Raw genomic sequence first — 132196 nt, 5'->3', positions numbered from 1 at the left:
GCCCTTTACATACTTGTAAACATTAACGAGGTCACCCCTTAGTCTCCTCTTCTCCAAGCTAAACAGACCCCTCTCCCTCGGTCTCTTCTTGTAAGTGTGGTGGTTTAGGCTGGGTGCCGGCCCAGATGCCACTGCTCAGGCCACACCTGGGAGGTCCCAAGGGGTGGGCCCAGCCCAGGGGGTGGTCACAGGGACCAGATATTCCATTCCCATAATGCCCTGCTCCCCTATAAAAAGGCCATGCGGGGTGGGGTCTTCACTTCCTCTTTCGTCCCCTGCTGCTGCCTAGGTAACATGGCGTGAGCTGCCTCCCTTGGGCCTGCCCAGGCCCAAGGCTGGGTTGGGGGGGGGAGGAAAGAGCCCTGGAGGGGGGGTTTGGGTGTACCCCCAGGTGGGGATGGGATGTTCTTGGGTATGTTCTGGGATCTCTCTCTTTGTCATGGTGCTTGTGGGTCTCTGTAAAACTTTCATTGTTGTTTGTTATTGTTTTCCTATTTAAACTTTCCATCACTTTTTTGCAATCCGTTTGCCTGAGTCGTTATTTCTGCCTGTGGTGGGGAGGGGATCTGCCCCAACCTATTACAGTAAGGAAGATGTTCCACTCCTCTACTCATTTTTGTGGCTGTGAGATGCACTCTTTCAAGCAGTTCCCTGTCCTTCCTGAACTGAGAGGCACAGAATGGGACACAGTATCACAGTATAACCAAGGTTGGAAGAGACCCCAAGGATCATCAAGTCCAACCTGTCCCAACAGACCTCACAACTAGACCATGGCACCAAGTGCCATGTCCAGTCCCCTCTTGAACACCTCCAGGGACGGTGACTCCACCACCTCCCTGGGCAGCCCATTCCAATGACCAATGACTCTCTCAGTGAAGAACTTTTTCCTCACCTTGAGTCTAAACCTCCCCTGGCACAGCTTGAGACTGTGTCCCCTTGTTCTGGTGCTGGTTGCTAGAGAGAAGAGACCAACCCCTTCCTGTCTACAATTCACCTTTCAGGTAGTTGTAGAGGGCAACGAGGTCACCCCTGATCCTTCTCTTCTCCAGGCTAAACAATCCCAGCTCCCTCAGCCTCTCCTCATAGGGCTTGTGCTCAAGGCCTCTCCCCAGCCTTGTTGCCCTTCTCTGGACACGTTCAAGTGTCTCAATGTCCTTCTTAAACTGAGGGGCCCAGAACTGGACACAGGTGTGGCCTAATCAATGCAGAGTATAGGGGCACAACGACCTCCCTGCTCCTGCTGGCCACACTATTCCTAATACAGGCCAGGATGCCATTGGCCCTCTTGGCCACCTGGGCACACTGGTGGCTCATGTTTAGGCGGGTGTCAATCAGTGCCCCCAGGTCCCTCTCTGTTTGGCAGCTCTCCAGCCACTCTGACCCCAGCCTGTAGCTCTGCATGGGGTTGCTGTGGCCAAAGTGCAGCACCCGGCACTTGGACTTATTAAATGCCATTCCATTGCACTCCGCCCATCTGTCCAGTCGGTCAAGGTCCCTCTGCAGAGCCTTTCTACCCTCTAACTGACTAACATCTGTTCCCAACTTGGTGTCATCTGCAAACTTGCTGATGACTGACTCAATCACCTCATCCAGATCATCAATGAAGATGTTAAAGAGGATGGGGCCCAGCACTGATCCCTGGGGCACACCACTAGTGCCTGGCCGCCAGCCGGATGTGGCACCATTCACCACCACTCTCTGGGCTCGGCCCTCCAGCCAGTTCCTAACCCAGCACAGAGTGTTGCTGTCCAAACCACGAGCTGACAGCTTAGACAGCAGTTTGCTGTTGGGGACAGTGTCAAAGACGGTGTCCCAGATGAGGCCTCACTAGGGCAGAGCAGAGCGGGAGGAGAACCTCTCTCCATGTGGTTAGTAACCACACCCTTTCTAATACACCCCAGAATGGCGTTGGCTGCCTTGGCCACAAGAGCACCTTGCTGGCTTATGATCAACCTTTCATCCATTAGGACCCCCAAGTCCTTTTCCCTTTCACTGCTCTCCAACAGGTCAGTCCCCAACCTATACTGGTACACGGGGTTGTTCTTTCCCAGGTGCAAGACTCTACACTTCCCCTTGCTGAATTTCATCAAATTTCTCCCTGCCCAGCTTTCCAGCCTAAGTATTACTGAATGGCAGCAGAACCCACTGGTGTGTCAGCCACTCCATCCAGTTTTATGCTGTCAGCAAAGTTGCTGACGGTGTTCTCTGTTTCCTTATCCAGGTTGTCATTGAATATATTGAACAGTACTGGTCCCAGTACTGACCCCTGAGGGATTCCACTTAGATACAGGTCTCCAACTATGTCCCATTGACCACACTGCCTCAGTTTAGCTGTGAGGATCTTTTAACTAGATCAGGTTGGTTGTTCAGGGGACCACCAAGGTTGGCCTTGAATGTCTCCAGGGATGGGGCCTCCACCAGATCTCTGGGCAACCTGTTCCCGCACTGTGAAGAATCTACTACCCTGCTCTAGTTTAAAAGTCAGCTACAGGAATCTGATCAAAAGTTATGGGTTCAAAATTGGAACAATTCTGTCTAATGCAACAGTAATCAACAGTGTTGCTTTTAGTCACAGTATTTTTTCAGGTGCATGTAGTATATCCTATTTAATGAGTTGCAATTTAAATAAACTTTTTTTTTTCTTGATTTTACATTCACAGATGTGTTCTTTCATACCTTCAGTTTTTATCTGGCATTTTTCAGACCAGATACTTTTTCAGCCAGTGTCACAGAGGAAATGAAACAGGGCTCCAAAGGCAAGCTGCCAGCACCTTATCTATGAAGTCTACCACATATTCATAATGCATTACACCAATTTGAGGTAAGTTCAGTCTTTGTTGCGAGATATGTATTAGAACAATTTCTTCTGAACAGTGTATAATGTTGCTGTGCAAACCAGGTTAGTATTAGAAGCCCTAGAAATGTCAGATTTCAAAGTAATCCTTCTATTGGTAAAAGTATTCAGTGTAAAACACTATATTAAACAACACTGAACCTGAGCTTTTGAAATAACAAAAGACAGAAAATGCAGTTAAGGTTGCCATGGAAACCTTAACTCTGCACCTTTAGTTAGGTAGAATGCTATGATTTTAATTGCTTTTTACACAACTCTATATAGGTGTCCTCCTTTTATCATGTGATTTTTTTCTAGTACAAAATGCTAAAAATTTATAGTACATATTAATTGCACTGGCTATGGAACAAACATCGCAAGTCAGGTGTTGACTGTGGGCCATCTGCGTCTTGCACTCTAATAATTCTGGTGACTGTATGATGTGTATCTAGAAAATAATATGACTAACATATTGGCCAAGGTATTAAAAAGGTTTTTTTCTGAGTTAACAGTTGTATGGTATGGCCTTTACACTACAGTGTACCGTTCCAAGAAGAGCAGAATCTTAGACAACACAGGCAATTAACAGCAGTTCAACTGAAAACAGTACTTCATAAAAGTTTGACAAAGATGATGGTGAGTTTTTTCAGCAAAACTTGAAAATACAGCATCAGTGCTGTACAGCATGCATTCTTCCCTCCAGTATCTCATCTTGTATGCAACAGGACATAGATCTTGATCTTTCTCTTCTGGTTTCCTTCGCAACAACTTGATGAGCAGTATGGAGACTCTTCAAAGTTTATGTTAGGCTACAAACATAAAAGCTTTTTCATCCCAGTTCAGAATTCCTATATCTGCCTGTTAAAGGGGCAGATTTATATGATAGAATAGAATAGAACAGAATAGAATCACACAGTATCACAGTATCACAGTAACTAAGGTTGGAAGAGACCCCAAGGATCATCAAGTCCAACCTGTTCCAACAGACCTCACAACTAGACCATGGCACCAAGTGCCACGTCCAATCTCCCCTTGAACACCTCCAGGGACGGCGACTCCACCACCTCCCTGGGCAGCCCATTCCAATGACGAATGACTCGCTCAGTGAAGAACTTTTTCCTCACCTCGAGTCTAAACCTCCCCTGACACAACTTGAGACTGTGTCCCCTTGTTCTGGTGCTGGTTGCCTGGGAGAAGAGACCAACCCCCACCTGGCTACAACCACCCTTCAGGTAGTTGTAGAGGGCAATGAGGTCGCCTCTGATCCTTCTCTTCTCCAGGCTAAACAATCCCAGCTCCCTCAGCCTCTCCTCATAGGGCTTGTGCTCAAGGCCTCTCACCAGCCTTGTTGCCCTTCTCTGGACACGTTCAAGTGTCTCGATGTCCTTCCTAAACTGAGGGGCCCAGAACTGGACACAGTACTCAAGGTGTGGCCTAACCAATGCAGAGTACAGGGGCACAATGACCTCCCTGCTCCTGCTGGCCACACTATTCCTAATACAGGCCAGGATGCCATTGGCCTTCTTGGCCACCTGGGCACACTGCTGGCTCATGTTTAGGCTCATGTTTAGGCTCATGTTTAGAATAGAATAGGAATAGAACAGAACAGAACCAGGTTTGAAGAGACCTTCAAGATCATCGCGTCCAACCTATTATCCAACACCACCTAATCAACTAAACCATGGAACCAAGCACCCTATCAAGTCTCCTCTTGAACACCTCCAATGATGGTGACTCCATGCCCTCCCCGGGCAGCCCATTCTGCCCCTGTACACTGAACTGGTTAGGCCACTGGTTGAGTCCTGTGTCCAGTTCTGGGCCTCTCAGTTTAGGAAAGATGTTGACTTGCTGGAATGTGTCCAGAGAAGGGCAACAAAGCTGGTGAGAGGTTTGGAACACAAGCCCTATGAGGAGAGACTGACGGAGCTGGGGTTGCTTAGCCTGGAGAAGAGAAGGCTCAGGTGAGACCTTATTGTTCTCTACAATTACCTGAAGGGAGGTTGTAGACAGGCGGAGGTTGTTCTCTTCTCCCAGGCAACCAGCATCAGAACAAGAGGACACAGTCTCAAGCTGTGCCAGGGGAGGTTTAGGCTGGAGGTTCTATACATAGAGTGTGATTGCCCATTGGAATGTTTTGCCTTCTTTTAATTAGCTCAACTGATATGCAAAGAATTCCTGGATGTTGGAATATTAAGAACCTGAAGTTCCTGGCAGGAAGCTAACATCTTTAGTATGATATCTTTGGTTAGCAAATTGAACGGTGTATTGCTCAGAAAAAAGTTCTCTATCCATGACAGCAATTCATATGATGTCTGGGTGAATCTATTCAAGGAGATGGCACAGTTGCAACTAAAATTTCCAGTACTTTCATTAAATGTTGTAAGAGTGAAAGAATGCACTGTGTTAAACATTTTTAAATGAGCACTGTTAGGTTTTGGGGTTTTTTTCCCTCAGGCTCTTGGTAGCATTTTAGGCTGCGCTGTTTTGGTAATAGTAAATATATTTTTGTAATGTATAAATGCTAAAACAAATAAACACGATACTCATATAAATAAAATCTGTGTAGTTTTCATTGGGAACTGCTTCCTGAAAAACCAAAACTCAGGCTGTAAATGCACAAGAGAGCATCTTAGTCCCTCCTTGATGGTCAGGGTAGCTGCCCCTGCAAGCCCTCTGAATTCATTCGGGAGCTGTGTCAGTCCTTTGTCAAGGGAGAGCAAGCTTGCTGCAGAAAGGAAGTGTGTGTTTACTATTTTTGTTTTTTAAAAAAATAGGAAAGAGCATTTCCCAAAAGACCTTCTTAAAAGTTTGTTCTGTCTTACATTTCACAAGTATTATCTCTACACTTTCATAAGACTTCTTTCTGTAAACAAAAATTCTCATTTGAGTAAGAAACGTGCTTTTTAAATAAAACCAAACTAGTTGAATCCTCTACAAGCGATAAAGCTCAGGGTTCTAATGCATGTCATCTCAGTTGTTGGAAAAGGAAAGCAAGTAATATTCTCCTATGATTTTGGCATTTGAGTACTGATGTGTCCTCCTTTTATAGCTGTCTGGATTCTCCATTTCTTTTAGCTGCTACTAAATGTACTAAATTTTACTAAACCAATACCCCTGAGTTTTCTAAACCTTGTGGTATCAGGAAAATCTGGTTTGTGTTTCAAGTGCTGTAATGACTAACATAGAATCATGAGAAAAACTCACAACCAGAATCTCCTACAGTTAAAAATTATTATTAAGAGAAAGCACCTGGGCAAACTGTAAAATGAGGATTTTAGAGCACTAGTTGGACATTAACAATATTTGATTGCCAGTATTCCTAAGCAGAGTAATCTACAGCAGAATCTTAGAAGAAAAGACCAGCTAGAAACAAATACCTGCTAGGTTTCACTGTTCCCTGCTGAAATCTTGGTATTCATCAGAGCAGAAAAAAGCTCAACAGTGCTCGAGAGAATTTTATTAAAAGAAGGATCTTCTTTTCACTTTTCCGGCTAGCAAACATTAAAAGTTGGTCTCTCCCCATAGAGGAGAGAGTTTTCTTCACAGTATCTGCACAGTGTTCCTTACTGGGCACTGCAGCTGCGTTCCTGCAGCAGACCAAATGCACTTTTCTGTGCCCAGTAGAGATCCTGCAGGAATACACCAGTGTTTCCTCCTTATCTGCACACCCAGGTTTCCTAACGAAGATCAGAGCAGCTGGGGGAAAGTGTAAAATGTTGCTTTGCAACATTGGGCTGTGGCCAGAGGACCTGTCTGGTCCTACTGAGAGCAAGGAAATTCTCTCAAATCCCCCAGTTTAGATATAGCAAATGGCACTGTGGAGCACCTCCACAGAGCCTTGGAAAGAAAGAAGCCTATTTTGGAAGGACTGTGCTGCCTCTGCAGTGAATGTACATTTTATGGAGCAGAAGCCTAACTTGGCTTCATGCTGTGAACTTACTCCCATGGCAGAGTTAGCTCTTTGTGTAGCAGCATGAGTGAGAATCTAGAGAAATAAACTTCCCAGAAGAAGGTAAACTTTTCATAGAATCATAGGATCATAGAATGGTCTGGGCTGGAAGAGATCTCCAAAGGTCATCTAGTCCAGCACCGTCTGCAGTAAGCAGAGGCATCCTCAACTAGATCAGGTTGCCCAGAGCCATCAAGCCTCACCATAAATATCTCTAGGAATAGGGCTCCAACCACCTTCCTGGACATCCTGTTCCAGTGTTCCACTACCCTCGTGGTAAAGAACTTGTTCCTGATATCCAATCTAAATCTGCCCTTCTCTAGTTTGAAGCCATCGCCCCTTGTTCTATCACTGCAGGCCTTTGTAAACAGCCTCTCTCCATCCTTCTTATAGGCCCCCTTCAGGTACTGGAAGGTTGCTATTAGGTCTCCCTGGAGCTTCCTCTTCTCCAGGTTGAACAACCCCAGCTCCCTCAGCCTGTCTTCATAGCAGAGGTGCTCCAACCGCCCTATCACTTTTGTGGCCCTCCTCTGGACCTGCTCCATCAGGTCCATGTCTTTCCTGTATTGAGGGCTCCAGACCTGCACACAGTACTCCTGGTGAGGTCTTGCCAGAGCAGAGTAAAGTGTCAGAATTACCCCTCTGGATCTGCTGGCAACACATCCTTTCATGCAGCCCAGGATGCGATTTGCCTTCTGGGCTGCAAGCACACACAGCTCATACCCAACTTCTTGTCCATCAGCAGCCCCCAAGTCCTTTTCCACAGGCTGCTTTCTATCACCTCATTCCCCAGTCTGTATTGATAGTAAGGATTGTTCCGTCCCAGGTGCCTGTGGTGGGTTGAAGGGCCGATCCTTCCTTCCCTCCCACCACGGGCAGGAAAAAAAAATGAGACTCAGACACACAGATTGCAGAAGTGGTGGGAAGTTTAAATGGAAAAGCAGTGAACATTTTACAGAGAGCCACAAGCACAGTGACAAAAGAGATCCCAAAGCATACCCAGAAGCATCCTATCACATCCCATCCCCACCTAAGGGTACACCCAAAAACCCCCAGGGCTTTCTTCCCCCCCCCAACTGTTAGGCTAATCTCAGCTGGCCAGATCTGAGACTGCCCTCCCCCCTTCTCCCAGCCGTAGGTCTAGCCAGGCCCAAGAGGCTGTGAGATGACTCCCCCTCCATTACCAGATAGGGACCATCTCCATGGAGCAGTGAGGGAAGAAAGAGGAATTGTAGAACCCTGATGATGGTTTTATAGGGTGCAGGCCATTATGGGATGAAATACGTAGCTTCCTGTGTCCACCCACTGGGCTGGACCCTCGGGACATCGCAGGTATAGCTTGTGTGGTGGCAACATGAGGCACTCAGCCTAAACCACCACAATGCCATAGAGCCCTACGCTTTTGCCTGGTCTGTCCTTATATTTAATCGGATATCCCAGAGATGATGTCTTAAGTGATTAATAAAACAGGCCCTTCAAAAGTGCACCTAAGCTGTTGCACTTCTACTGGTCCGTTCAATGTAACTAAGCAGGATCAAGACGTGGAACATAGGGCATTTTGTGCAGGTCATGCTCCGTCAGGCTGGTGGTTATGAGCACACTTCTCTCTCTCAGCCTGTCTACACAAGTTTTCACAATCGTCACAAAGGATGCACTAAAATAAAATGTTTGCTCTTTATCTTCCTTGTTCCAAAATAGATTTCTTTGTGGTGAGATTAAATAGAGCTAAGCTTGGGTACAATTCAGGTGGTTTATTCTAGTAATAAACAAAGAATTAACACCAGCAATGCACACATCAGCCAGGAAACACATTTAAAGAGGTAGCGTGAATGACTTGGCAGGCCCTTAGCTTGGGCCTTAGAACACAAAGGCAGGATTAGTGGACCTGCTGTTTTCTGATGACCTTGGGTATGTCCAGCAGGTCTAGGTGCCCTGGTGAGACCACACCTGGAATACTGTGTCCAGTTTTGGTTCCTGATTTGAGAGAGAAAGGGATCTGCTGGAGAGAGTCCAACGGAGCTACAAGGATGATTGTGGGACTTTAATATCTCTTCTGTGATGAAAGACTGAGAGATCTGGGGTTGTTTAGTACTGAGGAGAGACAGGGACCTTATCAACACCTCTAAATTTCTGAGAGGTGGTGTGGTAGTTTTAGGGTATGCCTTTAAAATTTTTCACAGGTCTTGAACAGAAAGTAGTGAAAGGTACATAAATCACTCTTGGGTGTAAAAAGGAAAGTAATGATAGTTCTAAACAATCCCATTGGAAAGATAATGGACTTAAGCTAGTAATGTAAACAATTTCTCTCTCTTCTCGCTTCCCTGGGTTGGGAGATACTAACTGGCTTCGAATTGACCTTGTATGCGTTGTTTTGGCTAAGTTCTAACTTCTGTGCTTCTTTCTCTTGTCCCTTTTTGTGTACCATAGTATCATAGTATCAGTCAGGGTTGGAAGGGACCACAAGGATCATCTAGTTCAAACCCACCTGCCATAGGCAGGGACACCCCACACTAGATCAGGCTGGCCAGAGCCTCATCCAGCCTGGGCTTAAACACCTCCAGGGATGGGGCCTCAACCACCTCCCTGGACAACCCATTCCAGGGCTTCACCACTCTCATGGGGAAGAACTTCCTCCTCACGTCCAGCCTGAATCTCCCCACCTCTAGCTTCATTCCATTCCCCCTAGTCCTATCACTATCTGAGATCCTGAGAAGTCCCTCCCCAGCCTTCTTGGAGGCCCCCTTCAGATACTGGAAGGCCACAATTAGGTCACCATGGAGCCTTCTCTTCTCCAGACTGAACAGCCCCAACTCCTTCAGTCTGTCCTCATAGGAGAGGTGCTCCAGCCCTCTGATCATCCTTGTGGCCCTTCTCTGGACACGTTCCAGCATGTCCATATCCCTCTTGTAATAGGGGCTCCAGAACTGGATGCAGTACTCCAGGTGGGGTCTCACCAGAGCTGAGTAGAGGGGGAGAATCACCTCCCTTGACCTGCTGGCCACACTTCTCTTGATGCAGCCCAGGATCTGATTGGCTTTCCGGGCTGCAAGTGCACACTGAGAGCTCATGTTGAGCTTCTCGTCCACCAGCACCCCCAAGTCTCTCTGCTCAGGGCTGCTTTCCAGCCAGTCATTGCCCAGCCAGGATTTGTGCCTGGAATTGCCTCGACCCAGATGCAGGACCCTGCACTTGGTCTTGTTGAACCTCATGAGGTTGTCTTGTGCCCACCTCTCCAGCCTGTCAAGATCCCTCTGGATGGCATGCCTTCCCTCCAGCTGTCTGCTGCACCACACAGCTTGGTGTCATCAGCAAACTTGCTGAGGGTGCACTCAGTGCCACTGTCTGTGTCCCCGACAAAGATGTTGAACAAGACTGGACCCAGGACTGATCCCTGAGAGACTCAGCTTGTCACTGGCCTCCACTGGGATGTGGACCCATTGACAGCCACTCTTTGGGTGCAGCCATCAAGCCAGTTCTTTATCCATCTCGTGGTCCACCCATCAAACCCATGTGTCACCACTTTGGAGACCAGGATGTGGTGCGGGACAGTGTCGAAGGCTTTGCTCAGGTCCAGGTAAACGACATCAGTTGCTCGCCCCTCATCTATTAATGTTGTCACCTGTTCATAGAAGGCCACCAGGTTTGTCAGGCAGGATTTGCCCTTAGTGAAGCCATGCTGACTGTTCCAAATCACCTCTTCACTATTCTTCTGTGTCAGTAGTGCCTCCAAGAGGATCTGCTCCATGATCTTTTTGGGCACAGAGGTGAGACTGACTGGCCTGTAGTTCCCTGGTTCCTCCTTCTTACCCTTTTTGAAGATGGGAGTAATGTTTGCCCTTTTCCAGTCTGTGGGGACCTCCCCAGACTGCCATGACTTTTGGAATATAATAGAGAGGGGTTTAGCAACTTCATTTGCCAGTTCTCTCAGTACCTGTGGGAGTACCCTGTCAGGTCCCATGGACTTGAACACTTTCAGGTTCTTCAGGTGATCATGAACCTGATCTTCACTTACGATGGGCAGTTCTTCCTTTTGGTCCTTGCCATTATCTTCCATGACTCCAGGAGTGTGGCTGGAGGCCCTTGCAGTAAAGACTGAGGTAAAGTCATTGAGAACCTGAGCCTTTTCCTCATCACTTGTGACCATTTCACCAGTTTCCTTTCTGAGGGGGCCCACACCTTCCCTAGTCTTCTTCTTCCCATTAATATACCTGTAGAAATTCTTAGTGTTCCCTTTAACCTCCCTGGCTAGATTCAATTCAAACTCTGCTTTGGCTTTCCTAACCAGGTCTCTTGCTGCTTGGGCAGCTTCCTTATATACCCCCTGTTCTAGCTGTCCTTCCCTCCACTTCCTGTAGAGTTTCTTTTTAAGTGATAGCGTTTACACCAGCTCCTTGCTCATCCAGGCAGGCCTCCTAGCATTCTTCCCTGCTTTTCTCTTTGTTGGTATACATAGCTCCTGGACACAGAGGAGGTGGTCCTTGAATACTGACCAGTGTCCTGGGTCCCTCTTCCCTCTTAGGTCTTCGTCCCATGACACTTTGGCTGTCAGATCCCTGAAGCAATTAACGTCTGCATGCCTAAAGTCTAGGGTCGTAAGCTTAGAATACTTCCTCCTGATTGCCCTGAGGATATTAAATTCAACTGCTTCATGGTCACTGCAGCCAGGGCTGTCTCTGAGCCTCACATTGGTTACCAGCCCTTCCCTGTTGGTGAGAACAAGGTCCAGCATAGCACCTTTTCTTGTTGGTTCCTCTACCATTTGGAGGAGGAAGTTTTCTTCTATGCAGTCCAGGAACATCCTGGATTGCTGGTGCCTTGCTGTGTTGTCCCTCCAGCAGATGTCAGGGTGGTTGAAATCACCCATGAGGACCAGGGCTTGTGACCTGGAAGCCGCTTCTATTTGCCTGTGGAGGGCCTCATCCGCTTGGTTTTGCTGGTCAGGTGGCCTGTAGGAGACCCCTACAGTAATATCTCCTTCCCCTGTCTTGTCTTTAATTTTAACCCATACACTCTCAACCAGCTCATCATCCCTTCCCAGGTGGAGCTCCACTGACTCCAGCTGATTATTGACACAGAGGGCAACACCTCCTCCTCTCCTTCCCTGCCTATCCTAAAGAGCTTATACCCATCTATCCCTACATTCCAGTCATGAGAATCATCCCACCAAGCTTCAGTAATAGTCACTATGTCGTGGCATCCCAGCAGCACAGTGGCCCTTAATTCATCCTGTTTGTTGCCCAAGCTGCAACATAGAGGCACTTCAGCTGTGCTGGCCCTGTGGTCCTCTTGTGCCAATTCCCCTCAGTTTCCACAGAATGTCCTGGTGCATCATTTGTGGCTTGCCTCAGGGCAGCAAGTTGAGAGCCCTTACCAGCTCTCCATCCCTCTGCCTCTGGTGAGCTGCCCCTCTGTTTGTCACGGGCCAGCAGGAGACTATTAACCCCTTCCCCCTTCAAATCTGGTTTAAAGCCCTATCAATGAGCCCTGCCAATTCCTGCCCCAGGATCCTTTTCCCCCTCTGGGACAAGTGTGGGATAAGTTTTTTGCAGCTCCAGTGCCCTGTAAACCAAGCCATGATTGTAGAACCCAAAGCCCTGTCCATGGCACCAGCTCCGGAGCCATGAATTGACCTGTTGGCTCTTCCTCAATGTTGTCTCATCCATCGCTGACGTTAGAGGAATAGCAGAGAACACAACTTGAGCTCCTGATCCCTTTAGCAGTTGCCCTAAGGTTCTGAAGTCTCTTAAATTGACTGTGAGCCTCTCATTGTTGCTTCGTCCCTACCCACCTGAAAGACCAGACATGGGTAGTACTCTGAAGGACTCACGAGGTTGGGAATTCTACCTACAATGTCCCTTTCTTGGGCACCAGGGAGGCAGCAGACCTCTCTATGAAATGGGTTTGGTCTGCATATTGGGCCCTCTGCTCCCTTCAGTGGGGAGTCTCCTATAACAATGACCCTATGAGGTTTCTTTTCCAGATCAGTTTTAATGGCTGGCCTGAGGCAACCTGTCATTGGTGCAGCTTCTGACCTTCTTGAGTCCTCATCCTTACCGATGACCTGTTCCTCCTGCAGAGTCTCATACCTATTCTGTAAGTGCACTGTAGGCAGTGTGCTGCTCAAAGTATCAGGCTTGCTCTGTTCGCATGTCTTCCGTCGGGCAGAGATCTGTTCCCATTGGCCCTGCTCATGTGGGTTACTACAGGGAGGCTGAGAAGCTTACTGATGGGAGGGTATTCAACTCCCTGTTCCATTATGAGTGGAACCCTGTTCTGGTTTTGTAGATGTTAGATTATGGAAATGGTCAATTTTCCTTTTGCAGTCTCTTATAGTTCATAGCCTTTCCACCTCTTCTTTTAGTTCAGCCACCATGTTCATCAGATCCATGATCTGCTCACACCTAACACAGGGGACATGACTTCAGAAAGGCATGGAATACCCCACTGATGTTTCATCTGGCTGCCCTGGGCATGCCCCCTCCCAACTTCTTGTGAGAGAATTAACCCTATTCTAGCCAAACTCAAGCCAAGACACTGCACAGTGTCACTGCATGGTATGTATAAAAAGTTTTATACTGACTTCTGTGACAAGCGCAATGATATCTGTTATGTGATTGATTAATTCATATGCTGGATCTGAAGATCAGATTTGGCCTTGCAGCTCAGATTTTGTTTGTCTTAATTTCTCAGAGTGTGAGCTGCACTCTGCATGGTGATCCCTGTAAGGCAAAGACAAGAAGGCTTCCTAAGGTTTCTACAGCTCCTCTGATGTAAGTGAATCTGCTGTCAAAGTTTAAAGGGCTCACTGCAGTAGAAAGGAGGTAGGAAGGGGAGGGGTTCATCCCTGTGGCATCTCTCAGGGTACTGCAGCATGTTTTAACTTGTAGAGTTTGTGACCCAGTAAGCTGATGTGTAATGCAGTGTCGACATTTATATGGCTGACATTAATACAAAGCAGCATCCAATGATATTTAAGGCTGAAAGACAAATTCATAGTAAAGCTGGTTTAACCTGCTAAGTCCTGGTGGTTTGCATTGATTTTGAGCACTTCTGACCAAGAGGACAGTGGACAAATAAGAGCCTAAATGAACTGGAAGGACTCAGCCTGCCATCTTACCATGGGCCAAAGGGGAATGGTTGCTCCAGTGTGCCTACTTCCCGCCTTCCTCCCTGACCTCAGTGTCTGTATGGTTGTTTCCCTCACATCCCAGTTATCTCCAAATGAAAACAACACCCAAAATGAAAGAATTTACCCAACAGATGTTCTTCCCTCTTGAATATGTTATTACAGAAGCACTGATAGGCTTGGGCTTGGCCAGAAGCAGGTTCAGCTATGTTTAAACTAGATTTGAAGGGGACAGAAAGAGGGTAGAAACAGGGATCCATTCAGTAGAAGAAGTGCAAGGGTTACTGAATGGTTAGTAACCATGAGTGTGCCTGAGAATAGACAGGTAGGAATTGGGTCTTCTCCCTGCAAAAAGGTGTCAGGATCAATAACCAAACTGAAGTGCATGTACACCAATGCATGCGGGATGGGGAACAAATAGGAGGAGCTGGAAATGAAAATGAAGAAGTGGTCGCCATCACAGAAATGTGGTGGGACAACTCACAGAACCGAAGTGCTGCCATGGATGACTACAGGCTTTTCAGAAGGATAAGCAAGGAAGGAGAGGTGGTGAGTTGGCCCTGTATGTTAGGGAGTGTTTTGATTACCTTGAGCTCTGTGATGGTGATGATGCAGTTGAATGTATATGGCTTAAAATCAGGGGAAAGATCAACAAAGCAGATTATCTTTGTTGGAGTCTGTTACAGACCACACAGACAGGATGGAGAGGCAGCTAAATTTTTCTATAAGCAAATGATCTCATGATCTCTAGCCCTTGTTCTCATGGGGGACTTCAACTTCCCAGATGTCTGCTGTAAATACAACACAGCAGAGGGGACACAGTGTAGGAATGTAGAAGATAACTTCCTGACACAGCTGGTGAGTTAGCCAACTAGGGAAGACATCCTGCTGTTTATGAACACAGAGGACAGGTGAGTGATGTGATGGTTGGATGATGTCTAGGGCATAGTGATCATGAAATGATAAGAGTAAGCAGGAGGGTCAGTAGGACTGCTACCCTGGACATCTGGAGAACAAACTTCGGCCTGCTTAGAAGGCTGATTGAGAGTCTCTTGGGAGGTAGTCCTGGAGAGCAAAGGAGTCCAGGAAAACTGGACAGTCTTTAAGAGGGAAGTCCTGGAGGCACGAGAACAGACCATCCCAATGTTTTGGAAGATGAGCTCTTAAGGAATAAAACTGGCCTGAAACCAGAAGCTATTGATTCTAAAGCAATCTCATATTCACTGGTGAAAGAGTAATTCATACATGAGAAGCTCTGAGACCCTGAGAAGTAAAAATATTAACCTATTATTTCAAAGTTAGGAAGAATGGATACAAAAATCATAGGTGATGTTTGGAATTTGTTAGTTCTTTAGAAATCTATTCAGTCTGGTTTGGCAGGAAAATTCAAAAAGAAAAATGCTATGTAATTGCTGTATGACTTTCTGAAAACACAGATCTTATTATAGATTACATATTGTATATAATACAATTAATTATATATTGTATATAATGTAAATATGACGGCAAAAACCTTTTTAGCAGTATGTGGTTTCTCATATGTGATCCACAGAGGAAACACTAGAAAAGAAGACTCAGTGTGTACAAATAAAGTTTTGCCAAGAAAGGAATGCTCTTGGAGGATTTTCAGATCCACAATGCCACAATTGCTGCATTCAAATCTCATAAGGAGAAAATACACTGGGTTTTTATATAATTATTATCTTCAGCTGAAAATGCAGAAATATCTGCACAATTTTGGGAAGCAAAGCCAAGTGATATATCTAGACAAACAGGACAATTTGACATAATTCATCTCCTGACATAAACTGGTCTTTCTGTGTGGTTTCCTGCTCTGGAGACTTTCAAACCCACCTGGATGCATTCCTGTGCAGACTACCCCTAGTGATCCTGCTTTGGCAGAGGAGTTGGACCCAATGATCTCTTGAGTTCCCTTCCAACCTCTAATGTACTGTGATACTGTGAAAATAAACTAGTGGAAGTAGGAGCCCCTCATAAATCTGACTAAGAAATAGAAGCATTACTCAGGGCTTGGTATCTTTAAACAATTCCTGTAGGGGTGTAGTGTAGGGGTGTAATGCATGAGAGCTGTGGAGGAGATGTGCAATCTATTTCTGGTTGTAAGACAATGTAATGTTGAAAATGACTGCTGGGAAACTAGCATTCACTACCAACAGGATGGAGTGAGAAATACCGGACCATAAGGCATCTCAGGGAATTATGTCATCCAGTTGCTTTTAAAATCAATCTAATCTTAGTTTGGGAGTACGGCATTTACTTGAATGTAAGGCAAGACTTAGTTTCTTCAGCTGTTCGAGGAAAAAAGAATAGTGAATGCAAATTTCTCCAGAATCCCTCCAAGACCCACCTGATATGAGAGTGGCGATTTTTCTAGACTGATGAAAATGCAGGCAGAAACTATGAACTCAGGAAAGAGGATGCCATTTACTCTTTCCCCCTCTTTTATCTACTTCATTTATAAATGAAATGATGGAGAAGTGATCCCACTCACAGAAAAAAGCATATGTGTGGAGAGGGAGATTTGTGATTAGAAAGAAGGGTAAGGAAAAGGCATGAAGGAGTAGGAGGAAGGAAGACATCCTAAACACCAGCAATGAATAAGTGAGGGAAGTGTGAAGATCTGTCTCCCTCCTCTCCAAAGCGAATAAACATCCTTGGTTTCCTTCAGGATTTTGGAATTTACACTTATCTGGTATTAAACCAAAGATCAGCTGATGTAAGGGAGCAGCCATAGTACCCCAGCCCAGAGTCCTGTAAGAAGACGTATCTGCAGGCTGCAAGCTGCCAGGAGAAGAATAATTCTATCTTTCCATTTACTTTCACCTCTTCCCACTTGTAGGCAGTCACGGCTGGTATCTCTGATTACTTTTCAGTTATTGTTTCTTTTCCACGCAGATCTTATTTTGGAAGGTAACTCTTGAAGATATAGCTACTTGAAGACCAGCAACCTTTGGAGTGCCAGGAAAAAATATTTGTAGTGAGTTTACACTCATCTGTTCTCTTCCCCATTGATAGCTCTTTCTGCTCCCTTTACTGTGTTAACCTCACCCAAAATACATGGAGAATGTAATAGCGTGTTGTATTGGATAAACCAAACAAAGATACTTTTTGGGTTTGTTCTCAAATAACAGCTCTGAAGTTTTCTAAACATCCTCTGAGTTTCTCTCCAATTTTGCTGCATTTGGAATTCCCTTAAGTGTGCTGACCAGAGCTGAACAAGGAAATGCAGTTCAAAACTTTCCAATGCCATATCCAGTGAAAAGGGGATTTCCATGTCTCTTACAAGCACAATTGTCCTTTCCATGGTAGCTCCTGTTTAATGTCTGATCAACATGTATAGACCTAGTTTTGCATGGAGGTTAACACAGTAACTCCCTAAACTTCCATGGAAGGTTAGGGAAAATGTGGAGTGACCATTGCGGTGTGCCTTGCTCTTCCACTTCTATTTTGCTGTTCTTTGAGAACTTTGGGCAGGCCAGTGGCATGTAGATACTCAGCAGTACTGAGATTCAGATAGCAAAGCCTTCTGAGTTTTCTCCTGTCTACAGGTATCCCACTAGGATGTTCAACCCAACACATCTTTCATAGGTATTGATACTGCTGCCAAGTATATAGGTGTTGCCTCAGGTGCTGCTCATTCAGCGGAAGGATGTCAGAACAGGGTTTGTCAGCTTGATCGTTATCTATGAGTATACATACTAGGAACATGCTGCTTCAGAGCAGCAAACAGCAGTCTTTCTCCTGCACTACCCTGGGTTTTGCCTTGCCTGAAGCCATCTGTCTCTTGTTCAATTGTGGCATTGCTAGGTATCTTTGTGAAGTGATAGCCACTGACCTGCTGGTAGTTTCCATCAAACAGCATGCTCCCTACAGCTCAAGAGTCCCTCCAACAGAGTGCTGTAGACAAGGTATTCTAAAATAGTAGGGGAAAACTCCAACCAACTTAGACCTGAGCCTTTTGTCATCACCTTTAAATGTCTTCTTATATTACTCAGTCTTCGAGATGACGTGACTATATATTATTTCTTCTGTTAATGTCTATGATTAAATCACCTTGCTGCCTTTCATTGTACCTGCATGCACAGTTCAGCCTTAGGTGACAAATATCACAATGTTTTTTATATCATATATTAATTTGGGGATTGGCAAGATGGATAATTGATTTCATTAAGCTTGGCAAGCATAAACAAAGTTTTTTTCCACATGAAAAATAATGTTAATTCAACCAAATCAACCTGGAAACTCATCAACATTTTAAAAGGACATAACTGATACAAAGCTTAAGGCTTAGAAAAAGCTGTCAGACCTGGAGGAACTGTAACAATAAATATGGAAAGTAACCAATTATCAGAGCTTCTGCACTTAATTGTAATAATCAGTTAACACTGTTTAAAATAAGAATTAATAAGAAAAAATAGATGAACCTTGATAGTTACATGGAGTGATGCTTTCTTTGTCCCTGCAGTTCTGTTCCCCTGCCTGGGATCTTATCTGTCCCAGTATTCATGTCCTATTACATACAGAGGAGCATGAAATATATAGGCCATCTCACAAGTAGGTGAAGACACTCTTGGTATCCCAAACGGGGCTGTTCTGGAGATAGTAGTGTTTCTTCACCCCTGACTCTGTTCACACATCTGATTCTCAAGTGAACAAAAATTTTCCCTCCAGGGCTCAGTGTATATTTGGTTTCTTTTATATTTTTGCTTTTATCTTCAGTCAAGGGGATTTCTGGTTCTGCACACATGCTGTGGGAAAACATACTTCATGTAAGCCAAATATGTGAACAAGTTGAAAGGCAGAGACAGATGGAGCCATCTCTGTGCTATCCAAACAAAATACTGTGGATATAATGAAATACTAAAGCATTTGCATTAATATGAGAGCTTGAGCTGAAAGAACAGAACTGATGCAATGGCTACTGATATGTGGATGCAGAGCCTTAGATTCTTTGCTCTTGACCTGCCATTACTGCATGCAAAATATCTTATGAGACTTTTAGAAGCTAATGAATCTTGGCTCATAGCTACTTGACATCAACGAATACATTTAGAAGCTCTATGTTGTTTATGCTTGCCTAGTTTGCATTACTTTTGAGCACAGTCTCTTTCACTCTTATAATATGCAAGAAACAATTGTCATGCGTCTTCATCTTTCTCTCACCAACACTGTGTACTGCCTCAGTTTTACTCATAGAAGCCTGTACATCCAATTCAATTTTTAGTGGAAAATAAATAGAACTTCCTGTGTTTCAGAGCTAGCACTTGAAACACAACCAAAAAATTACAGTGGCAGTCCAGAAAGTAATACAGCCCCATATTAACCATGAAAGTTCTGAGCATTGCCCACAACAAACCTTAGACTGGTGCTGCTCGTTCTAAAGTTTTTGTAGCTTAGTGTCTTTACTTTAGGTTATGAGGTAGTAACAGATGACACAGGGAAGGCAGAGTTACTGAATGCCTTCTTTGCTTCAGTCTTTACTGCTAAGACCAGCCCTCAGGAATCCCAGTTCCTGGAAGTAAGAGAGGAAGTCTGGAGGAAGGAAGGCTTTCTCTTAGTTGAGGAAGACTGGGTTACAGATCATTTAGGCCAGTTGAACACCCACGAATCTATGGGACCCAATGGGATACACCCACGAGTGCTTGAGGGAGCTGCTTGATGTTATTGCTAAGCCATTCTCCATAATTTTTGAACAGGATGGTTGCCTGGGGACTGGAGGAAAGACAATGTCACTCCAGTCTTCAAAAAGTGTAAGGACTACCCTGGAAATTACAAGCCATTCTGCCTCACCTCCATGCCTGGAAAGGTGATCAAACAGATCATTCTGGAGGTCATTTCTAAGTATGTGGAGGAAAAGAAGATTATCAGGACTAGTCATTGTGGATGCACAAAGGGAAAATCGTCCTTGACCAATCTCATAGACTTCTCTCATGAGGTGACCAACTGGGTAGATGAGGGGATAACAGTGGATGTTGTCTACTTTTATTTCAGCAGGTTTTTGATGCTGTCTCCTGTAACATCCTTATAGGTAAGCTTAGGAAGTGTGAGTTAGATGAGTGAAGCAGACTGTGCAGAGAGTCATGGTCAGTGCTGTGGTCTCTAGATGGAGGCCTGTTGCTAGTGGTGTTCTCCAGTATTGAGTCCAATCTTGTACAACATGTTAATCAATAACCTGAATGATCTGAAGTCTGGTGATGATAAAACACTGTGAGGAGTGGCTGATGCACCAGAAGTCTGCACGTTCAGCAAGACCCTTTTCAGTGGTGCCCAGTGATGCTACAAGAGGCAGTGGGCACAAGATGGAACACAGGAAGCACCACTTAATCATAAGGAAAAAATTATTTGAGGGTGATTGAGCACTGGAACAGGCTGCCCAGAGAGATTGTGCAGTCTTCTCTGGAGATTTTCAGCACACACAGATTCCCCTGCAACCTGATATAGGCTTACCTGCTTTGGCAGTGGGGTTCAACTACATGAATTCCAGAGGTCTCTTCCAATTGCTAGCATTCTGTGATTTTGTGAAATGGGAAAACAAGGAAGCTTTTGTTTTCTCCTGTGTGAGGCAGTCCACCTTGCTGCTGCTGCTGCTAGAAATTATTCACATGCTTGTTTTTGTTTGCAGAAGGTTTCCCTTGATATTTATCTTCACTCTTCCCATAGCTGGTTACTTCTATATGTCAAAATGTTGAAGGAAGGGTCTGCAAAACACATGCATGTCTGATTTAAAATAACTTTTTAAAATGCATGACCTTACCCTAGGCACTTGAGATTGTTAGGTAAATCCTCTGGCTAACTTTCATTCCAGCCTGTCCCTGGCATACACTTTCTACCAAGGACCAGAGTTCTTATGAAATGCAAACAACCCTTTTTTTTTTTTTTTTTTCCCCCAAAGTCAACAGCTATGAACATACTGTTGCTGTTTTTGCCATGCTTTACAATGCCATAACATAGATTAGTAAAATGTGGGCCTCTTCTTTAATTTTCATGTGAGAATTGACATCAAGTGTCTTACAGGTATCTTCCTCTTGGGTTTATTGTAGGTATGACATGACTCTGATGGCTACAACATCACTTAAGCAGGAACATACTGTGAAAATATTGAAGGTGGTCCTAGAAGGGGTAAGGACCTGGCATGCATGTTTCACCTTGGGTATTCCCAATGCCATTGTTTAGCAGTGGTTATACCTATGAAGTGTATAAATTCAGGAAAAGCTGGGAGAGTTTTTTGAAGTATTTGCTGACCCTATGACAAGGTAGGTGCCCCAGAGGATGGTAGGTAGTGCTGAAAGTTGGGCTACCTTGCTGAGTTAGAACCGACAACACATGCAATCTGTTTGCATGGAACCATTGAAGGACTGAACCTAAAATAGGAGGATCTGGCTGTTTCTTTGCTATACTACTAGCATGGACGTGCTGGACTCTACATGTTAAGGAGCTGTGTTTCCTCACGGTTTAAAGCGTAACGCTGTCGGGATGAGTGTTTGCAAAGCGGGGAAGGCGCGGGGGGTGGGGTGGTGGTATCTGTCTGCCCCGGGAGTAGGGCGCCCTGCCGTTCCCGCACCCGGGGCAGGCGGCTGGATACCGCAATAGCATCCCGGAGCGGCTGATCAGGAGAACTCAGACTGCAGCCCCACAACACCCACGCCGGCCACAGGGCGCGGCGGCGGGCGCGCGCGGTGTTGCCGTGGCGACGCCGCCGCAGGCGGCGGGGGCGGGAAGAGGCGGTCCGGCCGCCGCCACCGCTCCGAGGAGGCGCGCGGAGGCGGCCGCGCCACGCCGCGGCGGGAACCGAGCCCTCCCTGCCCCGCGCCTGGCGCTCCCCCTGCCGCAATTCCCTATTATAGAAGAGCTTCCGGCGGCGCGAACCACTCTGACATCATCCCCCGCACCGCGGTGACGTCAGCGCCGGGAGCGGTGCGTGACGTCAGTGCGTAGGGGAGCGAGGTGACGTGTGCTATTTAAAGCTCGCCGGGCGGAGGATGGAGGCAGAGCGAGCAGGTGCCGCCGCGGGCAGGGGTGCTCTAGCTGCGTGCGGCAGCGTGCAGGGGGAGCTGTAGGGCAGGGCGCAGCGGCCGCTCTTCGGCTCGGCTCGGCTCGGCTCGGTTCTGTGCTTGCCTGCCTTTCTTTCCCGCGGGAGTAGCGGGACGGAGGCGCGAGCTACGCGCAGCGGCGGTCCTTGCCCACCGCGAGGGGACGGGCGGGCGGTGGCGGAGGTGTGAGGCGGAGGCGGGGAATGCGAGCGAGCACAGGCAACAGCTCAGGGGAGTCGGAGCAGCTGAGCACCGCCTGACGCGGCGATCAACTGTTTTACCTCGCTCTGTCCCAGCGGCGGGGCCGAGCCCGTGGCCCCGCCGTAGAGAAGCTCGGGCTCGGCGGCACGAGCCCCTCCCGCCGCCCACTAGCAGTGACCGACCCGCCGCGCCCCAGGACGATGCCCGCCCGCTCGCCGCAGAAGAAGGCGTGACGGCAAGGAGTGGACCCGCCGCCGCGGGAAGGAGGAGCGGCGCCCCGCATCTCCGCAGCTAGGGGCGGGCGGGCAGATCGGGGGCGCGCGGCACCCCCGTGCCTGCGGGTGACGTGCGGCCGCAGCCCGCCGATAGCCGCCTCACGCCGGGAGCCCGATGCCAGCACCGGTGCTGCGACTCGTACTGCCTCCTCGGGGAAATGCATCGGTGCCCGCCACGCAGCCGGCGGGGTTGCTAGGGGGAGCGGAGGCGTGGAGCCCTGTGCGCAGCGGCTGCCCCATCCCGCTCCGCCTTTGAGGCACACGGAGCCCTCGGCTGCCGCTCACGTCCCGGCTAGAAGCGCCGCAACTGCCGCCAGCCTCTTGCGGAGAACGCGACCGTCTCCCTGTCTGCCGGCAGAAGTGGACCCGTCTGCCCTCGGAGCCGCCGCCACCGCCCGCCCGGGGCCCGGAGCCGCTGCCTGCGGGTGCCTGGCGGGACCGGTGGCCATGAGAACCCGGCCCGAGGGGGGCGCTCCCTAGGGCGCGGGCGGCCCTGCTCGGCCCGGCAGCTGCGACCCGGCAGCGCGGCCCCCCCTGCACGGGCCTGCGCGGCGCGGCCGGCCCAGCGCAGCGGCCCGCCGCCACGGGGCTGCGGAGCTGCCGGCGCGGCAAGGAGTGCCCCGGGGACGCGGCCCGCGCGGCACCGCCGGTGCTCGGCGCTGCCGGCCGCCATGGGGTAAGGATCTCGCGGGGGCCGCCGGGCTGGTACTGGGGCGGGGGCTGGAGGCGGCTGCCCGAGCAAGCTGCCGCGGTTCGAGCGGGCGCCGCTGGCTGCGCACGGACGCGACTGGTTGCACTGGCGGGCTGCGCAGGGACAGGAATCCGGCCGCGGCCGGTGCTGTGCACCAGCGCGGTGAAAAAAAAAAGCAGCGCGCTCTGTGAGGGGCGCGCCGCGATTGCGGCGGTTTGCCTGCGCTGTAACCACATTGGATCACGGGAGCGGTTGCTTTGGCTTCAGATTACCCACGCTGGGGACCCTCCCTAGGTTGTTAAGGATGGTTAGTCCTGCAAACTGCTTTAAGCTCGGTGTGACAAGGTGGAACTTCAGAGCAGCGAAGGGTTCATTTTAACTCATACGGAATCTTCAGAGGGTATAAAACATCATAAGAAGGCTCCAGGCAATTTGGTTTACAGCAGGTTCCCTAGTAAATTGGGACATCCACTTGAGGCTTTGCGGAACTTGGAAGAAATAAAATCTTTGATTTGATCGCATATAAATTAGTGGAGAAAAAAAAGTGACATAGACACTTGTAAAAACTTCCCACAGTTGTATTCTTAGTGATTAAGAAAAAATATTCTCTACTGTGAGGCTTGGCTGATGGGATGGAAACTCATCCATGTTCAAAACCAACAGAATCCTGGTATGATTTGAGTATCATGCATTAACATGTTTTCTAAGACTGACGTGGTTCAGAGTGTAAGAGTTACAAATCATGTCCTTTGCATTTTGGTCATTCAGGAATCCAAATGCGAAATTAGTATATTGATATGGGAGTTAAAAGTGTGTCTTTCTTCAGGTTGTTAAGGAAACTTGCAATTCTCCAATATATTAACTTCCTTGTATATGATGAGATAACAGCTGCATCCTTGGCTCTGTCCTAATGATGGGTTCATGGTACAAGATGTGGGAAAGAAAGACTTATTAGGTTAGCTTTTATTTTCCTATTGTCTTCCCTTCCATTAAAAAAATAAATAAATCTGAAACACAATAAACCTAAACTTGCTACTATCTACATAATCAAGTAAATGATAATATATTTCAAAAATTGCTAAAAGGCTAAGAGATATTATATTTTTAGGATATATTCTTAAAACTGCTAAGCAGACAATCATTTATCATTTAAATTAAAATAATGGAAAGGCCCTCATCGATATATAATCAGTGTTGTGCCTGTACATGTATCAGTTAAGTGAATAATTTTACAAATGCAGAGAATTGTTGAAGAGGAGTAAACATTCTCCTGTATTAAATTGAGCAGACTCCCCCATTTTATCAGCTTCAGTACTGCTGGTGTTTGTCTTGTATCTTTTTAGCAATACAAATGGCTATCTGTAGAGGGAATTGACATAATCCTAAGTGATTAAATTCTTGCTGTGATCACTCACGTGGTATCTTGGCACAACAGGGTCAAGAAGGCAAAACTCACTGACAGATTTTAAAGTATCTTCAGACAGTACAAATTGGAGTATTGCAATATGGAGTTCTTTTGAAGACCATCTTCTAAGAAGATGGTCAAACTGAGAAATGTAGGTGTGTGTTACTGGCAAGCTCCCTTCTCTATTGATGTGGAGAGCACACCCAGGCCAGGACCATCACCAGTCCAATGGATCTGCAGCAAAGTATCATATATTTGCTAGTTTTTGGAGCAGGCATTTCCATCAGTAGCTGCTTTGTATTAGCATATAAATTCAGTTGCCCATGGATTTTGGAGTATTTCTAGACCAAGGTGCACTGAACACTGTTGTTGTGAAGCCTGCCATCTGATGCTCTACAAATGTCTTTAAATTGAGTGCTCTAGAAGCAAGTGGCAAAATGGTGACAGTCCACGGGAGGATCTGTGTGCTGTGTTCAGTATTTAATGCTATCCTGTGTAAGCTTGTACAGAGAACTTGTAGAACCTGGCCAGTGGAGGGTTTACCTATTCCAGTAGTCAGAACACAGAAAACTTGAGATGAGAAAGAGGAACTGACTTGCCAAACCAGCAATGGCTTTTTAATCTCATTTAAAAGCCAGGGAATTATGTGCTGTATATCTGGTCGATACTGTGCTGTGGGTGACTGGTCTCGAGGCCAGTGCTGCTACTAAATTTTTGTTTTGAGAAACTTGAAACTAGAGGATCTTCTATACAGTGCAGTAGTTCAGGAGACACTCTGAGTGCTGTATCCTGTATGTCTGTGGCTATCTCTAATCTCACCAGCGAAGGTGAATGAATCAAGCCTGAATGATTATATAGAGAAGGCACATGGGATGTTCAGTATCTGCCAGTCTCTTTCCTTTCCTAATTCCTCATCCCTGTTGCATAAAAGCAGTATCTTAACAATGACTGTTGAGTGATATAACCATTTATTTGTGTGGAGTCTTTGTTTGGTTGACCACACAGAATAAAGCAGTCTTTAATAGAAAAACATGTATTTTTGAGATGACCTCAGTATGTTCAGTCATAATTCATAAGGTATCTCCTTGTATTCTCAGTATTGAGAAATACAGAATTTGTCAGTATTACACAGTCAGTCATCTTTGAACAGAGGCTTGATAGTATTAATCCTCAAGAAATAGCTCTTATGTAAACATACTCAGGATGTATATTGGTAGCCCAGGTTATTGTATACATTGACTAGGTAAATTACTCCTTAAGGCTACAAACCATCACCATATTTTACTGGTCCTTGGTAAAGCTTTTAGTTGGGGGCAGCAGAGTTAGAGGTTTGTCTTTGTGGACTGTGATACTGAAATAAATACACTTCATGCTAGATTCAGTGTGGAAGCTGCACAGCCGTGACTTCTGGTTGGGGTGAGAAGCTGGTGTCATGTTAAACTTAATCTCTTGGATTAATTCCTGGTGTATTAAGGGGCAGTCTCCATAACTACTTTCTGTTATGGCCTTCTGTGCTGTGGACAAGTATCTTACTTGCTTTTTCCTTTGCTATTGCTGAATGATAAGGAATTGCAACGTAAAAGCTTCTGTAAAATGTGCTCATTTGTCATGTCATGTTAATCAAGGTATCTTTACAAGGACTTCAGATTCTCTTCACTTTTGTTGGACTATATTTAGTATGTTATCTTCATAAAGGTGGTTATGATATGTGTCAGTTTGAGACGGCAGAATTAGAATACTTATGTTCTGAAGCTGACTGGAGAATGTTGTGGAAGATTAATATTTTAGGATGTACTTATTAGCATTGTAGTTGCCTAGAAATAAGCGTTTTATTTTAATTTTTGCTGTCAGGGAAATGTCTGTTGCTCTTGATCTACTTCTAGCTCTTCCCCTTTTTGAAAGATGAGGAGTTGAATGCATTTCTTTAAAGCACTTAAGATGCAGGGGTCTCATGTTAAACAAAGGATACTGTAGTTTAGGGGAATTGACAAATCATGCTAATTCAAAACTGTAAGTTGTAATTTTTACAAAGCCCCTTCGAAGCTTTGCAGTCTAAAAATATGTGAAATTGTGTACCGTTTGAATATTGTGGAAATTAGCTGGCTGCTGTTTACTTGCTTTTTTTTTTTTTAGGTGTTTCCAAACCACAGTCTTGTCCTTAAACTTTCTAGTGTTCTTTTTCTAGCTGTCTTAACAAGACATGAATGCTGTAGAGCTTTTAGGAGCCAGGCGTATCATTGATCATTGAATTTTATCTGACTCAGAGTCTTTAACCTGTCTTTTTCTCACCCACAAGGCTTAATGATAGCTTTCCCAAAACTTTGTCTTAGCAAGAGTTCTGTCTTCTCTAACATACACATATTGCAGATAACAGAGCAGCTTCTTGCCAATATTTCAGGGTTACTGCAATTCCTGGCCGTCTTGGTGCTTATTGAGGGAAAGCAATGACAGCAAAGTAGTTTATGCTGTCTTCTGTAACAAAACCAGATCAACATCACTTAACTATAGATAACACCCACTAAACTGGATTATTGGCAAAAAACAAAATACCCAGATTGTCTGTATGCAAAGCAGCTGGAAATGGTTAATGAACTACTTTGTCAGGCAGTAATGTGTTGAGACCTCTACCATGCTTAAATTATCTTCTGTCACAACAGTTTTATGGTTGTGAGATAAGCATGAGAAGTCTAACGCAGCTCCTCTGGCCTAGCAACACATAGGTGAGTGTACTGGACAACATGTGGGATGACTTCCGTGCTAATCTAGTGAAGGTATTTGTAATGCCTTAAGGTTGTGACTGATCTGTTTCAGTGTTTCCATGCATTATAAAGATTATATAGACCAACTCTTTGGGTGAAATCCTGCTTTTGCTGAAAATAAACATTGAAGTCCTTCACATTTATTGTGATGAGATTATTTTTATTCTTGGTGTCTCAAGTCAAACATCAGATTAATGATGTGTGTTTGTGTTTTTGTGATTTCTCTCTCCCAGTGCTTGCTAATTCACAATTCCTGCTACCGTTGCCTCATAATCAGATGTTGAGAGAACACTTAAGGAAATACATAGTCTTAAAGCCATAGAGATTGCAATAACTTGAAACACTATAAAAGCCCAATACTTCTAATCAGGGGAGGTGATGACACCTAACTGGCATTAGAGTGTTTCTGTCTACTGGGCCATAGAAGTAGTGAGTAGAATTCAGATAACAGTTTAGTGGGAAATCTGTAGAAAGCTTTTTTTCTTTGATTGTCCTGTAAGATTACAACTTGATTTAAAGCTCTCTTAGCTGATCACTCTTTTAAGTCATAGCTTTCCAAATCATATATACACATCAGTGTACTGCAAAGAGGAGAGCATTATCTCATGATGTAACACTCATTTACCAATAGTTTCTCATTAGTGTAGGTTCCTGAGACATCATTTTAGATGAGCCTGTGGTTTTCCATTGTATTCCAGATCAGTGGTCATCTAAACAATGTAAACACTTCATACAGATTAGAAACTCAGTTCAACTACTCTTTCAGATATATTTAAGTTTGAAGCTGTTGAGGCCTAAAGTAGTTACCAAGAGCTGATGTCTCCTGTAGTCTGGAAGTTACAGTTTAAGAGGATGTTAGCAGGGAAATGTGTGGCTTAAAGTTAATGAGGCTTGAGACCAGGTCTGGACCAGGACTCACATGAATATATGTATATAGATGCTCAGAGAAATCAAGTGCACTTCTGTTTTAACAATGTGCACTTTGAATCTGACACACTCAAGAAAAATCTCAGACTTTCCCATGTGTGTGATCATAGTCTTAATAACAGGAAACAATCAGTGAACAAAGGGAAAAAATACAAATACATTACTTAAAATAAAAAATTGGTATGCTGCTTCCATTTATTTTTAAAGATACCATGTTAGGTTGAAATTAGTAATTAAAAGCCCTCCGTAGATTGAAGCCCTCTGCACAAAATTTTCAAGAGCGTGCTTTCTAGTTCTGGGTTTTGTGGTGTTCTTCATGTTGGGGCTTTGCAGATGTACTCAGTCCCAAAGGTAAGGTGCACTGAGGGAGGAAAGTTTGTGCTATGAAAAATCTACTGTTAGACCAAAACTTGCCAGTAGGTTTGTTTTTCCCATTCTGTTGCCAGTATTTTAGTTTCTTTTGTTTCCATGGTTGGGCCATTTGAGACCCACAAAATCAGTACTGAGTGCAGGGCAGGGAGGTTTGATGGGATAGGAGGCTAACAGGAGCTCTGGTTGTATTCCACTCAGGCTTTGTACCATGCGATGTTGGGCTCTATGGGCTCTGAACAGAGTAATGGTATTAATGTCATCTGCTCCATTCTGCAAAGGAGTGGAGCTGTGTTTGAATACTCTATTGATTTTTCTGAAACTGCATGACACATGCTTCTGGCAACACACTGCATTCTGACACTCTCCTCTGGTGGCAAGTAGTGATGAATGCCCGTCATCATTAAAAAAATTAGTCTAGGGAGATGCTCTTCAAACAAGCAATAGATGATGCTGGATTGCCAGATACAAGCATATATTGATACTTCCAGTATCTAAGCTTTATTTTTTTAGCTATGGATATGAGATAGTTTTGACTGGTGGCATTTACCTGAATAAAGAGGAAAGAACTTGAAATACATAGTTTATCTCAAGTTTTTCTTCTTCCTCCATAAGTATGTAAATGATTCACAGGTACTGTTTTGTCGATCTCTGTGGCTATATCCTTTGTCAGCATCTTGATTGTTAAGTTTTCACTGAACTTGCCACCTAAAAGTGGGAATAACAGAAGACAGAGGCTTCTTTTCCTGTGTCTACAAACGTGTGTGTTTTACCTGTGTCCACAAATGCTTATGCAGTGAGCCACATCAGTACTGTAACCTAGCTGACTCCATGACCTTATAAACACAGGGGTTGGCACAATGCAAGTCTCACTGCAGGTGGGACATGACTTTTGCTATGGCAATGCCTGTTTATACTGGTGGGAAGCATCTCATTTTGATTCTCAAGTTTTGAAGCTCATGTTGGGAGAGGTGGTTGTTTTGAGACTGTTAACTAGGTTGGCTCACAGTTTGAGACATGTTCTTTTCCCCACTTTTCCATAGTGTCTTCCATACTAGAAAACATAATAGGTAATATTGTTGGGGTTTAGAATTTGTTTATTTTAAAATACTTCTAAATTACTTATTTGTGACTATCATGCTATAGTCTTGGATCCATAGTTAATTTCAAAGTTATTCTTGTAGCAGGAGACAATGAGATCTTCCTTGATTTTTGAAAACTGAAGAATGAGCTTTAAATAGTCAACACTCTACAGTGAAGTGCTGGCAAAATAAATTGTCTTTGACATGTATTTTTGCAATTCCTGCTTTTTGTGCTGTTCATTTCCAACAGTTTCCTAGTCCTGGTTTCTGTACAAAAATCTAAAATAATGTAGTGTGATACTTGAGAAAGCAGGGATTTTTCCAAATACATGACTTACTGTTGAGTGTGCAGCTGTATCAGGGCTTCTTGTAAAGTACTTTCCATGCCAACAAAATAAGTGCATACGAGCAATACATGCCATGTAGCTGTGTTGTCAAATGATTGCATGCAGCCCTGAGATGGTAAGCAACTATTTGGCCAAGTCACTTGGAAACTGGAACACCTGTATTTTTACCCTACCTGTATTTTTCACGGATTCATGTGTGACTAAAAGAGTTAACCTGCCATTAGACAGATATAATTTCTCTTGCATTAACTTAGTTTCAGCTTCACTTGCATTAACTTATTTTAGCTTCTGGTTACTGACTTCAAGTGCATTTTCAACGTCCAAATATGTGTCCCCCTCATTTCAGTATGTGTTCTTGTTCTTTTACAAAATGGAAGGATTTTCTTTATGTGCTATAACAAATCTACTGCCCAGGCATCCAGAGCTGTGTGCATCTAGACTGGTTTCCTTTTGGGAAATGATTGGCGGTGTTTGGGAATAAGTGCTGTCCTGCTGATTTGGGTCCTAGGAAGGCTCAGCTGACAGCATGTCTGGCTATGCACAATGGTAAAAGTCCAGAGATCTATAAGATGTTTTCTGTAAAAAGACACAGGTACTGAAGCAGGTGGTTAAGTGATGATCCATTTTGGTAGGATTTTTGTGAAACATGAGCACTAAACTCTAGATTCCTTAAGTTATCTTACATCAGAATGCAAATGCTACTCCTGTCTTTTACAACAGATCGTACTAGCCACTCAAGATCTGAGATCATTTTTATGTGTTTGGTGACCTTAAATATGCAGTACATATTTTTTAAAATTCTTCTTTGTCCACATTAATTATGAATTTTTAAAAAGAGATTGGAACAAAAGCTAGAATAGTTATGTGACTGGGATAGATTGAAGATCATTATAGAGGTCTTGTCTATAACATCTATAACACATTTATTGGTACCAAAATTGGAGCATTAGTATTATTCTGGAGTGAAGTTCTTAGACAAAAGAAAACAGCCTGCTGCTTCCCCGGTTGTTCTTACAAAGACCAAATTTAATTAGTGTGAAAGTAATATATATAAAGAGTTCTCCTTAGTAACAAACTTAAATCCCAGATTTAAGTAATACTTCTGCTCTTGTGTGCTCAGAGATGGACATGGTATTCTTCAAATCACTTGTGCTGACAGATTCAAGTCAGTTCTTCTAGAGGTTAGCTTCTGTTTCACGTTCTCACTTGTTGTCTTGCTACTTCTGCCACTGGCTATTGCTTTTGTAAGACTTAGGACGCTGCTGATTTGGAGGATTTTGTTGTCATTTGCAGCATTACGTATAGGATACTATATGTATTTCTGGAATAATTTTAAAGGAATAGTTGGATGCCTTGGCAGGAGGATTGTCAAGGAAGAGTAGTAACCCTCAACACATGCATGTTAAAGCTCAAAGTGGTTTTACAAAATCCAGCAATTCAAACATTTCTGCAATCTTAAAAAATGCTGTTAGGCGCCACCCCCATGGCACAGCACTTGGCGCAGACCCTTGGCTGATACTGACTGTACAGACCTTTGTATCCATTCCCATCATCCTCAGCAGCAGGTTCTGCAGGGGATCGTTTGCTCTGTGCACAGTGTGGTCATACTGATGTATTTAAAAATGGATTGTACCCTTGTGTGCTTGTTGTGAATTGGTGGGAAGTTGCCTGACAGTGCAAGGCATGTCATTGGGGGAAGAAGGATTTGGAGCTGTCTTAGGAACACTGTCAGTGATCTGATGAGCCTACTGCTGTGGGGCCCTATCAGGAATCATATTTGTGTGTCCTACCTTAGGAAGGAGTCTCAGAAGGTATTTGGCATATGTATGCTGTGAACAATCAGGGAAATGGATCTGTCTCTTTCAGTTACAGCTCAATATATGTGCAGCCACTGATTCCAAAATTCAATAGTGTTTACTAGGCTGTAAGGTATCAAAAGGGAGGGACTTGATGGCATGAAAATGCTATGTGTGAAGTGAATTGAAGAGGCTTTATACTTCCTGCAATGCTCAGTGAGATGATTTAAATAAATTCATTACTTACAAATACAGAACTAATTTGTTTACCTTTCTAGGATTCTAAATTAGTACCTTAATTCAAATGAAATAATCCAATTCTTATCTTGTGATGTGGGCCAGTGATTATTTTTGCAACTCAGCATGCAGCTGCAGCAGTGTGGATGGGATTCATCGATTCATAGACTGATTTAGGTTGGAAGGGCCCTTGAAGATCATCTAGTTCCACCCCCTGCTGCCACAGGCAGGGACACCTTCCATTAGATGAATTTGCTCAAGGCCTCATCCAGCCTGACCTTGAACACCTCCAGGGAGGGGGCATCCATGACCTCCCTAGGCAGTCCATTCCAGTGTCTCACCACCCTCACTGTAAAGAATTTCTAATATCTAGCCTAAGTCTGCCCTCCTCAAGCTTAAAGCTGTTCCCTCTCATCAAGTCACTACAAGCCATGGTAAAAAGTCCCTTCCCGGCTTTCTTGTAGGCCCCCTTCAGCTACTGGAAGGCTGCTATAAGTTCTTCCTGGCGCCTTCTTTTCTCCAAGCTGATTACAAACTGAAGATAAGTTGATGGTGATACTGATGAAACGCTTGCTTACTCAGCTGGGTTCATTCCACTTGCTCTGTGCTGGTAAAGCTTTGGGGTGTCTATGATCAACATGCATGTTATTCTAATGGTTTATTTCAACATGCCTTTTTCTGAGGGTTAAGTATAAAAGCTTTCAAAACTATTAACTGACAGCTCCTTAATATTAAATAAGAGATCTGTGGAAAGGCATGTTAAAATTAGTAACCTGGAAATGTGAAAAAAAGGTGAATTTGTTTGAGGTGAGGAGTGTAAGGAAGTATGATCTTTTCTGTATGAAGACCCTCAAGGAAGCAAAATGGAAGTTTAAAACCAGCAAGCAGAATAAAAGTGATAAGCATTCCAAAGAAAGATTGCTAAGGATTGTGGTGACAAATGAGGAAGCCTTCTTTTGCTACAGAAGTATGTTAAGAGTGTCATAAATATATTCCTTGGTTTTTCTGTTGTGAACAAGTTACTGATAGATCAAGTCTTCAGAATAGCAAAATTATGACTAGTATTAGTGTGATGTTGTCTCTCAAAGGCAAAGATGACTGGAAAAATGGTAGTTAAACTGAACATCATCTAATAGTACTAGTTTTTAAATACGATGACTGTTTACTATGTAATTGCTGATTATCTAGTGGAAACACATAAATTGATGCTATGTTTTTTGTCTTCCCTCTTAATTTCTAGATGCTGAAATTCTCATTTGCATCTGTTGTCAAATGCCATACCCCTGTCTCTGTTGCCCCATACGTATGAAATACAACCATCAGAATGTAAATTGTTGTCATAGGCAATGATGAGACTTGAAGGAGCACACAAAATTACACCAAATGCCAAGTTACAAAATACTGAATCTACATTATTTAATGAACTCTACTATGTTTTATGGAATTAAAGTTAATGCAGGATTACCACTAGTGTTTGAATGCATGTCCTAGTGCCAGCCCTCTGCTCTTGGTCCCTTCTTGCTGCATTAGCTGTGCAAGTAATGCTTGTCAGTGCTCTGAAGGATTTCATTAGAGTGACTAAACTGATCTAACCAAACTTTAAAACAGAGGATCTTGATTTTTGGAGAGCTGTGTGCTTTCATGTTGAGACAAAGCAAGGAGTTTCAGTCTTTGTTTGAATGTGTCTTATGACCCTTATATCCCACAAAATTGTATAATTAACATAAAATCTTCATGTGTTTGCAGAGTCATGTTTATTCCATCTGTCCCTCAGCAACAGCACCTAAGAAGTCCCATCTGATTTGACATTATTCTCACTTCATTTAGTCAGCATCAGACAATCTAATTAGTTATTTGTGACTAGCATCAACAACCCTTATCTCAAACTGAAAATTGTTTTAACAAAGGAAACTACTCAAAGAGTCCATGATCTAATTTGAGTGTGTCTGTGAAACATGACAAAGCAAACATGCCAGATGGGATTAGACTTGCATTCTGGAGATTGCAATAGACTGAAAAATCATAGAAGTATAGAATAATTAAGGTTGGAAAAGACATTCAGCTAACCTAACACTGCCATGTCCACCACTAAAACATGTCTCTAAGTGCCATGTTTACACAATTTTTTGAACACTTCCATGAACAGTTTCACTGCCCTGGAGTGCCTGTTCTAATGTTTAACTACTTTTTCAGTGAAAAAAGTTTTTCTCATATCCAGCCTAAATCTCCTCAGGTGCAATTTGAGGCCGTTTCCTCTTGTCTTACTGCTTGTTTCTTGGGAGAAGAGACCGATTCCCACTTTCCCACTTCTTTGAGGTTAGATGGTATGCTCTGAGCTTCCTCTTCAGACTAAACAAATCTGGTTCATGGACTCACAGATTGCATTGAATTTGAAGGGACCCTCAAAAGTCATCTTATCCAACCCCCCCCAGCACCCTGGACACCTCCAGCTAGATCAGGCTGCCCAGGGCCACATCAAATCAGATTTTGAGTGTCTCCAGGGACAGGGCCTCAACCCCATCTCTAGGCAGCCTGGTCCAGTATTTGCCCCTTGTCCTACTGCTGCATGCCCTTCTAAACAGTCTTCCCCAGTTCTTCAGCCCTCAATAGTACCTTCCCCAGTTCCTTCAGCAGCTTAACAGTTCCTTCAGCTTCTCCTGATAAGAACTGTGCTTTAGACCCTTCAACAGCTTGATTGCCCTTCATGTCCCATCTAGAGCCATCCTCCATGCACCTGGAAAGGAGAGTGCTGTTGAACCTGCTTATAAAGCAGAGCATGGAGTCCTGACTCGCCAGTGTTGTTTCTGGATCTCAAAGCATGTTTGTGCTCTTGGTGTCTCACTTCTGTATTTGGAGAGCTGTGCGTGTTCTGTTGGTATAGGGGCTTTATTGCTTTCTTTTTTCCCTCTTGCTTGTTTTGTGTTTTTTTGGTGTGGGGTTTTTTTTTGGTTTTTTTGGCTTACACTGTAGGTCTTGTACTGGTTTTGAAGAATGTAGATACTGTCCCTTTGGACCAAGTCTAGAGTATTTATAGTTAAAAAAAAAACCACCAACAACCAAAAAACCCTGGTGGTGCAGAAGGCAGGAAGCTGTAACTTAATCATTGTATGACTGCATGTTAAAGTGCTGTACTAGATAACAGTAGAAGTTGAACAGTTAAGCTGCTTTCTGTTCTCCCTTGATGTATTTGCATGGGTTCTGTAAGAGTAATCTGACATACAGGAGATTTTAGATGTAGATTGCAAAGGAAAGATTGCCTCTATACAGATTGTTAAGGAACTAGAGAAATTAAAAAAAAAAAACCTCACTATCATTTGCTTTGGGATATTTGTTAGTTTTTTTTCATAGCCTGATACAAAGCTGTTTTTCTGTTTTCTTTTAGTTAACACATTCAGTAACCAGCTATGGAAAATAATTATACATCTTAAATGTCTAGTTGTAAAGAGAGAACTCCTTCCTTAACTTGCTTGACCCTGTTTTTTGTAAAATAGCCAAATACTGAAATAAACTAAAACTTAATATTTTCTATCATGATTGCTTAATCTTTTCACTATTGGTAAATAACTGTCCAAAAATTTAAGCTACCATAGTTTATCTGCTCTTAAGTCATTAAGAACTGAATATTTTTTTTTTCTCATTAGTTTTACATAAAACTAAATTTAAGGTAAAAGTTAATTCAGAGATACGTTTGTCCACCTACTTGCGTGGTTTAGAGAAATAATCATGTAGATATCTGGAAAAATTCTAATGATGCCTATATTCATGGAATAACTTATTAAACTGAAGTGAAAAGTGTGAAGATACAGCTGAGTGCTTGTTCTTGGAAATATACTTTTTATTATCTTATCTGACTCCCAAAACTGTCACTTGATTCATGATGTGAAAACAAGCTTTTGAAGGTTGAGTAGAAGGACAGATAAAACCTTAAAGAGATGGATTTTCATGCAGTTACTGGAAGAACTTTCATAGTAAGTGATAAATCTTTCACGTTTCGTGTAACATTTATGCTGGCAGCCTGTGTGCAGAACTTGAGTAGCATATAGTAGTTTGGGGCACTGGAGAGCAGGCACAGAAGTGTAAGAATGAAAGAAAATCCAATTTATTTTTTTTGGGGGGGGGGTTGTTTGTGGGCTTCTTGGGTTTGTTTGTTTTTAAAATCATAACCTTCTGGTGCTTTTTAAACCCTACTATCACACAGCTCCATGTTCACTGACATTATTCCAAACATTTCAGAATTGTTGTTGGTTTTTTTTTCTTCTTACTCCAGAACATAAGCTTTAATTTTAAGTAATACCTATTTTATTCTGAATATAGGTGTTTGAGTCATAACTGGCAAATGTAATTCCTGTGTTCTTTTTTCATCAAGACATTGAGGACATGTTGACTCTCTTTGCTCAACAGGAATGCCTTTACTCTTGGGAACCTCAGAAAACTGTAGTTCTGGATTGCAGGCTGTTCTGTGCAGTAAGGAGAGAGTTCTTGCAGAGGTTCAGTATAGTGGGAACTAGCAGCTAGTGAGATACTACCTAAACAGCAGCATGAAATGCCTGAGCTAAAGCTAACTCAATTTTTACTGCAAAATCCTGTGTGCTGTGTTGTTTCTCTGAAGAATGTACATGCATTGTCAAATTTCATCTGCTTTCTCCAATTTGACTGTTGATCTGGACATGAAGCATATCTGATTTCACTGTATTATAGATTAATATGATCTATTGCTTGTTTGAAGGCAAATCAGCACTGTCATTCAGTTTTTCACTGTATTCCGGAAAATACAATTCAACTAGATAATTCACTTTATTCTTCTTTACCGATACTGTTGTCCCAAATAAAAGGGTGCTTTACCTGGTGTGCAAAGTCAGTCAACACAGAGCTGAGATGTTTGCTTTGTTTGGGTCTGGCAGAAACATGTTGTGGCTTTTAGTATTTAAATCACCATATAACCTATGAGGAAACACCTCATTGTTTTGATCTTTGCCCAAATCTATCTGTGACAGTTTAGGCTGTGCCTTTAAAAAAAAAAAATAAAATTAAAAAAATTCATCAGAAAGGTCATTGTAAGGAAGAGCTTCCTCAGCACAAGTTACTCTCTCCTCTGGAGGTTCAGTACAGTTAGTGCCTTCAGGACAACTTGTGATCACCTCCACCAGACCAGGTCTTTCAAGATTTCCCATTCGAGCTCTCTGTGTTATCAGAGCCATCCACTTGGACCATGTGTCATCTGTGGCATGATGTGGTGTGGAACCTTTACCTTTGAACATCCAATTCAAAACTGGCAATCTAGGAACTATGAGACGTTTTGACTCAGTTCCAGTTACTTCAGAAGCAGCTTTCACTCCTTCATAGGCAGCTAGAATATCTCCCTCTGTTGGAGTAAATTTGCCTGTGGCCTTGACTCTAGAAGCCAAGAGGACATGCATGCGTCTCACCTGGAGCTCTTTGCCACAAGCACCAGGTTGGACCATTGTCACTTGCAGCCATGTACAAAATGTTCTTAATGTCTGGACCATCTTGGACAGGTTCCAGACCCATTGCTTGAACTACTTCTTGTTCTTTCTGGTCAAAGGCTGCTGTGGTTGTTCAGGTCCCCAGTGGAAACTTTCAAGTCACATCATACAGAGGTTTCACAATCTGACTGTATCCAGGAATGTGCAGTCTTCAAAATCCCACTATACCCAAGAAATGTAGTTTCCTGCTTGTTCATGGGATTTGCCATGGTGGAGACTCTGTTTACCACATCCACTGGAATGTGTCGGCGTCCATCCTGCCACCGCACTCCCAGAAGCTGGATCTCTCTGGCAGGTCCTTTCACCTTGTCTCTCTTGATGGCGAAACCTGCATTCAGAAGAATGTCAATGATTTTGTTACCTTTCTTGAAGACTTCTTCTGCATTTTTACCTCAGACAATGATATCATCGATGAACTGGATGTGTTCTGGAGCACCACCTTTCTCCAGAGCATCATGGATCACTGCATGACAGATGCTGGAGCTGTGGATCCACCCCTGGGGCAAATGACTAAAGGTGTACTGTATGCCACTCCAGATGAAAGCAAACTGAGGCCTGCTATGGGAATAGAGAGGAAAGCATTAGCAATGTCTGTGGTAGCATACCATTTGGCCTCTTTGGATTCCAGCTCATACTGGAGTTCCATCATGTCTGGTACTGCTGCACCCATAGGTGGAGTTACTTCATTCAGAGCCCAGGAATAGATTGTCAGACGCCCGTCTCCGTTCTGCTTTCACACAGGCCACACTGGACTGTTGAAAGGTGAAGGAGTTTTGCTGATGGCTTTCTGACTTTCCAACTGACGAATCAGATTCTGAATGGGCAACAAAGAGTCATGGTTGGTTCTGTATTGTCTGCGATGCACAGTCTCAGAAGCAACCAGCAACTTTATGTCCTCTATCTCATGTTGTCCCACTACTGCAGATTCATCAGAAAGCTCAGGTCTAATAGACAGCTTCAATTTTTGTCCATCAGTTTCTACAGATGCTACTCCAAAAGCCCATTTGTAACCCTTAGGGTCTTTGAAACACCATTCTCTCAGAAAATCAATTCCCAAAATACAAGGTGTGTCAGGTCTTGTCAACAGTATGCTTCTTCCACTTTACCAGTTAAACTTATATCAACTTCTATTTTAGTTAGCTCTAGAGATCCACCAGTGACTCCCAGAATAGTAATAGGCTCTGATCCCTGACAATTTGATGGCATTATGGTGCACTGAGCTCCTGTGTTAACCAAGGCCCTGTACTTCTGAAATTTTGAAGTGCCAGGCCACTGGATGTACACATCCCAATAGATTCTGTTATCTCCATTATTCCTCTCCTCCCTCTGGTGGGAGGCAGGGCACCCTTAATTATGGGGAATATGTCCACAGGTGCAGTTAGCACAGTGTCCAGTGTTGGAATCGCTGTTGGAGCTATTAGAATTGTTCTGGGAAACTGTGGAAGTAACAGCTACCCTTCTGGTATTACTACCTTGGGTTCTGCCACTCTGCAGATCCCTTAGTCTCCTGAAAAGATCAGAAGTTGGTTGACCATCCCATCTGTTCATGTTCTCACCAAACTGATCACGCAGAGTTACCCAAATAACTCCCACGTGATTGCCTCTGTGGTCTGTTTTGGTTTGGCCTGTTTTGGAATGACCTCCTTGGAGGATGTCTATTCCAAACAGTTGAAACTTATATCCATCTGGAGGAAGAATTGGAATTATTACCTTGGGTCAATTTTGATACAGAATTTTAAAATTCCTCCTTCAGCTCTTTCATGCAATTCTCAATTTTTCCAGACAGTTTCAATGGCTGAAACCGAAGAAACGTGTGGGATTATCCTCCAGTTGTCTCATTTGGTCAGTGAAATGGCCAGCTGTAGGAGGAGCTCCACCATAATTTCTTGCCACAATTCTGCTTGCCAGAATAGTAGCATAATTAGGAGGAGCAAGTTTGATGAGATTTTTAGCAAGACCAGTTCCCACAGAAATTTCATCAGGATTCAGAGTGCTATGATTGCCATACATCACTTTTCTAACAGCAAATTCTCTCAAATGCTTAATTCCCTTATCCATGGTGTTCCAGGGTTTAGGATTCCATGGAAGGTCATCTCTGGATGGGTATCTCATAAGACCTGCCACTAAAAGGCATATCCAGAGAGAAACCTTACCGAGTCACCTGCCTAGATGTCTGTCTATTCCACTATCCTTGAAGAGACTGCCTAGCTGAGATGCTGACTTGTCTCCCACTATTAGAGCTGATACACCTGTATCAAAACATCTGCCAAGCCAAGTTAGAATTGGCTCATTCTCTGCTCTGATGTAATCCTTCCTCACATGCCTTATTTCCTGCCTGGGGGCACTAGTGGTCTGAATGTCATTGTCTTCCTCATCTGTGTCATCTTCCTGAAGTTGCTGTCCCCATGCAGAAATGATCAGATGCCAACGAATCCAAAACAACTTCATGTTCGCTCCCCTGGTCTAAGCAGAAATAAATCAAGCAAATCTTGCCTCATGTTGGGTGTCAATTTTGTGTAATGTGATGGTTTAACCCACGCACATCAACAAAAGCTCAGCTGAACCCAGAGAGAATCGAATGAACTGTATATTACAAGCAATAATGGAATGCAATGAATGTGTACAGAGTATACAGTATTTACAATATCATATGGGTATTTACAAAAGGCAAACAGCACAGAAATCCTCCTTGGGCAGGAGAATTCCACCTCACCCTGCCCCCAGTCTCTCCCTCCCTTTTCCCTCTAATTAATTAGAAGAAAAGAGAAAAGGAAAAATGATAGAGGGATTTTTAGATAGTTCAAAAGCATTGTTAGTAAGTCAGTAATGTTTATCTCAAGTTTTGCTGGTAAGTGGTGTCTCTCTGTCCAGGACAGCATTCATGCCAGCAGGAAGAGATGGAGTGAGACTGAGAAAAAAGAATGTGAGAGATACTGCTGTGGTGCATCTCACATCTGACCAGTGAAATTCATTTAGAATAATCTTTGTTTTCCTTTCTACACCCAATGGTAGATTTGCTTGGATTTTTTTTTTTTTTTTTTAAAAGGGCACAGCCTAAACTGTCACACTGTTTCTGGTTTACATAAAGAAGCTGTAATGAGACATTCTCTACAAAGGTTGACAGAATATTACTGTCTTTGGATACTGCTCTTAACTACTGTGTCTTGTTTCTGATTATTTTAACCTTTAGTCTTAAGGGCTTTCCATTCTTGGCTATCTGGTTGCAGACCAGTTTGTTACATGCTTATACAGCCTAAAAGTTTTTAATTCTGTCTTCCCAACATAAGTCTTCCAAATTTGCTTTGAAAATTAAGGAAAGAAAAAAACAAAACTAAATCATCTATCTGCCATGCAGTGAAGTTAACACTGACTTATCAAAATAATTATTCCATTAATCTCATGTATTTTAAGTTAATATGTTAAAACCTTTTCCAGACAATGTTAAGTGCATGAAGACAGGCTAGTAAGAAAGACAGTTCTTGGCTTGGAGTGTTTTGGCATTTTCTGTGCCTTGGTGAGGCTCAAGGAGGACTGTGAATGGAGTAAAGCTTAATGCAGGTTTGAAGGCAGAATGTTTGCTTGGTGTTCTCAAAGTATGCTAATTGAATTAGTGATTGACTTCATTATCAACACTTTGTAATACTTTTGAGGTAGATATGTTCATTGCATGTAAAACACTGATTGGAGCATTTTGAAACAAATATGTCGTTAAGGTTATGGAGGCAAGAGGGCAGAGGAGAGTACTTGAGACAAATACTTAGAGGACAGCTGTTTAAAGGGTCTTTATTCCTGATGGTTTCACAGTCAGTGAGATGCCTGAACAGAAACATGGGTGAAATAGACTTGAAAAAGGTATTTTCTAAGAGGGAGAGTACCAAGAAGAACTTGGTCATGGGCAAAAGAATGACTTGAAATGAGGCAAGAGGGGAGAGGTCTGAGTATATCAAAACTAGGTCACTGGTGTCCTGGTCAAAGACTCTCTCCAATCTCCTCTGTCTGGGTCTGCCAGTATAGACAATATTCTGTCCTGCCACCATCACTGTCCTGACAATAAGCTCATTCTGCCTTCCTTTTCTTGTCCTGTGAAGGGTAGTAACCTGGGCACTGATTTGTTCTTTGCAACTTTTGCCAGCTTCCATGCTGTTGACATTACTGAGTACTGATGAGACAGTAATGAGGGCCATGGAGCACTGGAATAGGCTGTCCAGAGAGTGTGGGATCTCCTTTTAAGACTTTCAAAGCCAACCTGGATGTGTTCCTGTGTGGCCTGCCCTAGGTGGTCCTGCTTTGGCAGCGGGGTTTAACCTAATGATCTCTGGGGGTCCCTTCCAAGCCCTAACATTCTGTAATTCTGTAATCTCTGTGCCATGCTACAGTTAATTTTAAATCTGTGCTGAAGCTCTTTACTATTCCAAAGTGTGCCAATAACTACTATCTTTCACTGGTCTCTTATGAATGGGAATTACAGACTGGAAAGGAATGAGTTTAAATCCAATTTCTTATTGTTTTTCACAATTACGTTTTTTGGGGGTTGGATTTTTTATTTTTTTTTAATAGCAAGAGCCTTATTTCCCAAGGTATGGTAATCTTAGCTCTTGCAATTTTACATGATGACTGTAATTTCTAAGTGCTGTCTTACAAGTGCCTGCCTGTAGGATATTCCTCTGCCTTTCTTCTTTCCCATCCTCCTCTGGAAAGTCTCATATATGGGCTCCCTAAGCATTTAGTTGAGGTTGGCACAGAGTAGTTTGGGTTTTGGTTTTTTTTTTGCCCCCGAAATAGACTCTTTTGTAGGATTACATGTCCATAAAGTTGCCACCCACATCCAAAGGGATTGTGTGGGTCTATGCGGTATGCTGACACAAAATGATCCACGTGTAAAATTGGATGAATCTGAAGATCTCTGTCACATTTCTACCAGAATGGGCACCATGGTGTTTCTGTTAGATCTAATTGTATGCTTTCACTATAAATAATAGCAAGTGCTCTGAAGTCTTTCCCTGTAGGCTCTTTTCCAGGGAGTTTTATATGAATGCTCTTACAACTTGGATAGTATCTCAGAGCATGTTTTTGCTGACCTTGAGAAACCCAGACTCAACCGCAAAATCTAACAAGCAAAAGCAGGTCCAAGTGTAAAACTAGATCTGGTTGCTCAAGTGTAACTTTATTATTATCTCAAAGAATATTTTGAGATATTAAAATTGTTATATTATGCAATATAGAAAGCAAAATCTTAATATGCGCTTGTTTCACAAGTAGACTGAGTTCAAGTACCCTGTAATTTTAGTTTCAAGATGTCAGTTGTCAATAACTTTCTGTCCAGTATAAGTTTTTATTTCAGAAGAGTTTCCATAAGACTAGAAGCCAGTGCTGTCCCACAAGCTACCCTGTAAGGTATCAGACTCCAGAGCATTTTTAGGAATAAGAAAAATTCTTTTTTCCTTCTGTTGCTTTGAATTGTGCTTGCAGAATTGTTTGTCCAGACTCCGGAGAAGCCATTGTCTGTCTTCGAATGCTATAGTTGATGAATTAGTTTTGACTACAGGTGCATTTTTTAATCACTCTAATTACTTCTTTTCAGGGATCTCTCCTCAAGCTGCTTAGAGTAACAAAATGCAGCTTTAAAATCAAGCTAGAGAGAGTATTTTTTTTAAGACTGTGGTAAGGCATTGAGAGAAAATTGTAGCCCTGGTATGCTTTAGTTCTGAAAAAGCAAAAAGATCTTTGTCCTCTCTTAAATCTAGGAGTAATCAGCAAATACCTGAAAGATCATGCAGGAGATTGATGTTGTCTGATATGTAGAGAAATTACCTTGGATGACAGATATTATAGAGGCTCAGGACTCACTGTGTGCAAAATTACTGCCTGCAAATTATATCTGTGCTGCCTACTGATAGAATTCTGGTAATGAAAGAATGATGAGAAAGCTGAAAGAGGAAGAAGGAACAGTAGGGAACTGTTAGGTTTTTCTGACAGAATTTTCTTTTCTTGTTTAAATCTGTTATCTTCTTCCTATCTCAACTCTATATAAGCAAAAATAGATAAACTTTTATATATATATATATAAAAAACCCAAAAACTTAACCTGCACACTTTTAGCATGATAAAAAGGAAGCTGTTTTCCTATTTAACTAATACTAATACACCTGTAACTAATACTACATCAACTTAAGTAACTGGGAGGGCGTGATGTCCTGTGTGGACAAAGAAAGAGCAGAAAGTTTGAGTGAAATGCTGATCAGCCGAAGTTACAGACCTTGTATATGGTTTATATATTTCTTTTTGTTTCTGAATGTTTTAGCAAATCTAAAATTTAAGTATTGCTATAATATGTTGCTATAGAAAAATACAGATGACCTAACTGTATAGTGGCTTTAGAGGACTTCAGCACACCAGTGACAGATTCTATAGCATGTTTAGTCCTGTAGACTTCAGGTGCACAAGTTCATTTTTTTTTTAACAAACATTATAAGAGTTCATTGCCAAGTGTCAAAACATTGATCTCATTCTAAAAGCATCTGAAGGTTAGTGTCTTAGTCAGAAAACAAATCCTAAATACTCCAGTTATCTGGCAAAATCTTGATTTATCCCTATAGTTTAATGAAGGGAGCTATGCTTTTTCCACAAGGTAGACACGTTATTATTCAACAAAGCTGTAATTTGAGTTAGAACATGGAAAGGCAAGACTAACTAGCTTTATCAGAAGCAATAAAAAGTGTAGTTAAGCTTAATTTATGCTGTTCCATACATAATGGTGTGCCAGACCCACAAACATGCCCTGCATCATGCTCTGGTTTGTGTTTGTGACACTGCTGAGCAATCACCAGGAATATGCAGGCCACCTCTTCAAACAAATTGAGGATATTTAGGTGGGGCTTTGGAAGATTTTTGTGCTAAGAGTATGGGAGAGTGGCAGCTCGGGGCCGAACAGCTCGACTTTTACAGATTTTTTTTTTTTAATTTTTTTTTACTGTCTTCTACTGCTTGCTTTAGTCATACAGGTTTTCCTTATTTTCATGTTTTGAAGTCCTAACCTGTAGTATGTTGAAAGTCTCAGTTGGTAGGCTGAATATGAGCCTTCAGTGTGCCCAGGCAGCCAAGAGGGCCAATGGCATCCTGGCCTGCATCAGGAACAGTGTGGCCAGCAGGAGCAGGGAGGTCATTCTGCCCCTGTACACTGCACTGGTTAGGCCGCACCTCGAGTACTGTGTCCAGTTCTGGGCCCCTCAGTTTAGGAAGGATGTTGACTTGCTGGAGTCCAGAGAAGGGCAATGAAGTTGGTGAGGGGGTTGGAACACAAGCCCTGTGAGGAGAGGCTGAGGGAGCTGGGATTGCTCAGCCTGGAGAAAAGGAGACTCAGGGGTGACCTTATTGCTCTCTACAAATACCTGAAGGGAGGTTGTAGACAGGCGGATGTTGGTCTCTTCTCCCAGGCAGCCAGAACCAGAACAAGAGGACACAGTCTCAGGCTGTGCCAGGGGAGGTTTAGGTTGGATGTTAGGAAGAAGTTCTATACAGAGAGAGTGATTGCCCATTGGAATGGGCTGCCTGGGGAGGTGGTGGAGTTGCCATCATTGGTGGTTTTCAGGAGGAGACTTGATGGGGTGCTTGGTGCCATGGGTTAGTTGTTTAGGTGGGTTGGATTGGTTGATGAGTTGGACGTGATGATCTTGAAGGTCTCTTCCAACCTGGTCTATTCTATTCTATTCTAACTGAACATTGTAGAATCACAGAATGGTTTTGATTGTAAGGGACCTTAAAGATAATCTAGGTCCAACCCCTGCCTTCCATGGTCAGAGTTACTTTCCACTAGACCAGGTCAAGGCCCCATCCAACCTGGCCTGGAACACAACTTCCCTGGGCAACCTGTTCTAGTGTCTTACCACCCTCACTGTAAAGAATTTCTTCCTAACATCCAGTCTAAATCTATGATCTTCCAGCTTAAATCCATTTCCCCTTGTCACATCACTACAAGCCCTTGTAGAAAGGTCCTCCTTAGCTTTCTCATAGGCCCCCTTCATGACACAGTAAACCCTGTGGCAGAGAGGACTGTCCTTACAGCACCTCCAAGCCTAGCCTCTGTCACCCTGGAGAGTGCTGGTCAAATGTGTATTCATTAAATACCTACAGTTTGGATTGAGCTCTTTTTCATCTGTTGATTAATGCAGTCAGAACCTGTATTTTTTCCCTTCAGTTTCAGTCTTCATCCAAATAACTGCCAAACTTTTAAGAGTTTTGTTTTGATGGGCTCTTTAAATTTGCAGAGAAAGAAGAGCTGATTGCGTTATGGTAATACACTTCACATTACATTTGGTTTTGCTTAATTGAGACATAAGTGTAAAATATATCTAAGAGTGAAGACAAGAACTAATGTTTAAGTATGATTGAAGAAATAATTGTAGATATTCAGAAGAGAAGTAAGAATTGGTTCAAAGATTCTCTTAAGCAAAGGGGCTGTGAAAGTCACCTTTGCATAACTTGTGTGTGCAGGGAATTGGGATCAGGAAAGCAGCTACCAAACCTCCCATAGCTTGGTGATTTAGCATCCTCAGTGCTATGAATACAGTGACATTTGTATGGGGCACTAGTGTGTGTGCATTGAGACTCCTGGCCTGCCTTGCTTCCCTTTTACTCTATCTTTTCTCTGTCTTTGCTCTATTCTGTATCTTGTCACTTCTTCCAACACCCAATATTAAGAGGACACCACATCTTCTGGTGCCTTAACTCCCAGCTGAGTAATTCTACTGCTGAAAGCTTTTGTTGTCAAGCAGCAGAGATATGTCTGAGAATTGACATTTACCTGCTTATAATGAGGTCAGATTTAAACCCTTTGACTATTACTAACCCAAAATTATACTCTTTTGTCTTTTGCTTTTATTTTGGACAGAAAAATGTATTGAAAGCTTATCTCTTAAAGGGTAATGGGGACAGGGATAAAGGATGTATTTCTTCACATCCTGGAAATTGAAGAAAACAAGAATGTCCAAACCCCTAAAAAGCTAAATCCAACTTGAATTCCTGATACATGATCTCTTTGGGATTTGATGGCAATATTCCCTAAAGAATACAGCAATATGTTTTTCAGTAAAATGTATCTAAATTTAAACTGACAGCCATGTTAAGGATAGCAAAATAATTTTAGATTTCTGTACAATACTGTATGTCCTGGTAATGATCATGGGGAAAATAAGTTGTAAATTCTAAAATGCAGTAGTTTGGGTTTTTTTAACCTTAACATAATTTTATGTGCTAAGAAGTTAACTTTGAACCCTGTCAGTTGCACGTATTTAGTGTTGCTAAAAAGTGTTTAGCTATAAAGCTCTAAAGAGTGAGAGCTTCACCACACGTTCCTGGTCCTAGTTAATGTTAGTTTGAGATTAATTGCATTGAATCACTGTTGAGTTTGAGGTTGTGGCCTACAATGAATTAGAATAATCAGAGTATCAAAAGATTGGGTTTTGAACTCATATACACTCTGCAGTGTACAGTATAATGAAATGAAGTTATGCATGTGTTAATGGCAGTTAGTTTAAAGCGATAGAGTATGAGGGATGGGGAGATGGCAGGACAGGGCTAAATCTTTGTAAGAGATGTCTGTCTTTATCTGACACCATAGCTGAGTGCTGATTTTTCCCTTAGAAGGCCGGTGTTTTTCTTGCATTAATGCGCTCAACTGCTCTGTGCAGCAGCACGTATAGAATTCCTTAGGAAAAAAATTATGCAGAGTGATGTGTGTACTACCCATGAGGCACAGCTGACATAACTTGGGTGCAATTATATTATGTACCGATCAGATTAATGACTTTTACTCTGTCTTTCAGGGAGCAACCCATCTTCAGCACCCGAGCTCACGTCTTCCAGATTGACCCAAACACTAAGAAGAACTGGGTTCCCACCAGCAAGCATGCTGTTACTGTGTCCTACTTCTATGACAGCACAAGAAATGTCTATAGGATAATAAGTTTGGATGGCTCAAAGGTAAATTGTATTTCAGCAAACTTGCTTGCTTATGAATTTTTGTATTTATATTCTAGTCTGTCTTTCATGTATCTTCTCAGATGCTTTTGTCATTGTCTGATTAATGGATTACTGACATGTTAGAATGGCAGCATTGCTTTATTGCATGTTTTAAGTGTTTATCTGAAAATGTTATTTTCCATGCATTCAAATTTATTTTGATAGTGTCCAAGATGGCATCCCAGTCTCTCAATTGAAAAGACATGGATTTGATGAGTAGGCAACTGGGTGGATAAGTAATTGGCCTCATAATTGCACTCTAAGAGTGATGGCTAGTGGCTTTATGTCTGAGGGATGAGTGGTGTTCTTCAGGGATTGGTACTGGACTTGTGCTGCTTGACATCTTTGTCAGTGCTGTGGTTGTAAGTCTGAATGCTGCTGAGCAACATGTAGTTGTTCACACAACTGCCCTCCTACCAGCTGTATCCCTCTGCCCAGTAGGATGGGAAGGGGAAATTTGGAGCAAAATGTAAAATACTGCAGGTTGATGCAAGAGTTTAACAGAAAGAATACAAAGAATGAATGAACAACTCAAATAGAAGCAATAGTAAATAAACTCATATGTCAGTAATACAGAATGCAACAGCCTTACCTGCTACAAACCATTATGTGCTCCTTATCCTATACCATCTATGTCACACCCAGCAGAATTATTTAACAACTAATATTATACAATTTAACTCTGGCAACACACCAAAATCTTTGCCCTGTGGTCAGTTTGTGATCACTTATGAGTTTTCCAACTGCTTAGGGCTCTCTGTTTGAGCCTGTGGTGTTATTAGTGCAACCCACTTATTCCATGTGGCATCAGTTGTGTGGTGCCAGAAAGAACTGTGCTTTAGTACCAGCCAATTCTGAGGCAGCTCAAATTCCTTAACATGCTGCCAATATCTCTTTCTCAGATGGAGTATAGTTCTGGAGCTCTGTCCTGTTCCAGTGCTGCCTGGATCAGTTCATGGCAAATAGTAGGGCAATCGATTTTCACCTCTGGGGTAGTCAATATCAGACGTACTGAACACCCCTCCAAGAGAAAGCAAACTGTGGCCGCCTGCATTCTGGTGCTATAGGAATAGAGAAGAATGCATTAGCAATATCAGTTGGCATACCACTTGGCTGCCTTTGAATCCACTTGGTGTTGAGGCTCCAGTGTGTCAGGCACAGCAGTACTCATTGCTAGTATAACTTAATTCTGGACACTTCATAGTGTCCAGTTCTGGGCCCCTCAGTTTAGGAAGGAGGTTGACTTGCTGGAACGTGTCCAGGGAAGGGCAACAAAGTTGGTGGGGGGTTTGGAACACAAGCCCTATGAGGAGAGGCTGAGGGAGCTGGGGTTGCTTAGCCTGGAGAAGAGGAGACTCAGGGGTGACCTTATTGTTCTCTACAACTACCTGAAGGAAGGTTGTAGACAGGCGGATCTTAGTCTCTTCTCCCAGGCAGCCAGCACCAGAACAAGAGGACACAGTCTCAGGCTGTGCCAGGGGAGGTTTAGGCTGGATGTCAGGAGGTTCTATACAGAGAGAGTGATTGGCCATTGGAATGGGCTGCCTGGGGAGGTAGTGGAGTTGCCATCCTTGAAGGTGTTCAGGAGGAGACTTGATGGGGTGCTTGGTGCCATGGGTTAGTTGTTTAGGTGGTGTTGGATTGATTGATGGGTTGGATGCGATGATCTTGAAGGTCTCTTCCAACCTGGTTTATTCTATTCATTCAGGCCACAGCAGTCTACTCTTACTTTCCAATTTCCATTAGACTTTTGCACTGGCCCTATGAAGCTGTTGAAGGGTGAGTGGGTTTTGCTGATCACCCTTTGGCTGTCCAACCAACTAATCAGTTCTGGAATGGGAATCAGGAAGTCTCTGTTGGTATGATGTTGCTGCTGGTGCACTGTTGTGGCAGCAATTGACACCTGCTGTTTTTAACTCCTATCAACCCCACTGCAGAGGGGTCCTGTGAGAGATTGGACAAGGTAGATAATTGTTCATTTCCTTCTGTCCCTCAGGCAGCTACACCAAAGGTCCACCTGTACCCTTTTGGGTCCTTGAAATAGTCCTTTCTAAAGTATCATAGTATCAGTCAGGGTTGGAAGGGAACACAAGGATCATCTAGTTCTAACCCACCTGCCCTGGGCAGGGACAGCCTACACTAGATCAGGCTAGCCAGAGCCTCATCCAGCCTGGTCTTAAACACCTCCAGGGACGGGGCCTCAATCACATTCCTGGAGAACCCATTCCAGGGCTTCACCACTCTCATGGGGAAGAACTTCCTCCTCACGTCCAGCCTGAATCTCCCCACCTCCAGCTTCATTCCATTCCCCCTAGTCCTATCACTATCTGAGATCCTGAGAAGTCCCTCCCCAGCCTTCTTGTAGGCCCCCTTCAGATACAATTAGGTCACCTGGGAGCCTTCTCTTCTCCAGACTGAACAGCCCCAACTCTTTCAGTCTGTCCTCATAGGAGAGGTGCTCCAGCCCTCTGATCATCCTTGTGGCCCTTCTCTGGACATGCTCCAGCACGTCCATACCCCTCTTGTAATAGGGGCTCGAGAACTGGACACAGTACTCCAGGTGGGGTCTCACCAGAGCTGAGTAGAGGGAGAGAATCACCTCCCTTGACCTGCTGGCCACACTTCTCTTGATGCAGCCCAGGATCTGATTGGCTTTCCGAGCTGCAAGTGCACACTGAGAGCTCATGTTGAGCTTCTCGTCCACCAGCACCCCCAAGTCTCTCTGCTCAGGGCTGCTTTCCAGCCAGTCACTGCCCAGCCAGGATTTGTGCCTGGGATTGCCTTGACCCAGATGCAGGACCCTGCACTTGGTCGTGTTGAACTTCATGTAATCTGTGCCAAGTGTGCACAGGTGCCTCTGGGCCACTCACAGTGGAGTGTTTAGGCCACTCATTCCTGTTTAAACTGACTTGAGTTTCCAGTACATTTAGCTGTTGGGATCCTCCTGTTGCCCCAGAAATACAGATGGGTTTGAGCCTTCTATAGTTTGATGGCAGTAGGCTACACTATGCACTACCATCTACTAGAACCTTATACTCCCGTGGGTCTGATGTGCCAGGACATAACAATCCAGTAAATCAGTTGTCCCTTTCATCCACCTGCCTGGAGGCAGGGCCCCTCTAATCCCAAGTACAATCACACACTTTTTGAAAAAGGTAACTGCTTGTCATTCAGGTCATTACAAATCACCTCTAGTACAGCTAATTCCCTCTTCTACTGAATACCTCTCTCTGTGGTGGTCCACTTCTCTGGGTGACATGTAACATCTTCCTTGAAGGGGTACCTTTCCTTTGTGCCTGACGGAAGCTGCCTGAGAAGGTCAGCTGTCTGAGAGGTGAGGGTTTCTGTCTGTTTTCCAACCACCTTGTCGATGCCCCCCTTTCCTAGGCAGGGATCCCAGCAGCATGGCTTCCCTGCACTCTAATTCCATTAATGGCCCCATTATCCCTGCATTGGAGCAGCCAGGTGATAATGCTCTTGCCTGGATAGCAGCTGAAATCCATTTGCATGGTTCTCTGGTGCAGCTATAGCACCTGCTGCTGGGGTTTTAGTAGACAATGCCTGCTGCTCTGTCTTTGGGCCCAGAGGGCTCCTCTTTCCCATTGAGGGCACTGAATAGTGTTGAAAAAGGCTCAGTAGGCATGTCACAATAATTTTATCCCTCTGGAGTTGCAGGGCTGACAACATTTTCCCAGATATTTTGCTAAGAAATTTGTGTAGCCCTGAACAAGACAGAGACAGAGTAGCAAGAGCACACTGGCTTGGACGTCCTAATGATAATCAAAATTCTGAAAAGAAGAGAAAATCTCCTCCCCTGTCTCACCCATAAATGGGCTGAGGTTACTGAAGAATGCCACATCCAAAAACCAGCTTAACTCCATGCCCAGTGCTATAATAGTAGGTTGATAGTACCCAATACAGCAATATGACAGACCTGATCCATTTCACCAAGGTGATAAACATGACCACATTGACTACATAGAGTATGTAAGGATTCTTATAATACCACCATGCAAACAGATAGATCCACATTGTAAACACAGATTTAATTAATATTAAGAATATCTATAACAACATTATTTTAACAGGTTTTGGTCAGATGTTATGTTATTTTAACTCTTCATGCCCCACACTGGGCTCCAGAAATGACTGTTGTAGTTTTAAGCCCAGCTTCTACACAGCCCTATGTGGCCACTCACATAACAGCACTCAGGAGGGTGGGAAGGAGAAATTCAGAGCAAAATGTAAAACCCCACAAGTTGAGAGGAGAGTTTACAAAATCGCTACAAAGAACAAATGAACAACTGTAATAATAATAGTATTAATAAAGAAAGTCATATATAAGAACAAGTAATATCAAAAGCAGCAACCTCACCTGCTATGTGCCAAAAGCATGTGCCAGACAACCAACTAGACTCCCCACACCATCCTCCCTTCTTAGTACAGGGAACATGATATTTACGGTATGGAATACCCCACTGGCTAGTTCATCTGGCTGCCCTGGGTGTGGACCCTCCCCACTTATTGTGAAGAAAATGAACCCTCTCCTCTCCAAACCAAGGACAGTTGGTGACATGGGCAGTGGAATTGAGTGCATCCTCAGCAGGCTTGTTAACAGCACCAAGCTGTGTGTTGCAGTCAATGTGTTGGAGGGAAGGGATGCCATCCACAGGGACCTTGACGGGTTTGAGAGTGGGGCCAATGCCAACCTTGTGAGGTTCAACAAAGCCAAGTGCAAGGTCCTGCACCTGAGTCAGGGCAGTCTCAAGCAGGAGTACAGGCTGTGTGGAAAATGGATAGAAAGCAGTCCCAAGGAGAAAGGCATGAGACTGTTGCTTGATGAGAAGCTCAACATGAGCCAGCAATGTGTGCTTACAGCCCAGAAAGCCAGCTGTATCCTGGGCTGCATCAGAAGCATGACCAGGAGGTTGGGGGAAGTGAGTCTCCCCTCTACTCATGAGATCCCTGCTGTAGTACTTTTCTAGCTCCAGAGCTCACCAGATAAAGGGGACAAGCAACTATTAGAGCAGCTTTAGAGGAGGGTCATGAAGATGATCAGAAGACCGGTGCACCTCTCCTGTGAAGACAGTCTGAGAAGTTGGATTTGTTCTGCTTGGAGAAGAGAAGGCTCTGGGGTGACCTTATAGTAGCCTTCCAGTGTTTGAAAAGGGCCTCCAGTATAGCTGCAGAGGGATGTTTTTGCAAAGGCATGTAGTAACAGGACAAGGGATAATGGATTTAATGTGTAAGAATTTAGAGGAAATTTTTCACTGTGAGGGTGGTGAGGCACTGGATCAGGTTTCCCAAGGAAGTTGTGGAAGCCTCAACCCTTGAAATGTTCAAAGCCAGATTAGATGGGGCCTCAAGCAACCTAGTCTAGTAGGAGGTGTCCCTGCTCATGGCAGGGGAGTTGGAACGAGGTGAACTTTAAGGTCTCTTCCAACCTAAACTATTCCATGATTCTATGAAATCTATTGCTTGAATTTAATTGATGACAGGATGAGAGGGCATGGCCTGAAGCTGTGCCAGGGGAGGTTTAGGTTGCATGTTAGGAAGCAATTCCTCATGGAAAGGGTAATTAGACACTGGAATGGACTGTGCAGGAAGGGGTTGGAGTCACTGTCCATGGAGGTGTGTAAGGAAAGATTGAATGTGGCACTTGGTGGCATGGTCTAGTCTACATGGTGGTGGTGGATCATGGGCTGGACTTGATGACCTCAGAGGTCTATTCCAGCCTCAGTAATTCTGTGATTCTGTGATGACCTGTTACTTAGTGTCTGGGTTTTGCATAAGTCAGCCTGTTAGTAGTTTCAAGTCAGCCCCAGGGCATCTGACCCAAGTTGGCTCACAGATGTATTCCATGCAATGAACATGACACTCATAATAAAGGGAAGAGTTTGCTGAGGAAGTTAAGGGAGGAGACTGGGGACCCCTTAAGGATTGCTTTCCTGTTTCTTATGACCACCATACATTCACTGCTGAGTATTGCTTTATTTACTTTACATTTGTGTTGGTATTAATTTAGCTATTTCATTAAATCCATTTTCATTTTAACCTGTAGGTCTCTTATTTTTGTGATCCATCTTCTTTGCTGGGGAGGAGGCATCAGGTGATAGAGGAGCTGCTTTAGTGTAGTCATGAATATGGACTAAGTGTGGACACCTGATTAATACTCTGAGCAGGCTAAAAAGACGTTCCCTCTGAGATGCACTAAAAAGTACAAGTAGGGTTACAATAACCCGGTTTCATCTCTGCATTCAATGATCTATCAATATCATTGGCTTCAGCATTCTAACATTCTGTGATTCTGTGTGATTATGAGAGACATCTGTTCAGTGCTCATAATCACTTAGTAAATCTTTTGTTACATAATCTTCCAATTTGGCTGTAGAGATACAACAATTCCTTCCTAATAAAGCTCTTCATGGTAATCTTTTATCAAAACTCAGTTGATTTGGGTTTGGGGCTTTTTGGGTGAGGTTGTCTTCTGTTTTTTGGTGGTGTTTTTTTTTTAATTATAAAGGATAACTTGCTAAGCTGCTGTTGGAGGAAACCATGCCAAATAAATTAGTTTGGTGTGGGGAAAGCACTTGAGTGTTCCTTACATTCTTCACCAAGTAGGTATAAACCCAGTAACTTTACAAACAGCTTATCAGAAAACTGCAATAAGGACATTACAGATACATAGGACATAATCAAAACTTGTAATCCTTTCAAAAGAATTCCATTTGCAGCTGATGCTGCAGATGCATCAGTACATAATGGTTGGAAGTGAAGTACTTTGTTAGAGCTTAGCAGTATTCAGAGATTTTTGTCTTGTTATTGAAGGCTGAAAAATATTACCCTGCATTTAAAAAAAACATCTGCAGTATTGCTATTTTAAATAAGGAAGGAAAATTTATATCATAAAAAAGTATACAGAAATAGATCTTGTAGTCAAAGATCTCTATATGAGATTGCTTGAAGTGATTGAGGCTCTTGTATCAAAGCATACCATGATTTTCTGTGCTTAAGTCTTGCTTTGTTTCTTCCCTTCCCGGCCTTCTTTCAAATGATTCTCTTAGTTCTGTCAAAAAATTAATATACATTTTCTGTGACTGCGTATAAATAAAGACTTGAGTATTGGAACAATATGCTGTATGAAATTACAACTACCAATTGACCTGCACAGTTTACAAAACACTTACTCTGTTATACACTGGGGTTCCTCTGCCTTTGTCCAAAACTGAAGTGCCTGCTGAGTTAAATTGTTAGGCAGTTGTGGAGTCTCCCTGTCCAGAGATAGTTAACCCCCTGCCCGAATGCATTCCTGTGTGATCTGCTGTAGGTGATCCTGCTTTGGCAGGGGGTTTAGATTAGATGATTTTTTGAGGTCACTTCCAACCCCTAACATTCTGTGGTCTAGTTATTTATTTATTTTATTTATTTTTTTTTCCTACTGCACCATTTGTTTTACATTTACATACTATTGGCAAAATATATGGATAATCTATAATTTTTACTTACTTTCTGTGATTGATGCAATCCTGATAATGTTTTCATCCAAGTGTTATGTGTCTAAGGTTACAGTCATGATTGAGAAAGACCCATTGTTCTAGTCATGACAACACTGCTCTGAAACATAGACAGGTGAATAGCAGGGTGACCCATGAAAGGTTTTCAGTATAATTCCTAGAAATTGTTTTTATTTTTAATTAAAGCTCCATGTTTTTTAACATGTATGCACATACACCATACAATACATACAACGGTTTAAATACAAATGCAAAGCATCTCTTCCTAAAATACTTTGTTCAAGAAATAATCCATGGCCTTCAAGCTTGACTCTAGAAAATGTTTCAGGACCATAAAGTGTTCAGTGTACAGACCATATTTTGTATTCATGTACAGTAACTGGATCCCTCTTGCCCATGGCAGAGAGATCCCGATGCAAATAATCTGACAGAACTTGAGGTTACTTTCTGTGACCTCTTCAGTGAATATATTTTATGTTACTTTTTTTCCTACCACTCTAGGAACCAAGAGAGAGAGCCTGAAAAATAATTTTTTTTATGGAATGTGACATTACAACATTAAACAATTGTTAGTAAATTTTTCAATTCCTATAAATTAGATCATCATTTCATAAATAAATTTCTTATGGAATATGACATGACAGCATTAAGCAGTTGTTGCTAAGGCTTTCAGTTCCTATAAATTACATAGTAATTTCATAGCTTCTTGGAAAAACATAGCTTGATACTTCCACTAGCTTGATACTTCCACTAGCTTGATACTTCCACTAGCTTGATACTTCCTGTGTGATGGAAGGAAGGCTCCATTATTTTTCCAGTGACACTTCAGACAGGCACTAGGATTACTCCCAGAATCCTGCTGTCTTTTCCTTTCAGTCTCTGGCAGTCAGTGAGAAAAGAACAGAGATCAAATAATGTAGTTCTTGTAGTACCAGTTAACTTCTCTTGCTATTTTTTTTCACAGATGCAAGATAGGAAAACAGCCCTTATAATTTGTACTCATCTAAAACAAGTAAGAGTCTGGAAAAGAGTGGTTTTTCAGTCTGCAGGTTCCATGAGCCTGTATTCTCTCTGAGTCAAGTCTCCCGTTTGTGTTGTAGGTAATACTTACCTTTCAATGACTGAAAGTTAAACTAGTCACACATTAAGGTGATAACCTGTTTAATGCTATATACATGCTTTAGATAAGACCTGTGAGCACTGGTGTTCAGTAGTCCTCCTCTGAAGACGTCAAAAAATACTGGGTGTCTTAGTTCTTATTGCCATCAATTTTAGCACAAGGTAAAATTGTTTGACCACTATTGTACATCTTGCAGCTGTTGAGTTTGCAGACAGTAAAATGAACAGCTAAGACACATGCGCCATTTTTTTGTAGCTACACAAATATGAAAGGAAATCATGAAAGCTATTTTATTATTACTAAAAATCAGAAGATAACAAAATCACTTTTCTTCAGAAGCTATATGTCTGCCTGTCAGATTGACTGTGTTCTGTTTTTAAGGTATTCTTGTACATTTATAATAACATTTTTAAAAGTTGATGAAGTATTTGACATTTGTTATACTGGTAACTCTACATTGAGATCTGATGTAGAGATGAGCAGCTAAAGCAATAACCTATTTGAGTAGACAAGGCAGGCTTAATTACAAATTCTGATTTAAAAGTTACATTTTTGTTAAGCTGAAGCTGTGAAGAATTCATATCTAGTATTTTCCAGAGGTAACTAATAGTTTAACCGTCTGTAGTATGTCCTAGCATTATATTTTATAAAAGCAGTTTTAATTTAGCACCTGAGACATCTAGCACACAAATTAATATAATTCAGAGAGGATTGAATTCCCAGTTTTGTGTCATCAGCAAACTGGCTGACAGCACTCTCTTCCCTCATCCAGGTTGTTGATGAATATAGTGATTAGCACTGATCTCAGGACTGACCCTTGAGGTACACTAGCCTCTGCCCTACTGATCACAACTCCCTGACATCTTTCCTTCAACCAAGTCACAATCCACCTCACCATCTGATCATCCAGACCACATTTCCTCTGTTTATCTGTGAGGATGCTGTGGGAGATGGTGTTGAATGCTTTCCTGAGATCAAGACAAACCATATCCACTGCACTACCATCAGCTATTCACATGGTTATGTCCTTATAAAAGGCTATCAGAAGCCTTCTTGGTTTTAGTTGGTTTGTTTTCTTTCCCTGATGGAAATAAGGAGAATAATCACAACTCTTTCTCAATACGATTTCTAGGTTTTCTTCCTATCTTTATCTTTGCAAGGATGCAATTTGACAGTCACTGTAACACAGCCTAAATGCAGGCTACTTTCAAAACTGATAATCTATTCCAGTTCAGGCAGCCTGTTTGGGGCTCTCTCTTGGGTGGCCAGCCACATGGTCAGCTGAATCAGTGAGCATTCTTAGCTAAAAACTGATTGATTTCTCCACAGTTTTGTGCTGAGTTTAGTTGCAGTCAGATCTGCCTCTGTCACTGCAGTAAATGCCAGTCCTGCAGGCTTTAAATCTGCCTCTTTCCTGGAAGTCACTAGTCTCAGAGTTGTTTTCTGCTTTGAGGAAGTTACATCTATGATAATGGAAATAGGGCCTAAGCAAGCTGGAAAACATAGCAAAAACTTGAGTTGGGAGGAAGGCCTTTTCCTAAACTATCCCCAGGATATTTGATTTCAAACTTCTTACTATTCACAGCTTCCACATCAGTAGAGAGTGATGACTAAGTGAACTTAAACAGCTCTGTTCTGGGCTTCCACCAAGTTTTTTCAAAAGTAGGTGTCCAAGTACTGACAGTGCACCACAAGACAAGAAACATTTAAGAAAATAAGGACTCCAGAACACTTCATTTCTAAGAAGTCATTTCCTTGAGTCTCATTCTGTTTTGTAGTGTGCAGCATAGACAACTGCTCTCTAGGAGATTGCTTGGAAGCAATAGTGTAAGTGCAAGCCTGCTGGCTGTATTTCTGCTCAAAACATTATACTTAATGAATGGAGAATGATGTTTGAATTACGAGGGGCTTTACTGACTAGTTTCTCCTGTATGAAAATCTTAAGGAGACACTGTGTACAATTAATGCTGGAGATCATTCTCCGGGTTTTGATCAAATGGCATATCCTGTCCTTGACTTGATGAGGCTTGCTGGTTCAAATATAAACTTTAAGGCATTTCACCATTTCAGGAGTTGTTCACAATGGTAGTTAAAATTCACATTTTTACACAGAGATTATCAGAGCGAAATGCCTGTTTAATATCTTTAGGTCCTCCTATAACTCAGTGCAAATATAGTGGAACTGCCAAAGCCAGTGCAGATATTGCCAGTTTTGTTAAATTCATCAGTGCTGTAGTATCTTGCTTGTCTTTCTACATGTTGCAATACAGTTTGTTCTTCTGAACTTTCTTGCAGTGCTCTTCACCATCTCATTTGGGAATCACTCTGTGCACATGGGAGCTTTGTGGGCTTAGCTGGCCCCTCAGCTATAAAATTTTCAGACTTGCCCTGTAGAAGTCAGATAAAATTGTGTATCATTGTGCTCCACTGCTACCTAAGTCTCAACAAAAGGAAAGGTGCTAGGTGTACTCCATAACTATTCATTTTAATAGCCACACAGAAGGCAATCTCACACAAATTATATTGCATGATTTTGATTTGCAGAAGATCTTGGGCTTGGGAGAGTGGTGCTTGATCTCTCTGGTGCTTAAGTTTCTCAGTGTCACTGATATGAGAAAATACTGTTATTCTGTATACATCAGCACATTTCCTACAGTTCAAAGAATAAAAGGAAGATTCTGCTGTTCATGAGAGAGGAGATGGTTTGTACTCTGGATTTTGTTGCTGCTCTCAGATTCTTCAGTAATCACTGGTTTTAATCTGCTAGGCATAAGGTGTGGATTATGGTTTAATGGAAGCAGGAAACAAGCACACTGCAGCTCAAAAGATTCTCAGCTAAGTACTGCCAGAAAATTGCAGTAGGACACATACAGATAAACACCTTTGGAGCACAGTAACTGGCATGTCCAAAAGGTTCTTGCTGAACTGTATTGCTCACAGTGTGTGCCATTTTTTGGGACCTTCCCTTTCATGTGGTTGTTACAAAGCCTCAAGAATTCATGTAAAGGGTTGTGAATTATTTAACGAGTGTGGCTGACATCTTTTAGTAGCACTAGGCATGGGAAAGTGTGCGTGCATTTCACTTCAAACACGCTTCTTTGGATTTATGACTATTCTTTTTTTGTTCATGTTGGCTGGTTGTAAATTGTACTAAGCATCAGTTTTTTACCTAAGTAGAAGTGTTTGGTGTCACTCTAAGGCTTTATTCTGACATACTCTGTCAGCTGGACAGTTCCACATTGCAGATAAAAATCTGATAGACAAACTTAATGTGATGGACTGCTGATGAAATCCACAGTAAAGCTGTTGCTTTTAATGGAACCAGCATATTACCTAATAGTTACATGTTTTGTTTGACAGAAGTTGTGTGCTTGAGGATATGCTTTTTTTCCATCCTGTATTTAAAAAGAACTAGAGAAGAAAAAGGATTCTAAGCGTAGCTCTTCCTTGTGTGTGTATGAAGGAAAAACTTGCTTCTTGGTTTATTGCATGTTCTCCAGTGAGAATCACATCTGCAGTGGGGGAGGGGGAGTGCAACAGTGAAGCTTGAGCGTTTCCTTAGGGGACAGAGAAATATACTTGTGACAACGGAAAGGGCTTACTAGTTCTTCTATGCCTGTGCAGACAGTTTTTAGACTTGCTAACTACTAAATGACTGCTTGCAAATGCAAACAGGTGCCCTGCCCCTCCGCAGCATTTACTTATGTTACAGAATGTATGTGAAAATATGCTTTTGTAATTTTAGCTGTGATTGAATTAGAAAACTGTTCCCTCATTCCTTGTGTCTCATTCAGTATACACAGGTACTTGACTACAATATTGGCGTTTTCAATTAAGAGTAGTATTTTTTTAAAAAAGCAAAACCACAACCTCTTTTTTTTACAACTATTACTTTTTTCCCCAGGCAATAATAAATAGCACTATCACCCCCAATATGACATTTACTAAAACATCTCAGAAGTTTGGCCAGTGGGCAGACAGCAGGGCGAATACAGTCTATGGCTTGGGATTTTCATCTGAACATCACCTTTCAAAAGTAAGTATAACCAGTGGCAAATATTCAACTAGTCAAGTGCCTTAAGAATATTTAGCACCTGCTCATTGTATCATGACTCTGTGTTCATTACTGTTATTTAAAAATATTTTACAAAAAATGTTGATCCTTACAGAAGGCAAAACAATTTGTGATACCTGAATTTTAATTGATAGAAGAAAGGAGGGGGAGTTGAGATACCACAGTGTTAACACTTTCCAATTAATTAATTAGGTAGGTTAGTCTTGTTAGAGTTGTTTTTCCATTACAGTTTTTCAAGATAGAAATTTATAGGAGTAGGCAATTTAGTATTTCTTCTGTGTTTAGTTCTAGAAAAATGTTGGTAGTCTTCAGATGCATTTTTGTCTTCTAAATCACATGCACTTCTGCTCTTCTACTATGTAGTACATGATATTACAGGTATTTGTGCAGGCTTCAGGTAAAACTAGTGGGAGATACATACAGTATAAAAGAAAACTGGGTTTCTTTGTTGGAACACACAAGTTAAAATGTTTTCCAAAGAAACTCTGTACCATACATGGCATTGTTTTTTCTGGTCTTCTTGTACAGGAGGCAAGTATACCTTATTCTGAAGAAAGTTGTAACCTCTGTTTCTCAAACTATTGGTTTAGATCTTTGGAGCACCCTTTCTACAATACTTGATGGTTTTGAGACTACTGTGGTAGATGAATGCAGGAACCCATGAAGAATTTCAGTTCGCTTATGTCTATACATTAAGCAGAGAATTTTCAATGTTGAAGTATGCAAAAGGTCTGAAAACCCAAGTTTAATAAGAGGCATATATAGAATATATTTAAGTAAGGAATACTAATTGGCTTGTTATTTAAAAAAATGCACACATCATAAATGATGTTTTAAGTAAGTAATTGTCACTATCCAAGGATGAACAGCAGCCTATTAGAAAGCCATTAAAATGAAAACCAGTACATCTGCTTCATCGGGACAAGTGTCACACTTTCCATGAAGCAACACAAATACAGGCAATTCTGAATGATACTAATATTCGATTTGTATTTGTGCACCTATCACTGCTTAAATGAACCTGAAAACTTTGCTACTTATTTAAATTGATGCATATGTTCCAGAGGCTCTTGCTTACCACTGTGGTAACTTTTCTTAATATTTCAATGGATTTAGCACAAATGATAGTTTAGCTTACCTGTTATAAGAGCTAAACTAGTTTGTTTTCTTTAATCATGGAATGCTTCCTTGGAGGCAAAGTATCATGCTGTGGTTATGCAGACTCTGTGTTTGCCTGACTTTAAACACTAGGTTATTCTTGCCAGTGAAAATATTTTGGTTTTGCTATTTGTCCCATCCTTGACTCATTTGTTGCTCACCCCATGTGGTATGTACTTACTGTCTTCTTAATTGCGGTTCTTTTAATACCGTTCTTTTGCTGCCCTCAAACAGCTGTCTAAGAGTTTTAAGTATGCCCTTGGCTTAAAACTCTGAAAAAAATAATCTGAAAAACTACAGCAGATACTTTGTCTTAAGTACACGTTTGATTAGCAGTTACACAGATGGTTGTGTTTTACAAAGAATATGCAGATCTGTTGAGGAAAATACCATGTTGCTGACCTTTTCTGAAGCTTATGGTGATGACTTTTCAAGACCTTTGCAGCAAAGTGTTCCTGATGTGTTATATCATAATTATCAAACTGATATTCATAGGAGTTGAAATTGCTGAGCATTGCTACTAAAACTCTTAAAGGTATAACTTTTTATGTTATTTTAAAATTCAGATACATATTTGATAGTAGAGAGGAAAGATTTCTTCAGATTACAGTCTAATTTACTGGAGTTAGTGGGTATGTTGGTCTTGGAATCAGAAAAGCTGAATTGGAAACTCTGAATCTTCTGTGTAGCTTTAGAGATGTCACATATTCTCTTTCTTGTCCCTCTGCTCAGATAACTAGCTCTTGCTTCTGTGCACTGGCATTATTCTTAGGTTTACCAGAGCACTCTTTAGTATATGAGCGCTGTAGGACATGAAATCTACTTTAGAGCTCAAGGTACTCCTAGATACTAGTAATAGGGCTAACAGATAAACTGTAATAGGTCTAACAAATAAACTGTATTAATACATTTGTTCAGAAATGCTTCCAGAAATTGCCTTAAAATCAATTCTGCAACTTCTTACAGGTATTTGATTTATAAAAGGCCTTAAGTGAACATGCCTGTTCTGTGTAATTTGTTTTGTACTCATGTGTCTGGGCTTCAGTGAAATACTGCAAATTCCAGGGAGCAAAAGACAGACTGAACTCCAAAAAGCTCAATCTAGTCTTACTGATTTCAGCAGGTTAATGAAGTAAATAATCAGAGTAGATAGAATAAACTGTTGATTCTCAAATCACTGTCGACTTACCCTACAGTAAATGTTTGACTTAAGGACTGCTTTTGTCCTCCTAAATTAGAGTACAATAGCTGTAGCCTCCACAATTGTTGTGACTCAGAATTAGCAGAGTAAGAATATCTGATAGAAAAATAATGGCACTTTACTCAACTTCACATACAAACCTAATAGGAGATATTGATTAAACATTTCTTTACCTCCAGTAAACCTTTTTTCAATATGCTCAATCACAAAATTCACCTCAGGATTGTTCAGTCAGAAGTTGGTATTACCTGACAGATAGATGAATCCTCTGTTGAAGAGCATGCCTTTCACAAGGATCAGGATTTGCCAACAGTCTTATCTTGCTGCTGTAGTAAGAGGAACAGAATGTTCCATGATTTTCAGAAAAAAACAGATGCTTTCAGAATGTAAGACTGCTTTTGATAGTACACTTATGTATGAGAAGAAATACTTCTAAGTTTTGCTCTGACTTACCACTTTGAATTAGTTTAACTGATTTATTACATCTAGTTTAAGAATATGCTAACTGGCAAAAGTGCCACCACAGGCACTTATCAGAGCCTCTTGTGGTCTGTCTGCACAATTTTTCCAGAGAACCTTTCCTTTCATACCATGAGATCTCATCTTTGTTATTCAGCTGTTTTGTCAAGAGATGGCTATTACCTGTCACCTCACTGTCAGAAAGAGTTCTTGTAAATCTGTGAAAATTTCCACTACATTAGCCTTGTTGGCTCTTTTTAGAATACTATCTATTTATCTATTATATTTTTGTACAGTTTTCCTCTCTTGAACAGAAGATGTATTTAATGCATTGTATTTCTTCAGCCATTTATTCTAAACCTCAGCATGATGTTTTCTGTTTACTAATCTTCTAGTCTCAGAGCTGGTTTAAATAACAGATTACCCATCAAACATTGAGGTCTATGTACAAGTCTTAAATAAGCATCATCTAGTTCTGGTGATCTGTTGCCAACTTTATCTGTTCTGGGATGTTTTTTTGATGATGTGTGAGACTTTGAGACTGGTATCTTTTGTTTCCTATATTCAGGAAGTGTATGCTTCTAAATAACCTGACAGATGAAATGTAGGATATTAGTGGAGACAAATGGTATTTGCTCAAATACAACCAGCCTACCAGGAGAAGAAGTTTAAAGACAAGAAGGTTTTTTAGGTCGTATACAGCAAATGGAGTTCTGATTGAAAATCATAATGAAGATTATGTCATGCAAAGGGTAGCGGCCTTTGTTCCTTCCAAATAAATGAAGAGCAAAACTGAAAAGATATAGGCCCTGTTGGTGAAGCCTCCAATGTTTTGCAGAATCATTTCAGTCTTAAGCTGATCATCACAAGATAGCATGCTCTGTAAAAGCAGTAGGAAACAAAACCAAATGCTTGGCTGCTATAGTAATTAGTGTAGTGTCAAGCTGGGATCTGTGAAGCTGGATTTTTCTCTAGCCAGAGAAACGAGGCCATGTTCTTAATAAATTGATTTAAACTCTCAAGTTTAAGGGTATATGTATCTCTAAACTGCTGCTTTAGCTATTTTCTGGAAGCAGTACATATAGCATATAGCACAGAAATCAGGCTTCGTATGGCAGTTCAACATGAATTTACTGTTCAGTATATGCAGGTGTTTTAGTTCAGTGAATTTGTTCTTTGCCTTCACTGATGCCAGTGAACAATCAAGAAATGAACTTGACTCAGTATTCACATTGCTGCTTTTCTAATTAGCTATTGAAATTATAAATGCTGTTAAAATTTTGTAAGAAATCAGTATTGTTTCAGTTAAGAAAGAATGAAGCCCATTGGAAGCTCTAGGTTAATAGTGATCACAATAGGCTTCAGAACTAGATCATTTGTTACCAGCTAGAAGCAGCTGTGTAAGGCAGTCTTTCACTATTGTTAGCCATCTCTAAGGTGAACTTTTTTAGCACTACCACCAACAAATCAAACTTTACTGCATCATAATTTTCCTGATATATAACCAGTGTAAATTATGCCTGAATGGTACTGAAAGGTGTAGCACTCTGCAACTCACTGAAGAATTTGAAAAATACTGACAGAATTTGACTTTGCACAATGTTAAGTACAGCATTCTGTTCCGCATGTAATGTACTACTTCACACCTACTCTTTTTCTTTTCCTTTTTTTTTTTACATATGTACCTTCAGTTTGCTGAAAAATTTCAGGAATTCAAAGAAGCTGCACGCCTAGCAAAGGAAAAATCCCATGAAAAGATGGAGCTAACAAGTACACCATCTCAAGTGAGTTATATTACCTGATTTAAGCTTAGTAATTCCTATCTGTTACTCTTATATGTTTCTTACACATATGTGCTATTAAAAAATAAACAGGGTACTTCCCAGTCACCCTTAATACTCTCAGCTGTCAGATGGAATTGTCTAGAAGTTTAAGACTACATCTATCACACTACAGAAGTGTCAAAGGAACTTGCTTTAAAATAAAATTGGCCTCTTCTTTAGTTTCATTCCTTTCTTCCATCTTTCATCAGAAAATGGGCAAACATGGTTAGTGAAGTAAATGTATACTAAGTAAATCTATAATAAATTGTATCTATGAAACTTCAGGTCGCACACTGTATCAGACTTCTATAGAAGAATAGAATGGAATAGAATAGAATTAACCAGGTTGGAAAAGACCTTTGAGATAATCAAGTCCAACCTATCATCCAGTACCATCTAATCAACTAAACCATGGCACCAAGCACCCTATCCAGTCTCTTCTTAAACACTTCCAGTGATGGTGACTCCACCACCTCCTTGGGCAGCCCATTCCAATGGCAAATCACTCTTTCTATGAAGAATTTCTCCCTAACATCCAGCCTAAACCTCCCCTGGTTCAGCTTGAGACTGTGTCCTCCTGTTCTGATGCTGGTTGCCTGGGAGAAGAAGCCAACCCTCACCTGGCTACAAGCTTGCTTCAGGTAGTTGTAGACAGTAATAAGGTCTCCCCTGAGCCTCCTCCCGGCTAAGCAACCCCAGCTCCCTCAGCCTCTCCTCATAGGGCTTGTGCTTCAAACCCTTTACTAGCTTTATTGCCCTTCTCTGGACATGTTCCAGCAAGTCAACGTCTTTCCTAAACTGAAGGACCCATTATGATAAAACTCAAAGTTCAAATAAAAAGCTAATTTTATGCATTTCCTACTGTGTGGTTTTCACTTGTGCAGTGTATTGAAGGGAGGTGACAGATTCACATGGTGGTTCTGGAGTTTTGTTAGTTAACCATGATGTAAAAGAAGAATTTGTAAAAGGTGCCTTGTACCTGAAGTGGCTTAATGCAGACCTAACAGGAGGATAAATTAATATAGTCATATGTACATTAGTCATACCTAAAAATAATTTACTCAAAAATGAGTACTTCGAATTTGCTTTGAAAAAAAGAAATGGCATGAGGATTTTATGCCCCTCCATTCCTGCCCCCTGCTCATATTTCTGGCTCTCTATGTCACTATTTGCATTTCTTTAATCAGTGCTGAAGACAAAGGTAATTCCTTCTCATGGAGAGCAAGACAGCTTTAAAACTGCCGCAGAGGTATCTGAGTCAGTAGGGTGAATGCAGCTTGTACTTTTTTTCTGAGTAGTCTTCATTCATTGAAGTGTATCTTGTTTTTATTCAGTGCATCTCTTCGATGCTTTGCCCTCTTGTATGCTTCTGATCATTGATGGAGCAAGGATGACAGGCATTTTGCAGCATGCTGTATGAACAGTTTTATTGCCACCAAAAGGTTACATCTGATGACTTTCCAACAGAAGTCAGTGAAACCATGAGAAGATACACGTTGAACCAACCTCATGGGTTTTTTTTCCAGCATTTTGCCCAAGTGCTAGCTTAGTTTTTGCTATTAATAGAAAACTGCTTGTTCTACTGTAACAGGAAAAACAAACCATTTTTTAATTGGTTTTCATGACTGTCTCTGAATTTCTGTTAAATTCTGTAAACACAGAGATAAGGAAAGTAAGTGTTTCAGTGTTACAATCTAATATATACACTTGGCTTCAGAAGGAGCTGAAGGGCTTCAGCCAGGATTGTAGTTACTCAGTATTACAGGCAAAACAATTACTCTGCTTTCTCCTTTGACATGTTGGTTAATAGTCTAGACACTGTTGAATGGGACTTGTTATTTGGTTTGAACATAAATTTGAAGATGCTTTTGTTCAGCAGCTGCCCAGGGTTAAAGCTTTCTCTTAAATTCTGTGAGCTATTGGGTTTGTTCATTTTCCTGTATAGATTTCCTTTTATACTTGGAACCTAATGTTTCATACTGTAGGCAGTTACAGAAATGTTAACCTTGAATGATTCTGTAATGCATATTGAGAACTGCAATTTAATTACTGCACATTTAAGAATAATGTCATATTCAGGCCTTACTTTTCATCTCTTGGCTTTTTGTGGTGTTGATGAGTTAGCATATTATTCTGAAAGATGCGGTTAATGCAGGTCCTGACACATCAGTGTAATAGTTTTCACATACTTAATGCTTCTCATTAGTTCCCCAGAAATTTGGAGTTTGGAGCAGGTGAGAAGTGATGGCTTCATGGCAAGCTGCAGTACTTCTGTGGTACTGGGGCTTATTCAAAGGGTGATTTATGACTGGAGGGAAGATGGGTGCTTGGTAGTGGGGAGGGAAGGTGGGACCTGAGAGACATTTGAAGGTGTACTCACTGTTATTTGATCACCTGCCAAAAAGTGGCTGCAAGGCAAATAATTCAGGTGTTGCCTTGCTCAGTAGTTTTGCAGCTGTTCTTTCCCTTTTCCACAGTGATCCTTTGCAGACAGGGAGAATAAAAGAGGAAAGAAATCATTTTAGTGGGCAGTCAAGGCTTTGCAAGGGACTATTTTAGGAAGCTTTGACAGAAAACACGTTGGGAGACAGTGTGAGTAGTGAGCTCTGTAACAGTAACCCAGTTAGCTACAAGTGTCAATCCCTCTGCTGTCTTTAACCTGCAGATAACCTTCTGCATTAAATTGAAAATACGCAGGGAGATACTGCATATCAAAACTGTTGTATTTGATTTATATTGTCATTTTTTTTACTGCTTGGCATCACTGGAGTCCTGCATGTACATTAGTTGAGCCAGAGCTCTTTTGGACAGTGCAAACTCTGACAAACTCCTAGATAGCAGATCACAGAAACATTCAGACTGGAAAAGACCCTGAGGATTACCAAGTCCACCAGAATAACCTTACTCTACAAAGTTCACCCCTAAACTATATCCCCAAGCACCACATCCAGATGACCTTTAAACACATCCAAGGTTGGTGACTCGGCCACCTCCCTGGGCAGCACATTCCAATGCCTGACCACTCTTGCTGGGAATTTTTTTTTTCCTAATGTCCAGTGTAAACCTACTTAGTTGTAGCTTGAGGCCATTTCCTCTTGTTCTGTTACTAATTATCTGCGAGAAGAGAGCAGCCTCTCTACAACATCCTTTCAGGTAGTTGTAGACATCAATGAGGTCTCCCCTCAGCCTTCTCTTTTCCAAACTAAACAGCCCTAGCTGCCTCGTTCACTTCTCATAAGATTTATTCTCCTTCCCCAGCTTTGTTGCCCTCCTCTACACTTGCTCCAACACCTCCACATCTCTCTTGTGTTGAAGTGCCCAAAACTGCACACAGTAACTCAAGGTGTGGCCTCACCAGAGCTGAGTACACCTGAGTCAGACTCCCATATTTACCTGTTGTATAGGAAAACATTAATGCTCAGTCCATGTGTAGGGCCAGGACTGGTGAATGACTTACACATTCAATATCTCCCAGAAGCCTATATATGATACAGTAGTGATTTTATACCACAGAAGAGCTGTTAGTCCTTTCTTTCAAATGCATTAAATACCTGCTTGGAGCTGTCATGAATGGGAAATACCAGGTCTTAAAATCCATTGTTGATTTACAAGAAGACTTGTCATTTTCAATTTAAGTACTGGGGGTTTTTTCATATAATGTCTCTACAGTTGAATGTTAGAACTAAGTTAACTTCCTCTCTGAGCTGGAAAGGAAGGGTGAAAATCTCTTTTTAAGCTGGCCACAATTTCTTTCACAGCTCTGACTGGAGTGAGTGAGTGAAGCCACAATGGTATGGAGTAAAAACTTCATTACATATGAACACTTCATAAGAATGTTTCTTTCTCATACTACTTGTGAACATTTTAAAAAATGTTCGGTATCACTAGCTTTTTCTGTGGCTTTATTCATAACCAACTTCATTATAGTTGGCCACAGATGAATTATTTATCAAGGTAATTGTAAATGTGTGAGAGCACTGACTAGTCTGTCTTATTGGTGGAAGAAATACATACTAGAAACTGTTGCTTGTTTTGTATATACAAAACCAGCCTCCCATGAGTTTGCAGGCAGTGAAACTTTAGATCTTGGTGTTTGTCTGTATTAATTTTTGTGACTTGAATTTCATTCACATTACAAGTCTATGAAAGTGTTTTACTGAAAAATAAGCCTAGACAGAACTTGCAGGTTCACTTTTCTTCCACTTACATGATTTTTATGCATTCACATTTAAAACATCTTAAATAACTGGGCTCTGACTTTAATAACAGTGTTGTAGGAATTTTAGCTTAAAGATACAAGCCATCCAGAGTTTGTAGGGTGTGATCTGTATTTTTTAGAATGTCTAGTGTAGTTTGGGAAGAGGAAGAAATAAAAGAGAAACTCTTGGGCCCATCAAGTACTTCATTTAATGTTAATAGAAACCTTATCTAATCAGAGGATAATAGTAGACAAAGCCATATAATTTATATAAAATAATTAATCTGCCTGGTTATCTTACCATCTCTGCTCTCCTTTCACACTTAAATTCAGTTTCAGTTCAGTAAAGTTGTTAATGTAAAAATAATTATTTAATTTTCAATTTTAAAGTATTAACGCTTAAGATAATGGGTTTTAGTATAGAATAACAAGATTCTTCCTGAAATAATGTAATTTATTTGCATTCTTGTAATAAAAATGCTATAAATATCAGTTTATGTCTATGAAATCAAATCAGTGGAAGCTGATTATTTCTGCACTTTCATGTGTAGGAATTCAATAAGGTGCCAAATGGAGACATTGGTGTATGTGCATTGTATAATTTGATGAATGCTAAATCAACGTATCATAGAACTTGGAAGTTGTTATTAAAATGTATCATCTACTAATTCAAGTTGTAGAATGAGATACATGTTTCTTACCATGTGAGAAATACAGAAGACTAAAAGCCAAATTTTGACAATAGTTTTGCTGCAAATACTTACTGTAATTTGAAGTTCAGTGAAAACATTGGAACAACAGTGTTTTTGGTTAAGGGACACTAGAAAAGTGTGGAAGGTAATGATGACAGCCAGATCATACTTTCTTTACAAGAACTGAGTTTTTCCGTCTAGTTAAGTCTCAAAACTCAAGGAAAACATCTTCATATAGATGTAGGATCAGATAAAGTATTTGCTTTCAAAAAGCATTTTCCTTGTAAACCATTTGAAGGCAATTGGTGGAGGCTCTCAATTAAACCCCAATCTGGAAAGATCATGACCATCTTCAGATCCTTATGCAAGTCCTTCTGAGATTATTTCCCTTCAGCTTCCTATGCAGAGTGTCAGATTACTGGGAAGAGGAGCTGCTGGCCTTCCAGAGACTCTGTTTGAGCTTTAGTTTAATAACATTAAATAACAGTTTTGTCTGTTCCCTGTGTGGATGTTAGAAGGTGCTGTGGCCATAGGAGATGCTTATCTTTTGGAAACACTGGAATTCAATCCAGTCCTCTGCTGTGTAACACCCCTCCATGACATCTATTGAACTTTAGTCATGGAACAATTCCATCTCAGATTTAAATGCTACCACTTGATAAATGATAGTCTTCTAAGATACTTTAAAGTAGCTTATATCCTACAAAAATCGTAACTTGAAAAAGGATATAATAGCATAGAAAATACTAAAATTAAACCACTAAAAGAAACTTCAACACCTATAATGCTCACAGTTAGGATGAGTGTGTTCTCTGTATTAAAAAAAAAAGAAAAGTTCTTTCCAGGGACTAGACTGAAATGAGCAAATGGTGTTTGCTAGCCAAAGAACAAATGCACGTGTTGATGCTGTGAAGGATGATTAATAAATGCAACATCAGTGCCTCTGCTGGGAGGCAGCCATTAAATTTTTCATTTTTCCAGTTACATAGCAGTAGCAGAAGCTGACAGAGTGGAGCTGGAGTAGTCTTCTTCCCAGATAATACCATGAGCAGCAAGAGCTGGGTCAACCTGACATACCTGCAAAAATTTTGCAAGAGCTCAGATACTCTTTACAGATGGCTCTTAGGTGAAACTGTGAATGTACCACAAATGCTCCTGTCGCTGTTCACTTTGGTTAATGCAAAAGCTAGAGTTTGAAACAACTGTCAGACTTGGTTGTTTCAATACGTTAGGAGTGCAGATTAAGAGACAAGAACTTGACGTGTCAGTGATCACCCCTTGTGTGGCATGATGAGGGTTAAATATAATACCAGGTAAGAGAGAGGCATCTTTGATGAGCAGGTTATTTGCAGATCATTCATAGGCCAGTTGTGTTTGTATTAGATGCAGGAAATCTGAGTAATAATACTACCTGAATTGTATGTATCATGTAAGAATTAATGTTAGTAGTTATATGCACAGAATGTTCCTGAGAGGTGAATTTGTAATTCTAATGTGTTTGTTTTACTTAAGGAATCAGCTGGAGGGGATATTCAGTCTCCTTTGACACCGGAGAGTATTAATGGGACAGATGATGAGAGAGCAACGCCAGAAGTGACGCAGAACTCAGAACCAAGGGCTGAACCAACCCAGAACGCATTGCCATTTACCCATAGGTACAGATTCCATTCCCACATCCTGATTAAGTGATACCCGTCTCCTTCCTTGTTAAAGGGACCATATTGTATGAAAAATCCCCAAAGCCAACCACCTCAAAAGAAAAGTGGACTGGCTGTTAGATTTGCAGCATCGTCTTTGTTTTAAGGAAAAAAAACATGTCTGAGAAAATCTCCTTGAATAAAATTTTGGGGGATGTTACTTTAATCAGCTGAATGCAAACCCTTGAACACTGGTTAGTGTAGGTGTCCCTTTAACAGGAAACATTGTTTCTTAATAAAATGAATTGCTTCATAGAATATTCTGATTAAATTGTTTTGCACTCTTCTTTAAATAAGACTGGATGCCAGCCTTTCATTGACAAGTTGTGGAAGAGAAGGAACTTGCAACACTTCTGGATTACGAATTTTAGATCGAGCTTTAATCAAATAGTTCTCTGATAGTTGAAAACTGTTTTCAACTATTTTGAAATATATGGAAAGTGTAGCTCTGCTTCATACTGGGTTATAATTCATTGCATTAGGAATGCTTTGCTGTGTTGTTCTTCAAGAAAGTTAGGACTTTTTATTTAATGATACAAATAATGAGTTAAGATGGATATATCTGGCCTATTAGAAATGATTGTGAATGGTTACTTTTGGTAAAACACATACTGTATTGAGAGCATGAAGAGTAACTAAGATATTTAATAAACTTAAAGCAGAGCTAGAAACACTAGAACTATTTTTTGGGGATTGTCTGTTGCAGATTAATCAGACTTTAAGAGCTCTTGTTCAAAGGTTACAGAATACTAGAATGTCTAACATGCAATTCAGATTGAGCAGAGATGGAATTGGAATTTTGCATGACTTCTCTTTTTTTGTGAAAGAATACTATTAAATATCTGGAAAAAAATGCACATTTTCAAAGAGAAAGAAATTATACTTTGGCACTAATTTTTTTAACAGAGTGATTGTGTTTATTTTTATACTCAACTGTCAGCAATGCATCTGTTATATATTTTAGAAGAAATGGTGCTTTGTAAGAGTGCTGTGTGCATGTTGAAGTATTACCAATGTTGCACATCTCTCAGTGTTCTGTAATGAATTCACTTATACTGTTTTTGTCTTGGAATTCTCTGTCAATGTTTTGTGAAAAAGAGTAGTGATAAAGTCCACACATGAGTAATGTTGTTTGGGTTATTTTTAAATTATAGGTGCTAGATCTCCCCTGTTCTGCATCTGTAAATATGTTTTCTGGTATGCCAATACAGTAACTATGCTTTGCTCTGTATTGAGCATGACTGAAAATACGTTTTGAAACTACCCAGATAAAGTTTAGATGGTGTAGAACAGAGATAATGAAACATTCACATGCTTTGAAGTTTCATATCTACTTCATGTACGGAGTATAAGTTCCTGGGTTTTTGTTCTTTTTTTGAGGGGGTGGCTGGGTTTGTTGTTGTTTGTTTTCTGGTCATGTTAAATGCTATCTAGAATTGGTCTGCTGACAATAACTGCACTTTTTGTGAGCCACTGCTCACGATGACTCTCAAAAAGACCAGAATTTTGTCTTGCTAGTGGTCGCTCTTTTTAGTGAGCTATTGCTGAAGAAAGTGCCATTTTTTAAAACATATTGAAATAAGTGGTATTTTGGACTAGGTAAGGTTTTTATTATGGATAAATAAAGATGATTTATTTAATAAAAATAAATTAAGATGCATGAAACTTGTGCATGAAAGAGATGGAAAGTAGACCCTCCAGGATTGTGTTAGTCCTGGTTAAATGGGCATGTTTCTATAGAGACATTTCATAGTACTAAATGGGCAATTATATAGACATACCTAGCTGCTACTTCTGGCTGAAAGGAGGCTTTTGGCAGGAAATCTGCTTGCTCTGATTTAAGAGGAAGATTTTTAAAAAGGGAAATAAGAAAAAGAAGGAAAGAAAAGGGTATTTGAGCATTGTCATGTGCATGGCTGTGCTTTTTACATATCTACCTTTACTCCAGGAGCTGTTGGTCAACCATTAGATGTTTTTCAAAGGAAAAGGCAAGTTCACCTGTAAGGAATATGAGAGTGACTGAGATTGACTGAAATGATTCACTGAAATAACTCTACCATAGCAAGTTAATTTCTTCCATAAACAGGAGAGCTATGTTCTGCTCTGGCATTAACAATGCATACTTGTCTTGTGAAGTACCAAAAGGAGTGGCCCTCAGTGTAGGCAGGAGCACAGGGAAAGCAGGTGTACTACACTGCAGGAGTCCAGACATCCATAGGGAAAGTCCTGGAGCTTCATGGGCTGGATGAGGTACTGCAGCAAGGCAAGCGTGCCTGATGAGGTGGGAACTTCCTTGTTGTCCAGAGTCACCAAGCTCAGACAAATGCACGTTTCACTGTGGCAGAGGACAAGGGTAAAGGTTTGAAGGGGACTGCTGTCAAGGCAGTGATGTAGGTAAGGAGTTATCGTGTCTTTGAACTGGAAGGGTCTCACAGGAGTTAACAAGGTCAGGAATCACAGGCATGGAGATCATGCTTTAGTGTACATCCTACGGCTTGCCATTTTTCATCTGCACACCTGAAGAAGATTCAGTTTGGTTTTGTTGTAAGATCCTTGCTGGCCAGATACACCTTCTTCTGCAGGTGATCTTTGCACTTTTTATGTCTTAGTGTAAGTATTTTGGACTTGTTATTTCAGCAGTGTAGGTGCAGACTACGTTGGTATTTATAGTTATTTTCTGACCACTTGCACACAAAAGTTGGAAAACAGCGTTAAGTCAGTCACCAGTTTTGTTACTAAAATTTCTTATTATTTCAATAAATAATTGTTCAGTATTTAAACGGGCATTCTCCAGTATGTGTATGAAATCCCATTCGTATCCCATGAACATAAATAGAGCCAAACTCTAGTTGCTTCTATTTGTCATCATCTCAGAAGCCCTAATGCTGTTCAGAAGCAGTGCAATTCTGCCTAATTGCTTTTAAGGATATTAAAGAATTAAGAGCATTGATCAGAAGGTGAACTTGTAACTAAACATCTTGCCTTTTTTAAACTACAATGGTTAATGTTGAATTGTGAAGTAATATTGTTTAGGAAATCCCCCATCCTGTAATACACTATAGCCTGGGCACTGCTTTCATTGGTAAATGTTGTGAGGACAAAAAAAGGTAAAATGTAGCCTAAGTTTGGCATTAGAATTTTAAAAAATCTTGGCAGAGACACAGATCAGTCCTTTTCTGAAGGATAGCTAGTCCAGGAAGGCAGGACAGAGGCTAGATAATCAATCTAATAAATAATTATGACTAAAGCTGTACATGTTTTCATTCTTAAGTAAATCTTCCTGGGTTTGGAGAGAAAAAGTTGCTACAAGATTTTAACTACTTCTGATGTGACTGGTGTTAAAACTTTCATCCTGATGGTATATAATATATAATTTCTGATTGTATCAATGAGCCCAAAGAAATACTAAACCAGGCTTAGTCAGTCTTAGAATATACACTGAATAGTGTATCTGGTGAACACTGTGGCTGCTGCTTGGATCTTTATGGCAGCCGTTTGGTGAAGTTGCTCTTTCACCCTCAGAATACATTTGTTTATTACAAGCTTTATTTCATTTTTGGCTCCTTATGTAAGAGGATCCTTCTGGAACAAATTTTGAAAGTCTTTGATTTTCTGTCAACCATGACTTGAACCTGTTACATTTTTTTTCCCTGTAATACATAAAGAAACATTACATAATGTTTTGATCAGACAATATGTATGTGTGTGTTTGTTGCTTGTTCATTAAAATTCCAATTTTTGTATTAAAACAAAATTCTAATAGGGAATTTCAACTCACTGCCTTAGTGAAAATGGGCTTATTTTGAATTATGTTTATATCTTAGATATGTTATTGTCTAGATGCATGTAAATCCAATACTGTACAACAAAGACAAAAACAAAACAAACAACAAACCCAAAAACAGAACACCTTGCTGCTAGCTTATGTTCCTTTACTGAGTTTCAATTAAAAGTTGTATGCAGAAATGTGTTTAGTAGATTTTTCACTGTGCGTATCAGAACTACTCACTCTACAATCTTAAATATTTTAATTATGTTACAGAAAATATACTCTGTGGAGGATGCTGAACTGCTAAGTTTGCTTTAAGGAAAAGTTTTGAGTTAATTTTTGTGGGGTTTTGTAATTTGAATTTATACTGAAATTCTACTATTTGGATGTTCTTTATAGGGTTATGTATAGCTTCCTCACAAAGTAGTGTATTTTACATTTTTAAAATTCTTGTTTCTGAATATTATTTAATGTAAATATAGATTAATTCCTTGTTGCGAGGAAGCTCAGGAGCTCTCAAATCCAAGCTGCTAATCAAAGAAGTTCAGCTATTAGATCAGATCAGACTACTCTAAGCTTTATCCACTTGAGTTTTGAAAATCTTCTAGAATGAAGACTGATAAAGCCAACCTTTCTAAAAAGGTTTCTGTAACCTAAAAGGCAGTAACCGTTTTCACAATGCCTTGTGCTATAATGAGCTGTGGTGCATTAGGGCACACAGGAGGAACTGTGGTAAACTAAGTGTAACTGTTGAGAAAAGATTATTATTTCTTGAGGTGTACTCAGAGAAGCAACTCAAAGGTGTTAGGTATGCTTTTGCTGTCAGTGTAAGCAAAGAACCAACATTTGTTTAATGTTCTGAAGGTTGTAGCTGTATTGCTGTTTGGACTCTTGTGCTCCACAGGCAAGATATTTGTGGTCTGTCAAAAAAGCACACAGTGAGGAATTACTCTCCCCTCACTTCCTGACTCAATTCCTGCTGCTTCCTTTACTCCTGCACTTCAGCCTAAGCTGCTAGAATCTAGCTGAATTAGGCTATCATTTAAATTGAAAGTTCTTATTAAGAAATTATTAGTTTGAAAAGAGAATCTTACCTTGTGTTGTAATTTTTTTTTTTTTATGTCTGACTTTCCTGGTAGGGACAGTTTCTGAAAATTCCTAAGGTATCATTTAAACATGTAGTAGACCATTGCATAGTTTTAAACCAGGGCCATAGATAGCTCATGCTGTAACATTTTCATAAGATATCTCTAGTAATGGAAAGAGAGGTGGAGAGGACTAGTATCAGCTATGGGAGGAATGGTCATGGTACATAGCTCTTCAAAATGAAGAAACTATGCAACTAATAGAGCTAATTTTAGTGGCTGGGGAAATGGATGAAAGCCAAAACTAAAAATAGCCTAACACTTCAGAGAGTCATTTTACCACCTCCCTTGTGCACCTAAGCACATTCTAGTTTGGAGCATGTGAATTACACACTTCCTGCCATTTATTTAGTAAGAGCTCCAAGGGGTGATTCAGACGATATGAGCTGAGTGTTTGAAATTAGATGATATAAATACCATCCTCAGGGACAGGGAGCACTCTTGAAACATATCTGTCAAGTATATTCTTAGAAGATTAATGTAATTCTTATGCAATTTATATTACCAAAAAAAGAAAGAAAGAAAGAACCAAAACGATACTGCCCGTACCATATGATTTTCCCCCCCAGAAAAACTGGGGGAAAATTAATTAAAACAAAAAAAATCTGTTGCCTAAGAGATGTAAGGATAGACTTTGATTTTATAATATGCATCCATTGTGTTCAACCTGTCCAGACTACAGATAAAATATTGTTTGTTAATACTCTTTAACTTTGTGAATTGGATATGGTACTTAAGTTCTGTAGGGTGAGTGGTTTGTGTTGATGTTTGTTTGTTTGTTGCGGGTTTGGTTGTTGTTTTGTTGTTCTCCTTGTGTCCATTAATTTGCAATCATTGATTTTGTTAGGTATTTTCAAGAATACAGTTCTCTAAAATGTGCTATTAATTCTCAGATTCCGCTCTTAGTATGCAGGGGCTGTCATTTTAGGCATAGGGTAGAATAGGATAGGGTAGAATAGGATAGGATAGAACAGGACAGGATAGGATAGACTAGAATAGAATAATTGCTGGAGAAACTGTTCTTTTATTCTAGATTTTCCTAGTAATTTACTTGAATTAATGATTTTTTATTTTTCATTTTGAAGCCAATGTGTATGAATGTTTATGTTTTTAAGCAGTGCCTGTGAGGTTTGGTTTATGGTACGAATTGTATGTGTTCTATTTAGAATCAATGTTTTGTGAGTTGTAACCTCAGTCACACAAGCATATTTTCAAGAAGAATTAAAATGGTAGTTACAGAACATCTGATGTAGAGAGTTGATACCTTGTGCTTTCTTTACCCCTACTTCTGTCAGTGGTGTTGATACTGTTTAGTGTCATCGTAGGAAAGCTTTCCAGTAGTAAGTAGGATTAAGCTGCAAACTGAACTCTCCCCAGACACCATGAAAGAGTCATCCAGGGTATTGCCTTTGATACAGTGGAGATTTCTCTGGGTAGATTTTGCTGAAGTTGGGTCAGTATTTCCAACTATAACCAGTGTCTTTTCAAATATTTTTTTGAAAACTGCAAAGTGTTGTTATTATTAAGATTGTATTACTAAGATGACAGACACTAAAGAAATGTGTCAGGTCTCAGTGCACAGTTCTCCAGAAAATCACAATGAAAAATTTTGAAAGGAAGTCAAATTTCCTTTTACTTTAAAATAAGCTGTGGGAAGTTGTTAGATTAGAAGCCGCAGTGCATACTTACCACTTTTCAGCCACCCATTAACGAAAAACAGAAAACGAGTAACACCTGAAGTTTCCAGGGGGAAAAACCCACATATCTATTGATCCCTTGAGTCTCAAAAAATTTCCAATTTATTTAAGAAGATACTAATGGGGGGGGGAGGGAGGGGGAAGGAAGGCGGAGGGGCTATTTCGCAGAACAAATATGTTTTTCACTATGTCTGGTCACTCAAACATCACTGTCTCCTTCTTGTTGGTTAGGAAATTTGGTGTATGAAAGTATTTCACAACCGAAATAATGTGAACCATTCATGTCCATACCTTCCACCTGGGTTTAATTCATGATGAGGAGATGGGTTGCTTTCTGTAGAGTCTGGCATTTGTAGTATTTGTAATAAAACTTTGCTTTGGCAGTCTGTTCTGCAGGTAAGAGTATCTCACACACATGCCTTGCCTCTCCCAAGAGACCTCTTAAAATTATGCCCCAAAAGCCACTCAAAAGTGTAATAGATAAAGGTTAGTTAGAAAATAAAAGTTAGAAGAGAAAAGTTTCTTGTAGCTGGTATGTAGCTCTTTCATTTCAAGTGCAAGACTTTATCCTTTTATTTTTACTAACACAAAATACAGTGCTTATACAACCATCTATATGGTTTCTAAAGAAACATTTCCAGACTTGTCCATTGACTGTTTTCTGTCTCTACCTGGACTCTGTAATTATAATCTGGTTCTATGAAACTGGAGAACAGTCTAGACTTGGATTTCCCATCCACATCGAAATTATTGAAAAGGTTACACTGTTTTAGACAAAAGAAATTAAAGAGAATTTAAGATTTGTGGCCTTCGGGTCACTTAAGCAGAACAACCTGCTTCACTAATCTATTTTGATTCTTCTGTATTTTATTCATCTCACAGTTCAATTATTGCCAGTTTTGTATTATTTTCTAAAATCAATATAGGGAACATACTCCAACATAATTGACAGTTATTATAGTTATGGTCGAATGCTTCTGTCATATTCCTTACAAGTAAAGAAAATTGAAGTGATGCTGAACAGTTTTGAATTCAAAGTCCACAAACTAGTGAACAGCTTTGGAAAAAAAAATAAATCAGAAAGCAAGATAAAAACTTGGCTTTGTGTCAGTTTTGGTGTATTAAAATACACTGCAACTCATAGCAGCAACATATTCTGAAAACACAGCCTTACTCTTTTAAAGTCCACACAAACCTGCCCTCCACGCCATACTTCCTTGAATATTTGTGATGTGTGTATTTTTAATGAAGAAACATCTACAGTTGTTCATTTGCTTCAGTACTTCAGTGTCTTCTCCCAGGGTTTTCACAACAAGGGTGATGAGACACTGCAACATGTTTCTTACAGAAGTTGGTGGGCCATCATTGGAGATTTTCACGGTCAGGTTGTATAGGGCTTTGAACAGTGTCTTGTGAAAGATGTCCCTGCCTATGGCATGGAAATTGGACTAGATGATTTTTAAACACTCCTTCCATCCCAAACCACTCCATGACTCTTGACACCAGGAACTAGTTTCCTGCTTTACTTGGAAGACATGAGCTAAAATGAAGTCACCTGAAACAAACAAACAAACAAAAAACCCAACTCCAACAAACGAAGCAAGCCCAAACCTCTCAGTTTTCAGATGTAGGCTCTTCATGTTTCCAAGTCACTTCATCCTTCTAGCCTCACCAGATACACTGTCTGTTTTGCTGTCTGTTTTGCTTGCTCCTCTGCTCTTCTGAAAGATCTCTGTGTTACTGTACCTCCTGTCTTTTCTTTATTCTAAGAGAAAGGATATATATAATGGGTTTTAGACAGCAGGGATAAAATAAATGAAATAATCTGAGGAAGTATTTTTAGAAAGAGGAGAGAAATAGAAGTCTTTGAGTGAAGGTGGAGCTCTGCTGAATGCTTCTCACTGATACCAGTTTAGTTGTTCTCTCACTGATACCAACATGCTACTCTCCCTTTTGTGTTATCTCAGGTGTAGCCTTGGATTGTGAGATATGTGGACTTCTCACATGAGAAGCTGTGCATGTGTACAGATAGATAGCCACTTCTGAAATGTTACATATGCTTTGAGGTTATGGGTTTGCTGCCATGTGGAAGGCCTGATAATAAATGTGGTGACAATGTTAATGGCTATACGATTACTATTCTTGAAACAGTCTAGAATATGTTTATATTCTAAGCAGAATAAAAATAAATATACCTTCATACTCACATTGGAGATGAAATGACACATTTACTTTTTGGATTTTTAGAGGGTTTGTTGTGTTTTTTTTTCTATATTACTCCTTTTTTAACTGCCTCTCTCCATGGGAAAAAGGTACACCCTGGAGACAGAAGTCAGGTCTGTCTAGAAGCATCTTTTGCAGGTGTTTAAGCTTGAGATCCTATCATTCTTTCTATTACTACTGTCATTTATAAGGATACTGTACAATAAGTAGCAGGGGAGCTTATATCCTGAGTTACAGGATGCCAAAGCATCTTAAGTCATGCAGTGTTTCAAATTTAAGTCTTGATGAATTACTAAGCATGGGGTCATAGAAAATGCTCTCTGTGGAACCTTGAATCCATGGTATTTATCATGTATAAAGTGTTTAGATGGTGTTAATGAAGCCCGTATGAACTTGAAGTGTTCACTTGGGGATAGACTGTGAACATCAGCCAACATCAACTAGCACCCAATATTTATGCTATGGGTTGTTTTCCTGTTGAAGATAGGAGGTAGCTATGCTGCTGTGTCAAATTCTGCTTGGGTTGAGAGAAAGAAGAGATGGATCCTGAGTATAAGAAGTGGCTGCAACTCCTTTTCTATGTCTCTTATGCCACAGTTAAATCTTCAGAATTAGCAATTTTAACTAGCAGCTGTACCTTGAGCATCTGGTACAGTCTCCTCCAGCAGTCACACAGGACAAAAAGGAAGACCCAGGAAACTACAGGCCAGTCAGCCTCACATCCGCCACTGGAAAGATGATGGAACAGCTTGTTCTGGGCATTGTCTCATAACATATGGAAGAAAGATGGTTATCAGAACTAGTGAACCTGGATTCACCAAGAGGAAGTCATCTCTGACTAATTTCATAGCTTTCTAGGAGAGCATGACTGGATGGATAGGTCAGGGAAGGGCAGTGGACATTGTCTGCCTTGACCTCAGCAAGTCTTTTAACACTACCTTCTACAGCATCCTTATAGTCAAGCTTATGAAGTGTGGATTAGATGAGTGAACATTGGGGTGGATTTAAAACTGGCTGAAGAATAGAGCTCAGAGGGTTGTGATCAGTGGCACAGGTTGGGGGTCCATTACAAGTGGTGTCCCCCAGGGATCAGTACTGGGGCCAGTCCTGTTCAACATACTCAGCAAACTAGATGAAGGGATGGAGTGCACTCTCAGCAAGTTTGCTGATAATACCAGCAGGAGTGGCTGACACACCAGAAAGCTGTGCTGACATCCATCATAACCTGGACACTCTGGAAAGTTAGGCAGAGAGTAACCTTATGAACTTCTTCAACAAGGGCAATTGTAGGATACTGCACTTAGGGAGAAGTGACCCCATGTTAGGGGCTGACCTGCTGGAAAGCAGCTCTGCAGAGAAGGATCTAGGAGTCCTGGTGAACAACAGGTGGTCAGCAAGGTGCCCATGTGGCCAAGAAAGCCAGTGGCATCCTAGGATTTATTAAGAAGATTGTGACAACAAGAGGTTGAGGGAGGTTCTCCTACCCTTCTGCTCTGTCCTGGTAAGGTCTCATCTGGAATACTGTGTCCAGTTCTGGGCTCCCTGGTTTAATAAGGCCAGGGAGCTGCTTGAGAGGGTACAGCAAAGGGCTACAAAGATGATTAGAGGACTAGTACTTCTGTCTTGTGAAAAAAGGCTGAGGGACTTGGGGCTTTTTAACCTAGTGAAGAGAAGGCTGATATGGGATCTTATCAAAGCATATAAATACCTAAAGGGTGGGTGTGAGGAGGATGGGACCAGTCTGTTGTCAGTAGTGCCAAGTAACACAACAGGAGCTAATGGGCACAAACTTGAACATAGGAAGTTCCATCTAAACATGAGGAGGAACTTGATTATATTGAGGACGGTGTAGCATTGAAGCAGCCTGCCCAGAGATGTGGTGGAGTCTCCATCTCTGGAGTTGTTTGCAGCCCATGTGGATGCTGTCCTGTGCAGCCTGCTCTAGATGAACCTGCTCTGGCAGGGGGATTGGACTAGATGATCCCCAGAGTCCCCTTCCAACCCATGTCATTCTGTGATTCTGCATAGTTTTCTGTTAGCTTTATGCTTTAGAGAAGCATTAAAAAGTGTCACATGTAGTGAGTTCCTTTAATATCACTGTAGATGCTAGTGGCATTCTGTTGTACAGGCAGATTGTGTTGATCAGTGTGCTGATCATATAACAAGCGACTCTGCTGAGATGAATTTAAGTTGCTGAATAGCACTTTGGTGAGATGTGTGCAACTGGCAATTCATAAGCATTATATATTTCACAGTGACACCAAACAACCATCAAGTTTTTTCTGTAATGAATTGAGTTGGCAAAAAGCAGCAATGACTTAGAGTATGAGGACTTTTTTTTTTAATCAGCTCTTAAGCCTTTTGGCAATTGAGGGAAGTTGGAGCTGAGGGAAGGTGCTGAAATAAAGTATCTGGGATGTCTGGGAGTCTGTTTTCTCAAGTATGCAATAACAAAACATTACACGTAGTCCATTTATTGTGATAAGCTTCAATTTGGGGTTGTTGTCTTTCCACATCTTGCTCTGTGGCACTGTGAAGTAGTGATGTTCTGTCTTCCTGCCATGAAGTGCAAAGAGTTTGGTTTCCAAATTAAAGTAAGAATAGGGGGAAACCATTCTTCTGGGAGACTTAAAATGTAATTTTGTTTCAACAATACAACTCAGACAAAATACCCAAAACAAAATGAGATGACTGAATTATAGTAAGTTATCCAACTCTCTAGTTTGCCAAAGGAAGAAAAACAAGCATTTTTTCGCTTCACCATAGTGAATGTAGGTATAGAAATAAGGTACAGGTTTGTTGTGTGAAGCCAAATGCTTTTTCACATGGGCAATATATTTAAATTAAGTTGGCCTGAATTTTAAGAGGATATCTGAAATTATTTCCTACATGCTTGAAGTGGATCTAACTGATCACTATGTCTGACTGCAACTTACTCTTCATTTTAGGAAGTACTCTGCAATATAAAATTAATGTAATTACATGACAAAACCGGTTATGGAACATCTTCTTTCTACACTATCCAGACACTTCAGTATTCTTTTTCAGGTTTACTTTAGCACTTAGGGATCATTTGTGCTGGACTTTCAGCACAGTTGGAAGCTCAGGAGAGGTGATTTTTTGTTTTAACATTTTCACATCATATTGTTTATTTTACCCCTTTGCTACTCTACGTGCTGTATTAGGGCACTGCACTGGAACAGTGCAGTGGCACATAGACTTAGCCTCATGAAAGGTTGGGAGCTCAGCATCTGTTCCTCTTATCTGTGAGTTCACAACTAGCAAAACTCATGTAGTTTCATCCTCTTGGCATCCCTGTTGGGTTGTGATGAATTAAATAAGATGGGGAAGGAGATGAGTGGGGAGCCAAGCTTTGTATTCTATTTCAGAGAAGTTTCTGTTGAAGAGAAGTTTCATTGTTGTGTCAATTAAGTGTTGAATTGGGAAGAGTTGGTCTGTAAATTTTTTACTTCCAGCTGAGTTTTTGAGCCATGTCATCTAACCTACATATTACTCTGAAGAGAAGCTGTACGAAATCTAAGACTAGTCCAGACTGAGAAAGTAAGAGCTAGCAACTACTAGTAAATTAAGGAAGGTACCTTTTTTTTTTTCTCCTTTAGAACTGGGATTTTTTTACAATAGGGTACAGAGACAAATCTACATTAAGGAATATTAAGCTGTAGTTCATAAAAAAAGTACTAATATCAGAGACTTCCCATGTATTAAATTTAATTTATTTTCATCTATTTAATATTGTAAATATTTTTTGAAGTAAATTTGGCTCTAGGATAAACACAGTGCAAGAAATTTACTCTTTACTTGGTTTCAGATTTGGTTTAGCCGAGGCAAATTTATTACTCCCATTCTCTTAAAAAATTGGGATAGAAAAATCACGAGTTGCAGTATACAGTTAACAGTGTTACAATTCACTCTCAAGGGTTTTTTTTCAACCCTATACAGTCAGTAAGTGTTTTAGTGCAATCATACAGTTCATGCAGCTTCCTACTTACACTTCACAGTACTTCTCAGAGCTCCATAGATGGTTTGTATATGGGCTTTATATTTAGGCTATTGACTCTTAAGTAAGGGCTATGTATGGCTGTCACAAGAGATAAACTTCATTAAATGTGCTGTGCTCTCACATAGCTTCTGTTCCCTTAATGGAATAGAATTATTTTATTGTCAGCATGTAAACTGACAGTTCATCTCCCATGCTGTGTGATTAATGCATATCATGCTATTTACTAGGATAAGCAAACTGGCAATTGTAATGCAAAAATTAATTGCAGCAGTAGTACTTGATACTGTAGGATGACCTAATGCACTAGCTGGGTGGAGGCCAAGTTCAGAATCTTTAGGAAACTGCCTAACCAAAAGTATTTCTATAGGTCATTCTACAGAATGTCTTGCTATTGTTGGCAGTTGAATTGAGAGGCCCTGCATCTGTAATGATTATTCTGCTGTGTTCTGCATTTTCTGTGAAGGTAAGACAGGAATCAGCATTAATGCTGAGCTGTCCTGTGGTATCACTGACAGAATCTGTCTAAGATCTAAAATAGGTACTTAAAACTCTTTAACATTCAGCCACTCCAGTAACAACTACTATCTTCAGAAGAGGCACAACACACTCCATTTAAAGCTGTAATAGTACCCAGAAATGCACACAGAAGCTTGTGCTAAGGATCTCCTCTTGCATATGGTGCATGCCAGATTTACAGGATTGGGAGAGGTCCCTTTAGTCACCACGCTGCTCTAGACATGGTTGCAGTTACTCAGAGCATAGCTGTTGCTGTCTTCACTCTGTTGTTGCAAATCTGAGAGTCTCTGCTAAGCGCCATGTAATAAAGCTGTCAGTGCAACAGCCTCATGGACTACATCTATACAGCCAAATGAAGTGGGCCTTGGCACTGAGGGCTGTAGGCTGGATCCATATGTATAGGCAGCCATTCTGGATCTCTTCTGTCCCCATGTGCAGTAGCTGTGAGACACAGTTACTGCTCTGTACGAAGCCCTTTTCCCTAACCCTAACCCAGTTCCACATACCTGCAGTGACGAGGGCTGCATTGCCATACACCAGAGTGGTGTTCTTCTTGCACAAAAGCACAGATGTGTGTTGCATGCCCAGAAGTGTTTCAAATGGGCATGGGAGGGTCACAGATCACAAAAAGCATCAGAAGACTGTAAAGGTACAAAGATACTAACCTGACTCTGTGCAAACTTGGGACAGCTGGCATGGGCCAGCACATTTTGCAGAGTGTGAACTGCCTCTTCTGTGTGACCTTCAGAAGCTTTGGGCATTTGGGCTTTTTGTTTTAATTAGTGGCACAGGTGTGGTCACTGGGAAGAGTTGTTCCTTGTTTCACTCCCACTGCATTTTTGTGGAGAAGATTGGGAGGCTTCTCAAACTCACCAAGCTATAATTGAGAGCACAGTTCAGTGAAAGACTTGAAAATCAGAGTTGCCCAGGTGAGAGAAGGATAGAGCATAGAATCATAGAATCAGTAAGGTTAGAAGAAACCTCAAAGATCATCAAGTCCAACCTATCACCCAAGACCTCATGATTACTAAACCATGGCACCAAATGCCATGTCCAATCCCCTCTTGAATACCTCCAGGAATAGTGACTCCACCACCTCCCTGGGCAGCCCATTCCAATGGCAAATCACTCTTTCTATGAAGAATTTCTTCCTAACATCCAGTCTAAACCTCCCCTGGTGCAGCTTGGGACTGTGTCCTTTTGTTCTGGTGCTGGTTGTCTGGGAGAAGAGACCAACCCCCACCTGGCTACAACCTCTTTCAGGTAGCTGTAGACGGCAATAAGGTCTCCTCTGAGCCTCCTCTTCTCCAGGCTAAACAATCCCAGCTCCCTCAGCCTCTCCTCATAGGGCTTGTGCTTGAGGCCTCCCACCAGCCTTGTTGCCCTTCTCTGGACACATTCAAGAGTCTCAATGTCCTTCTTAAATTGAGGGGCCCAGCAGTTGAATATTCTCTTCTGTTACATTGCTGAGAGTGTATACTGGTTCAGAAGTTGTTGTTAGAACTTTTGAAAGAAACATAGGGTAGAACTTTTGAAAGAAACATAGGGTTTTGTCTAGCCAGGGCTTCAGCAAAAGTGCTAATTCAGGGTTTGAATTTACAGTTAAACTGCTTTAAATTCTTGTATATACAAATGAGTTCTGTAATTTAAGTGGTTAATGTCAGAGTCACTATGTCCCTGCTTTCATAAAATGAGTAAGTGCCATTGGAGCCCAACTCAATTTTACTTTCTTCATGGCCAAATAACTAGTCATTTTAGAAGATGGGATGTAAGTTGCTTTTGAAGATGTAGTTTTGTTGGACTATTTAAAGTATTTAGCACCATAGCAACAGCAAGGGATTATGACTAGTGTTTAAATATACTAAAAAAACCTTAGTATCAGTTGTGCAAGATATGAGATACATTACAGGCACACGAATGCAATGCATGCATTGATAATTGATACAATTAAGTAATTTCAATAAGGGAGTAAGGGCAAATATTTTTTGCTTTTTCAGAGTATGTGATAAATGTCAGGTCTCAGGGTTTTAGTATTTAGTGCAAAAAAAGAAAAGCTAGAAATTAATTAGCTATGTTTGCTCTTGCAAAGGGCTGAAAGTCATAAGACAAGAGTTACTGATTTTTGCTTATGCCTTATGGCCTGCATGATGAGATAACCTGGTGTCACTTAAAATTAGAAGACTAAGATTAAATAATAAATTTAAAATGAAAGTTGAGCCTCTTCAGAGAAATCAGAGATTTTCTTAGTGCCACTGTGATGATTAAGGTTAAATGCAAGTATTTTGTGTTGTTAACCCAGTACACAAAACCCATGAATAAATGTGTTCCTAACCATAAGTTTAATGAGAAACAAAGTTCAAGTGTCACCAATGTAAACACATCCAGTGTACACTAGTAGGCAATATAAGAAGCCTGGAAACTTAATTGTTTCTTGTAGAAAATAGTGACTCTTTGTGCCACTTTAACTTGGGTCAGGACAGTGATCTAAGTCCCCGATTGGTAAGGATCATAGCTGAAGAATTAATTTTGTGTGAATGTCTTATCTTCTACATCTCATTGAGGGCCTTTCATGAGCTCTTCCATTGCTTTTGACTCGTAGTGTTTCAGTAAGCAATGAACATGACCATACTTGGGCATTTTTATTCTCTGGCTTTGTTGTCTTCTTCTTTAATACTGTGCTGGAATACTGTAGAGGATCTTTCTCTACCTTAAAAAAATTTAATATCCAGTCTATTCCTCAGTCATAAGCTTCCATATTGAATAGCAGTTCTTCTTCTGTCCATGGGTTGCATGGGTGCTTTGAACCCTTCAGAATACAAAAGTGTGATCAAAAACTGAAAGGCTAAGTGAAAGTGAAAGCATGAATGAAATACCTTTAAAGAGGAAGCTGTAATAGCTCCATAAGTACCCTCTGCCCAAATTTGCAGAAAATGTTTCTACACCTGCATAGACATTTGGATATAGAATAGAATAGAATAGAATAGACCAGACCAGGTTGGAAGAGACCTTCAAGATCATCTCATCCAACCTATCAACCAATCCAACCCACCTAAACTAAACCATGGCACCAAGCACCCCATCAAGTCTCCTCCTGAACACCTCCAATAATTTCAAGAATTGGGGCTGAGCAAAGGAGTGTGTGATACAAAACAAAACAGTGTGTCCTGGAGTAGAATAAAACTTCTACATTTGTAGAGAATGACAGACTCTCAGAAATGTCATACTCTCACCTGCTGATTTCAGTTATTCACCTGCCTTTTTCACTTTGCCTTAGATGCTGTGGCTTTGCTATTAGTCACATTACTTGGAGTATGGTGTGCTTCAAGGGCCTGCTTCTTCTTTCTTGTTGTGGTCCAGTTCAAAGAGCTAATTCACAACTATGTTTCCCTGGGTTTGTGCTGATGTAGCTCCATTGAGATCATGTAGATATTCCTTATCCCAAGGGGAAGAGCAGATCTTTCATGCTCTATTAGAGTTCCTACTTCTTTCCCCAGGGGAGCTATCCTCCTTTTATAAAAAATTCTTTTGAATACTCTAATTAAGGATAAGGATCTTTTTGAATATTAATTAGTTTTTCATTGGCCTCACTCAAAATATTTAACTCCAAATAATTTCCTGGTAATTATCTTGATTATAACTTTGAATGGATTTACCCTTTTTTAATCAATTCTAGTTTATTTTGTTTTGATTCTTCAATTTTCTTTTTACAAAAGCTGTCATTCTTACCACAGCATTGCCTCTCTTGCTGGTCTTTAATTATTTCACTGTGCTGTAGATGACCATGTTCCTCATGCATGTAAGTTTGGAGTCTTTTCAGTGGTTAAATATACTGGGCCAGCTTTGTACAAAACTGAAATGGTAGAATAACTCAAAACTTTTCTTCCTTGCCTCTATACTGGAATGATGGGGTAGGTCCTACTCTGTACCAGTACTCATTCTGCTGCTTCCCACTCATTCTAAGACTCCTAATTAGGTATAATTAAATGACAAAAAAAACAGTTTCTATTTCCAATTTTGTTTTAAATGTTCAAGAAAGAAGAAAAAAATTCGGTACCATGACAAAGGGTGTATGGTGCTTAAGACTAGCAACAGGACAGACTCTAAAACCATCACGTTTAAATCCTTTCTAACTTGAAGCAGTTTTAATCATTGAACAGATAGCCCCAGAAGATGCCTTTTGAAATTTCTGAATATGGGTGAAATTCTCAAAATACTTGTTTAAAATTTCTGAGTCAGAACATGAAATGAGGTTCTTAACTCTCATTGTCAGCTTCAATGAGAAGAGGATTCTTGTGTGCTTTGAGTAATATCTTGAGGGACGCTGCTGTCATTATCAGTGCTGGCAGAGTATGTGTCTCTGTCTGCTAAGGACAGTCACATCATTCAAATATAGGTAATAGCAAGCATAGCCTGTTGCAGAATTCTCACTCTTCCAGCCTAGAACCTTAGCATTATCTGAAGCTTATTTAATTATGGACAATTTCATAAGGACCTTGTGTAGAATTCCTTCCCAAATGCACCAGGGAATTTTAGATAAAACCAAACACTTGTCTTGCACTTCCAAATGGAAAAAGCTACAGTAGTTTAATTCATTTTTGCTCTCAGATACTACTGTAACAGAACCAGATCATCCTTGAGCGTGAAGAGCTGCTCTGTAAAGCTCACCAGCAATACTGTCAGAAAGCGTCACCCTATGCCACCAGCACAGATAATGCATTGTTACCAGCTGGTTGACATACCACTCCCACTGATTGGTAATGCTAACGCCACCAGGCACTTGGGCGGCTTCCACCGCATATCATTATCAATAATCTAGGCAGCATCTACAGGGACTCTGCTCTGTTCGTATTTGTCATGTCTTACGGATTTAGTTACTATACCAGATGCCAGATTTTGTAGTGAAAATACTCCATTCTCTATTCAGATGAATTCCTTCTCATTTCTGCAATCCCAGAACAGCACTGCTCACCACTGTGACCTGCAGTGCAGATCACAGTGACACATGAAGAAAAGTATTTATGTGCTCTTGAGTAATTGTAGTCCTTTGAAACCCACAAAATGGTAGTGAAGCAGAATTCTGTACATGTTTTGTCTCTGTAAATCTCAAAGAAAGCTTAAGCTGTGTTCTATACTGTTAGTACAGAATTCAACAGTGAATAAGCAGTACTGGTTCAAAAAAGAAGAAAATATCTCTTGATTTCAACTGCTTATGTTCCTTTGTTTCATGAAGCCATCTCTCAAAATAACTTCATTCTGAATGCAACTCATTAATGTGTGCTCCCTGCCCCCTGCCTTTGCAAGCATCCTCCAACTGGCTAAATGTGGTGACTGGAGCTTTTCGGATTAATTTTCCTTAAGTGACCTACTTTGCAGAGAAAGATAATCATGCGTTTATAGCCTCTGGCACTCTTTTCAGGTCACAGATGGACAAGGCTATTCCTCAGTGACTTACTGGAGTTGTAACTAATCTCCAAGGGGAAATGCGATTGGAATGGTGTTAATTGGTCAGAGTGCCAAAAAGTACAGAAGATCATTGACTCCTACTTTAATATTCTGGGGGTGTCACAGTTAGGCCATGTGATACTAGCCAGCAGTTGTTCTAGGAGTGTTTTGTAGTAATGATGGAGTTACTGGGTATCAGAGATGTTAAATACCTGACTGAATTCTTTGTCTTGATGGTGGAGCACCATGTGGTATTCTGATAGTGAACATGTTTGATGTTGCACACATACCAGATACTGTGTCTGGTTGCATGAACCGCAGATTCAGGAGGCTTTTGAACTTTTGCTGTCTAGCAAGGGCTTACAATCCCATAAACAGTTGTCACTGTAAAGATAATTTTCTGCGCAATCAGACCTAAGGCTCTGCTATGAAAGCGTTGTTTTGTATGTCATGATCAGCTGAGCCAATAGACATTGTATTTTCCTGTCATCCATTAGCAGCCCATTCTTCCTCTTCTATTTGGCATTAATGTAGTGATGTATGCAAACCAGCTCATTTTCCTGTTTTCAGATAGTCAGAGGTTTCACAAGGGAAAAAACTGGGCTTCACTCTCAGATACAATATTGTAAAAAGTTTGGTTGAGCTTTTTCATACTGAGAATCAGATAACAACCAGAAGTGTTAATGATGTCTCTGTTTTGAAGGACCATCTTGAAATTTTGAGTGTGCAATGTTAATTCTGACAGTCATCCAAGTGCCAGGTTCTGCACATTGGCCACAGCAACCCCATGCAGAGCTACAGGCTGGGATCAGAGTGGCTGGAGAGCAGCCAGGTAGAGAGGGACCTGGGGGTGCTGGTCAATGGTAGGCTGAACATGAGCCTGCAGTGTGCCCAGGCAGCCAAGAGGGCCAATGGCATCCTGGCCTGCATCAGGAACAGTGTGGCCAGCAGGAGCAGGGAGGTCATTGTGCACTGCACTGGTTAGGCCACACCTTGAGTCCTATGTCCAGTTCTGGGCCTCTCAGTTTAGGAAGGATGTTGACTTGCTGGAATTAGTCCAGAGAAGAGCAACGAAGCTGGTGAGGGGTTTGGAACACAAGCCCTATGAGAAGAGGCTGAGGGAGCTGGGGATGCTTAGCCTGGAGAAGAGGAGACTCAGGGGTGACCTTCTTGCTCTCTACAACTACCTGAAGGGAAGTTGTAGACAGACGGATGATGGTCTCTTCTCCCAGGCAGCCAGTACCAGAACAAGAGGACACAGTCTCAGGCTGCGCCAGGGGAGGTTTAGGTTGGATGTTAGGAAGACGTTCTATACAGAGAGAGTGATTGCCCATTGGAATGGGCTGCCGGGGGAGGTAGTGGAGTCGCCATCATTGAAGGTGTTCAGGAGGAGACTTGATGGGGTGCTTGGTGCCATGGGTTAGTTGTTTAGGTGGTGTTGGATTGGTTGATGAGTTGGATGCGATGATCTTGAAGGTCTCTTCCAACCTGGTTTATTCTGTGTATTCTATTCTATGTATTCTTTCACTGCAAGACTACAAATGTAGTTTGTAGTACATACAGCTTTGTTCTTTGCACTGCATTGAAAAACTGAAAGGTATTCTGGTAGAAGTCTTATTGCAGCTTGCATCACTTCAATCACTATGTTGTTGGTATTTGATGTGCTTCCTAGAGCAGAAGGTATCAGAATGGATGAGTAATTATTTGGGTTTGGTTTAGACATTTACAACTGTTAAGACAACTTGACAGAACTGTGTGTGTATTTCTTATGATGCAGTCTAATGTAGTGAGGCAAAATCAATTCCTTTTAGGAAAACCTTTCAGACAGGAAATAAATAAAAGGTCTTAGAGAGAAAGAGTGTGTGCAGCCCTCCAGTACCAGTGCTGAGGAACTGTGGTGTAGTTGCTCCACCATTAGAATTCTGGCCGTGGGCTCTAGCAGGTGTAGGGAGCCCTTTGAATTTTCCTCTCATGTCCATCACATTCTAGATCTGTGTGTTCTCTTTCCTGAATGTTAGCCTCAGCACTTTCTCTTATCAGGGAGAATTCTCTTTGTGTCTGAACTATATATTTCTCAGCATTTCCTCTGGAAATGTTGATAAACTTGAACCAATACAGCTCTACAGAACAAGACATCAATGACAATACTCTTAGTGTGGTTCAGAACGCAAAGCAAAGTTCTAATTATGGTTTGGGGGTTTTTTTGTTGCTTGTTTACAGTTTGTCAAGACAGTATTTCTTAGTTTGTCAGGACAGTATTTGAGAAAAGCAAGTCCTCTCTGCCAGGAATGGTTTTGGGTTATAATTATCATTTTATGAAACAAAAATTTCACATCTTCGGTTCTGTGCTCCCTAGTATGATATCCATCACATGTTTGTGTTTGTGTCAGAGAATGTGGAGTTTTGGAAAAGGAAACAGGGTAAGTCAAAATAGTTGGAAAGTCATTCTGTGTATTCAGATACACAGCTAAACTAATTTCAGTAATATGTTTCCGTTCTATGGAGCCATTGCACAACCTGTAGAAGATACAGTAGAAATTATTTGTAGAAAACAGCAGAATATGCTACCAAAAAATAACATCTGCGTAACAGTAGACATGTTTCATGCCCTCTATGTAGATCTCTTAGATCTACATACATCTCTTAGAGCTAAAAAGTACAACTGAGAAATAATCCTGGTGCATTCCTGTTGAAAACAATCAATTTGAAAACAAGCAGATCTAAAGAAAGCTTTGAAATAGGATAGCCATGGCTTTCATAGAAAATACATGGCTCATATTTAAGGCTGACATTCCAGTACACAAGCAATAACTGAAAGGCTCCTGAATGTTTTCTTGATGGGACAGTAAGGGCACTGGGCAAAGGTAAAGTTGAAATGTGCCACAAATCACCACTGTGTTTTCATTCAATGCTACCTGAGAGTTTGTCTTCTGGAATCTTCATGTCTTAAAGTTTACCTTTGTTTCTTTGTGGGAATACATGTGATTGCATTGAAAAAGATCCATGCACTTCTGTGTTTGAATATTAAATTAGGATATTAAGTGATCAAAGAGTTCTTGTCCTGTACCTGTCCTAGATACAAAGCTTTTAATCTGCTGCATTACATCAGTATAAAATCTTGTGTGTATATTTCTTCTGTGGGGAAAGATGAGTAGAAAGGCACATTTTGCAAAGATGTGCAGGTGTAATACACACACAGTTGGATAATAGTCTTGCCATAGCACGACTACCAAATAGAACTGCTCACTTGCATTATATGGGCTGTAAGGAATATTTGATTGCCAGATCAGACCATCAGGCAGGAGTTGTGAATGTGATAGTGAACTTGATTTTTTAAAAGCCATTTCTTTTAACAGAATTTGTTGATCCACTGTGCTACTGTAAACAAAAAGTAAATCTGATTAGAGAAACAGGAAAATAGACATTGTAACAGAAGTTGGTTCTCATCTTCTTTTATATGTGAACCTGTTCCCTGATGAAGTAGGATTGTCATCATTTTAATTCAGTCATTTCAAATTTCCAGTGGTGGAACTTCTAATTAATTGAATAGATCATGAAGTGCTAGAGCAATCTGGAAGAACTCGTAGTTCTCTTCTGAAGAAACTTGTGCTCCTGTTAAAGGGGAATAAGCAGTGTATTTGGAAGGAAGTGCTGGAGTGTGGAAGAATCAGACATTATGTTTTAATGAAACTGCTGATGTGATCTGAATTGGTAATGCATGTTCCTTAGTGGCTGATTGATTTTTAACACGCAAAGAGCATTTACAGGAATCATCATGCTGTCAAAATGTGCTTTTATGGGGTGGGTTGTACATATGTATGAAATGGAAGAAAGAAACTCAGTGGACAAAATGGTGGCAGATGTTTCATTGTGCATGTGTACAAAATTAAAATGGAACTCTAAAACATGTATGCAAAATAGTAATAATTTATAATTAATTTAATAATTTTAAAATACAATAAATATATTATAATAATTACCCATAATTTGTTCCAAACTTGCATAAGAAAAACATTTTGTCCAGAGTTACACGTCTTTGGTTTTCAATGATTCCTTCAATAGTAAGCTAGATAAACAAAATGTTTCCCAGCTCTAGCTTCATAGAATCAACCAGGTTGGAAGAGACGTCCAAGATCATCCAGTCCAACCTATCACCCAGCCCTATCCAATCAACTACACCATGCACTAAGTGCCTCATCCAGTCTTTTCTTGAAGATCTCCAAGGATGGTGACTCTACTGCCTCCCTGGGCAGCCCATTCCAATGGCAAATCACTCTCTCTGTAAAGAACTTCTTCCCAACATCCAGCCTGAACCTCCCCTGGCACAACTTGAGACTGTGTCCCCTCGTTCTGTTGCTGGTTGCCTGGGAGAATAGACTGACCCCCACCTGGCTACAACCTCCCTTCAGGTAGCTGTAGAGAGCAATAAAGTCTCCCTCTGAGCCTCCTCTTTGCCAGGCTAAACACCCCTAGCTCCCTCAGCCTCTCCTGATAGGCCTCCTCATCTTCAGGAAAGCATCATCTGCTTGACTATATGTATTATATTCTGTGTGTATTTTCCATGTAGGTGAGCAACTCATATGCTGTTATCACTATACAAGTAAATATTAATGAGTTATTTGCATAATAATACATTCACCTGATGTGACTGTCTTGTTTTTCCCTTGAATACTGAGTGCAAAGATGGGGTCTATCGATGATGGCAAACTAATTAACTATGAAAATCAAGGCTTTGTGTATGCTCAGAGAGTAACTAAACTGTAGGCAAGGACTGTTCTGCTGTAGGACACTTCAGTAAACCCCAGCATCAGCTTCCTCTGCAATAAAGCAATAATACCTCTGTGCTACTTGATCTATCTCTGCTGATATTACTGAGGAAGGACATGTTAGTAGTATTACGGTGTTGAAATTCAAGATCATTACGTTTGCAAGTACACATTGAATATGGTATTTGATAACGAAATTTCATCAATAGCAGGCTTGCATTAGGACTTCTAAGCTGTAGTTCCAAAATGCGTTGTCAACACTCTTTACTCACATTGGTGACCAATCGTCTTGTACAGTATATTATATACATATTCTGGTGCTGCTTTTGTGAGGATGATGTGTATTCCATCCTCCTTAGCATTTGGTTTTAAAAAGCCCAACACTCTGTTGAACTGGGAGGGAAGAGTTTGTTTTCAAATGATGATATAGCTATATTTCCTGAATTTCTAGTTTTGATGATTTGAGCATTTGAATTCTCATTTGAACATTCTGTCAGAGGATTTTTTTCATGGGTATCTTGAAAAAAGAATTCTAAGACATTGAAAAATAAAAAGTGTGGAGGTCTGTGGGCTCTGACCTTTCTCATTCTCTCTGTGCAGTTCAACAATCAGCAAGCACTGGGAGGCAGAATTGGCCACACTCAAGGGTAATAATGCTAAGCTCACAGCAGCCCTGCTGGAGTCCACTGCCAACGTAAAACAATGGAAACAACAACTTGCCGCATATCAGGAGGAAGCAGAACGTCTTCATAAGCGCGTAAGTTGACAGCCAGGTTCTGGTGACTGTATTTGCTCATTTTCAAGTAAAACAAATAAGTTTGTTATCAGGGCTTTAAAGTTAATATTCAAGACAGAAATTAATGGTTATGGGGTTCCTCTATGGGGAAATTCTTCCCTTTGTAGCAGTTTTTTTCTGCAAAGGGCATTGTTGCAGGGAGTTATCAAAACTTACAACATGTGTGCCAGCTTTTACTTTTCATTTGATGCCATTGCATCTGTTTCAGGACCTTCTCCACAGCATTACATATTGCATTTAAGCCCACAGAAACTCTGTGTGCCATAGCTGGATGGACGAAATGCAGGAAGTGTAATTAAAACTGGTGCTGTTTGCAGACTGCTCTCAGTGTCTGACAAAACTACTGGCAGTGTCTGATGAAACTTCTTTGCTTCAGAAATTTTCCAGTCAGGCATAAGCTTGTCATGTGTTCTTGTACTTCATCATCTCATTTATGTTTCTCCACTGGAAGGGTAGGAGTTCTAACCTGTACTCTAGATTTGTGAATAGATTATAATAGTCATTGTATTTAAACTATGATAGTGCCGATATTCAAGTGTATTTGACCACCATATAGACTTTACAATAAAGAACTCATCACTAAAACATAGGCATGAAGTAGCATTCTTCCTCATAAAATGCATTAAAAGCTTTTGTTGAAAATTTGAGACAATGCAATCCTTTCCTAAGACAGAAAATACACAAGAGCAGCAGCTGCATTTGCCATGGGTAGACTCAACCAGGCAAGACATGCAAAGATCCTTTTTTCTTGATGTTATTCTTAGTCAAATCTTATTTAAAATCTGTTATTGGAAAATACAGTTAATGAATATAGGAATTTTAAATTTCATCGCTTCATTGCCACATTGTCTTTATATGATACTACAATTAACAGAAGCAGTAACCAAATCTTTATAGCTACATTCATTAATACCTGATTATTTTCAGAACTGTTGCTGAGCAAATTTCCTGTAATTATGTTATATTTCTGAGGCAGCACAAAATCTTGTAGCATGTAATCATCTATACCATGCTCTTTTGATCACTGTTTAAATGCCTCTATTAATTATTTCTGTAGTTGGTGACTTTGGGTCTTGATGATATCTTGCACAGAATATAGGAACACTCTGTGCCTATGTCTCTCTGGGCATACCTGTAATTTGCAACAGGATTGTTCATTCAGAGTATTGCCTTCTGTTGGAATTACTCTTTAAAAAACACAGGCTTAGTTAACCCAATAAATCAAAGTCTCTAGGCAAAAGTATGCAGATCATGTTAAAAAACCATCGATTTCAATCTGTTACTTATGTGGTGCAATAGAAGAGCTCTTCCAACTTGCATGCTGAATACTGATCTTTCAGATTTAAATGGTGCCCCATTTTAAACAAAACTGCTTTGCACATGTTTCTCGCTTTCACAGGTGTTCTGTTAAAATGGCAGAGCTGGATAATTGTTGTCTATGGTAGATGTGTTACCTTTCTATTCAGCTTATCGTTAATCTCAGTATAAACACACAGCTACAAGTGATCAAAAAAAATGTTTCTCAAACTGTAATCTGTTTCACCTGATATGTAGAAGTTAGATATCAAGTCTAAGATGCTAATCTTTTCTTTTCTTGTAATTCTTGGAGAGACAAAAGCACAAAGAGAGAATGTCCTGGTCTTTAGAAAACCAAAATGTTGAGATTCATTTCCTTCTGTAAATGCTTCTCTTTCTCTGTAGAATAATCTTCTAGATAGCCCTAGATGTATTTTTAGTCAGATGAAATAAATTCCATCCCTAGTTCATAGAACCACAGAATAATTTAGCAAAGAGGGGAATTTGGAGTTTTTCAGTTCAGTTCTCCACTGCTCCAATTCTCCATCAAAAGTAGGGCCATCTTTGAAGTTAGATACAAATCAAATAATGGAGATCCCACAGCCTCTCTGGGAAGCCTGTTCTAATGTTTGATTTGTCAGATTATTTTAACCAATAGCTTTCCTAAGTGGAATTTGCTGTGCTGTAACTTGCATATGTTGCCAGTTCAGAAGAGGAACGGGGTTCCATCCAAATGAAACAAAAAAGTTGAATAGACTGGATTTTTAGGCATACTCATAGAAAATTTTTATTTCAAGGAGAAAGAAAGATTTGGAAATAAGTTTGCGCTTTCAGTTGAAGTGAAGTTATTCTCCATTAGGAGAGACTGAGGGAGATGGATCTCTCTAGTTTGGAGAGGAGGAGACTAAGGGGTGATCTCATTAATGTTTGTAAATATGTAAAAGGTGAGTGCCCAGAGGATGAAGTCAGGCTCTTACAGGTGATGCCCAATGACAGGACAAGGGGGAAAGGGTGGAAGTTGAGGCATAGGAAGTTCCATGGAAACAGGAGGAAACATTTTTAAACTGTGAGTCTCTGGAGATTCTCAAAACCCACCTGGGTGCATTCTGGTGTGATCTGGTGTAGGTGATGCTGCTCTGGCAGGGGGGTTGGACTAGATGATGTTTCTAGGTCCCTTCCAGCCCCTAACATTCTGTGACTGTATGGAATAGCTGGCTGTCACAGCATCTTGCCCTCTGGGGAAGACAAGTGTATCTAGACAGATATGCACTGGCAGAGATAGTAAAAAAATAAAAATTAAAAAACATACAAAATAGACCAGGGACTCAAATGAGGAATGGTACTGCAACATGAACTGTTATATTTAGTTCAATTTAGTTTGAACTAAATATTTGAAACCAATATTGTGTGGTTTACATATAATGTAATTGTGGTAATCACTCCTTATGTGCTTTAGGTGTATATGTAAGTTTTGGTGCCTGAGTCACTTGTCTACAAACTGTAGCAGACTCGAATCCTCTGTCAAGTGTCATCTGTAGGGGGAAGTAATGTGTATTCATTACCAAACATGGCATTATTATTTCAATCTTTAGTTTATGGCTTTTTAAGATAAATAGCCTTATGTACACAGCTTCCTCTTTATATTAAAAATACTACTAGTGCTGTCTTACTGGTTTGCTTCTCACGGCACCTTTTTACACAGTTTGAACTTTGTCATATTTTATTTATAAACATCATTTGATTTTATGTTATATCTCATTCTTTCCTTTTCTTATTTGTTGTAAACTTTGCCTTTTGTGTTGTTTTATATTATTTTGAGCCCAGAATTTTTCATTCTCTAGTTGTTCTCAGATTTCACTGAAACAGTTTTTCCATGCACCACATTTACAGTTTTAAAATTACATAAAGATAAAATCCCTTTTCTTTGATTTTGATTGCATTTTAAAAAATTAATTTATCTGCCATTTTTTGCAGTTTTTCATATTCATCTGTATTTATTTGTTTTCTCTAAGGCTTTATTAACCTTTTTTTTTCATTTGTTCTCTGCATTAATAATGCCTAGAGCTGAGAAAGAGTACAGATTCAATGTGGCTGAGTGCAAAGTTTTCCATAAATTGAAGTTTTATGCCCCCTTCTGGTAGAATAGAATAGAATAGAATAGAATAGAATAGAATAGAATAGAATAGAATAGAATAGAATAGAATAGAATAGAATAGACCAGATTGGAAAAGACCTTCAAGATCATTGAGTCCAACCTATCATCCAATGATATTTAATCAAATGAACCATGGCACTAAGTGCCTCATCCAGTCGCTGCTTAAACACCCCCAGTGATGGTGACTCCACCACCTCCCTGGGCAGCCCATTCCAATGGCCAATCACTCTTTCTGTGAAGAACTTCTTCCTAACATCCAGCCTAAACCTCCCCTGGCACAGCTTGAGACTGTGTCCTCTTGTTCTGGTGCTGGTTACCTACAACTTCAGGTAGTTGTAGACAGCAATGAGGTGTCCTCTGAGCCTCCTCTTCTCCAGGCTACGCAACCCTAGCTCCCTTAGCCTCTCCTCATAGGGCTTGTGCTCCAAACCCCTCACCAGCTTTGTTGCCCTTCTCTGGACACCTTCCAGCAACTCAACATCTTTCCTAAACTGAGGGGCCCAGAACTGGACACAGGACTCAACCAGTGGCCTAAGCAGTGCTGAGTACAGGGGCAGAATGACCTCCCTGCTCCTGCTGACTACACTGTTCCTGATACAGGCCAGGATGCCATTGGCCTTCTTGGCCACCTGGGCACACTGCAGGCTCATTTTCAGCCTCCTATCAACCAGTACCCCCAGGTCCCTTTCTGCCTGGCTGCTCTCCAGCCACTCTGACCCCAGCCTATAGCACTGCATGAGGTTGTTGTGGCCAATGTGTAGAACATTGCATTTGGATGTATTAAATCTCATCCGATTGGACTCTGCCCATCTGTCCAGCCTGTTAAGGTTCCTCTGCAGAGCTCTCCTACCCTCTAACAGATCAACACCTACCCCAGCTTGGTGTCATCTGCAAACTTACTGATGATGGACTCAATCCCCTCATCCAGATCATCAATCATCCTCTCTGCTGTGTTGAGTTCCCAGCAGATTTCTGTCAGGTTAAAGTCGCCCATAAGAACAAGGTCAGGTGATCTTGAGACAGCCTCTAGCTGCCTATAGAATAATTCATCAACCTTTTCATCCTGGTTGGGTGGTCTATAACACACTCCAACCAGGATGTCAGCCTTGTTGGCCTTCCAGCTAATTCTCACCCACAGGCACTCAACTTGATCATCCTTGATCTCTAGTTCCATGGCATCTAGAGCCTCCCTGATGTACAGGGCTACCCCTCCATCCCTTCCCCCTTGCCTGTCTCTCCTGAAGAGCCTGTAGCCATCACTTACAGTGCTCCAGTCTTGTGAGTCATCCCACCACGTTTCTGTGGTGGCAACTACATCATAACTTTCCTGCTGTAACAATGCTTCCTGCTCCTCTTGTTTGTTACCCATACTGTGTTCATTAGTGTACATGCACTTCATCTGGGCTGCTGGTTTCACCCCTGATTCCAGTTTACCACTCTCAGACTCCTGTCTGGGGGGACTGGTTTCAGCCCCTTCCCCCTTCAAATCTAGTTTAAAGCCCTATCAATGAGACCTGCCAACTCCCTTCCTGGAACCCTTTTCCCTCTGGGGGATAGGCTGTTCTCATGTGCTAGGATCTTTCTCCCCCTCTGGGACAGATGTACTCCATCTGTTGCCAGCTGACCTGGTGCCATAGGAAGTTCCCCAAGATCGAAATCCCCAAAATTCTGTTGGTGGCACCAGCCCTGAGCCACTTGTTAATTACAGCTGCTTTCCTGTTCCTTTCAGTATTGCTTCCTGCAACTAAGGGTATGGATGAAAAAATTACCTGTGCCCCTGACCCCTCAACTAGTTCTCTGAAAGCCTTGTAAGTCCTTTTTGATTGCCTTAGGACCTCTGGTTTCAACAGCATCGCTCCCTACCTGCATAACTATCAAGTGATAGTCATCAGAGGACTGTACCAGACTAGGCAGCCTTCTGGTAACATCTCTGACCCAGGCTCTAGGGAGGCAGCAGACTTCCCTGTGGGAGGGATCCAGCCAACATATTGGGCCCTCTGTTCCTCTCAGGAGGGAATCACCAATAACAATTACCCTCCTCTTTTTTTGTAAGGGAACAAGTCCTGATGTGGGGGGCAGTCTGTTTTGCTTTAGGCAGCACCTCAGATGGTGTCTCTTCTGTTATCTCATTCACTTCACCCTCAACTTCCAGTGCCCCATACTTGTTTTGCAAGGGCAGCTGGGAAGGTGAAAGGAGCCATGAGGGTTTTACTTTGCCTCTCCTAACAGGGACCTGCATCCATTTCCTGCTGCATCTTGTGTCACCTCCCTCTGCTAGGGGAGCCTGCAGAGCCTGGTACCTCAAATCCAACTCCCTTTCACATTCCCTTTAGTCCTAAGTCTAGCAACTTCTTCCTTCAGTTCAGCCACTAGATTAAGGAGATAATTGAGTTGCTCACACCTAATGCAGGTGTTATCTCCACTGACACCTGCCTGCTTAAGTTCGACCTCAGTCTGGGTCGATGCAGATCTTTTGAAAACAACTTGGTTACCACCATCCCTATCCCTGGCCACTTATCAACTGGAGAACAATTCAGGAACAAACCCACGTGACTCAGCACCTCCCTCTGGTGGGAAAAACAAACAAACAGAAAAGAAAAACACTGTGCCACGGCAGGTGCCGCTGGCTGCAATCGAGCGAGAAGGCAGCTCTCCTGCCAAATGGCGGCACGCGGCTCAGCTCTCCCGCGTTTCAATTTGCCACAGCTGACACCACCCTCTCAAGCAGGCACACGAGAAGTCAACCCTGCCAGTCCTTGCTGTCAGCTGAGGTCCTCCCACCCCAAAAAGCCCTAAAAAGAAACCAAAAAGAAGTGCCTCTCGGCTCGAGCACATCAGTCCTGGTGTTGTTCCTGAGCAGCTCTCTTGCCAAATGTGAGCTTAAGTCAGAAATACTGTGCTTTAATTTTCTGTCATGCGTTATGTTTTTCAGAATCAACACCTATGAGTGTTGATTGACAACTGGCCAAACATGAACCAGCAGTGTGCTCAGGTGGCCAAGAAGGTCAACTGCATCGTGGCCTGGACTAGGAATAGTGTAGCCAGCAGGAGTGGTAAAGTGATTTTATCCCTCCAGTCAGCAATCATCTTGAGGCCACATCTTGAATTCTGTGGTTGGTTTTGGGGCACTTACCACAAGAAGAACATTGAGGTACTAGAATGTGTCCAAATAAGGGCAACAAATCTAGTGAGGCACCTAGAGTGTGTCTTATGAGGAGTGGCTAAGGAAACTGGGGTTGTTTAGGCTGGAGAAGTGGAAGCTAAGGCTTATTGCTCTCTGCAACTTTCTGAAAAGTGGTTGTAGAGAGGTGGAGATTGGTCTGTTCTCCCTAGTATCAAGTGATAAAATGAGAGGAAATGGCCTCAGGTTGCACCAAAGAAAGTTTAGACTTGTTATCAAGAAGAACTGCTTTACTGAAAGGGTTTGTCCTAAAGGGAAAAAAAAAGCCTGAAAAATGCTCTGAACTAGACAATGGGGCAGGACCCAGCAGGTCTGTTTTTTCAGGCTAATGACCATGTCGCCCAGGCTTGTCTGAGCATGTCCTGGAGCCCAAGTGTGCCAGGTGTGTGTGCCTTTGGCCACATCTGGGAAAACACTTTCTATATCACAGTATAACTAAGGTTGGAAGAGACCTCAAGGATCATCAAGTCCAACCTGTCTCCACAGACCTCATGACTAGACCATGGCACCAAGTGCCACGTCCAATCTCCTCTTGAGATAACTATAGGTTATAGTGTCAGATTTTTGTCTCTCAATCTTTGTTGTCACTGGCCATTATTGTCTCAGGAAATCTGTAAGTGCCAGCCCAAAGAGCCAGAGCCTTGCCTTGCAATTGTCCGAGCTCTGGGAGAAACCACAAGCATTGCTTGGAAGCCAAGCTGTGTTTCAGTTTAACCAGAAATGACTGCAAAGACCCCTCACTGTATTAGCATTGTAAAGCCCAGGAGCAGACAGACATGTCTTGCCAGGCCGAGAGGATATGGAAATATGGAGGAGCTGAGTCCCCAGGACAGTTTCGTTTGACTGGAAGAAGGAACGAGTGCTGCCGTGAAGGATTGCAGTAGAAGAACCTCTTTTCTACAAAGCTTTCAGCTACAGAGCCTTCAGGAATAAATCCTGTCTCAGCAACAAGCTGCAGACACCAACAGAAAGTGAAACTTTGCTCCTGCAGCTCCTACGTGGTCGACGCCATTTTGGTTTTGTTTCAATCCCCACGCGTGCCGTGGGGTGCCAGGATCAGTAGTAACTATGAAATCTGATTTTTGTAAGCATCTGTTGCAGGTCTGTTGCCCAAGGGAAGTCTGGAGTGCCCCCTCCACCCCGTGGGCAATCGCCGGCTTCATTGCCGATGTTCCTTTTTTCTTTACAGTTTGAAGTGCTGTTTGTTGTTTCTGGATTTTTGTACATATTGTTTAAATTGTTACTTGTTCCTGCTGGTGAAGGATCTGTTCCACAGCCGAATATTTCAAACCAGTAAATAGTTTTATTAATATTTTCCATTGGACTTTTATGATTAATAACATTATTAATATTGTTATTAATCGTTCTGCCTATTGAATATCAATAGCCTCCTTACGATCATAGCAGGGCTGTCACTCAGCTTGCCCAGGGCAGTGGTGGAGTCCCGGTTCCTGAAGGGTATTAAAGAGTCACATAGATGTAGTGCTCAGAGATATGGTTTAGTCAAGCACTTGTCAGTGGTAGGTTAATGATTGGACTGAAGGTCTTAAATGTCTTTTCCAATTTAGGCAATTCTGCGATTCAGTAAATGAGTGTGTGGATATTTTCCCTTCAAATACAGAGGTAATAATTCTCGGAAGATGCAATGGCCAGTCAAGAGCTTAACTTGGAGCTCTCAGTCTTCTCTGAGAAGCAACTCAGCAACAAGGATTTCCCTTAAATGTGATTGGAGAGCACTCCTACACAACTTGTGTAGCTTTTTGAAGTCAGAAGGCATTTGTGAGTTTAGAACAGCTCATTAACAGAAAGAAAAACCTTTAAGTGAGATACTTCAAATGGAATGGCTTTGGTACTGACGCTGATCCTGATACCACAAAAATGAAAGGATTGAAGGGTGAGATGAGTTATGAAAAATAACTGAAGGTTTGGTCTTCATCATATTAAATATGAAATATACAGATTTTTTTCTTGCATGCTAAAGAAAACAAAAGAACGTACAGAAATAAAACTACGGGCGTTTTATTGGGCTCTTTCTGTGCTCCTTAAAGAAAATAACAATCCACAAAACAGTCCACAAAAGGTGTGGAATGCTATGTAATCATTCTGCTCAGGCCATCATCTCTATCTTTTCACAAGCTGCATTAGTAACTGAATAATGAAAACTAAATTTTGAACATGCATATGTGATAGAAGTCGCTTGCTGAATCAGAACCCATACTGTGGGCTTCATTCTTGCTGGGTAGTCTTACTAATAACTCTTTGGTTTTTGTGTGGCTGAAGGACATTACCTAGAAGTGAAAATATGAAAGACAGTGACTGAAAGTGTAGTAACAAGAAATTAATGAATGGAGTTTTGATACAAAAATTCATTGGCAATAAACCTTTCTAATGTATTACCTGTCTTTATTCTGCCTTTAAGACTTTGTCCTTCCTTCTCCTACTGAAAAAATCCAAATATACATTATATTTCAAATTGATTTGATGGACAACATTTTTCTTTAGTCAAAGTATAGCTTCATTCTTCTTAAGATACTGTAATTAGCATGTGGCTAGATAGCAGCTTGGGGCTATTTGTTTATAATGCAAGCAAATGAGGATTTTGCAGGGTAGATATGGGTGTCTTGGCAGTTTAATCAAAACAGTAAGGTTATCTTTTTGTTAGAATTTGTCTATGTGATCATTTGAAAGAAATGTATGTGCAGGTGGAGCCATTCTGAGTCCACAAAATATGGACAGCTAGAGTGCATATATTTCCAAATTCAGTCCTTCCATCTGGAATTCCAAACAAACACCAGTTACTCTAGAAACTCCTTAAAAGTCCAGCTCCAGCACAAGTTAAATATTGACAGAATGTTAAAGAGAGGTGCTCTGGGGAGCATTACAGTTTTCTGTGACACAGTACTGTCTGGAAAGGCTGATTGTTCTAAAAGTGCTAGCTGAGGTTTTAGAAGACATACAGGAGTATAGCGACTGGATTTTAGTTTTGAAGTGATAATCTTGACTTTACAAAGAGTTTCTGAGCTGCTGTAATTGTCTGTGTAAGGTTAGTTATCCTTTTCTCGGTGGAGCTAGTTTCTAATAGAAAGAAATCCAAACTAATTCCATTTTTTTAATTCTTGAGAAACTACTGTCAAGGCTGACCATCTTGTTTGCAGGGCACTGGGGACACTAAAGGGAGAACACAAGTGTTGTATTTCAGAGGATAGGTAATTTTTTTTCTCAGATGTACATTTTTGCTCCTCCCCCTTTCAGCTATTCTGTATCATATTGTATCATATTCTATATAATTTTTCAAATGGCATGTGTTGTCAGTCCTGATGTTAGACTATAGTAACATTTTCTAGGGCAGGGTTTCTAATATCCAGCACATACTCTAGGCTCGCTTTCTGTGCATGATTCTTAATGCAAATAATCCATATCTAACCTTTATCAAGATTCAACCCCTGGTGAATAATTAGAGTGTACTAAAAAAACAATCTCTTTTCAGACAGAGTGGGTGCATAAGGTTATGTTCTTGAAATCAAAAGGTGAATTCAGCTTCTTTTAATGAAAGCTGAACTGAAGGCAAGTCTTTCTGTCTTCTGTTTGCCTTGATTTTTTCCCTTCAGAGCTGATTAGCATTTGGGACCCAAGACTATTTCATTAGGTAGTCTTCTGGGAATTCACTTTTACTGAATGTGTCACATACAAGATAGTAATTTGAAAAAACATCCCAAATAACCAACCAAAGGAAAAAACCCCGAAGTTCTCACAGAAGGGTCTCTCATCCACATCTTCATCTTTCTAAAAAGCCTAAGGAGAGTCCAAGGTCCCTTTATCTGTGAGTCATGAAGAGCATACTTTGTGGAGGCATACCACAAAATATTTTTGTAGCCACAGCATTGTAGAATGAAAGATATTCTATAATTCTAAAACTCTGCTGGAGAATGAGGAAATTGCTGAATTAAATTCCTCAGGATTAAAGGATGGCACATCCTGCGTTTGCTGTTGCATATATTTCATGAACTGGACAAATATCTGGGAAAAGTATTTGCTTATTACATTCCAGGGAAAGAGATGTCCCCTGGACTTGGTATTTGCATTATCAGTTGCAAATAATAATGCATGTCTGAGGCTCAAAGCATCAGTTTTAGTAAATTTTGAAATGTTTTCAAGTATTCCTACTGCAGATGATGGATTATTTCTCTTTCATCTCTGTTGAAATAACTGAGGAAGACATTATGATATTTCCAAGGCTTGAGGCATCGGTGCCCACAAAGAAAAATCGTCAGTAGTGCACAAAACTCCTTCCTTCTCCCAAGTTATCATTTTATCTATGGGTAAATCTTGGAAATAATTAATTTGCTGTCAGAAGTGATGTATGTGAATAATACTATGGTGTGCTTTTTGTTCTTTCAGCAGTAATCTTGAAAAGTAATTTTCCTGGTTTATGGCATTTTCACATTTCTTAGCCCCAAAAGTCCTTCCAGAGTTTTTTATTCCTGGCAACTGTGCTGGTGATTGCCTTGTGGCATGCTGTTTTGCATCTTACTGTCCACCATGAAGACCTGAGAGACTTCTCAATAAATTATGTGAAATCTTATGCAGTTATTCCTAGCTTTGCTGAGCCATGCAATATGATTTCTCTTCTTCTGGAAAGCAACGGGCCCTTTTTTCTTTGTAGGAGGTTCATCATGAATTATTGATGGAATAATCTTGTCAAAGTCGCAGTTACAATCCATTTAGGGATGTTACTCAACCATCTAAAAATACATAATTACTACTTGAAATGAGTCTTGCATGTGAGCACACCACCTGTGTTGTACTGTAGCCTAGGCTAGACCTTTGATATAGCATTCCATAATAGAGAGAAGGGATAAAAATGCCATTAGGAAACAAGAAGATTATAGAGCCAGTTATATAAAATAGGCTTCAGCGACACTGAAAATATGTCAGTAATATGGGAAAAAACCTGACTGGATCACCAGGCCCTAAGAATGTTGGTGAATGGAATTAAATCCAGCTGGTGGCCAGTTGCAAGTGTTCTGCAGGGCTTAGTACTGTGATCTCTTCTCCTTAATAATTTTGTTAGATGAGGGAATGGAAAGCTCCTTCAGTAAATTTGCAGTCAACATCAACTTGGGTAGGTGTGTCAATTCATTTGATGATAGAGAGGCTTTACAGAAGGATCTGGACCAGCTGGGTTGATGGGCCAAGGCCAGTGGTATGAAGTTCATCGTGGCCAAGGGCTGGTGTCTCGATCCAGAGGGGTAGACTCAGTTCTTTTTTGAACATTCCTGTGTTCACAGGATCACAGGATGTTAGGGGTTGGAAGGGACCTCCAAAGGTCATTGAGTCCAACCTCCCTGCCAGAGCAGGACCATAGAATCTAGCACAGGTTGCACAGGAACACATCCAGAGGGTCTTGAAAGTCTCCAGGTAAAGACACTCCACAACCTCCGTGGGCAGCCTGTTCCAGTGCTCTGTGACCCTGACAGTGAAGAAGTTCCTCCTCATGTTGAGGTGGAACCTCCTGTGCTGTAGTTTATATCCGTTACCCTTTGTCCCATCACGGGGTTCAACAGAGAAGAGAGTGTCCTGTCCATCTTACACCCAGCCTTCAGATATTTATCATTTATCAAATCCCCCCTCAGTCTTCTCCAGACTAAATAGCCCCAGGTCTCTCAGCCTCTCATAGGGCATGTGCTCCAGTCCCTTAATCATCCTGGTAGCCCTCTGTTTGACTCTCGAGTAGATCCCTGTTCATCTTGAGCTGGGAAGCCCAAAACTGGACGCAACATTCCAGGTGAGGTCTCACCAGGGCAGAGTAGAGGGGAAGGAGAACCTCCCTTGATCTGCTGGACACACACCTCTTAATGGACCCCAGGATACCATTTGCCTTGTGAAATTAAAGGCACAAACATGGTCAAATATCAAAACCAAGGCTATTTATTAACATAATAAAGTGGGTGGAACAGAAGAAGGGAGAGAGAGGGAAAAAATGGAGAAGAGAGAGAGCAGGAAAGGAATTATATTACCACCCTCCCCCCCAAGATGATTTATGTCCAAGGAAGAGCTCTGCTTGGAGCAGTTGTCATCCTTGTTGGCTGTGCTGTCCTCCGATGGAGGAGGGAAGGGAGAGATCCTAAAGTCCAAGTCCATAGGGCATGGCTTTGCTGGTGGTGGTGTGGAGAGAGGGTTCCTGGACTTCTCTCTTTACAACTACCTGAAAAGAGGTTGTAGTGAAGTGAGGGTCGGTCTCTTACCCCAGGCAACATGTAATAGGACAAAAGGAAATGGCCTCAAGTTGTGCAAGGGAAGGTTTAGATTGGATATTAGGAAACATTTCTTTACTGAACAGGTAGGCAAGCATTGAAACTGGCTGCCTAAGAAGTGGTGGAGCCACTATCCCTGGAATTATTTAAAAGATGGATAGATGTGATTCTTAGGCACATGATTTAGTAGTGGGCTTGGCAGTGCTGGGTTCACAGTTGGGCTGGATCTTAGAGATCTTCAACCCAAACGATGCTATGGTTGTATGTTCTAATCTTTCCTTGGATTTCTATAGTAGTTGAAGTAAGTTCTGTATTACTTTTAGAAGGAATTTTGTCCTCTGAATTTAAGACACCATATAAAAACATATATTTTTTTTTAATTTGGCATCAGAAATGTACAAGTTTATCACAAGGAAGTCATTTGAAAGAATTACTCAACCTGCAACAAACATAACACAGATTCATTCAGTCAGTAATTGCTTGTGAAAGGTGACCACTGTCATTCTCACTTCTTTGCCTCTGTCTAACTGAAGTCCTTAATTGTGAAGTAGCTGTGATTTGATGCAGTGTCCTCTCTTTATGATTTGCTTTGGTTTGTTTTCTTTGAGAGATTCTTCAGTCTTCTGCAGCTTTAGGCAGTCACTGCCTTAAGCTTGCATCAAGGCTGTTAGTCCTTGTGGGTTTTGTGCTAGCTATCTGCTCCAGTGAAAACTGCCTGGAAGTCTTCTTTATTTATAGACTGTTGACCCTAGATTAAAATTTCTAGAAAACTGTAGAACTGACTGCTGAGAAGGACTAGGCTCTTCCAGAACAAGTTGCCTATTTCAGTGAGTGTATTTCTCACCACAGCATGCAATTAAATATAATTCCAGCTGTATACTAGAAGTGTTAACTCAATCACTAAAATGCCCTTTCAGGCCTTTTTTACCTGGGTGGAAAAGGCAAAATAAAGAAGCAGAGGCTTCTTCTATATTTTTTCATCTCAAATATGAAGTGTTGACTTTTTTTCAGACATGCAAGTCAATGTAGTCTTGCAATGGCATAATAGAATAACCTTGTTTAATGAGTTCTTGTTCAAAGACTATTTCAGGCTGAATTCTGTACTGGAAACAAGCCTTAATCACAGGTATATTGCTCAGTGTTCCTGTGCAAAGGCTTGAATGATTGATTGAGCATTGCTCTTAAGCATGAAGTACTGAATGAGGAGATGTCCCTGAAAATAGCACATGGGAGTGTTTGACTAAAGTATTTTAGCTTCCTTTTTTGCCCCCTTCTGTGCATAATGCATAAACAGTTACTTTTTTATTTTTGGACCACTGACTATGAGAAAAATAAATTCAATTTCAAACAAGGAAACAGAGTCAGTGAATGCTGTCCATATTTTTCCCTAGAGTTTTATCTTTTGTTACTTCTCGTTTCAAATGCATATTCTTTATATCACATAATTTCCCAGCCCATCTTACTCAACATAGTTTTTTTAAAGGGTCACAATATAGTTTTCTTTTTTCTATATGTACATTCAAGAAGATACCTGATACTTTTTCAGTTCTCTGTAGGAATGAGCACTTAAGTAAGACTGCAATAAAACTAACACCACTTTTAAAATACAATTTGTTCTTTTTTTTTTTTCCCCAACGTATTAATCTTTCAATGAACAGTAAACAAAACAGTTGAACAATGCATCATTTTCTTGCATAAGCAGTAAGAGATGGATGTGTGCCCAGAGAAAAGCTAGACTAGAGTAAGAGAATACAGCCCTTTTAGTGTTGGTAATTAATTGCCCTTCTGACAGCAGTTGCCTCTGTTGGTGAGAAGGTTTGTGAGAACACTTCCTGCTCTGCTCAAGCAAAATGAGCTATGTTTGCTTAATCAGTTTGCAATAGGTGTCTTGAGTTAGTATGGACCAGAGTGTACTGTGGAGCATTCATGTGAGCCATGCAGCTGGCTTTCGTGGGAGCTGCTTTCTGTCAGTGACAACACATGCAGCCAAGACCAGTAACATTTCATGCACCACAGTTCAATCCATCATTCTCTTTGGATTCCAGGCTTACACCAGCATGTGTATCCTCACTGTGTGTATCAGCCCGGAGGAGACCATGTCCAGAACAGTGCGGGTCCAGGCTTTTCCTTCGACACAGTATGAGACCTCCCTGTACATATGCTTCCAAGGCACTAGGTGCTAGGACAGAGGTGGTTTAGGGGCTGACTTTTGTTTCTGTTTCTCCAGATGAGGCTCTTATACTTTGTAAAAACGAGTGCACACTGTGCCAGTGCTTGGTAAGTGCCAGCGGGTATTGCTGAGTGCAGCAGCTCTCAAAGAGAGACTTTCTTGCAGTTTATCATATAATGTCTCAGTCTTCAAAAACAGGTGGAAGAGGGCCTGTTCTTGGGTTCCCCAAACAGCTCTAGCTCAGGGCTCCCAGAGGCTTCTGCCTCCAGTTCAAGACTCAGTTCAGCAGAAAAGCTTGCAAATGTTTAAGAACCTAAACATCAGAAGGGCTGAAGGTGAATGAGGTGAGTGAGTTTGACAGTTCCAGCAAAACTTGGGAATGAGCTAGAGCTTGGCATGAACGTGCAATGTCAGAAATGCAGAACCTGTGTAGAACTCTAGCAACTCTGCCAGATAGTAAAGGGTTGTTGACTGGGCAAGACTGAGCAATCAAATGTGACTTCAGGACTGGCTGTGTTTTGAGCAGGAGACCTCAAACAGCTGACCATCAGGATCTCCGTCTAGCCTAAATAATTGTTTGCCTCTGTGATTCTTCCTGTAACTAGATGTTAAGACACTGCATAGACTTTGGTTTCTCCCAGCTGATGTGTTTCAATTCTCCTTGTTTGTGTTTCTGTAATTGTTGTGGTGAATACTATAACAGTTTTAGCCAGCAGGCTTGAAGCAGAGTGACTGGACAGCTGCCCAGAAGAAAAAGACTTGGGGTGTTGGTTGACAGCCAGCTGAACATGAGCCAGTGGCGTGCTCAGGTGGCCAGGAAGGCCAACAGCATTCTGGCCTGTATCAGGAGTAGTGTGGGCAGCAGAAGTAGGGAACTGATTGTGCCCTTGTACTTTGCACTGGTGAGGCTGCACTTTGAACACTGTGCTCAGATTTGGGCCCCTCACTACACAACAAGTGTCATGGTGCTGGAGCATGTTAAAAGAAAGGCATCAAAACTGGGGAAGAGTCTCGAGAACAAGCCTTTTGAGGAACAGCTGAGAGGACTGGGATCATTTAGTCTGGAGAAGAGGAGGCTGAGGGTGGTTGTAGTGAGGTGGGTGTCCATCTCTTGTCCCTAGTATCAAGTGTTAAAATGAGAGGAAATGGCCTAAAGTTGTGCCAGGGGAGTGGTCAGGCATTGAAACAGGCTGCCCAGAGAAGTGGTGGAGGTGGAAGTCCTGAAGGTAGACATGGTTTAGTGAGCGCTGTGGTGTAGGTAAATGGTGCAGTGCTGTTCAAGACAGTACACTAAGACTGACAGGCTCATATCTTCTGGACAAAAAATGAGTTAAAAGGTTTTAAATAGTATTTTTAACATTTTAACAGTTTGTTATTAAAGAAAAAAGGAGTTAGTGTACCCATCCTCGCAGACATGCAGTGTGAAAGTTCCCTAGTGTTCTTTGGTCTGTAATTTGACAGGTACATCAAGATTCTTTTCCATGTAGACTCTAGTTGCATGGATTTTATATTTTCAGTTATATAAGCTGTTTTCTGACAGCTCTTTCTCTGTGAATGGAGAGTTATTAATATCTCTTTGATTAAAAAATAAAATAAAATAAAAAGGGCATAGCACTGCCAGTATCTTAACTTATCCAAAGGCAGATGGAGAGTGTTGGCTGTCTGCTTATAAAGAGCAACTGTGCAAATCGAAATTGTGCAATTAGCTGTTGGCTGTATGACTGGAGAGAGGAGGTCAGAAACCAGAGGAAGTAAGCAGTTGGCAGCTGTACATTGGTGGCAGAGTGTCTGCTATTCCATTGTTGGTGCCGAGTCAGAAACTGAGGCTGTGAAATATTAATTGGCTTGCTAGGAAGCAAGTGAGCAACGTGGCTTAGTTGATAAACGTGACGCGACATTAAAACGTGTCAGATGGAGAGGTTGGTTAGTCTGATCTGTGTTTAATCATCTAGCCATTACTGTTTCTGATCAGGTAGTTCAGCTTTTTTCATTAAAATTTCAGTAATTAGTAAGTATTAATTTTAATTAATGTTTTTCTCAGCCTGGAACTTACTCAATTTATTGTTTCCAAGAAGTCATAGCAATCATTTTACACTAAGTAATTTGTTAAGGAGCTTTATGCTAACTTAATAAGAACACCTTCACCATCATAATCAAGATAAGTCACCCAGAACTAAGGCTGTATTTCAAATGCAGCCATCAATTCAAAGAAGTAGGAGTACCTTGAATTTCCTGAAATGAATTCTGTATGTTTTGCTTCTACTTATTTCAACAGGTGACTGAGCTAGAGTGTGTGAGCAGTCAAGCCAATGCGGTCCACACGCATAAAACAGAATTAAACCAGACAATACAGGAGTTAGAGTCCACGCTGAAGAAAAAAGAAGAGGTATTTGCTAACATTTTTTTCATTATTTTTCTGTGACATAATTTCTAAGGGCTTTCAATATCAAGCTTGTGATAGCTGGTAAATACTGTGTTATTTCCTCTAGGTGTCACAAAGAAAAAAGTTTCCATCTTCTTTGAAATGATTAATACTTCTTGGTGTATATAATTACTCCAATACAGAGCTGAGAATCTGAACAACAAAAATTCATTATGTTTTCTGTGTGCTTTTACCAGTCACCTCTGTTTGCAAAAGTAAATCTTAAGTTGTTTCCAGGGAGCAAGGTTTGGAGCATTGACAGATCAATGCCTTTTTCAGGCCAATCTGTTTTCCAGACTATGGCAATATAGCAGACTTCTATGATACTTAAGGTCAGACTTTTCCTTAAACTTATGCCAAGGCCCTGTCCTGAAACTTGATGATATTTATTGTGCCATCCTTCTTGGGCTGGACCACCAGCAAGAAAAAAGAAATTGGAGTAACACCTGCACTGGCACATGTACTAGATAAAAGATTAGTGGCATGAGATGGTGATTGAGAATTACCTCTTTATGAATGTGAAAAAGGAGGTGGAAAGAGCCATATATACAGGATTATTTGCCCAGGTCCCTTGAGCCCTCCATGACAGATACAGTGGGCAGTGATGCATGAGTTTGGAGGGAGTAGTGTGTCTTGCAGGCTTTGCCTGCAGCAGGGGTGTTACTAGATGTTTCCAAGGAGTTGTAGGAGAGGCACAGTAGCTACAGCATATCTCTCTAAAATGGAACAAAGCCTTTTCCAAACTTCCTCCTCCTTGAGAGATTAGCCTCAGGTTGGTAATGTTTCACATTTTGGTGCCCATTCCCTTTTGAATTATGCTAAGCTGTTGGCTGCAAAGAGATCTTTCCAAAGAAGTTCTAGGAGGTAAATATGTCCTTCCTGGAGAAAAGTATTTAATAGTTTTAAGTTTAGTAGTTTTGGTTTCATATAACTGTTTCTATTCTTTTTTCCTGAAAGTAAACTAAGGAAAGGTTTCTCTCCCATTCAGTATTTTATCGCTACATGTTATTTTTATGCTTTATCCTGCTAGATTAAAGATACCATTTCTTCTGGACTCTCTTTTTGAAGAAATCAGTTGCAAAAGCAGGCAATTTTTTGATGCTCAGCCCTGCTGCTAGTGACATAATAAGCAGATCACAGATAAAAACTGGATATTTTTCTCTTGAAAAAAATGGAAGCAGCTAGATTCTGATAGAGTATAAAGTATAAAATTGCCTCTCTCATCACAAGGACTCTTCATTTTCCAGGAAAAAAATTATTTCAGACCATTTGTGTGGGTGGGGAAAACATGGACTTTGATAAAAGAAAATGCTTATCTATTCACAGTGGAATTGCTCTTTTGGAATACTCAGGAGTATTGAGATCAGGGCTTAAGCTTTATGTGCTCTGATAGGCAATAGCCAGCTTCTAGTTTTGGTGTCATTGCAACGGCTTGCTCAGGAGAAGAGGCATACCTGCACTAAAGCCACACCAGATAACATGTTGCTAGCAAGGCTGTTTCTTCTCCCTTAGGAAATAGAAGGATTGAAACAAGAGATCGACAATGCCAGAGAGCTCCAGGCACAGAGGGATTCTCTGACCCAGAAGTTACAGGTGAGCTATAGTGTATCATCTGAATTAGAGAGAAGGGAAAAATTATCATCAGGTGAGCACTTCACATCAGCACCTTGTGCTATATCTGCTGAAGGTACCAGATAAGTAATCTAAGTTAGACTGTGTTGCAAAGTAGTGGGTTGGAATAATCCTTAAGAAGTTGTATCACTATTTCCACCTGCTGCAGTTTGCTATTTACCCCAAGGAACAACCCCAAATGTCATTTAGAAGTTCATAGAATACTCTCAGGCTGACAGATATCCTGGGCAATTCTGGTTTCATTTTCACTGCAGTGTCTTCCTGTAGATCTTGAGTGCCATTGAAACTGTCGGGCTGTGTAGCATCAGGTTGAGATAAGTTTGTGTTCAGTTTTTTTAATATGCCCTGAGAAATTAAAGGTTTAAACATTCTTGTGTAGTACAGACTTTAAAAACTTGCTTTGGCATTTTCTTGTAATTATTTAGCATCATTGTGCTTTCCATGTTGGTTTGTGTTTTGGTTTTGTCTGAACTGTTTCTTTACTGTCTGTAAAGCCAGATGCCTCAGCCTACTGAAATCAGTGTGCCCTCAGTATACCCTCCCTTCCTATATCTGAACTCCTGCCTGTCTGTCACTGGGCTGATTGTACATCATACCCCTTGTAAAATCTGCCTTTAGAAAGAGGCTGACTCAAAACTTAGGTGGCTTAAACTCTGAATTCATACTTCAGAGTTTTGCTAGGACTGGAACCTCAGGCATTAAACATCTCCAAATCCAACGTACAGAAAGGTGACCCTTGCTGTTCTGTGGCGTGACCCGTCAAAGTAGCCACAGCTTTAAAATTATAAAGCAGACATTCATTCAAATGCATTGCATGAAATGGGATTTCCTTGAATCTCTTCCTTTTAATCTACAGAATAAACCACATAGGAACAGAATGTGTTCTTTCATTTTGCCCCATTCTTAAGTCAAATTATTTGGAAAAAAGTACGTTATTACTTGAAGCAATCTATAAAGATTGTTTTGAGTACAGCTGAGCTTGCCTCTTCCACTATTCCAAAAATTGTTGCTAGCTTTAGTCTAAAAATGGGAGTTTTCATCTGAAAAGGCACTTATCTGAGAGACTCCAGAAGATTATAATGAAAGTTGGAAATTGTTCCAGCAGTAGCATATACAATAATTTCAGTGCAAGACCAGATGAAAAGTGACGGTGAGCCAGGAATCGGCTCTCCTTAGCAAGCAGAGTTATGAGAGACTAGCAAGAGATGGAAGACTAGAAAATGCTAAGTTGTTGTAAAATTTGACCTTCTAAATTCTGTAGCTTCCCATTGGTGTACCTTTAGTGACCAAAGGGATGTAAAGGGTATATGTGTCCATACATGTCATGCTGAAAAGAGTTTTATGTGGTTCTATTCAAGTAGATTTACAGATAATTTAGGATATGAATTAGAAGTTGACTTTCTTAAGCTTAAAACTTATTACTGACCTGATGCAGCCCACCTAAAGGATCATTAAGTCTTTGCTTTGCTATAATTGTCCTCCTTTGATTATACTGGCCTTCTCTGAGCCACTTCAGCCTTTCTCTGTGCATTCATGAAGCATGATTTCTTCTGTAGCTCCAGACTAACCGTGTCACCACCGTTCACTTAGTTGACGTATCCTCTGTTTTCAGGGTGATCGTCTCCAGGGTCTGTATCTGTTCATCTCACTCTTCTGCTTTATTTTTTCCCCTCTTGTGCTTGCAAATGGACTATATAAATAAGAAATATTTTGGAATATAGCCTGTACGAAAAATGCTATACAAGGAAATTACTGTTTCAAGGTGTATTGCATATCTGACACACTCATATCAGGGCATGAATTAGAAATCCATCATGGGCAAATTCCAGTGAAGAGCAATGTGTTATCACTGTGAAGGGTAAGTGTCAGGGGCCATGTTACTTAATTTCATGAGCAATGTAGAGAAGACATATCATGAGTCATGATCAGTGTGACTTTCACAGTAAATCAGGATGTCTTTATTGCTATGTCTGATTCCTAAATACAGCTGGGGTTTATGATTTTAATATTTTATTCAGGTCCTTGCACTGGACTCCACAAGAGATTATTGCACTGGTAACAAAAGCTGTAACTTGTTATTTATTTATTTATGTTCTAAAACGAAACCATGTGTGAGAAATCATGTCTGCTCTAATAAGAGCTTGCAAAAACAGTGCAACATGCAGCTTTCTAAGGCCCCATATGCACTGCAAGAGTCAGTTTATAGTTAGATGAGATTAAGTTAAGTAAGGGGATACAAGAGAAGTAAATTACATTATATGGACACCTCTCTTCTTCCAGTGAGGGAGCAACAGTTTGGAGGTAAACTGATTTGTAATAGGAGACTGTGCATGAGCTAGACAGGAACTTGTAAAGCAATGATATTGTAAAAATCATTAATGCTAATGCAGGGTAAATATGTGTAAGGAGTAATTGTAAAAATTGGGAAGAAACATTTTTCAGAAACTAAAAAGCAACACTTGTGGCATATTTCAGTTAGTTGCACTTCCCATACATCATTACATATGTTAGGCATTAGCTAGGGAAAACAAAACAGGAGGAAGTGTGTGAGAAAATGTGTTGGGAAGCTAAATGTGTATGGATTAGAAAAGAGACATGAAGAGGGCAATCTAAATGAAACATGCAAGCTGGAAGTTTAAAAGAAAGAAGGGAACTCTTCTGATTTGAAGAGATACAGGTCAAGGACTGTCAGCAGAGAGTTAGCACATTGCTGATTACAGATGAAAGTTCCTGATCTAACATAAAAGTTCCCACTTCTTTAGTGTTCCCACCCTAATAACTCACAGCAGAACAATTCCCCAGTTTAAAAGTGTCTGAGGAAGGCCTGGAACATGATCTTCAGTGCTAGATACAGGCCAATGGGATAGTCCTCAGGCCCAGATACCACAAAGTAAAACCATGTATGTATCTATGAATTTGTTCCAAAGTGGTCTCTTTCATCACTGCCTTGCCTGCTTATGGAATTTATTATATCTGGAGAATGAGCAGCGGCAAGGAGACTTCCTACAGAACACACATTTTGGTGAGCAGAAGAGGAGCAGTGACAGGAGAAGCAGGATGTGTGAGCAAACATGAAAAAATAGCAGTCAGGTTTGTAGGCACTAAAGAAAGAACTGCGTGATCCCTGCAGAGCTGAGAGGACCTTACATTTCCCTTTTTGTACTGTACGGCAGTCACTTGGCCTCAAATAGTCTTGATCCCCCTGCAGTCACTACACCAGCTAGTGCTTGTCAGTACTCAGTTTGGAGGACAGGAGTAGGCTCAATGGAAGAACCTTTGGAGGGTGTGGCTGGGTTATAATCAGCTTGTTCATGTATGGCAGTGGTGGGGTAGCTAATCACTACGTAAGCATGTTTGTATTTTAATTTGTATTGTCTCTGCAAACACCTTTTAGTTAGCTTTCTTCAGTGCTTTGGCAACTACATTGTTCAGTGTTAAATAGATTAAGCTAATTATTTCCTTGATCCTGGCAGCAAAGGGTGACTCCTGCTCTCAGCTTTGCCATTTGAGAACAGTGCCCAAAATTCTGTAGTTTTTTTACTTGCTCGTTTACAAACAAGCAATGAAGGAGTTCAGTTTGAAAGTAACCCCTGGATGCACAAGCAACCACAGTTATGAGGAGATGGAGTTCCTGAGGCTCTGCCTTCTCCTCCTGCAGCGCTGCTGGGGGCACCAGAACCCTCCTTCACTGCAGAGGCTGGGGCTGAAATTGAGCACCAGCCACATCACCCCATCCCTCGTCTGGCCTGGATGCAGTGAACATTCATCACTTGCCAATCAGACCCCTTATGGGTGAAAAAGTGTCTTGAGGATGGACTTTGACACAAGGCTGCCATTTTGTAGCTGTTACTCTTGACTGCCCAGATACATACTCTGTTTGGATCAGGTTCTTTACAGTTAGCTGAAATCTGTCCAGTGTAAACATCAATATACTTGTTAGCTTTGAGGGAGACAGAAGAGTCATAACTGAAACAGTGGGAAGGCAGAAAGAGGATTCAGTTGTGCTGGGAGCAGGGTTTTCTTTCAAGTCTCCCTCCCCAGGGCTGTGTGAAAAATCAGAGCAGGACCATTAAAGCTTGGTGACAAAAGCCACTGTAAAGGGAAGCAGTGTTAATGTGTGTAAATCCAAATCACTATGCACTTCCCCACAGAGTGGCTGCACAGAGTGTGTAGTTTGCTGAACGCTCTCCCCATGCTGCCTTGGGAGGTAGTTTTTGTATTGGAAATGAAAAAAATTATCCTGAAATTAGGAGACCTGCAATTAAAGGACAGTTAACAATTCCTGCTCTGGTCCCATGTGTCTGCAACATTAGTACCTGGGTAGAAGAGAGGGAGCTTGGTTTGCACGAAGCTGAGCAGCCATGTGAAGGGAGCAAATGTGGGCTGCCGCCAGCAGGCTTCTCGTCCTCCTGAGTGAGAGCTGAGCTTGCTCAGGGTCAGATCTCCTCAGCTGTGTGTAACCCTGCATTGTTGGTTCACAGGCTTTCCTTGCTTCCACAGCTGCGCTGCTGTGGGGCTCGCACGTGGGTCCTCCAGTGCATCAAAAAAGCAAGACAAGATGTTCAGCTTGCCCTTGCTGGTTTAAATTGTTGCAGTCAATGTCACTATGACATCAGTCTTGCTAGTTTGTTTCTGTCTCAATTTTCAGGCTGAAAAGGCCTGTAATGTGAGATAGGAGTAAGGCAGCACTCCTTTATGAGACTGTTTGATGGGGACTGTGTCCTCAAAGAATTCATGTAGTTTAAAATTGGGAGTACTTGAACTTGAGTAAACCTTTGAGGAGCTGTTCGTACGAGGTGGCACATTTCTGAATGATAGAAGCAACAGCTTACCTCAATAAATACATCATGACCAAATGTTATCCCCCTCCAAAAGTTTCTGTCCTTCAGACAAACTACTGAAAAAAATGGAGGAATTGGTAGCACCCACGCAACAGTCATGACAATGTTGGTTTTCATTTTGGCTTATTGCAAGCTGTAAAGGGTCACAAATGGTTTCCAAAACCGGCTGGCAAAAATAGCACACAAATACCAGGAGGAGGTTAGACTGCTTTCTGTTTGCAGATGACACATTAACATGTTATGTATTTTCTCTGAAGGAAGTAGAAATTCGAAACAAAGACCTGGAAGGCCAGCTGGCTGATCTAGAGCAACGTCTGGAGAAAAGTCAGAATGAGCAAGAAGCTTTTCGCAATAACTTGAAGACACTTTTAGAAATTCTTGATGGAAAAATATTTGAACTAACAGAGTTACGAGATAACTTGGCCAAGTTAATAGAATGCAGCTAAAGAAAATGGGATTTCAGTGCCAATCAGCTTAAAGATGCACTGTCTCTCTTCATAGGACTGTGTTGGGCTCTGCATCAAAGTTGCACAAAATCAGAAAATGCTCCTCTGAGAGGGCTTGTTTTAAATTTGAGTCATATTTCAATGTAAAATGTAAAACTCAGCCTGTAGCTAGTTGAAAAAAACAAAAACAAAAACCAAACAAAAACCAAAAAAACTTGAACTGCAAATTACCTCCTTGTACGTTATTGGCCACACACAACTCGAAAGATATTAACATAATTGAATGCAATCCTTTTCCAATTATCGGTAATGGAAGAATTAGCAGTGTCCCGGGTCACATCCCCTTTTTGTGACAGACACAATATAGGTTATTAGCTGGTTTATTTATTTAAGATACCTAATTGCTGTGTTTTGTGCAAGAACTGAGTGATGACAGCCCTGTATTTTGTTGTTAATAATTTCTCAGGATTTGCACTGTGGAGAAGCAGTGCCACTACCAATTTATTCTTGCCAGGAGTGAGAGAGAGTTGCATCTTTAATTGAAACAAAGTTACTATAACTGCTTGTATAAAGTTCTTCCTTTTGGGTTTTTTTTGGTTGGTTGGTTGGTTGTTGTATATATAGATAGGTTTGTGTGTATATGTACACACACACACACACACGTATCTATATATGTGCTGGAAGATACCGTATTTCTGGAGATTACTCTGGTGTTCTACAATACTGTCCAACATGAGGTTTACTTTTTCATATGAATTTCATGTAATTACAGTGAGATATTATCTTCCACTTAACCATATTTTGAAGCCAACCAATGATGGAAGGTGAGTCTCCGAGCGTAGGGGGGAGAAGGTAATTTCAAATGTAAAATTAGACATGCACAGATAACAAGAAATGGCCTTGCTTGGTGTCTTGAATATGTACATTCAGTTAAGTGTTTGCCTGTTTTGCAGGAGACCTTTTCAGAATGCCACATGAATTTCAGGTTTTGTGAATAATGGCTTGTGGAGAGCACTGTTTCATTACAGATTGCATTAAGGGCATAATGCTATTGCAAGGGTTACTCATACACTGAACTTGTCCAGCCAAGAAAGCTGTTTCTAGAAGTTGTGTTGTCATAGAAAATTGAAATGGAGACATGTTTACTCTTTTATGGGTCTTCATATCACATCTTTACTGAGACTACACCAGGCAATATTCTGAACTGTTAACTAAATGTTTAAAAACAGGAAGGAGCATTCAATTATTCTAAGGGAGTAGGTTTTAAAGTTGTTTTGATGTAATTTTAACAGACTTTTGGCAAACGCACATTTCTTTATATAATAGGTTTATTTTAAAAACAAAACAAAACAAACCTCTTTGACAGGTAAGCCAAGTGTCACGTGTCTTGCATCAAAGTACATTCTTGCCATAAACTGCTTGTAATGTTGAAGAGGGCTTTTTTAAAATGTATGAGTGAGTGTCAGACTTCAGAGTCAACACATGCACGGACCTTTGTTTGCTCCCCAAGTTAATTTGAATGTTAAACATGCAATCTAACTGCTTATAAAATTTGTACAACACAATTTTCTCCACTTAGAGACTGCTATTCAAAACTAGAAAATACAAGTTTGTTTTCATGTGTGTACTGTGTGTACATACCATATAATACACACAGGTTGTCACTGATACTAGAAACACATGCTTTATTTCTTTAATACTGGTTGCTTTTTTTCCTTCACCAGTGATTTATCAGGTCTCTCCTGACCAGTCAGGAAAACGGTTTAGGCCAAATGCTAAACCATCGTGTATTGTATGGTATGTAATGTACAAAATGCTTATGTTTTCTCCATATTTTTAGGGTATTTTCTCATTTTATTTATTAAAGGGGTGGGGGGAGCTTGGTTCAGCGTGCTACTACTGGTTGAAAACTTTGTGGTGAACTACATGTTTTTCATTTGGTGGATTTTTAGATGGTGATGTGTGCATCTTCATCAGGTCCAGAGGAGCAGCTACAACTTTTTAACTCACCTGGGGATGTTTGGGCCTGGTTCTCCTGTCACTGAAGCTGCTGTAAACCAGATGTGTCCTTTGGTGTGATGTCAGCAACATTCAGTTGCCATCACATCTGTTAAAGTGTAAGGAGAAACTGGCCTGTTAATGCTCAATGGACATAATAAGGATGAAGAAAGAATAAAAACACAAAAAGCTGTTAATGGAATAAATGTAGTATTATTTTAAATTATATTATTATTAACATTTTTTAAATATGATGTCATTTACATGTGGGAAAAACAGTGAACAGACTATTTCCACATAAAATTTTGTGAGTATGTGTGGTACTTGAGTATTTCTATGTATACGTACACACACATATGTATATAGCAGAACATGGAAAAATTTAGACCTGCACATTTTTAATATTTTCCTATTGAAATTAAATTTAAAATTGGAAGTTGATATTTGAGAATTTCTTTTCTCATAGAGTAGATAACACTTTATTTCCTTCTTTGGAATACAAAATCAATGAGGGCTGCACCTTTGAATTCCCAAAGAGATGCCAAACGTAAATATGGGATAAGGTGGACATCCATGCACATATAAATAAACTCCTGTTGCTAAGGCTATTTTTGATGTCTATGTACAGTAGGTGAGTGTTTAAAATTTGTAACCTAAAGTTCATACTTCAGTGGCTGTACCTACTGTAGGCTCTCCACTTCTCGTTTAAGATGAAAGATTTGCCTGTTTGCAGCATTGCTTTCCCAGAGACAGGTATTACACATCATACATCATATCTGTCTGTAATGAAACCATGGGAGTATGCACAGGAGAAAAGAGCGTAGAGTCCTACAGCCTGAAAACACGAACATGAGCTTGCACTGCAGGGAAGAGCAGTCACATCACACCACATGGCAACTACAGTCTTGTAAAACAAACAAAGAATTACCAAAACCCTGGCAGAACCATCTAACCGAAAAGGAAAGAAAAAAAAAACCATACAGTGTGGGGTGTGGGGTTTTTGTGTTTGGTTTGGCTTTCTGCTTGCTTGTTTGGTGGGTTTTCTTTGGTTGGTTTTCTTTGGGGTTTGGGTTTTTTTGTTTGGTTTGTTTTGGTTGGGGTTTTGGGGGGGGGTTTTTTGTTTGCTTTTTGGGGTTGTTGGTTGTTTTTTTTTGTGGGGGTTTTGTTTCTTTTTAAATTGTGAATACCCTTGCTGTTCTCTGGAGAATATACTCCTTTATTTCTTAAAACTTCTTCAAGTATGTGCAAGCGATAGCAGCAGCTACCTATATCTTTTGGGTGCTACTGGATTTTGCACTAGCATGTTATGTTGTGAAATCCTGACTTGAACATAAAAGACTTTTTGTAAGTGCATCCCCATCTGGTTATTTAGTTTTTTGGAGTGTCTTGATCATACTCCCTATGCCTCAAATGGTCCAGAAATTGCATTTTCCTATGTAGATAAAGTAAAATGTGTGAATTAATCTGTCTGTTACAGACTGGGGATTCCTTTTCCTGGGTAATATATCCAGGAGAACAAAATGAACTGATAATGCAGAAATGTTACTATAAGGTCTGTAAGAAAATACTTTTTCAGGTAAAATATAAATAAATAAAGGGCTAAACCAGATGTAACACACACAGAGAAAAAAAAATATTCTTTAATGCTATTGATGGCATTCCCAGGATAATTCCTTGCTAGCAAACTTTGCAAGAATGAACAATGCATCAATTAAAGATTAATATTTTGGGATGTGTCTTTTCAGTTGTCAGTTTTGAAAGGTTTTTTATTTCAGCTAATTTTTCAACCCATTAGGGATTAACTTCAGGTTTACCTTCAATTAGAGGCTAAACTTCAATTCCTTACATCATCTTCTGTACTGAAGTGGCTCCTGAACAGCACTCTGTGAGCACTGCATTGAAAAACCAACATCAAAACCTTTGTTGTTCTTTTTTTCCAGAAGTACCCATTGCAGGCCTTCATTCTCTGCAGAACTCTGGATGTCAGTAAAAGCACTTAATCTGGTTGATTGCAGAATCTTGGATCTTGAGGCCAAAGATAAACCTGATTAGAGATTAGGTCTGGATGTCAAAAGGCAATTAAAAAAAATGGAGCATAAGCATGCATAGGTCAGTCCCAGCAACTGGACCCGCTGCTAAGTGCACAGCTGTAGGCTGATTTTTTTCAGGAAGTGGACCTGACTCTGCAAAGCAACATTCAGAATGTCTTGTTTACATTTTCTTAGCAATGCTGCATGTGTGCACTACCTCTGAATGGTGCAAAGCAGAGAGCATACCACAGAGTAACAAGGGGGTTTTTTTTAAGTCTCTGGTTTTGCTTAGTAGCATTAGTTCCTTCATTTTCTCCACTTATTTCAGACAAGTAGGATTATTTTTCCCTATCATGATGAAGATTTGGGAACAACAGAGTTTTGTGATAGGTCCTGGAGTCAGTTCAACTCATATCCATATTTCTGGCTGTGCAACATAACCATAAAGAAGGTGCAATTATTTATATCACAATACCTTTAGATACTGTAGACAGAAGTGGGTTTTGACACTATATGGGGATTCATAGCTTGCCCACCACAACCTCTCAGGGACCTGTAGCTTCCAGTACTGCCTCTCCACTACTGGCAGCTCATCCTAGGACCAAAGAAACACACACCTAACTTATACCCACCTTCTCATTATTTCTGGGTCTCACACAAGCAAAGCTCAGCTGCAACAACACATCTGGCAGTTTTTGTCATTTTCAGATACAGGCATGGGGAGAAGTAACTGTCAAAGGTATTTTAGACTGGGGAGGGAGGGGGTCAGAAAGGTGAGTTGTAGAAAAGATTCCCTCACATGGAGCCAGAGGCTATTTTACAGGAGGTGGGAATGGTTTGCACAGCAAAGGACAGATGCCTCTGAACTGCACAGCAGCCACAAAAAGTTTGTTAAAAAGTAACTAATACTGAGCACATTTGGCTTGCCCCAGAACGCTGCTCAGACTGCTGTAGGCTTCTCAAGGTTCAAGATTAGGTGTGTGCTTCATGAATGTAGCTGAAGTCCTGACATTCTGCAAACCCCATGTCCCTTCAGACTTTGCATGGCCCTAGAGGCTCGGTATCTATATTAGTCACTGGAGATGGTTGATAACACTCCCTTTTTTTTTTTCCCTGCTATCAGTTCCTATCACCTGTAGTGTGTGTTAAAAAGTTCTGAGCTGAGTTTTGGAGCTATACTTTCTTCTCTTTTAAACTTGAAGTAGTTTCAAACCTTATCCATCCCTGCTCTGGGGATTCTCATCGTCTCTCTATCAAGTCTTACCTCACTGCATGGATCCAGCAGTGAGTCAGATGCTTTTGCTTCCACTAGATTGAAAATAGCCACTTAGAATTTTTCTTGGAAGAGCACTTGCACTACTGTGATTGCAGTAATTCTTGAAGAGGAAGAATTTTTTGCCAGTAGGTCAAGAAGGAGGCAAAGCCCAGGACCTTCACAACAATACATGCATCCAGTTGCTAAGGGGAGAGGAAGAGCTACAGTAAAAAGGTATGTTTAAGTATAATCTGTGTGTATGGATTTCCCTCTTTTGAGTTAAATATGGTCATGCAGGTATTTGCTAGCTTAAGATTTTCAGAGAAGTAACAAGACCTTTGAAATTCTCTGAGGGTGGCTTGTATTCTGTTACATGATGACAGCAAAACACAGGAGACGCAAAATGATCTTGTACTTCCCTGCAAGAGGGACATCAGAGCCCTTGCCTGTGAGAGGAAATGCAACAACTAGATCTACGTTTTCTGCATCTGAATATACTGTTATTTCTATAATTCCAGCAGTGTTCTTTCTCAGGAATCTGCAGCAATGGGAACCAGAAATCCATCAGTGAAAGGATCTGTTCTTTCACTTAGTCAGAGGAGCCAGGATTGTAACACGTAGTTGAGCAACTCACACACTGTCTAGTGTGAGCATCCTGCACTGAGTCTTCACTGCTCAGCCTCACTGCTACACCCAGCTAGCTGTGTAGAAGCTACCTCAAATGTGGCTGCACTTGCTGTACTCCCTGTCTTGAGAAGCAATGCTGGAGGGTTTGTTGTCTTTTGTTTAGAAGCCGTGGGTTTGAACCATAGCCCTACCATGACCAGTGAAGCACTTTTTTGCTCCAGCGTGTTCTGCACACTTGGAGATACGCTGTCAGGGGTAGAAAGCAGAGGGGGAATTTCATTGTAGAGAAGCAGAGTAATGTGCTGGTTTGATTGATGCAAGCACCTTTCCCCCACCTCTTTGAAAGATAAAAATGTATTGCAAAAGCTTTATTTGGGGTGGTTATTGTAATTTGAACCTACAAGTCAAGTTTTTTCCTGTATTTCTTGTATTTTTCCTATTTTTTTTGATCTATATTAATTTTCTCCTGCATAATGTGGAGCAGCCAAGTACATGTTTACAATAAGTGTAATAAATGCCTTTAGTGCTTACAGAATGAGATAGATGAACGCCCAGTGCACTGCTCAGCAGGAAGGCACATCAGCAACCCGGACAGAAAAAACACATAGAAGATACCTGTATGTGTGGAGTGCTGGCTGTTGTACATGGACACCTCTTAGCTTCAGCAATGGAGTCAGCCAGCCAAAGAAGCCAAGAGAAGAGACAATGAGGATGCATCGGGGATGTTCTAAACAAGCAATACTGAAGCATACCCTGAGGAAGTATTTTGGGTCAAAGCTGGCTAAAACAGCAATGCAAGTATTTCCAGAAAAGATAATTTTGTGCTTTCTTTATTGCAGTAATAGAAAATTCCTATAACAAGCAATAACACTGGAGTGTGACTCTCGGTACATCCAAGCATGCAATTCCCTCTGTAACCCTGTCAAAGAGGAGAGGTTACTTGCAGGATAAAAGCAAACAGATTAACCAGCCACTGAGGCTCAGGAGTAGCTCCTAGGTGAATGTGGAATTCACCATGACATTTTAAGTCTCCCTTTCCACTTGCAGCAGCAGAAGAGGGAGCTACTGCCTGAGGAAGGTGCAAGCTGACCTCCGTGACTCACATAAGTATAGCTCTGTGCCTTACATTGGATAAAAGCTGGAGTCTAGCTACTTGGAAAATAGCTGGTGACAGTGGTCTGTGAAGGGGTCAGGCCCTCATTGGCTGGAAGGTCTTGTCACATACAAGAAATTCCAGTGTACAGTATTTCAGTATATTAGAATTTTTTTTAAAGGAAATCTCATACTTGCTATTGCAATGCCATGTTGACTGGGCTAATGGAAAACATCTTTGGAAAGGACTAGGCTCCTTTCACTGGGCAAGCTCCACTAGGACCAGGAGCTAAATTTTGTATTCAGTCACCCAAGCTGGTACTGGCTACCAAACACTTTCTTACTCAGAAGCTTGAGTATTCAGTAAGGACTGCAGTGGATTTGTGTATCTGGGCCTTGAAAGGCAGGAAGGCTTTAGATGTGTTGGGTAGCTGAGGGCTGGAGTGACAGGTCCCTGATGGCTGAGAGTGCAGTTCTGACAAACCCTGGCTGGGACACAGAGTTTCTGTTTGAAGTTTCTTGCTGAAGACTTGAAGGATTAGTTGCTTTTTTTCTTGAAATGTGGCGTAACATTGACTTAGAACTGTAACTGCTTTTGAGTATTTACATGTATCTTAGATGTAATATATGTTAGTTTTAATAGAAATCTAAGTGAACCTTGTCCTGATAGGCAACCTGTGGCTCACATTCTCCCTGAAAACATGGCCTGAGTAGACTTTTTTTTTTCTTTCCTTTTTTTAAGGAAAAGTGACAAACTTCATCTCCTGAACAGAGATTTACTCAGTTGAGCATGGTTAACTAATGCTACCTTTGATTGAGAACAAGTCCTGCACCTCTCTAACCAGAAAGACAGTAGACATGCTCCAAGTATCACTCACCATTGTGCAGCTTTTCCTCATCCTGAGTGCTAGCCATGGGCAGCATAGGAATGGCACATGAATAGCCAGACTTTGCCAAGGCTGACCCACCAAGCAGAGTTTAATTTAAGCTGAGAGACAGAGCAAGTGGGGTTGTGATGATGGAAAACAGAGTGGGTGGAAATAATTTGTTCATACAATGGTAGTGGTCCAGAGAAGCAGCCATGACCATAATTTGATAGTGAGAAACCTTTGACCAGTAGGAACTGCAAGGCATCACTTGGAGAGGCTGTGACTTTCCATCAGGAAACTAAACTATTACAGAAATGACACAGGCATATGTGCTCCAGCAACACAAGGGAAAAAAAAAAATCAGTAAGAGTATCAACTTTTGTTTTTAATACCATTTGGGACTTTTTTTAAGGAAAAAAAACAATAGAGCAGTGTGCAGTGGATTCTCTGTCAAAGACAGCGCTCTGTCCACCTCTACAGTCACAGCAAGCATGGGAGAAAAGAAAAAGGCCATCATAAAACATCTGTTGTGTTGTTTCAATTGTATGGTTAACGTGCATGGCAGTTTGAGCATGCGTCGATGACTTTGTCTGCTTAAGAGCTCAGTTACACTCCCACGGAAATTTAATGGGATTAAATTGAAGTACTGAGAAAGAAGTATAGTTACTATAAATGCTTTGTATGACTTGCATGATTTTCCTTTTCTTTTCTTTTTTTTTTCCTTATTCCTGTTACTTTTAAACAGAAATATACAGAGGCAGTGTGATGCCAATTAGAGAAGCTGTTTAAAATAAAACAGTGAATTCTGTTTGAAAGATCATGAATGTGCTTGGCCTTATGTAAGCAATATGGGGTATAGATACCTAGGAGAAGTCTGCTGTCATCAGCAATGAGGAGCGTGAAAAGAAGGCAACAGAAGTGATTTGTTTTTTCTGTGGCACAAGCATCTCCAACATCCCACGGAAAGCATGTACTAATGCTGCCTTTGAGCTGGTGAGAATCTTGACAGCATGACAGTGTTGAAGATTTGCATAGAGAGGAAGTCTCAGCAAGGGGGGGGAAAAGGCAGGAGGGCATTTCTGTGGGAACAAGCCAGGTTTGCAGTTTGGACAGAAACTTGCTGCACTTCTGTAAGCAAGGCAGTGTATGTGGCAAAGCTGCTATAGGTTCCTGGTCAACCTGTGGGGTTGTTTTCTGCTGTAGTGCAGTTTGTGTCACAACGTGGTACTCAAATAGCTGACATGTTCCACCTGGAGTTTTATAGAGGCCATTTTATTAGGTCAATTAAATCCTTCCCTCCTAAAAGATAAAAACAGTGGCAAAAATCTATAGCAGTACACTGTGGTAAGTGATCTGCGCCGTGAGCCTAAAGCTCAGGCTTTGGTGGTGGCAGTGACAGAAGAGCGGTTTGGCAATCCAGAAATACTGAAGACTTCCAAGATTTGTGTAAGCTCGCTCCTTCCTTTAGCAGGAAGACTACAGCCAGTAAAATGGGCTTCTCCCTGCAATGGGAAACAACAGTAAGAACTACTGAGAAAAGGAACAGTTCATAGATTTGAGGAAAAGAGATCTGACAAACTCACTTTTCCATTTGTCTCTCTCTTCCTTCTACCCATTCCCTTTTCTGGGTATTGAGCAATGCAACAGACTCAAACTCTACCTAAAGCAGCGGTTTCCATGAAGAAGGTGTGGGATTTATTTCTAACAGTTTGAGGAGGACTGGGGCCCAGTGAATCTTCATATGCAGCTGACATGTACCGAGTGTGTTCTACCCCTCTTCTATGCATTGTACAAACATTTAGACTTTATTCTGAGCAGCATACCACTGCCTTCAAAGTGTGCCCACAGATGTATTCACTGATTTAACAGTTCTGATGTATGCATTAAATACACTTCCAACTTGTGGGAATATTCATGAGACATAGAAAGTTAGCTACATAGCTGATGAAGCCAGTGCCAAAGTAGATGCCATCTGATGGTAGCAAATACTCTGCAATGGGAGTTTCCCCTGCAGAGAGCATGTGAAGGCACCCACAGCAGGTACACACACACTGCCAGGGGCATGCAAGAGCATTAGGAACAGACCTTGGCTACACACATACCACTGTCTTTTGTAAGAAAAGTCAGTGATGATCGGAGTTTTCATGTATCAAAACACATTCCCTACTTGTTCTACAAGTTCTGCCACAATCCAGAGTTAACAGCATCAGCCACTATCACCAGAAATGAAAAGCACCATTAGAAAACCTGAGCCAGACAGGCCTCGGATTTTTCTTAAGATGTTTGCAGTGCAGATTTGTACTGCAAAAGCAGCCATCACTTCATCTTGTTAATAGAAATGTCTTTCCTTTTTCTTGTTTCCTAGGATTGTATTTGCACTAGAAAAATCCTGTTCCAGAAATACACTGATTATTTTTTTTCTCTCTTGGTATGGGAATAGGTAGGCATAGAATCTACCTGCACTTACCCATGCCGTAGTTCTTGCACCAGGAACACCTGAGTGAAGGACAATGGTTATCTCTTCTGTAAAATTTACATTCAGTTTTGGGCCCCTCACTACAAGGACATTGGGTTGCTGGAGCATAACAGAGAAAGGCAGTGAAGCTGGTGACAGGCCTAGAGAACAAGTCTTATCAAGATGAGTGGCTTGAAGGAACTGGGATTTAGTCTGGAAAAAAAGAGGCTGAGGCAAGACCTCACTACTCTCTGCAGCCCAGGGAGGTGGTGCAGTCAACGTATCTGGAGATGTCCCATGTGGACATGGCCCTCTGGGACCTGGTTTAATGGCTATAGCGGTCTTGGGTTGACAGTTGGAATAGCTGACATCGTCTTTTTCAAACAAAATAATTCTCTGATTCTGACAAGTAACTACAAAATAGGAAAACAAAACAGCAACAACAAAAAAGCCCAAATAAACCCAACAGCAAACAACAAACAGCTAGTTGGCAACTCACCTGACACACAGTTGTTCTGGGCAATTTTCCCTCCCCCAGAAAAGAAGTTTAAACTCTTGAAAACACTCAAAGGTACTCCTAAGGTATCCAAGTTCTTCATACACAATCCAGTTTGGTTTTGAAATAGTGTTGTTCATATACCCAAAAAAAAGGAACTAGTGAGCACATCAGATGTTTTTGGTGTGAGTTTTTGAGTCACCATCTTTGCACTGATTGCAGACTTGCCCTCTCCATGTAACATCACTGCCACCAGCTAGTTCTACAGGAGTAAACTAGGGGAAAATAAGGGAGCTAAGCTTTTACTACTTCTGGGTTTAAATTTTTACCACTTTTCACTGAGTGATTTTTGTCTTTTGATCAAGAGGTGGAAAGTATGTGTGGTTTCTATTTAAGAACAACTAACCTGCATTAAGAGAAAGGTCATTCTAGAATACCTGAATTGTTTAAGTGACTTCGGTTTACAAGGATGTTAAACCACATAAAATTATTCCGTGCTGCAACATAGCTGAGGCACAACCATCTGCCTCTAAGCAACAACAGGTAGCTTGAGGAGGTAAGAGCTAACTCTGGAAACTTAAATGAACTAGATAAGGAATTTTTTTTTGGAGGGGGGGGGGGGGGTGGGGGGTGGGTGGCACAAACTGTACTAAAAAAAGTCTTAATGTTGGTCAATACTCAAAACCAGACAGTGGTCAAATAAATATCCTTTAATAAAGAAGGAGAAGGGAAAAAAAAAAAAAAGAAAAAAAAAAAACAAAGAAGGAATAATTTTAAAGCACCAAAACTGTGAGTATGATGTTACATTGCATGTACAAGATGATGAGTGCAGTACTTTGTGTACAGGTTTGAGTTGTGATAATAAAAAACATGAAATACACAACAATAAGCTTGCACTGCAGAAAGGCTGTACTAAAGAAAAAAAAAGGCAGAACTTCTTTTAGTTTTTAGGTATTGCTAGAAATGTTTGTTTAGTTTTTACCATTTTTTAAAACATAATTGTTGTTTATTACATTACAGCATTGAGCATTTTTAGGCATTGTAAAATTTGCAGACTTGTTTACAATAAAATACACACTTAATATGTCCTTTTGCA

General features: G+C 41.1%; 1 protein-coding gene across 2 annotated transcripts; it reads left to right on the top strand.

The window, feature by feature from the left end:
• The first annotated feature begins 22993 nt into the window (after window positions 1-22993).
• On the top strand, window positions 22994-120460 carry HOMER1 (homer scaffold protein 1). 2 transcript variants are annotated; one of them, XM_054178006.1, is made up of 9 exons: window positions 22994-23111; window positions 47374-47530; window positions 60108-60239; window positions 64788-64880; window positions 71322-71464; window positions 95686-95842; window positions 113213-113323; window positions 114872-114952; window positions 120090-120460. In XM_054178006.1, the coding sequence occupies exons 1-9, from the start codon at window positions 23107-23109 to the stop codon at window positions 120276-120278; spliced, it is 1068 nt and encodes a 355-aa protein (XP_054033981.1). In that variant the 5' UTR covers window positions 22994-23106; the 3' UTR covers window positions 120279-120460. The 2 variants fall into 2 exon arrangements, with proteins under 2 accessions (XP_054033981.1, XP_009909095.2); XM_009910793.2 differs by lacking the exon at window positions 22994-23111 and having other exon boundaries at window positions 47351-47530.
• Window positions 120461-132196: the final 11736 nt, after the last annotated feature.

This window comes from Dryobates pubescens, chromosome Z (genome assembly GCF_014839835.1).
Source record: "Dryobates pubescens isolate bDryPub1 chromosome Z, bDryPub1.pri, whole genome shotgun sequence".
Classification (NCBI taxonomy): Eukaryota; Metazoa; Chordata; class Aves; order Piciformes; family Picidae; genus Dryobates; species Dryobates pubescens.
The sequence above is the reverse complement of the archived record's forward strand: the minus strand, read 5'-3'. Positions and strand labels throughout refer to the sequence as shown.

Coding starts and splice junctions, on each gene's coding strand:
- HOMER1 (XM_009910793.2), top strand. CDS start 47,351: ATGACTTTTACTCTGTCTTTCAGGGAGCAACCCATCTTCAGCACCCGA. Junction 60,240..64,787: donor CTGAACATCACCTTTCAAAA/GTAAGTATAACC, acceptor ATGTACCTTCAG/TTTGCTGAAAAATTTCAGGA. Junction 113,324..114,871: donor CGCTGAAGAAAAAAGAAGAG/GTATTTGCTAAC, acceptor CTTCTCCCTTAG/GAAATAGAAGGATTGAAACA.